A 144,179-nucleotide genomic window follows, 5' to 3' on the forward strand; every position below is an offset into this window, starting at 1 on the left:
AATAAGGTTGGATGGGACCCCCTAACTTCAGCCGGCCCCCCTACATTTTTGGACTGGCTACCGGCCTGTGTAGTCAACAAAAGTATTCCAACAGTCTCAAACACAAGGTGGAACTATAGAAGTAGGATAAATGATGTGCTGTATAGCTTTAAAGATGAACTGTTAGGACTCTTTAAATCCATGACAAAAACATCGACGAATGAAATTTTCAAACCAGTTAGTGCAGCAAAATTCTACCAAACCCTTAGAGTTTTGACTTCGATTTTTTACTTGAAGTGTTTTATGTTATAGGATCAAGATAAGAAATCTTGTTCAATATCTTAGAGAAGGAGATTCATGATGTAAGTTTTTGCATAAAAAAAGATGACTTTGAAGAATATCTAAGATCATTGAGAGACGGTTTCAATTATATTTAGTAAATAATTGAAGAACCTAAAGCACCACACTTTTCAAAAAGATTAAGGTAAATGAAGTGGGATTTGACTCCCCCCCTAAAAATCGTTGCCAATGCCTCTAGTCTGAAATGATTGATACGCTAAAAGAAAAAAAGTACTAGATTTTCTGATATTGAAAAACTAGAGATACTTGTAATATCAACAACCGGTAACAATTGTGTGTCACGCCACGCCACTGCCTCTGATTTACATTTTGTAAATCAGTCCTATGGGACCCAATAACAAGGGAAAAGATAGAAGTGGTCCTGAGGGTCTGAAATCTTGCCTTTTGTGTAAATTTAATACCATTTTAGCTTTTTAGAGCTGATTTTACAAATTCTAGTATATAATTTATCCTCATATTGAATTTAGATCTTTTTGGGCTCCTCCCAAATTCTTGGCGACCGTTGGGGTTGAAAAAATGATTTTAAAGTTATAACACATATTTGGTAGTTAAGCATAAATAGTATGTGTTCAGTTTGTTTGGTAATTGAAATGTAATCGGGGGCGAGTCTGGATGGCGTGAATGAGACATGGAGTGATTCTGCAAACTGGAAGTTTTTGAATATTTACAACTGTCTTGTAATTCTTTATACAGTGTGTTTCAAAACAACACCGACAACATTTGGAAGATAATTCCCGACACCAAGATAAGACAAAAAGTATAGACCAACCTGGGTGTACAAATGCTTCCTTTCCGAGTTATAGGCTGCCGGAAACATGAAAAATGAACTTTGAATGTCCACAGCTCCAAAACGATGGGACCTACCGTACTCGGGTCAAGACTTTAGTTAGGAACTATTATGTGCCCTATCCAAATATTCATACTTCAGAATCCTGCGGTAATTCCGCAACAATTTTTATAGAGGCAGTTGGTGAGTACTTCAAATTATATGTCCGTAACTAAACTGCCTCTACAGAAATTGTCACGTGAGTACCTTATGATTCTGAAACACGTGTTTTTGGATAGCGCACATATTATTTCCTACTTGAAGTCTTGACGCGACTACGGTAGATCTCATCATTTTAAAGCTATGGATCTTTAAACTTAATTTTTTCATGTTTTCGGCAGTCTATAATGCCAAAAGGAAGCACCCAGGTTGGTTTATACTTTTCGTCTTATTTTGGTGTCAGTGATCATCTCCCAAACGTTGTCAGTGTTGTTTTGAAACACCCTGTACATATCCTTAGGTCAACTCTACGGTTAAATCAATTTGGAAGTGTGAAACAATCAAAATAGTGAGTTTCAGGAAAAAAATCGAATTTAACATCCACAAATATGAAGTGGAAAAACAAAAGACAATTGATCTTAAATTTCAATAACAAATGTGATTTAAAAACTACTTTTAGTTTATATCTCAACCAATATATCATAATCAAGATCCAATGTGAAACATTTATCTAATTATAACAAGAAGATTATAAAACAATGTATAATCACAATAACGATAACTTGACAATTCTCTTATACCTAGGTATAATCTCAGATTGAAAATGACGAACCATCTTGAAACTCTATAAACTAACATTATCTAAACTTACATTTATTCCAAAAACTCGCAATTCAGACAAGTGTCTTTGCTACTATACATAAAGACAATTCTACTTATGTAACTTAATACACATGGCTTACAATGGCTGACAGATACCCAATAAACGCTTGTAAGATTATGAAGAAAGAATCAATATGAAATATGGATTAATTATAATTGTATACATGAATGACATAATTGAATCCATTATTTACTGAAATAGGTTATGAAAGGTATAACTATGATTGACAGAACTACTGAACAAATGGAAAAAAGAAGGTATTAATTCTTACGAGAAAGTATTAGTATTGAATATTGATAGTTTTAAATAATATTCCTTTGATTTGGGATTAGCAATATGTCGGCAGTTGAAAATATCTTGAGGTATAGATTAATTATGTGAGTTTCATCTGCAAAATATGTATAGACAATTTTTTAAAGTTAACAACATTGACAAAGAAAATTTAGACGTCGCTCCGAATACTTACGGATACGGCAATTTTGAGATAACATTGTTTTAAATTCTATTTACTGAAACAATAAGCTAATCAAATTAATTCAATTTGTAAAGGTACTGCAGAATAATATCACGGCGTGTGTTTTTGGGCAGTATCAGGACGTAGCTTCGTACCATTAATTTATCTTAGGTTTATCAAGTGAGTACTGTACGTTAATTGCCAAGAGTAGTTTAACCTTACCTGAGGCAGTACAACCTGCTTATAATGTGGAAAATACAGCTGCAAAGACGGAAAATAGAAATGCACAGACGTTCGCATAGTACTCACTCCAAGGTAGTAGTAGTTTGTTCACAAGATCAATACTTTTGTGATAAATGTACTGTGACAGGAAAGGGACAGTGTGTATGCAATACAGCCATACATAAAAAATTCCCTTGTCGTTATAATTCATATCACGAAATTCCGTAGTGCTTCGCAATTGAAAACAAACGGCGTAGCATGTTGAATAAGGGGATCGTTTTGCTTCATGACAATGCCCGTCCAAACTAAAAATCTCATAGTATCATTTGGCTGGAAACAACTTGTTCACCCGTACAGTCCTGATCTAGCACCCAGTGACTAAATGATCACCCGTACAGTCCTGATCTAGTGAAACCTATGTTTCTGCATTTGAAGAAGCATCTGGATGATCAGCGCCATGAGGACGATGATGAGGTCAAAACAGCCGTGTTTCAGTGGTTGTCAAATCAGGTGGCAGACTTCTAGGAGTATGGTATTCAATAGCTTGTTGTGTGGTACGGCAAATGCCTTAATATTGGTGGAAACTATGTATAACAATAGATTAAGGTACAGACTTTCATGTAACAATAGAACTTGCTTGAAAAGTATACTTGTTTTTTATTATTAGAAAACGGTCCTTAAAAAATAAGTCTCATATTTCACAATCGGAAGACTTTCCTCTATCCTATTGCCGCTCGATAATAAAAAAGTGTCAATAAAAAGTACTTTCTTTATATAGTTGTTCCTAATAACCAATATTTAGAATTAAATTCATGATCGATTTCTACGCTGACACAAAATTATAAACTTGGCCATACAGGTCTTATGATGTTTACATTTGAAATTCATAGTAGCCTATTTTCTACCAACTTCGTGAGAAAATAATTATTGATGCATTTACATGTGAAGTTGTCAAGTATCACAGATTGTCAGATATGTTTGTATTTAGTGTTACAGATAAATATTTTGATATACATCTCAGATATAAACATACCATAAAATATTATTTACCTAAAAAAAGACAACTTTGAAAATCGAAATTACATTTATTATACAAACAGTAATTTACAGCACACGAATTTAATCATATATAATACATTGGTTATTACAAATATACATGTACTACGTAGCATTACTAATTTTTATGAACGAAGGCAGATTTTGCCCAAAACATAAGCTGCAAGGACATATGATTTACCTAGAGACAGAGCTGTCAACCGAGTAATTCAGAATATCACTATAGCAAACCCTCAAGAATTTCAGTAAATACATTTTTTTAAAAATTAATAAAAAAAATCCGACAACCAATCTATAGACGTATTAATGAAATTTGTAAGTTACATAATTAAACAAGTTTGCATGGTAATGTTCAAGTTACTGCACAGATTTTATTTTCTTCTAAACTAAAAACCACACATCCTTTACTCAGCGATTAAGTCTAAACACCTTGTTCTGACAATATTTAAGTATTGGCTCAGTAGTTTGATTGACTGTGGAGAAGGCTCTTGCACCAAAATACATTTATTCTAAGGGTAAGAGGGTTTGAATATCCCTCCTTTCTATTCTTGAAATGTAATTGGTCAGGCTTTATGTTGAGTCAAGATTAGTTTTTAAAGATGTAGGAATATTTCCGTGTAACATGGGAATTTGAGACCATTTCACCAGTTTGAAAGACCCAGAGAAAAATATATTTGTCACGTTGTTTGTACAGTGTGACTAACCTCAAGTCCAAATATGAAAAACTTTTGAAAGTGAGTCGGACAGTGATTGCAAAATGAAAGGAAGGAATATATGTTTTTAAGAAACTGTCGTGAAGAAATTGGAGTGCTCGACAATTATAATAAATGTAGGTACCTAGACTCATAGAGCCGCAATTCCGTACCGGTTTACATCAACGCAACGGAAAATATGAGTTTAAGTTTACGATAATAAGTATAGCAGTTATAATTGATTTTTGCTTGTGTTTCGGTGCGTTGTTTTACGCTCCGCAGTTTTTGTTAAGGTTGGTACAGCCCCTGGTCTATAAGAAAAGAACTGGAAACAGTTTCTTTGACATAATTTCTCAGATGCTATTTGACTCACTTTCTAAGACTTTGATGGCTCTTCACTGTCAAATAAGATACTATTTTGTACTGTAATCTGCTTGCCAATTAATTGTAGTCTTAGAAGTGCAATTAAAGATGACAACGTACAAATAAGGAAGTTCATACATGAGAAAATACTTATTTTCCTTCAAACTGAATGTATTTTTAAATATTTATTCATTTTGTTTTTGAATTCTTGTATTACACACCCTTACATAACAATTGAATCAGTGAGTAGAAAAAGGAGAATATTCCCCAACACGTTACTTAAAAAAAAAGTAAAACTACTTACCGGAAATATCATTGCTTACGTAAAAATATCTGTATAGGAGGTTTGTAGCGTATGTTAAGACCTTTTATTTCCCGAAATTCCAAAAACGTATTGGGATTGGATATTTAGTTATGGAGAAATTGTTATCGTGGAATGTTATCCTTTATTTTTGGAACCTTCTCCTTTTTCTACTCACCGATTCAATTGTAAGTTTAATCTTGTACTTTATCAGACAAAAAAAGACAAGGATGAACCAACTTTGCTGAAAAGAGTGATGAATCCAAGGATGTTATAAAATAGAGGATCTGTCCTAATAACAAAATCTTGAAGCTATACGTCACAGTTTCGCCACCCCTACTCTGCCCACTTCACCCAATAAGATCGCAATGTTTTGAGCCAACGATCTGACGGAAACGAAAGTAGCCAATCAAACGATGGCGAAAACGAGAGTACCGGTAGCCAATCAGACGTGCCGATGGTCGGTTGTTTTTTGGCTTTATTGATTTAATAGGATGAAGACACATATGGGCAGATCGTCTATTCTATAACATCCTTGGATGAATCGTGAAACAAACTACATATTACCACGGCCGGACTAAAATGTTGTGATTTCCAGTCTAGTGCATTGGAACACTTAACTTAGAACCCAGTCAGTTTCGGTGAACATGGTGATATCATGCTTACAATCTAGTCTACAGAATAGACTATTGATACTAGACTTTTTCCTGCGCAGAATCTCAAATTCTCGGTCGTCAATATTGAAGATAAGGATAATGTAACAGTTTATCGATAAAATCACCATACAATCACATACAATACTCTGCATACTTGTGTTCTAGGTCACGAAGTAATAATACACAGGAAACTGCAACCTCAGTGAACAGCAATTCTAGCGATATAAGTGATATTAATTGTCTGAATCGTATTAGTTTTAACAACTACACGAATATGAGAAACGTTGTACTTGGTCTTGAAGGAATATCATTGTCAATTATTTCACTCTCTGTATCACTTTGGAGTGCTTCTTCAAGTGTTATCCGAGGTGATACATACAAAGGACCCAGCACATTGTTTAAGTCATTTCCTGGTAAACACCTCCAACCTACAAACCCTAAAAATAAATATACAAATAAATAATTCTAAACGTAAGAGACTGAAAATTATTTCTAAATATTACTTGAAAAAACACAGACTGTCAAAGAAAACTAACAGAGTATAACCTAATACTCCACATTTTGGTGAAATAATTTAACCTACTTGATACCTAAATTAATATGTTTCCAGATCACGAAGAATTCTAACTGGTCAGATGATGGATACACACGTTCAACGGTATTATGTGGACTAATTCCAGTGGATGACTACCAATTCCATTTTTATCTTGATCTACAGCTCCTGGCTTTTTAAGAGGAAACAAGTGGAATACAGCTAGATGGGTTAAAAACTGTATTATTTATTATAAGTAATCTTTCTTTATCTCTCTTGTTTTACTTCCATCATAATATGCAATTCAGAATACAACTTCTCAAAAGACAAGTTTTATATAAGCTGATAACATAATCCTACTAATAACAACAGATGTAAAATTTATTTATTCTTCCTATTTCTTTACATATTCCTAGGTACTTTCTCCATTCATCTATTTCCACTTTTACCCAGTTTTTGAGAGTAGAAATGCGTCTCCCTGTTTCCTTCAGAGATGCACGTGGATATGTATTACTTGTAACAAATTATAATGTACATTTATTTGTAGTATTTCTAGTTCTTGGCGAAGCCAGAATTCATAATGTGTTATATTTTTTTTTAAAAAAAATGTGAAAATATCAGTTTATTAGAAGGTCCTACAAAGAGGTTTTTTGTATTGGTTGGTGTGGATGAACTTTCCACTTTGACAATGATTGGAAGTTCGCCTTAGCACCAGGGATGAACTAAGGTCACACTTCTACCGTCACAAATTCTGTACATGTCCGTCAAACAGGCTGGGGTACCCAGATAATAGGAACAGTGAGTTATTGAACAGGTTTGTATGAAAGTTCACCACACAGAATACAGAATTGCGTTTTTTCTACGACGTGAAACTGGGATATTCTGCATAGCAAAACATTAACAGTGCACTTGGGGTCAGGAATGGCGAAAGAACGCACTATTCGCCGTTTGTTTGTTAAATTTCGTTCCGGTGGCACAGCGTTGCACTATGAGATCCGTTGGCACCCACCAATATTATTTTTGGATGGGCCTCTCAGGAACATAGATAGTGGAAGCGAACCCTTAGAAAAGTGTTCGTGCCATTGCAGATGAGTTATACACACATCATACCACAACCGTTCAGCGACTTCGTCAATCGGTCAGGGGGAAAAGTTGGATTAATGCGTGCTACATAGGTCGATAACGGCCAACAAGAATTGCAGTCTGGAAGGATGCACTTCTCTGAGTGTAAGTAATAGGCCCAGCCGTGAAAGTTTTCTACATTGGATTGTCACTTTTGATTAAAAGTGCAAGTGCTACGACAATCGTAAACGGTGAGCACAGTCACTGATTGATTCCCAAAACCCCTAGAAGATGTTAATGATATGATTTATGTTCGGATTTATTTATCACGTCTTCATTCGTGAAACCGAACACATCATTGTAGATCGTTACAGTGAAATGCACAGCAAGATTATCTGCAAGTATCTAGAAATTGCTTTAAAAAAAAACAAAAAAACATCGTGTTATGTTTGGATGACAGAGCACGAGCAAATCTCGCTCAAAGGACATTGGAGACCCTCTATAAATTGCAGTACGAAACCCTTCCTCGTCCAACGTATTCTAATGACATCTCTCTCATTGCCTACCATCTCTTTCGGCACCTCGAGCATTCTTCAGAGGGAAGACATTCCCGTATAATCGGGCGGTGACACGCATTCTTCACATCACAGACTCCAGACTTTTTTTGCAACAATCTAATCGTTGGCTGACGATGACAAAATTGTGCTGTTGCAAACGAGAATTATTATTTAGGTTAATCAGGTATTGTGGTTTTCATTTCTTTGGCCTTTGGGAAATTGCTTATATTATTGAAATGAATGGCATAAACCTATCCTACTTAAAATGTTAATGAATACGTGAAATAAATATAAAGTGATTTATACACATGTTTTAAACATATATGTTTTATATTTTTCATACCTCGAACTTTTAATTTTCATACTTTACCTCTCTCTAGTTATGGGTTATCGAAGTTTGTCTTTGGGTTTCGACAAATTTTCGCAAAAAAAGTTTACTACGAACATGTCCGATTTAGAACAAGAATTACGGGAAAATATGTAGAATAAATTCGTTAAGTGTTAATTTGAAGTTAACTTTAAGTAAGTGCAGTGTGTAAGATAACAAACATTTACTAAATCAAAGAAAAAAAGATTTTTCCCGTAATTCAGAAACTCATCGAATACGAAGCAATGGCAGGTACTAAGGCAAGTTTATCCTAATAAATAGGCCTTCCCTCGCTGAAATAATATAAGATTCTGATTACTTCTGCCTTGCCTAACAATGCTCTCACTGGAAGAATTGTAGAAAGTGAGGCAGGAACAACATCACATTATGAACATGTTGCCCTTGAGGGAATCGTGCAGAACAGACAGTACGTTATAATTTCTTTTGAATGTTTAAACGTACTCTGACAGACAAGCATGATATCGGGAAAATACGGTACCATTGTACTGTTGATAGATTTAATATTTTGGAAATTCAAAGGAATAATAATACCAGATTATATTAGTAATTGTAAGTCATATGTAGAAAATGTTTCACTTTGTATTGTTATTCCAGGAACGTACGTACTTCTGTAGGAACTTATTTCGAGATAGTTCAAATTTAGTATGAGGAAAATTACATTAAAACGTGTAAAATTATCCCTAAAATTAGATTAATTTTACAGAAAAGTCAGGATTTCGGGCGGTCCGCACCCCAGAACTCACTCCCCCTGCGTACGTGTCTGGTCATGTCTAATCATTTAATGTGTGACAGAGCTTGCACAAATTTCCCAGTTACTTGAAATGCGAAGTTTCAATTTTAACCCTTATCCGGGCAAGCGGGACCTCCTAGGCCCAGTAGCTTCATATTTTTTTCCCCCAATTTCTCAATAACCATAAATATTTCGATGACATAAAATTCTGAATTCTTCTATCTTTAGTCGAAGTTAGTCATGAACATATCGGGTTGGTAAGGTTAATAGAGTTGGTAAGGCTCCAGTTGCCGTCTACATTACAAAAATAGCATGCCCGGACAAGGGTTAAAATTACTTCTGTTGACCTCATCGATACTGGCCTCTCAAACTCAGGGGATTTTTTTTTTTTTTTTTTTTTTTTACACAAGCATAACAGGCTTTTAACCTTCCGTATGTTCTCATTTTATATTTTAATCATCGTCCTATGTGGCATTGATTTCATTTAAGGCCAATAACTAATTATTGCTAAGTGCAGTCATTTTTATTCATGCTAGACCGAAACTGCAAACGGAGATAACATCAATCAAAGAATAACGGTGAAAAAATGTATCTACAGGAATAGTTGTACTGATTTGGTAATGTCATATGGGTCAATTTTGAACCATATCTGTTGGAAAGTTTGACAGCCATATTTAAAAGGACTTTGTATATACAATACAAATAGTGCAATAGATATGTAGTTACTGCATTATTCCTTTATACCCATCAAGTCGATGACAAAATTTGGATGGCATCATGCAAGAATTTGTAAAACAGGTTTGGAGGTATGACCACATGAACAAAATCAAAAACTTCACACTAGTTGTAATGCCCCATCAACTTACTTGATGGCATTACAAATATGAAATTTCTTTGTGTTATTAATATCTAAATAGTCATTTATTTGTTATTACATTATTATAATTTATTTAATCTCATTCGTGATTATTAAATAAATCATTCAGTTTAGTGGGAAATAAATACTTAAAATTCTGCGCCTGAAAAGCTAACGTTGCATGAAGAAGAAGAACAAATTTGATTGTGAAAAAAAAGATTTGCTAATGAAACTAAGTGTGATTCTTACTAAATATGGACATTTAATATTAAATATAACAAGAAACAAAATAAATATCTGTAATTAAAGTGTAATCCAGGTAAAAGACTAGTAATAACATTTTACTATCTGTTGAAAAGTTATAATTTGGTTGAAGATCAATTGATGTTGAAAATAATGTGGTACTGAATAGTAAATTTCGTCCTCCAGAACCAAATTCGATACAACCTGCCGCGTGATATCCAAACTTTAGCAAATTCAATATGCTTAAATTATTTAAAAACTTTATACTTGAAAATATGTTTATGAGAATTGTTTGCTTCCTACATGCCTAAGCTGTTTGTTCGTATTTGTTTATGCACTTTTATGGTTCTACACTTACTCTTAAGAGCTAATTACTTTTAACGGGGGTACTCAACGTAATAACATAATATAAATAATCAGCTGATTTGAGTGACAAAATATCAATTTGTGAAAACAAAGATAATTATTCGATTTACGACATTGTGATAATCAATGAATTTATGATAAATAAAATAATATAATTGTGAAATGAATAATGTTGAATTCTACGTACGATATGGATAATGAATGGTTAATTAATTAATATTGATGTTTACAATTTGGTCACTACGAATCCTGGTATGTGTTCTGACTGACTGAATCTTGTTCCTGATTTGCTCCTGATAATAGTTGCTATTGCATATAATTACATTGTCAATGTTACGTGCTTTTGTTTTGCATGTCCTGTAGCCTATGACTGTAGAACCAGGTTACTACTTACCATGTTTATAGTGAGTGTATGGATTTAACTATTAAACTATATATAAGCAGCTTATATTAAATTTAGGCTGCCTATTGATAACAATTCAATAAACTTAAATTGAATAAAGACAATTCATATGGAATATTTGGTGTAATTTGTTATTTAAAAATAATAATATTATCTTGTTGGAAATCTTCATTACTTCTCCGAATATTGATCGAAGCTTAATCTGATGTTTAACTTCCAAGAAGGGGTCCTGTCGTTCTGACACGAGTCCTGTGATCTTCCGGCTGGGCCAACGAATTCATTAATTCGTTTACAACTAGAACATCAACGCTGTACTATCGTCACGATTCATCTTGGGCAAGTACAGTGTGTTCACAAACCTACATAACATTACCCTTAAAAAAGTGGTGAAGAGGGAAGTGTTACAATTGGCGACCTATCATCCTGGATGAAGAACTGTATGTCAGTTCGACGAGGAACTGTTTTTGGAGGTTTAAAGTACTAATAGAAGATAAGTAACGACACGCGGTACGGTACGTTTATCGAAGGTTCGAAGGGGCGAAAAGTGAAAAAATTGAAATGAAAGAAAAACAAAATAAAAGTACGAACATTAACCATGAAGTGAAAGACAGCAATAGATACGGTTGTTGTAGTGAGTATATGATGTCATTGGAGAAATTTCGAAAGATAGTGGGCACCATTGTATGTTATAATTGTAAGTTATTATACCATTGGAAGTGTGTTAATATCGATATGTATGATATTTTAAGTATGTCTACTACTGCTTGGTGTTGTGTAAATTGCTGTAGAAAACAAGATTGTAAAGTACTAAATGAATTAAGATATAATGATTAAGTGCAAAAGAACGTAAAACAAAATGACGAAGAGTACAATGACGAAAGAGAATATAAAGAGAATAAAAAAGATACTCTAGAAGATAAATTTGACAGAATACTGAGAGAACTTCGTCAAATACGGCATGACGTACAAAGTTCTACACAGGAAAGACAAAAATGTACAGAAGAAATTAATAAAAAGAGACTCAAGCGTTTAACAAAGGAATGAGAGAAGAGTTTCAGAAGCTGGTTAAGATTACAGAGGAAGAGTTAAATGATAATAAGTCTGACACTGGGAAAGGTGAGAAAGTCGAAATTGATAGAACTGACGAAGGAGCACAGCAATTCCAACTGTTAGTAAATGAGCATCAGTTAGGAAAGGTCGAGACAAAGAAAATAGGTAAAGAACACCAGCGTAAACCAAGTAACTTTCTTGCGGAAAAAAGTGCAGATAAACCAACATTCGAAATAGATGTGATTCCGGAAGTAACATCCTTTGAAAATCGTGAAACCAGGAGTGGAAAAGCGAACCAAACTGTCGACCAAATGGATGCTAATCTAGATTTAAGAATGAGGGGAACGGAGAAAGATATGATCTTGTGCGCGACCCGAACACAGAAGAGTCAGGGAGTTATTGAAGAAATTTATAAGCAAACCGACGATCATACAGAAAAACCTTTCAGGAAACCCACACAAGATGAAGTAGAATTTGAAGAAAAAGTTGACAGTAAATCAAAACAAGACACTGATGTTAAAGTAGAGAATTATGACACGAAATCGGATTTTGACGAAGACATCTTGACAAAGAAAGAGGTTGACACTCGAAAGGAAATGGAAACAAATAAAGTAAAAGAATGCAAGTCGAAGGAAACAGTTTTTGACAAAAGGAATATGAAGAAGAGAATAATGAAACGGAAAACAAGAAAGAAACTAAACGAAAAGAAAATCTTCGCATAGAACAAGAAAGAAATCCATAGCACACAAGAGAAGGAAATATGTAAAGAAAAGGAAGAAATTAAGAGAAGACAGAAGACAAGGGTATTTTAGAAAGAAAAAGAAGAAAATATCAAAGTGTGAGATTTATGAAAAAGTGGAAGTTTGTCAGTTCTACGTAGATAAACAACTACATGATCATATAATGCCTCTATCTCGACGAGAAGAAATTGAGAAAATAGCAAATGTAATTACAGCGAATGATTGCTTGAATTATATTTATAGTAACAATAAGTATCTGTTGTGGAAAAGAAGGAAAAAGAAATACAATATAGAACTGCCCAATGGAATATATCTGACCGGAATAAGACAATCGACAACTAAAATGAGACGACTCTATCAGTACTTGAAAGAAGTGAGGAAGAAAGCTAAGGTGGAAAAGAAAGATTTAAAACACCAAGAAAGGAAGACAGTTCAATATCAAACCTACGGCAAAAAGAAGATTCAAGATCATCGTAAAATCATAAGAAAAAGGCAATTGAGAAGATTGGAGACCCGAACACCAGATAAGACATGGATAAAACGAAGATGGGATTTGTTTCAGAATTGTGAATCTAAAACAAAGACAGAAAAGAAAGAAATGTTCCGTGATACAGGTTAAAAGAAAATGGGAACTTACTTGATGTTGGAATTTGATGTTTGACTTTAATTAGTGTTATCGTTTATTTTATATAGGTTATCATTGGAGTTTATATAGGTTATCAATGAAACTTCGTTGCAGCTGTAACAAATCAATTTGTTGGTGCCATAACAATTCCATTCTTTAATTGTTCATTATTTTTTATGGTACTGCAATTGAAATATAACCTGTTTAAGCTATTTGGAAAATAATTATGGAAATTAAATAAAGTGGATTTGGACTCTATATAGTTATCGAAATATAAAGATATTAAGTTGTAAACAGATGTGATTTGAATTTAAAATTTTATCCCCTGATAAAATTTTTCGCCACCACCGGGAAAATTGTAATGCCCCATCAACTTACTTGATGGCATTACAAATATGAAATTTCTTTGTGTTATTAATGTCTAAATAGTCATTTATTTGTTATTACATTATTATAATTTATTTAATCTCATTCGTAATTATTAAATAAATCATTCAGTTTAGTGGCAAATAAATACTTAAAATTCTGCGCCTGAAAAGCTAACGTTGCATGAAGAAGAAGAACAAATTTGATTGTAAAAAAAAGATTTGCTAATGAAACTAAGTGTGATTCTTACTAAATATGGACATTTAATATTAAATATAACAAGAAACAAAATAAATATCTGTAATTAAAGTGTAATCCAGGTAAAAGACTAGTAATAACATTTTACTATCTGTTGAAAAGTTATAATTTGGTTGAAGATCAATTGATGTTGAAAATAATGTGGTACTGAATAGTTAATTTCGTCCTCCAGAACCAAATTCGATACAACCTGCCGCGTGATATTCAAACTTTAGCAAATTCAATATGATTAAATTATACACTAGTTAACAAATTTAAACTTTTTGTTTGTTACATGAGAAAAATCACCTGATCTTAAAGGAACTTTTTGCGCTGAATTCGAATATGCACTCGGTTTCCCTCCATCACGTACAGTTTTCCCGTAACAGAGGGATTTTCGGGAAATTCCCTCAAAAATTTCCCTTTTTCAGATATTTTATTCCCCTAGCTCCTGTCCCCTTACATATAGTAACATAGAAATTATACCTAAGTATACCTTGATTTATATTTAATAAACCCTAAAAGTTTCGTAAAAATCGCTTTGTTCTTTCTAGAGAAATAAATATATTTGTATATATACTGTGTGCACTGTTTATTGCACCTGATAGTAATGCTTTCAGATCTCCTGAGTTGGGGTAAAAACGATTTGCTTTATTACTACAAACACAGACATAAAAATGAATATTTACAATAGTCACCAACACACTTGTATTGCTGTAGTCAACAACATATCAGTGTACAGGAAAAGGGATGTTCAATTTTCAAGCTTTTTTTCAATGCAAGATAATGTGTGCGTATGTACGGATATAAATGGGTTGATGGCGGAGCTAGGAATTCCTTACGTTCCAGAAGAATGGAGGTTATTTATCGACGCGTCAAAGGTCAGCCTTAAAGCTGTTCTTTTACATAATGGAAATAAAAAACCTTCTATACCACTTGCGCACTCAGTGAAGATTAAGGAATCCTATGACACCATGTCAACTTTGCTAAATCTTATAAATTACAAGGACCATTGTTGGCAAATATGTTGTGATCTCAAGGTAGTTGGTATTTTATTAGGACTGCAGTGCGGTTACACGAAGTACCAATGTTTTTTATGTTTATGGGATAGCCGAGCTGATGACAAACATTATGAAGTGAAGGAATGGGAACCTAGAGTGAATTACGTACCTGGAGAATGCAACGTCAAATACGCTCCTTTGGTAGATCCTAATAAGATATTACTACCGCCACTTCATATCAAGTTAGGACTTATGAAAAACTTTGTCAAAGCCATGGACACATCTGGTGAAGGTTTCAAGTATTTGCGACATAAGTTCCCTAACCTGAGTGATGCTAAGATTTCAGCGGGAGTGTTTATTGGTCCCCAAATTAGGAAATTAATGCTTGATGATAGCTTTGACAGCAAGTTAAACAGTGCTGAGCTAGCTGCCTGGACAGCATTTAAGTGTGTTGTGCGCAACTTTCTGGGCAATAACAAAGCTGAGAGTTACACAGAAATCGTACAGGACATGATACAGAAATACAAAGAGTTGGGTTGTAGGATGTCTTTAAAAATCCACTTTCCTGCTAACCTAGGTGCTCTCAGCGACGAACAGGGGGAAAGATTCCACCAAGATATAATGGCAATGGAGAAAAGGTACCAGGGACGATGGGATCCTTCAATGATGGGGGACTATTGTTGGGGTCTTGTTAGAGAATGCAACATTTCTTACAAAAGAAGGAAGTAGTGTACGTTTTTGTAACCCAATGGAAGTTTCATATATTGTGATAGTTTTGATCGTCTTTTCATGACCTTTTGGTACATTTGTATTATTGTTTATTGTAAATTGTCACACTTGTAAATTATATTGTATTATATTTTATATATGTGTTTGTGGTAATAAAGCAAAACGTTTTACCTCAACTTAAGAGATCTGAAAGCATTACTATAAGGTGCAATAAACAGTACACACAGTATACATACAAACATATTTATTTCTCTAGAAAGAATAAAGCGATTATTACGAAACTTGGAGGGTTTGTTAAATATGAATCAAAGTATACTTAGGTATAATTTCTATGTTAGTATATGCAAGGGGACAAGATCTTGGGGTGTAAAATAAACGAAAAGGGAAATTTTTGAGGGATTTTCCCGAAAATCCCTCTGTTAGGGAAAATCGTACGTGATGGAGAAAAACCGAGTGCATATTCGAATTCAGCGCAAAAAGTTCCTTTAAGAACAGGTATTTCCTTTTATGTAACAAAACTTTTGTTAACTAATGTTATTTAAAAACTTTATACTTGAAAATATGTTTATGAGAATTGTTTGCTTCCTACATGCCTAAGCTGTTTGTTCGTATTTGTTTATGCACTTTTCTGGTTCTACACTTACTCCTAAGAGCTAATTACTTTTAACGGGGGTACTCAGCGTAATAACATAATATAAATAATCAGCTGATTTGAGTGACAAAATATCAATTTGTGAAAACAAAGATAATTATTCGATTTACGACATTGTGATAATCAATGAATTTATGATAAATAAAATAATATAATTGTGAAATGAATAATGTTGAATTCTACGTACGATATGGATAATGAATGGTTAATTAATTAATATTGATGTTTACAATTTGGTCACTACGAATCCTGGTATGTGTTCTGACTGACTGAATCTTGTTCCTGATTTGCTCCTGATAATAGTTGCTATTGCATATAATTACATTGTCAATGTTACGTGCTTTTGTTTTGCATGTCCTGTAGCCTATGACTGTAGAACCAGGTTACTACTTACCATGTTTATAGTGAGTGTATGGATTTAACTATTAAACTATACATAAGCAGCTTATAGTAAATTTAGGCTGCCTATTGATAACAATTCAATAAACTTAAATTGAATAAAGACAATTCATATGGAATATTTGGTGTAATTTGTTATTTAAAAATAATAATATTATCTTGTTGGAAATCTTCATTACTTCTCCGAATATTGATCGAAGCTTAATCTGATGTTTAACGTCCAAGGAGGGGTCCTGTCGTTCTGACACGAGTCCTGTGATCTTCCGGCTGGGCCAACGAATTCATTAATTCGTTTACAACTAGAACATCAACGCTGTACTATCGTCACGATTCATCTTGGGCAAGTACAGTGTGTTCACAAACCTACATAACATTACCCTTAAAAAAGTGATGAAGAGGGAAGTGTTACATAGTGATGGCCAAAATTTTCCGGAATCGGAAATTTCACTTTCTGGATTTCGGAAAAATCCGGAATTTGGAAAATTCCGATATCGGAAAAGTCCGAAATTTAGAAAATTCTGGAATTCAGAAAATTCCGGATTTTTTTCGAAATCTTAATTTTCCGAAATAGGAATTTTTCCGAATCCCGGAACTTTTCCGATTTTACTTTCCGGACTCCGGAAAGTAAAAATTCCGGAATTGGCTATCCGTACTTCACACGTTATGATGAAGAGAATTAATATCTTGTACAGAACTTCAATTACTATTTACTTAATGTGGAATTGGTTATTATATACTTAAAGTAGGACCTTTGTACGAATTTAAAATCAGTGCTTTGCTTACCTGAACTAAGTTGAGGAACAGGTGGAGAAGGAGGAATATCTATTTCCACTTTAGATAAATTCTGTGGCTTGCGCTTACCTCTGAGAGATTCTATACGTTTCCGACGATTGTAAGACTCTTTGTAGTATTCCTATAAAGCAAACGATCCAATAATCAGCATTAAGAATACGAAAATAAATATGTGTAAACGTTATTTAACACTATATCAATTTTTTTAGTTCTATCATGAAATGGAGAGTCTTCACTACGCTCTCTCGTACAAGTTTCAACTATAAAATTAAAATCGGTGTTTGACTTTCAAGCTTATTTTACATTTAGAGATTTCCATTGAAATGAATGCATCTAACTTATCCTTGATCATTATATCAGGGATATAGGAGGAAAATATACATGTAATTTTACTTGGAACTGAAAATATCCTTCGAGGAAATCAGGGCAGTGTATGATGAAGACATTGGTAAAAGGATCACCCGGAAACGCTTGATAGGATCTGAATTTGACCTGAGCGATGCCCCATGTTTTGATTGCGCATTGCACATTCATGAAGACCATTTGAATGACAACCACTGTAGTCCAAGGCAAAACGCTTGAGAATTTTGGCCACAGAGAGGGGCAGTGGACAGGCAACTGTTGTGTGATACAGTCAACGTATTGGAAATGTTCAAAAATTCCGTTCGTAGGTATCTCATTCTAAACTCAAAGAACAACAAGATTCATCGTATTGTCAGATGTGACTAAATGCTTATCCAGCATCGTGAATATTGTCGCCAACATCAGCACATTCTCTCACGTATTATTACAGATTACAAATTTGTACCTTAACGAGAATTTTAAGTAGAGGAAGGAGTGGGTCAGCCCAAACAAAAAGCAACATCACGTCCTAAACAGGATTTTCATCCCAAAAAGACAAAATTATGTTTCTGGTAAAACACGTAACGGATTATCAACAGTAAGTTCCTACCCTGTAATTGTACTCTTACTGCTTATGCATACTGTGACCACGTCTAACGTGTTCATGTAGCAGTTCAAGATAAAAAGCAAAAGCTCGAACGAACGCCATGGCTTTATCATCCACGTATGTACAAATAACAACCATTGCCATTCATCAGCCTCAATGGCAGGTTCTTTCGCATCCGGAGTATTCTCCAGATGTGACTCCTACAGATTAGCATCTTTGCAGGTCCGTCAAAGCTCTTCGTGTCATAACTTTTGAAAACGATTAGAAACAGCAAAATTTCATTGATAACTTCCATGCATCCAAATAAGCGATTTTTTTCGTCAAGGCACCCAACTGCCTCAACGTTGGGAACATATTATGAACAATGCGAGAAAATGCATCAATGATTCATTGTCTACTTCAATGCACTTAAGCTATCTGTATACATGTTATGTTTTACGATGATACAATGCGCTCACTATATTTTCATCATAGAATTTACTTATTACATTTATTTTACATTGTGATAGAATAAAATATTTTCTGACATCCAAAATGTTTGTACAGATTAGAATCTCAAAAATTGGCTATTTTAATGATTTGATAGTTAAACTAATGAAAATGAAACTAATGTTTGACGTGAGACTGACTTGATACATTACAATCTTTACACTGTAAGCTGGCTTGTTATAGGCTGCATGTAGTATTTAACGTGGGAACTTGACAAAATTTGAAAGCATGTTTAATTGTTCAGTCTGGAAGGAGATGTCATAAAGAAAAACACGCTAATTTAGAAAGAAATCGATAATTTGCAATGTTCGTACATTTCTCTTACTTTATTTGAAGCTTCAATATACTTGCAAACGTATCATCTAAACGGACCCCCCATAATTCATTTTCTTCTAACTTTTGAAACGATTTGCTCTTTAATCTTTGTTAATACGTTAATATAATATTATAATATAACAGAAACGTCAAAATTTACTTTAACTGTTTCTTCTTAAGTGAGCTTTTAACCTAAATATGTTTTCTTTAATATTAGTTTCGATTGTTATTTTCAATTGGTAATTTGTACGGAAGATATTGATTGCTTTCAGTATTTAAAACATTATTAGTATTATTTATTTTGAAAATATACCAGTAAGATTTTGTTTGTTAAATGTATTGAATCAGTATACGTGTACACTGAGAAAAATCGTACGTGGCGTACGTGAAATAGTATGTTAGATATGTAAATTCTGTAGTTTTTGGACTTAACGTATAGCAAATATATAACTAAAACGCATGTTTTATGATACTTTCTGTATAAGTGTAGTAGGCCATAGCGTAAATTTATTCAAATGCTTTTCTTATGGACATACCAGAGCTATTGTTTAGAATAATAGGGTATCATAAATTCTATTGTTAATGGACAGGTTGGCATGGAAACAAAAGAAATAGTAGAAGAGGATGGTAGTGGTGGGGTGAGGACAGATATAAAATGTAAACAAAAGGAATAGTAGTAGAAGATGATTTGGGTGGGGGAAGAGAACGCGTATACATTGCTTTGGAGGTGGAGGGTTTAAAGAATTATTATATACAAAAGAAAAGAGGTGGTGTGAATACGGATTGTTGTTGATATGCGTTACGTGAATTGTATACAAAAGAAAGAATGTATTAAAAGAAAAAGAAACTGCTTATTGTAAACATGTACATTTCGTTTTGTTTGATGTTTATGAAAAAACCGCCCACGGATTGCACACAGGTCATTGACATGATTGGAAATCATGTTAAAACACGCATCCTGGCAGCCGGTGGCTTAAACCCAGCGTGGGTTGCGAGCGCGCGAACGGAAAACACCCGCGGGTACGAACGCGAATAAAATGGAATGGAGTAAAGACACGTAGACATGGAATTTCGGAGAATAGAAGTTATGACCTTGAGTAAACACACGTACACATAGAATTTCCAAGAACAGAAAAGTGTTGGCCTTGAACGGACACATGAGAAGAATTCTGATTTTTTTTATCGTTTTCGTTAAGAATTCGTTGTTTGTCTAGGGGATGCTTTGTTTTGAATATATTGGAAAAAAGTAGGTGACATGTATGCGTGAGAAAAAGAATGTTGTCCTTGAACGGGCATAGGAGGCTTGTATGAACATATCGTTGCTAGAACGCCGTTTTGTTTATCTTAAAGGCTTAAATATTGAGTTTAGGAGAATGTTTTATGTATTTTTCCTATGGGTCCCTACGCAAGCTAGTTTTTGACGAGAACGACGACACTACCGTGTCCGCCATCTCCGTTGAAGAAGGCCAAGACAGAGACAATGGATTCCCACAGGCCGGAAAAACTCAAACAGGCCGGATTCCCCGGACTGTTGAAATAATCTATATCTCATCATCTTCTTCAGATGAAGAAACTGATTTTGAAGAACGGGAAACACCGCCACCGACAGTTTCACCATCGCCAGCGTCATCTCCATCCTTATTATCCAGAACATCAAAGTTTTTGAGTTTGGATTGCTTGTGTAGCAATTTGAAAGTGGGTCCCAAATGTATTCTTAAGACCATTAGGAACTGGGAGACAAAATATTTTAATGTGTCCTGGTTGTGGTGAAGCTGTGGAAAATCAAATGGGAGATGACTGTCTTTTCATGTCAGCGGAAGAATTAGAAGAGAGTTAAGACTCTATTGGATGCGGAAATCGATGAATTTTCTTTACACATATGCAGTCTCATTTTGGGATTTGTACACAAGAAATATTTTACGAAATATTATGATCTTCAAAAAAGAAACGTTAAATTTTTGAATGAACTGATTGACATTTTCAATAGCAAGATAGAAAGAAATCGTATTTAAATTGAGTGATTATGTGTAAGTAGTTTTTGCATTAGTGAACTGAAAACATGAAGTGAATATGACTGTAAATAGTTTTAAAAAACATTCAAACTCTGTATGTTTAATAGTTTCAAAAATATTTTCGCATATTAGTAGAGTTGATGATGGTAAATAATTTATTATGCAGTGAAGAACATATTAGTGAAGTTTGTGTTTTAAAAACTACAAGTTCATTATTACGTTCAGACAATATTTCTTGTAATGCTGAACCTTTAACATCATTGCTTATTTCTCCATGATATTTAAACTTTTGCTGTATAACATTTATCCAACGAAATAACATTGATTTGCTTGAAGTGTTTGAAGAACACAGTGAAATCTCAAGCATTACCTTTATATGAAAAACACGTGAACGTTTACACACGGAATTTGTTAGACAAATTCCGTTTTTGCTTGTAAGGTAAACGAAATTTCATCGTGTGTTAATGAATACATTATAGACATACAAGGTTTTAAGATATCAAATTAAGAATTTATTATTCGTGAATTTTGTTTGACTGCATGTCATGATACCGTAAATTTGCATTGTTTCATAAAAGCACCAGTAAAATACAATTTACTTTCGCTAGGTTGTGAAAAACATTGAATGGTTAACATTAAACTAACACGGACTAAGTTGGAATGATACTTTAACTTTGTAAACAAGACGCAAACTTTTATTTCAAAGGAGCAGAAAAACGCTTTGTATTAAAAATATTTTTGGACTAGATAATGTTCTTGATTTTGAAAGTAAACATTGTCCACCATTAAACACATTGCATGCGAACGTATTTAATGATTATTGTACTTTTCATGAACAAAATATAAAACTTGAGAAAAATCAGGAAGTGCATTTTGTAATGCAGAATTGTTTTCGGGTAGAAGTTCCAAAGTTTAATGCATTTTGAATGATTTAACTTCCTTTAACGAATAATTTTGATTGTAAATGAACCAGAAGAATTAAAAATCCCTTTTTATGATACATGAAAATATAAACAAAAAACTTTTTTCATTATAGTAAAATGTGTTTTCTTTTTTTAAAAGATAACATTGAAATGCACAGAAAAGAAAAATTCCATTAATAAGAAAAATGTTGGAAAGGAACACGTTTCATAATTATTTTCTTTTGCATATTACATATATTAGTTGATGATTAGTATTGTTTAACATGTATGCATTATTTTAATTTCTCATCTTTTTACATTCTAAGAAATTATCTAACATGAATAAAAATCTTACGTGGAAAACATTCTTGCAGAGAAGAAACGTGAAATGTATGACTAACTACCCAAGTATTACAACAACAAATGTTTTGTCCGTTAGAGTACGACAGTTTTAGAACACGAGATAAAAGAATGTCCGCTAGAGTGCAATACTTCTAGAGAAAAGAAACACGGTTTTGATATTTTCTGTTGAAAATATTTTCGTTAGACGTGTTGCTGCATTAGTAAAAGTATGAATTAGTCGTGTGAGAAATCACGTTTTGACATTAATTGTATAAAATTAGCTTTAAGTGGATACCAAACAGTTTTACGTTGTAGTGTTTATTATTATTTATTCAAAAGTGACACTATTCACATGTGTATTTGCAAAAGCTGTGTTGGACTCTGAAGCTTTTAGTATTTTATCAGAAGACACGTGCAAGGAAATTATGAAAATATATATGGAATTATCATAGTAAGAAGGAACGTATTCTTATACAGTATAATTTTAGTAAAGTTTATGAAAACATTATATTTTATTTCTTACTGTTCGATTGTGATTTTGCAAGACAAATATTTACATAAATATTTTTACATGAAATGTGCATGAATGCAATTAAATAATTTTAACTTTGTAGGAAACATACGCATGCACATTCGTTGAAAGTTTGTGCGCATAACTTTAACGACCCACCATTAAGTCATGCTGAAACGAAACGGATAATTAATGATAGTGAAAGAACTGGCACCGTGACCGATTCCTAATATTGCAGTCGTTCAAGCGCTCCCAGATTCAGGAACTTCATTTGGTACGTTTTCTTGTCCCGTCCTGATTCTCTAAAAGTTTTACTGGTCTCGTCCCGACTCTCCAAAAGCTTTTCTTTTCGCGTCCCGATTTTCCGAAAGATTTTTTTTATCTCCTCTCGTTCTGCAAATCTGTACAAAATTTATGCTCTGATTTTTTAAATTAATTTCATCTAGAAATTATTAAAGTGCTTCCGCATCACGTGAAGTCAACGAAAGGTGTGGTATAACATTTAAACCATACTGCAAAACTGTCCCATATAGGTTGTACGTAGAGCGTTAATAAAAAGAGCGTCCAGAATCGATTCCCACTGCCGGCTTTTATTATAAAAGTTCCACTATAAAAGTATTTCACTAAATACTATACAGATAATTTCTCAGGGCTAGATATACGTAGTCTGACCAAGAGGTCGCAGACAGGATCTCTACAGAGTCCCGAAGCAGGCTAAGCGGCTGTGGTTGGGATTCCCGACAGAACACCGAAGCAGGCTAAGCAGAAGAAAGGATAGGCATAGTCCCGAAGCAGGGTAGAGGCCTTGGGTTAGGTTACTCCTAATGTTCCGCAGCAAACAGTAGGAGGAACATAAGAAATTATGTTAAAAGTGAGTAAAAGGTTTAAATTAAAAAGAACTTGTTTAAAAACTAATTGCGTACATATAGAAAAATAACTGAACTAATACTGGTCGAAGTAGAATACACAGGCAAACAGAAGAATGAAGATAGTTTGTTATTAAGAGTTTGTAAATCATCGGTAAGTATTGATGTGAAAAAATTGATTTTCATTACTATGTACGTCTGAAAAGAAATTATTGAGTAACAGTGTCAGAAAAAAGAAAATAGCTAATAACACACGGAATGTTAAAAAATGAAATTTATAAGTATGAAAGACAAACATTGTCAACAATTAAAAATATACGTAAAGAAGAAAGATTTTTAACATGAGATAATAGTAAGGATATAATTAAGAAAAAAACATTTCAGCAACTGCTAATAGTAAGAGAAACAAAAATAATATCGTAAGACAACGTTAACAACTATTAATAGCAAGGAAGAGAAACAGTCAACAAATAAGAAAATAAGAGAACGTTAATTGTTAATATCAAGTAAGAGAAAAAGCCACCAAATAAGAAATAATAGAAACTGTTAACAACTGTTAACAAGTAACAAATGAAATGAATATCTAGTTAAATAATTATATAAAGTTTCCTAGATACTTTCATTGGTCTTTTTAATTTAAACTGAAGATTTAAAAAAAATGTTGAGGAAATGTTTTTATATAGTACTTCATTTTAACACATGTAAACTTTAGGATTCCTAGGAAAATAAAAAAAAATCACACAGAATTTTCAGATAAAATACAGTTAACAAATTCTTGTATGCACAAGTCAGTAATTACACTTCATATGTTTTTAATAATGGAGACGTTTTAAAATTATTAATAATATTAAGAGACGTTAAATCATCAAATGGTATTAATAGCATATCAAGAGTAAAACTGTAAGGAACTTTCAAGTGTAAACGATTTTTTAAAATATTCACAACATTCATGAAATATTTGTTCTCGAAAATCTACTGGTTAAGTTATTTTAAACAATCAAATGAAAACGTTAAGTTTCTTTGCAAGTGAGTTTATACAAACGTAACAAAACAGAAAAATCATGAATATTTTTTATACACGTGAAATTGAAATATATCATCTTATGTTAGTAATGAACACTAAACGTTCTGAAAAGTATTTACACTTTATATTTTTTGTTGATTTTTCTCAATCAAACGTGTTTTCAGTAACAAATGAAAAAGAAATTAACACAATAATAATATTTTCCGTATAGTCCACGTTGGGCGTTCACCCTTGTTGTGTGGGACCCCCTGGTTCTATCTCCAGGCTTGTAAGTTTGTGGGTTTTCTTGCGGTCCACCTACATTTCCATTTAAACAATTCTTCTATCATAATCAATCATTTGCTTTAACTAACCATTCCTTATTGGAAAGGACCTAATCATGGGATGTTAAACAGAAAGATTTCCTTTTAAGGAGAAACCGCGGTGCTTTAGTGGTAGAGCGTTTCATTTTGGTGCTTTCAGTCCCTGATTCGATCCGAACTTGTGGCAAATGCACTTTTTGGTGGTCTATACATGCATTTACTTTAGTTTATCGCACGTTTAAATACTCTTTAAATAGAGCGGTAGGCACTGTCAATCAGTAGTATTGCGATCAGCTTTGCTTTGTTGGGGTCTGATCTAATTGCAGCTTGCGCCAAGTGAAATTTGTGATGGACAACATTGTGTCTGTGGGTTTCTTCGTGTACACGTATTTCCAAAGTTTTCTCAAGAGCTTTCGCAAGGAGCGAACTAATAAATGAAAGCGAATTGATATAAATTAATGCATCCGGTGTAACCGTAAAACTGAAAGATTTAATTTCATTTGTTTTCTGTTGTATCACAATCTTAAGTGTGTTCTTAATTTAACAAAGTATTTTTTAATTGACACTATATAGTTATCCTTCGTGGCTAAGGTGATAGCGTACGTTCCTTTAGCTTTGGAAACCTCGATCCGGCAGAAGATAATTTGGTTCGGGTTCCCATCTTCTACACACGCTTCCATACAAAATTTATTAAAATTGTGAAAAAGACGAAGAAGTAACCAGTTAGCGTACACGTATCTGTTGTAGGACCATCAGGGTAAATTATTTTCCGTATAATAAAACAAATTTATTGTAAAAAAAGTAGGTCCCGACTCATTTAGCCTGGGTAGTGAACTGAACATTCAACTTAAAAAGTGACTAATACTACAAAAACTTTTTCGTCGTTATTCGTTATGTAAAAGAAACGTTCAACTAACTCCCACTTCATCTGGGAGTATCACTTCTTGTATTACTTCTGCCTCGATTGGTGCCACCGGTTTTGGTACTTTCATACCTATTACAACAGATGGATATTTGCTCTTTTTCTTCTGTAGCCTCTTTTTAACACCTTCTCCTTTCCCTTTTTCTCTAACACCTCTTTTCTTCCTCTTTTTCTCTTTCCCGTACCCTTTTCTTTCTACTTTTGCTAACAAATTATCCATAATAATAAACCAATTTTCAGGATTGAAGGAGGAAAAAGTGGATGGCTATGGTTCCATCTTCTTAAAATAAATACGAATTTCATTATCAGAAAATAAATACTTTACTTCTAAAACACCGTATGTCAAATTACAATTTTAAAAAATACATCTATATTATAAACATACATTGGGGCTCACTCTCTCTTAGTGAAACGTAATATCACATTTTCCGAAATGAATATATCTATCTTTTATCAAAATAATAGTTATATCGTTCAAATAACGATCAAACCTACGTCCAAGAATACCTTTTCGTTTATGTTCGTACAATTATTTCATCCTCTGAGGAATTTCACGTTTTCTCTACACTTATCACTTGAGTAAAAATTTAGAAATATTTAAGAACAGATACAAATCTAATTGAAACAATGACTTTCCCCGAAGTTCTCTTCGGATACTATCGCTTTCCCTAGATATTCCTGAATGTACAAAAGAAAAATATTTTTCCCTACTAGCACTGCTTTATCCCTCATTATCCTTGCACCAATTTTAAATTGCAATCTTTTATTATATTTTAAGTCAGTGTTCTAAATTTGCTAAGCAATTGAAAAATTAAAAATCAATATTACAAGCAAGAAGTTTTCTTACGATTTCACACCTTTAATTGCTTCTAATCTATGTATTTGAGTAACCAAAACAATACCTATACAATTAATCTAACACAAAATATTGTATGACATTAAAAGTTAATAGTTGTGCTAATTATATGTCGTTTCTGTATATATATTAACCATAATAAAGAATTTTACAATGACAAGATGTGTCTAATCCAATTGGCTTTCCTATGAAGGATGCTGTATGTGTGTCTTCTTCTGACTGTTTTAAAACATCCACGTCCATTTTTCTTCATTTTCTTCCAACACATTTCGAAACTCTCTAAATATTTCTCTAACTTCCATAATAGCTGTGTTAAATAGAGGTTAAAGGGGGCCATAAAAGAGCACGAGTCCTAGAATATGTGTGCAAAATATGCTATGTTCAACAGGAGTTGGAAAATGTGTGTTTAATGTTAAATAAGGGATGAAAAGGGTCATAATAAGAACGAGTTCTGCACTGTGTGCAAACTGCTATTTCAATAGGGGTTGGAAAAGGTAATCATAAAAGAGGAGCATACCCTTGTACTTTTTTTTAGCATAGGAAAAAAGGCCATAAAAGACAACTAAAAGTTACTCAATCTGGTCGCAAAAATCACTAAATCTGGTTCCAAAAACGGGATCGAGTGTCCCCAATCTACTAATGCTCTGTTCATTTTCCAATGGAAAGTCTTGTTTCAATTAAAATGTTATTTGCATCTTTGCTGATGCAAACATGGGTTCAATTCAAAGAATACTCGATTCGTGTTACTCAGTCCACGTACCCTCTTTCTCGAATAATATTTATGCAAACTGTTTCACATAATGTGGTGGAAGGCTGATTAAACTGCAATTCAACAAGTATTTCGTGATTATATGCTTTCCATATAGAGTTTCTGCGGAAGAGCCGAGTTCATTGCCCGTCCGGAGATTATGGGTTTGGATCTCATGTTTATCATTTCGGATTCCACGAGTTTCAAGTCTCATATAGCCACGATGCTGAAAAAAATGTCTCCGAAAACACTGTATTTTAGCTTTATCGCCTTCGATGCGAGTAGTCCAGGGTTCAATTCACGTTGGGGGTCACTCGTTCGAAATATTAGAATCTTTTTCAGGCCAGCCATATGCCAGGATGGTACCTAAATACAGGTTACAGCTCGCATCTCAAATCCTTTATTCCACCACCGGATCGTTGAGGGCTGTTATACCTCACACGTGATGGACTTGAAAGGAATAGAGGCCGAAAGCCCAGATATCTACCATACTCGGCTTTGGGGTAGGTGATCGGTGTTCGACTTTCACCACTCTACACATCATAATAATGTATTACTTTCATTCTCATCAAAAGACAATATTCCATATAAGTATGGTAAATCAGATTACCTGTCATGATTTGTAAATATACGTGCAAATCTGCAATCACTTCATGCTAATATTAATATCATTTCTCAATGTTCAATACTGAATTACAAAAACAAGCATTTTAAAATTAGTTGAAAGCTTCTCTCAAATCAATCACAAGGAAATAAAACAAGGCTAAGGATATAGTATGTCTATTGATGTTCACACGAATGAAGTTTCCTCACTCCAAACAGATCTGTAAATTCCCTTCCGAATCCAGAAAAAGAACCGGCTGATTTTCTTTCTGCTGTTCCGTTACAAAAAGAGAAAATCTAACTATAAAGGTGTTATACGATTTTCTTTTTTAAAAAGTAACTAACAAGAACAAACGGTTGTCTAATTAAAAAATCCGTTTTACACTTTTTCAGAGTGAATGATAAAATAACTGAGTGGTAAGTAATGAACAAATAAGTAAGAATCAAATAGTTACTTTGGCCTTGTGCGAATATAAAGTGAAATATTTATAATAATGCAAGGATACCATAAAAAAGGAACTAAAAAGGGGCAAGATATTTTTATCGGACGAGGGAAAGTGAACAAATACTTTCAAGCATCTACTCAACAATGTTTTCAAGAAAAGGGCGCAATATCCCCTGCATCCAATAAAGTATTCTTGTAAAATTATTGACGGTCTCCAAACAATATACCTCCTAACTGTTTGATTATATATTAGACAAGGAAAAGAATGTACGGCAATATTTTGAATTTTTAACTAAAAAGTGCATGTCAAGGTTAACATTCCATTCTGCCAAGGAGAAAAATATATTACTTGTTGAAAATATTTCTTCATTGTCACAATAAATTGTCAGAACTTATAGGAAAAGTTTCTATTCTGAAGGTGAAAAAAATTCTATCGCCAAACAATGAATGCTGTGCTCTGATTGGTTACAAAGCTTTTAACGGACCTCCTCTACTGACTTCTTCATTGCAGAAGATATTAGATCTAATGACATGAATCGAAGTTGTACATTTACCCTATATTATGGAACAAAAGTATTATACATCGCAAGTTCTTGATTATCTTAAACATGATTTCGCCTATTGTATCTCCGACAAAAAAAGTCATCGTTATTTTTGCAGATATGCATAAGATATAACTGTGGATCAAATTATGTTTACACTGAGTATGTGAAAACTTGAAAAACGGAAAATGTTCACGAGGAGAATAAAGTTAATAGGAGTACGAATGCGTTTATGCTGACTGTTTTCTGAAGCTCGGACTTGAAGTGTGGTTCCCAGCCTGAGTGAGGAAAATGACACTTACTATGATTTACTGTGTGTATGTGAAATTGCATACAAATGAACACTAACGATATAATTATATCGTCTACAGCACTGCAGAAAGTGATACGAATTATCTTTGTGAGCTAGTTGAATTTTGTTCGTAAAAACAAACAAATCTGTTGTAATGTAAAAAGCTTTAGCAAGAGAAATGAATTTTGTAAGCATTTGTGCGTGTCGGTGTATAATAATTTTTTTTTAAAACTTAATCGTGCTCCGGAAGGAGCTTCTTTTCTATTATGTACTCAAGAAAACATTAATATGAATTGCGAAATAAAAAGTATGAATGTACCCTAAAGCTTAAATTCTGATATGTATGCATTACATCTTGAATAACAGTGACTTTCATGTTCACAATAATGTAACTTTTGCAGTTAAATATTTATTGAATGATAAATCTCTTGAGCTTGTGTTTGAACAAAAACAGCTAAATCTTAAAGACGTGAAAAACTTCTGAATTAACAAATAATACGAAATTTGTTGGACAATTATCCCGTTTGGCTCAAGAAGCGTTCATGTGAAATTTCACTGAGTTAATCAGTACATTATTGATAACTATCTGACGCTTTCGTTGAGAAAAATTTCCATTTTAGGTAAAATTATTATAATTTAGTATAATTAAAATGTGCATGAATTTACTGAATTAAATGGGAAATTATTAAAACAGGTATACTATATCACACACATGAAACATTCCATAACGAATAATGCAAAGATTTTATTGTAAAATTGCAGAAATCTATTTGGATTAAGAAAAATATTTTCATTATAATTTTTTTTTGATCTTAAAGAAAACACAGTCCAACATTAAATAAGTTATATGGTAATTTATTTAATGAATTTTGTTCTTTTTATAGTAATGAGAAAAACCGGGAGGCATATTCCATAATGCACAATAATTGAATTACTGGTGGCTCTCGATAGCATACCTGATGCCATGGTAGTTACGATTTTTTCGTTTCTGTAAACACAAGAGTTAAAAATTGTACATAAAATCTTTCTTAATCTAAATAATCTTTTCAAAATTCTGTCCATATGTTGATGGAGATGCATGATAATTTTTTAGTTTTTCTGATAGTAATTAAAATTTTTGAAGTAAATTATTGTATATTATATGAAAAAGAAAAATAATGAAAACATCCGTGAAGTTCTAAATTTTTCTTTACTCGGTAGTTATATATGTTAATATTTAACAAAAAGGTTTTCTTTAGGTATGTACATCACTAAACCATAACAATATCAACGACTATTTGTACCAATATACAGTGTGCACTATTTATCTTGATACGCACTTGTAACAAATTAATTTTGAAATGATATTTCTTACAATGCATATATTCATAGGGGCACTGTTTGATGATGCAATATCACCAGATTAACGGTGGTGTCAACCTAACAGTTATTTTTTTTAAATGACACTGTGTTCGATTATTACATGTTACAAATTAGGATATTAAGTGGAAACATAGTACTACATGCATTACGTGTTGCAAACTACATTACAACACCACAAACATTTGAACTTTAGGTCTCTATAACACTAACAATCTAAGTGACAACAACGGTGTTACGCATATAAAGTACCTTAGTGCCTAATTCTATGGTCATAATATGACGTTAGTAGAATTCGTTCAAAGATTTCGGACATATTAATATTCAATATCTTTCTTTTATAATACTGAACGATAGGCCTTTGTATGACGAAATATTGCCCATATATGGTTGCAATTGCATGTTTCTTTGATGTAATGAGCCTATTGTATTCAAAAATTTTGGACATGTAATCGTATGATGTTTACCTGGCGTGGACGTAGGTGTTTGTTTGGAATTTCGGAGAATAAAGTTTGTTTTGCTGTAATACAGACTATCGCATTGAAAAATATCAGACAGGTGATTATATGATGAAATGTTGGTCTTAAGTGGACACATGTGAGCGTGAAAGCGTGGGAAGAATGTTAGGAACGTCGTTCTATGTTGACAAGAAGTGGTAGAAATGATTGTGGGTTGCAGGTGCGCACATGTTGCTTCTATTGTATTTCAATGTTTACAAAGGTGAATGAACTTGAATGGATGCCCGTGTACGTAAAAGCATGGAAATAATTTTAGGAACACGTGTGCTTCTGTTTGATATCTGCGCAGGTATTACGTGTAAAATAAATTCTTAATTGACAGCACGGCTTTTTTGATTATTGTATTCAAGAAACTCGTAGGAATATGTGAAATGGGGGAGGTAGGACGCAGAAGCGTGATTGTCTTTTACTTTATTGTATTCAGGAATATTGTTTGAATGTTAAAAAGGTGAATGACCTATTGTGGATGCACGTGAAAACGTAGGAAGAATTTTAAGAACATGTATCCATGTTTTATTTTCGTGTAGGGGATTACATGTATAATAAATTGTTAATTGACAGCATGGCTTGTTTTGTTTATTGTGTTCAAGAAACTCGTAGGAATGTTTGGAATGGGAAAGGTAGGACAGGTGCATGCTTGTCTTTTGTTGTATTGCAGAAAATCGTAGGAATGTTTAGAATGCGGCGAAGTAGTATCCAGCTGTACGTTTGTTTCATTGTAGTCAAGAATATCGTACGAATTTTGACAGAAGTGAATGACTCTGAGTAGACAGAGCTGTGGGAACGTGAGATGAATTTCAGGAACTCGCGTGCATTTGTTTTATTCCTGTGCAGAAGTTTACATCTATAATGAATTGTGTTAATTGACAAGACAGCTTTCTTTATTTCTCATGATCAACAATCTCTTTGGAATATTGACAAACTGGGCATTAAATTTCTTACAATTTTAATTGCGAGAATTATAACTAATTCCAAGAATTTTAACTAATTCCGATAATTATAATTCAATCTAATAATTTCACTCGAAGATTATCGAAGATACACGATTGATGTTTGCAACAGCAATTAAGCATTCTTGAAAATTATGAAGGTAGTTTAGTGATTGTATAGTAATTTTGGTGTTTCGAAGGAGTGTTTAAGCAGTGTTCGGATTAAGAGCTTACAGAAAGAAAAAAGCGCTTTAAATTATTCGGTAAATTAAAATAAGAATAAGTATGAAAATTTGGTTGTTACGTGAAATTGCGTGTGTGTTTGAAAATTAATTTTACAACTTATAAGATGATACTATCATATTTGGATAGACAAAATTATAGTGATACCCAAACATTGGCAGGGATAGACATAATATGCAAATGTAGTGTAAATAGACTGTAATTGTATATAAAAGGGCAATATACCAGTGGAAAACAGAAGATATACGGTTATGTGCTGGTTGTAGTGACGGATATTTTAATGATATGGGGCATGAATGTGTACATTTGGATGAAAGTCATGAAAGGTAGGATAAAGGATGTAATGCAAAACTAAAATGTGAAACAAAGTATATTTTACACGGACACAAAATCACACTTTATTGGACTCCTAACGCGAGAAAATTTTTAATACTTATTTGAAATTATTGAAAAGTGATACGCTTTTGAATGATGTGGACATTCTTCCTGAGAAAGAAAGACAGATTGATGAATTAAAAATACATTGTATACATATATAATATACAAGTACGTAAAAAGTTTTGTTAGTGATCTCAGTTGCATCGTGAAATGTACCACAAACTATCGTGCGTTGAACAACGTGGAGAGTATATAGTTTGTAAATACCATAGAAAACATCGTGTGAAATTTTACTACAAAGAATATCTGTATTGAAGACTTGTACTAGAGAAAAAATCATGTGAATATTAAGCTATATTACTGCGTAATTTGCTATGGTGACGTATCATATAAACACTTAGAAGTCCTGACATGATATATCTTTACATGTGATTACATACAGAAAAGTGATATGAAGATATTGTAACACTGGAAACGGAAACTTTACTTGTAGAAAATAATCTAAAATGTTGGAAAGTAATACATGCTTAATACTTATCATCAGAGCAACCCACATTATGCTTTATTTTGTAAAAAATTATGCTTTATTCTTAATTTCAATCATTGTTTTACATTAATCCTGTATAACTGTAATATTTACTATACATTAAATATTCTAAATATCTTAATCTATTTATTAATATTTTATGCAACCAGTTTCTTTCACTTTTAATGAACTTTCTACCTAATGCACTGTAAAAGAGATATGCTTTACTCAAGTCAGTTATATCTGTCACTTGTGTGCGCCTTCGAGGTGCATATATATAAAAAGTAAAAGTAAAAGATGCCACCAAAAAGTGCAGAAAGTGCTTGAGTTCAAGAGGTACACATAACAATATAGCATGGAGTTCTTCTGTACTATTGATTGTTGACAGTTTTGTTCTTTTCCTTTCTTCTTTTCTTCACACCAAAGGATTACACCGAAAAGTTTACAGAAATAAAAATAAGCTTTTCATTGTTGCATTGTTCTGAACGATTTTGCAATGTAAATATAGGTTTTAAAAATATTAATACGGTATATTAAACTTGCAGTTAAACATAATTTTCCATAAATTATGCTTTATTATGCTTTTAAAATTAGTTTCTTTTGGGCCTTTACACAACCACAACTATGTTCAAGATACCAACCATATGCGTAAATTGCTATTATGCTTTTAATGCTTTTTATTCTTTTGGGTTGCTCTACTTATTATCTTATGCATTTACGTAAATTACTTGATGTATAGTTTTGTTTCACATGTATTATTTTAATTGTGGATTATATTTTATTACATTTTAAGAAATAATTGAAAGGAGTATAAGAACGAAGAATCGAATTAGAAAAACGTATAATAAAATAACTTACCTAAGAAAACACATTTGCATAGAAGCGAAACACATAACGTAGAACACTGTATCACAACATGAAATATTGTAAAATTTTTCAGTAGAGTGTGACACGTATTAAAAAGAAAATTCTCTTTTTAGAACACATCTCGTCGGACTTTTCAGCATTGGAAGTAACATCTTTTCGCGCAAATTCATGGTATCAATAGCATCTTCACTTAGCTTTCACAGCTAGTGACAAGGACATCCCAATGTAGTGCGAAATGCACATCCTCCTTCGAACTGAACTGCAGCATGAACATCGTTTGGCCCATGATGCCTGTTTTCTACTTGAATACGACTCCAGCAGTCGCTTTGGTTTCTTCCGATGATTTCTATTAAAGTATTTGGACTAGACGCGTGGATAAAACAGCACTTATTTTCTCACTTGTTTTTTGTTTATACACCTTTTACGGTATTGTTCCATTTTAGAAAACATATTGTCTTGATATAGAACCCCTTCGACGATTTTTGTAATGAGCTACAAATATCAGCCTTCAGCACACTTAACGTTCACGAAAACAGCGCATATCATTAATTTCCTACCCATTTGCGGCGGAAATTTTAGCTCAACTACCCGTATATAAAGACAGAGGAGAAAGACGAACTCCACGTATGTTATTTCTAAATATTTCACTACTAACACTATAAACAATTTAAATAGCTCTACAAACAATTCATTCGAAATGGAAAACCAACTGCGTACAATGAACTGTCCTTTTTCTTTCTTATCGAGTGACAGATTTTCATAAGATTCTTGGATGCTTTGTTTTTTCCTCCAGCATACAATAAGTAAATATTTTGTTATAATGAGCGGAAAGTATTGTTATTTCCCAAATAAAATTGGAATGTTTTAAGTCCAAAATTTACTGTAGAAAAAGACTCGTTTTCCCTCGAGTCCTTGCATCTCTGGAAGTAAAATATACTGAATATTGTAAATTGTAAGATTTGAAACTACGAATAGGTTATTTAAACATAACAGAGGACGAATTTCTCTAAGACATTCAATATCGGTAATTACTTACCAAACCTTCAATCTCAGAAAATAAGCGTTTACGGATTTCACGTTGACACCTTTCCAAGCTTAAATGTAAATTTTTTGTTTTAAAATTTCTACCGTCTTATTTTCGATACACCATGCATACAGAAGTATACGTATCTTACTTCTATGCAATTGAAATGTGAAATTTTGGCGGATTCTTCATTTAACGTATTTTATATAAATATCACGAAAAATACTGCGTCAAATTTTCTATTATAAATCTGGTTTATTATATTATGAATGACAATTTTCTATTTTTTAAAAAATTCTTAATTTTGTTATTTTGAACTGAATTTTATATATTAAACATAAGAACAAAAATTATATTGAACAGTGCATACAATTTTATGAGATATCCTAACTTACATCTAAAACTACATTGCAATTTTACACTATATTTACTTCCATTAATATATTTACGATGTGTACATTTACTATAACTGCAAAAACAGAAATCCCTATTACATTCTCTTTTAGTTGTAGTAATAATAGCGGTCTCTTTTTATTGCTAAGGCATTTATTATAAAGTGATTCATTATTTTAGTTAACAATTAATTCCTACTTCTCATTATCTAAAAATTATCTATGGTAATATGCTTACCCCATCTTATATAACATTTTATTATCTACACAGCTTAGTGCTAGGTTACTAGCTTTAAACAGGTAAAAAAATCGGCGAAACTCATTTCAGAAAAAGATTCTTTAATCACACATTTTTACGTACTTATTATCTCCAAAATTTTAGACGTATGAAGATTCGCTGTAGAAAACAACGTAAGAGTCAGAAACATAAGTTACTAGAAGTAGAGACAGAAGATAGTAAATTGTGCTCAAGTGTCAAAATGGAAAATATTGTTTAGAAATATAACCTAGCATATAAACAAGTATGAAAATCTAAGACAAACGTATTAAAATGTAAAATAAGTGAACAACTGCAAGGTTTTCCACAGTAAGTCTTCATTTGTCTTTCCTTTGTCCATTATCTATACATATTCTCTCCTCCGTGATTTTGCAATACTGTTTTTCCTTATAACCATATTTCTGTAATTTTACAGTAATTCAAAAGTTTACATCCATATTTCTGCAATTTTACAGTAATTACTAAAGTAATTCTTATACCCATATTTCTGCAATTAATCAGTATTTTCTTTTTTGTACAAGTTTTACTACAATCGTATATATATATATATATATATATATATATATATATATATATATATATAATTTTAAAAGTATCTTTTTTTACAATTATTTCACTATAATTATAAAATTAACGCCGAGACTAGTTGTTAGAGAGAGCTTCTATTTTAAGTAATATGTGTGAGTCTTTTGAATAGAAGCGTTTTTGACAGCTTTTGTGCAGTGTAAGTGCATATAAATTATGTTATGCAACCATACTACAACCCCGAAATAACTATAATATGACGATGACAACTTCTCTAAACGCTGAACTTACAAGGGTAGGATATCTGAAGACATATCTAAAAGAAATGTTTCAAATTACCAATTAAGAAGCGTACATCCTTTGAACAATTCTAAACACACACACACACACACACACACACACACATATATATATATATATATATATATATATATATACGAGGGCTGTCTAAAAAGTATCCGACTTTTGGCCAGAAAAATAGTTGCGAATCCCTTACAGATTTGGGACCCTAATCCCTTTGTACTTCCACACAGTTAGCCCACCGATCCTTCCACTGCTGGAAACACCGCTGGAAGTCTTTTGGAATGTTGTTCAGCTTCGTCGTCGTGTTCCGCATTATGTCTTCCCTACTCTCAAAACGGGATCCCTTCAGAGGAGTCTTCAATTTTGGAAACAACCAGAAGTCACAAGGAGCCAGGTCTGGAGAGTAGGAAGGTTGGCGAACGGTTGAAATTCCATGTTTGGCTAAGAACGTGTGGATCAATTGGGATGAATGTGCTGGGGCGTTGTCATGATGGACGTGCCAGTTCTTCGCTGTCCACATGTCTGGTTTTTTGCGCCGGACTGCGTCACGGAGTCGCCTGAGAACATCTTGATAGTACTCCTTTGTCACTGGTTGTCCTTCCGGTGCGTACTCGTGATGCACAATTCCACGGGCATCGAAGAAAACAGTCAGCAACACCTTGATTTTGCTTCGCATCTGCCGCGCTTTCTTCGGCCTTGGAGAATCGGGATGCTTCCATTGAGACGATTGTTGTTTTGTTTCTGGGTCGTACCCGTACACCCATGACTCATCTCCAGTTATCACGGTATTCAGATGCCCAAGATCAGTGTTGGTGGTGTTCAGAAGGTCCTGTGCAACGTCAAAACGGGTGTCTTTTTGTTCCTGAGACAACAACTTGGGTACAAATTTAGCAGCCACTCGTTTCATGTTCAAATCGTCACGCAAAATTGCATGTGTAGAATCTTTACTCACTCCAACATCTTCTGCAATCTCCCGCACTGTCAAACGGCGATCTGCCATCACCAAATTTCGCACCCGCTCAACAACAGCTGCATTCCGAGCAGCTTGGGGCCTGCCGCTACGCTGCTCACTCTCGACTGATGTGCGGCCATCTTTGAATCGGTTGAACCATTGTTTAATTTGTGTTACACCCATCGCATCTTCTCCAAACACCTGCTGAATCTTACGAATTGTTTGGCTTTGAGAATCACCCAGCCTTTGACAGAATTTGATGCAGTATCTTTGCTCAATTCGCTCAGTCATCTTGCGAGAAACACTAAATCCGACGAACACTACCAACAGCACCTCACTTCGCGACCACCAGCTCACGACTGGCACACGCGAACGCGGTGAAAAAATTCAAGCATGCGCATTAAGGTTCCTCCTTCCACCGTGCACGGTGGCGCCGCCTGAGAATCACTACTTTGCGTGGAAAAAATTAAGGTCGGATACTTTTTAGACAGGCCTCGTATATATATATATATATATATATTGCACCAAAACTATTAACAAAAAATAGACCATAGATCACATAGCAATTCAGACATCGATACAAAATGGAACAATAGAGGGGAAATTTTAAACTCAGGCCAAAATAGTATGTGGAAATTCGTCAAAGAATACCTAGAAAGAATTATTTTATCCTCCAATGAACAGAACACAAGAAAAACATCTAAAAAGTTGCATTCTGTACAATTCAGACTCATAGAATATTTAAATAAATTCTTCGCCGAAGTAGAAAAATAACTGGAAGACAAAGCGGCAAAAGGAAATAAGCTTCCAGAAGACCACTTCGACAACGACCTGATTTGGGAGCCAATAACGCAGAAAATGGAACTTATCACCGAAAAAAACTAGCAGACAGCGTCGGTAGAAGACAAAAAAGTATCATTTAAAAACATTTTGAGTTTGGTGTCCAATGTTTTAGTGTTTTAAACTTCTCTTTGGAAAAAGGATACTTCTTCAAAATGTTGAAACATGCGACAATTACGCCAATATAAGAGGAATAGAAAATGTATGTGAGCCTGGTACTTTTCGGCCTATCTCCCTAACTTTTATTGTCTCTAAAGTCCAAGAAAATGAAGTACTTCCTGCAATGGAAACGGAGATGCCGTAAGATGGTGGTGGCGGAGCGATATCTCTTCGAGTACCCATCAAAAATGTTCGAATATAAAATGAACAATCTTTTGTATTAAAAGTTGAAGCTACTTGAGCGGGTCCAATTTTCTGTAAGGTTTATATCGTGTATATAAACAACATTATTACATAATTACTACGCATCCGCTAGAACTAATGAGTAATACTACGTGATTACAATGCATCTAGATAAAAGAAAATCCTACTTGGTCCGGATTTTCAGGTGTCAGGATCGAACGGCCTGTGTTCGATGGTCGATGACGGCAAATTTTGAACTACATCGGAATAACATTTTATGTCCAACATGACTGCGGAATATCACAGTAATTGTGATGTAAAAACCTATATATGGAATAAATTTCACAACAGTGGAAAAAAATATATAATTTGGACTAATTACCTACCTCATAACAGTCTTTCAAAAATCCCCATTTGCTCTGCCATTCTTTCATTGCTTTTTCTTCCTTTGCTATTATTTCTCTCCTGTTAGAAAAAAATAAAATCTTTTTATTTTCAAAATAATTTCCATAGATTCAACATACATTGTTGAAAATGTATTGTTAGAATTAATGTACCAAGAAAATTACGAATGATGCGAATTCACCATGAAACTAATTTCAGAACAGTACACCGAAATAGCTTTCCAACACAGTACTTATCAAAAAATGCCTCTCTACAAGTTAAATATGCAGTCTTAGGAAATAGTTCTTCACTTGATTTTTATACTTTTTTCTGTGCTAGTTTGACCGACCTTTCACTACTATTTACGCATACTAATGTTCCAAAAGAAATGAAATCCAAACTTTGATCAACTATATATTTTTTAAGAAAGAATGAAACATGATTTTTGAGACAAAAATTAGCATTGTCTATGGAGATATTTTGAGAATAAAACCAATGAGACAAATCGTAACATTAAATTTGTCATTGTTTAAATGACCAGCTCAGTGGTAGAGCGTTCACCTCTGGTGCTTGGGGTCCCGGGTTCGATCCCAGCCCCCGCCAAGTGAACTATGTGGTGGACAAACACCGTGCTCGTGGGTTTTCTCGGGGTTCTCCCGTTTCCTCCCACTTTCTTCATTCCACCATTTCACTCATCTCTCATCATCACCGTCTCCTTTAGCCTAACCGGCATAACCGTGGGACGTAAAACTCAAAAGATTTCAAAAGAGATTTTTTAAATGACCAGAAGTGTAATTTTTTAAAAAATCTGCAAATTGCTTCTAATCAATTGCAAGGAACAGAAAAAACAGAATTAACCGTGGTAATTCTTAATGTAAATGGTTAGTAAGTATCAATATTTATCGGATGGGGCAAAAACTGAATGTTGTTTTGCAGCGTTGAGAGTTGTAAAGGCTATTATATACGTATTCAGAAAAAACTTTTTTAAAAATAAAATAGCGCATTCTGGCAACAAGGTTCCAACAAAAACACAAACTCATCCTCGCACATTTTGGGCAATGTGATTTATCAATAAAACAATAGATTTTTTTTGCAAAAATACTAAAATACTTAAAAATATACTTGATCAAAGTTTGGGTTGCATTTCTTTTGGGGCACTCTGTATTTATTACGTTCCTATTATGCCCAATGAATTGACTTAAATTTTAAATATGCATAACTTTAAAACCACACTACACACAATATTGCATACGCTTCAGGTCAAGGTGATAAGTTTGATACCGATCACATGAGTTTGGTACATTTTTTAGAAATGTGACCCAAAATTTAACGGCCTTCAGCTCGGAAGTCAAGACCCTACATAACATATTATTTCGCATGTTTATATAGCTATCAGTGACTACCACCATGTCAAGTTGGATCCCAATCAGAAACGCGTTATATAAATTGGTTTTTCGAATGATTCAAAATACGACCATAACTCGGGAACTTAATGTCTACACGATACTTCGCAGGCCTATAACGTAGGTCAGATCTACTGGGATCGCGGCATTATTCCTAAACTGTATCAAACTCACATGCACTAATCCTAAGCGGCAGAAGTCTTAAAAATCAACTAGTGACACAAGTCTTAAACGGCACAAATTCTAGAGCGTACGTTTTAAAAATCTCTGGTGATGCTACCACCGCGACCCCGCCAGAATACTATAGAAGCAATACGAATAGGTATCGAATACTGTCATGTTTCATCGAATATTTAAGTTTGTAGTTTGTAGCAGAGGTGGTCACAGGAGTGGATCAGTTACAACCCAGTGTCATTAAAATCTTGGGGATCTTTTAAAACTAACGGCATTGAAATTTATAAGATAATTTTAAAAAATATATTTAAAATATGTATAATTAATACAAGAATAACACTTTTAATCAAGGCCGCATCCAGGGTTGGTTGGCATATTGAAGTACGGGTCATTGAATCAATTTAGAAGCAATAACCGAGTTGAGTTTCTGTGTTTGCGTCCTTATGTTCCGTCGTGATCAGGAAGGACGGGGCCTGCTACTATTAACGTGGGCTCTGAACCATAACCGGCTGGAATTTTAAATAGCGTGTGGGGGCCTTATACCTTCTTACAACCAGTTGATCCATTAGATCTGTGCCCTATGGGCCCACCTTTTACTTTTTACGAAGTGTGCACTAAAGTAGAAGATAACCAAGATGTCCGTATGCAAATTAGGGTTCGAGACGAGGCATTTTCCGAGTCGAGACAAAGGATAACTTGAAGATAAAAGCTTTTAGAAGCTTGTCCGCCATTTATGACTTTATGTTTATTGTTGATTGTGAAGTATATGTAATAAATTATTGTTAATGACATGTCGGTTTCCTTTATTCTTTGTACTCAAGAACGTGGCTGAAGAATGTGGGTGGGGCTGAGAGAAGTGTACATTGTTTATATTATTTTTATTGTATTCAGGAATTGCGTTAACCTTGACCATATACTTGAACAATACATGCTTTTGGAATTTCTAAGAAAAGCTTATATTAGTTTGGGGGAGAAATAGAACACAGGTGTGCGTTAAAAGTTTTTTTATTGTATTCAGGAATTGCGTTAACCTTGACCATATACTTGAGCAATAGATGTTTTTGGAATTTCTAAAATAAGCTTATGTTTGCTTGGGGGAGAGGTAGAACACAGGTGTGCGTTGTAAGTTTTTATTGTTGACAGGAATGTCGTTTGTCCTTGAATGATCACGTACGCAGAAGTTTGTTTTGAATTTCTAAGAAAAGCTTCTGTTAGTTTGGGGGAGAGGTAAAACACAGGTGTGCGTTAAGTTTTTATTGTTGACAGAGTAGTTTGACCTTGAATAGTCACGTACGCATAACGAAGAATGAAAATTTCTGGAAAAGAGATTAAAAGGTAAATGACCGTGTATTTCTTAAATTTTAGCTAATTCCCAGAATTTTAAGTAACTCCAAGAATTTTATACGAATATTACCGAAGATTGAAAAAATTTTCCGAACGATGTTGAAATTTCCAGAACTTTCTTGAACTTTTACGGAGATACACGAATGATTTAGTTTGGGTGTTACAAAAATTACTTAGTTTGGTTTAATAACGGAACGGTATTCTTGGTGTTTGAAGGACATTATTTAAACAATTGTTTACACAAAAAGTAAAATAAGTATGGAAAGTTTAGTACAGTCACGTGAAATTGTTTTTGTTTAAAAATTAATATAAAAATTTATAAAATGTCATATATGGATGACACTGAAATATTTACGGAGAAAGACAAGATTAAATGCGGTGTAAATAAAGTAGACACGAACTGTATAAAGGCAATACATGAGTGGAAAACAGAAGATATTTTGCTATGTGCCGCTTGCAGTTATGGATACTTTAATGAAATGGAACATGTTTATTTTTGGATGAAAACCTAATGAACTCGTGAGTAAAGGATATTATGGAAAACAGATGTGGAAGAAAATATATTTTATACGTATGCGAAATCGCATTTTATGGGTTTGCTTACAAGAGATTTATTTTATAAGACATATTTTAAATTATTGAAAAGTGAAGTGTTTTTAAGTGATCTTGTGGATATTCTTCTTTATCAAGATAACGGTAAAAGTGCTGAATAAAAACATTATGTACAAAAGAAAAGTTTTGGTGTTCGTGAAAAAATGTTTGAACATTTACCGTTTGTAATTATTTCATAAAAGAAGAAACTTTTAAATTAGTAGCAACTACATTTGTATTACGGAAGAAATTGATTTTTTTGTGTGTGAAGTTTATACAAAATATTGTTTACAACGCTTGATATCAGGCAATGTTATTATCAAATATTTAAATAAGAAATGTTGGAATCCAATACATGTTTAATACTTATCTTTATTTTTATTTTCTTATATTATTAGATGGATAGTTTTATTTCGCATATTTGTATTAATTTTTCATTTTAGTTTACTTCATGTTAAGAAACCATTTAAAGAATAAAATTATTTGGAACTAAATATTAATGCTTTGACAATAACATATTTGAAGAAGCGTATGAACAAAAAATTTATTTCCAACAATTAATTTTACTTTAACATTTTTAATTTTATCAAGTCATACAATTTAACATTTTCAAACATTTTAGTACGCTCCACGAATTGTTTGAGTAATTTATTACGAGAGGATAACTAAATAAGGAGTTTTCGTGGAAAACGAATCTGTTAATAATAATACGAGAGAATAAATAAATAAGGAGTTTTCGTAGTAGAACGAACTAACCGATTTTGCTCTTTTGACTTTTCATTGAGAAAGGAGACATGAAAAATTAGATTAGGATTTATATGAGTTTAACATAGTTAAAACTATTTTGTGTAGAGTTTGTATAAGCTAGTAACACTATTTTACAACTTAAGATTTTCCGCTAGGCGCAGTAGTTGTAGAAAAAGAACAAACGATTTTGATACTTTGTTTTAGTTGTTAAGAATACTTTCTTGTTAGAAGACGTACTTTTCTCGTGGTGTTAAGAAACGTGGTTTTGTGCAATAGTAAAAGTATGAATTGCTCGTGTGATAAATCAAGTATTTATATTGTGTTAAATTAGGTATAATTAAATGGACACCGAATAAAGTGTTACTTTGTGGAGCATGTTATTATCATTATTTATTCAAAAATGACATTAGACATATATATATATTGAAAAGCAAAGAAGTGTTGGACTTGGAAGCTTGTAGTATTTTATTACAAGAAGATACGTGCAAAGAAATTATGAAAATCTATATGGATTTACAAAATATCCATATTAAGAAAGATCATATTCTTACACAATGCATTTTAACAATCTTTATGAAAGCATTATATTTTATGTGCTAATGTCTGATTGTGACTTTCCAAGTCATATTTTTACATAAAGATGTTTTACATGGAGTGTATAAAAATACAAGTAAATAACTCGAACTTTGTAGGACGCATCCGCATTCGTTAAAAGTTTGTGCGCATGTGCGGACTTGTGATTGTCTACATAGGAACATTACTTAAGTCAACAGTATTCGTGAAGATGTGTAGTAGACGTGTATCTGCTTCTGAGTATATTTCTCCAAGAGAAAAACAGGTTACGTGTGAAGAGCATGAGAAAATTATTTTTCAATACCCATGGGATCCCGATATTCTTGAAGAACACGATACAGTGAAAATAGTATATCCTACGCAGGAAATAGAAGAATCGTTTAGAAGATTTTATCGATATGATGATGAAATCCATTTTGAAAATGGTTCCTAATACACATATTGGAATTGAAGAATTAGACAATGTGAATTTATGTGCAATCGTTTTAAAATAAGTGATTTGTTTGTGAAAGAACTTTTTGAGAATTATCAACTGAGTGAACCACTACTTTGCTTGTTCAATAAGAATACCAGATGAAAAACTACATAATTGTTTGTTAATATTTAATAATAGTTTGAAACAAACGGTGTGGAAATTTCTAATTCAGAAGAAAACTCGTCACATAGTGTTTGAACTTTACATACAGACACTAATTCTTTGGATAAGGATTATAGACGAAACTAAACACTTTTAAATAGATTTAACTTATCTTATGAATCACTTACATTTTCAGATTCATATAGTCGTGATTTAGTTGAACTGTTTTTAAACAAAGATAGAAATGTGTTCGAAAAACAAATCATGCACGTATGATTACTTATTTTCCGTGACTGAAGTGTCGTGCAATGTATTTCAAGATGGAACCTAGAATATATACTTTTGTGCGACGGGCGTTTTGAAAATAGCCGCATTTTAGGTGAACATCAATGCATTACTTTAGACTATAAAATGTTATAATGCATGGCGTGTTATGGTACGACCACATACGTTTGATGAACTGTACAAAATCTTTTCATCATATCATGATAGTGAAATTGACGATTGGACATTTGATTATGCTTTATATATTTTATTAAAGAAAAACTTTATCAATTTAATTTTGGAGTTACTCCTGGAAAAAGATTTCATTTATAATTTTTAATGTTTCATTGTGTTAGTGAAATAACTAAGTGAAGTGAACGTTATATATTGTAAATAATTACAATTTCAGACAAAAATTTTCTATTATGATAAAATCAATGACATTTACACGTATTCAAAATTAAAATAACTTATTTTATTTACTATTCATATTATATATGTAATCACTTTTATCTTATACGGAAAAATATAAAATATTATATGAATAAAAATATTTAACCTTTGTTGATTTCTTTAAAATCATTTAGTTTATTATTTCGTATGCAGACACACTTAGTTTGTCATCTTCTACGCAGATACACTTAATTTCTAATTTTGCAGTCAGATTCATTTAGTTTATAATATATTCAAACAGTTACTATGTATTCTAGTACACAGATGTACTTACTTTGTAATCTCGTACCCAGATACAGTCAATTTGTAATCTTGCAGACAGACGCACTTTGTAATCTCGTACTCAGACGTTGCAATCTTCCACAGGTACATTTAGTTATAATCTCGTACCCAGACGCATTAAGTTTGTAATCTCGCACCCAGTCGCATTCAGTTTGTAATCGCGTACCCAGATGCATTAAACAAAATCTCGTACCCAGACCCGTTAGAGTCTTGTATTTATCACATGACAAACTAGTAATTATTATAAGTTGCAAGTTAAACGGTAATTAAATATTAATTTTACGAAATAAGTTTTCCAATCTTATAACCAACAACAAAATGTATAACAGAAAAGATTTATTATCAAGTTCACAGCGTAGCTGTTCTAGCGAGTATGCTATGGCATACGATCCAATAAATAATTAACAACGAGTTTCTATAAGAAACGATACGGAAAAGATAGGAAATGATTCATCAAAATACAACTTTGCAACTTTTAATATTTTTGGACATTTTAGTACGCTCACACTAATTTTAATATCTTCGAAACGCAGTTTCTCTTTACGAGATTTTATTCTTCAGAGTTTTCATAGAAAACGATTCATTAAAAGATATGAGGGAATACAAAAGCAGAGTATGCTCTAGCATACGAATCAATAAATAATTAATAATGAGTTTCCGTAAGAAACGATACGTAAACGATAGGAAAGAAGACGCTAAAAGACAGTGTTCTGTTAAGAAAATGCCATATCAAGAAAATTATAAGACGTTCAACACAAAAAGAAATAAATACGAAAAAGGGTTAGTTTAGCAGGTTAGTTTTAGAACAGAAAGAATTCAACAGAAATAAAAAAGGAAAAAAGACACTAGCAAACAAACAGAACAAAAGGACGAAAATAGCATAGCATAGCATAGTAAGGAAATATAAAAAGAAAGAAAACATTTAAAGGAAGGAAGTTTGAACATTCTCCCAACTTTGTTGTTCGTAAAGCTTCTAAGGAGCGTACCAATTAAAAGTTCGTAGCAAACGAAACAAACAAAAAAGGAAATCTTAATATTCTCCCAACTGTGTTGTTCGTAAAGCTTCTACAAGAAGCGTACCAATTAAAATTGCGTAGCAAACACAAACAGAAGAATGAAAATAAAATCAGGTTAGTTTTTCTAGTTAGTTAAAATATAAAGAGCATGGAGATTTAGTAGCAAACAGAAGAAAATAAAATTAGGTTAGTTATTTAGTTAGTTAAAATATAAATAGCAAGTAATTTGTATATTAAACATTTCTTGTTATTGCATTATTTATTTATTTATTTCTAAAGTGTTTATCAGTTGTAACGTTAGTTTTTCATTAAGTAACATCTAATATTATTCTACTTAACTACTTTTGATACTCATTTATATTGTTAAAATTAACATGTATTTAATTTATAACAGTACTTTGTAATTCTTATACAAAGTTCTAAAAGCAACATAGTTGCGATTATTTTATTCGTTTGCTTGCGTTTGAACGTTATAAGAACAACTATTCTATGATCATTTTAATTAATTGGTTCGCATATTAAAGTATACTCCATATAACAGCTATGCTGTGATGATTTTATAATTAACTGGTTCGCATGCTAAAGCATACTCCATAGAACAGCTATGCTGTGATCATTTTATAATTAACTGATTCGCATGCTAAAGCATACTTCATAGAACTATAATGATCCGTTAAATAATTGATGTGCAAACTCCATGTTAAATGTGTATTATGTTAAATGTGTATTTGTAATTTGAATATATGTACATATACATGCGTTATGAGTGATAAAAATGTTGTTTAGTTAAACATTTTGTACATTTTACGATATGTATACCGTATAATTTTTCTCGGAATGAATACAGAAAATAAACATTAACTTCCGTTGAGTAAACAATAACATGAGTAAACTGAAAAGAATTTTCTATTGGTACAAATATAGTGTTCAAGACTAGATTTAACATGTTTTGCAATTTTTAATATTTTCGGACATTTTTACAACGATCTTTTAGCGCGTTCACACATTTTAGTATTCTCGAAACATTTTTATCGGTTCACAATCAAAGATTGTTCAGAGCTTTAACAAGCGAATTGACAAAAAAATTGAAATCGATCCATCAAGTTGCAAAGCAAATGATTCGATTTTAAATTAACACGAAAGAATAAATAATTGGAGTTTGCGCTGCAAACGATACCTAAAAGATAGTAACGGGGAGGAAATCAAAGCAATACCACTTACAGTGGGAGAGAAATTCAAAGTTTAGCCGCCAGCAGTGGGAGAGGAAAGGAATGCCGCCTGAGTGGGAGAGGAATTCAAGGTTAAGCCGACTGAGTGTAAAATAAATGCAAAGTTAGGCTGACTGAGTAGGAGAGGAAATAAAAAGAATACCGCCTGAGTAGGAGAGGAAATGAAACGAATGCCGAATGAGTAACAAATAAAAGCAAAGATAGGTTGACTGAGTGGGATGAATTCAGAGGAATACCGAGTAGGAGAGGAAATCAAAGGAATACCGCATCAGTGGGAGAGAAAAACAAAGTTAAGCCGCATGAGTGGGAGATGAATTTAAATTATTTATTAGTTCACACAAAGTGTTCCGACTAATTTGTTGGGAGAATATAAATGAGTTTCCAAAGGAAACGAGAGTAAATAAATAAGGAACTACCTATAGAACCGATCCATTAAAATGACTACAAGAACCGTACCAATTAAAGCTACGTAGGAGACAAAAGAATTAAAAATAAAAGCAAAGATACCTACTGAGTGGAAATTTATAAGGCTAAAAAATAATACTTACAGAAAAAATTAAAACGTATTGCATAATATAAGGAATTCTGCTTTGAAAGAAATCTTAAGATGTTACAATGATAAGAAATTTCAAAGTGATTATTACAGGTATTATACTTTTAGCGGGGAAATTTTCATTTTAGTTTATCGGCAGCTGAGAACGATAGTTGCCGTTTTCATTTATATCGACTTCCCTCTAAAACACATCAATGAGAAAAAGAAGTCATATTGTATGACTTGATATACATCATAAGGTAGATATTTAATTTGTATAATAGAAACAATACTAATATTATTTACATATTGTAAAATTTTATCATTTCCTAAGTGTTAGCCAATACATATGTTTACCAGTAGAGATATGTGGTATACTTTATGATATATAACGGATAAAAAGAAACGAAGTAAAGTTTGACGTGATGTTTGCTATTTGGTATCCAACATACGCATAGCATTACACATATTTACTATACTTAAATACAAACATATAAAACGTACAAATATATGATTGGCAGCAAAAATATAAGCTGGTAACCCTAATACAAAGTGATAATCAACCACTGTGTATATTTCCTGTACATGAATACATACATTATTACATCGTAAAATTATACGGTACATATGCCGTCCACTACGTTTATGTGATATATACAATGCCTAAAACATGTACTAATATAAAAAATGTCAGAAAATTCTCCCGATTACTAAGTGTGCATTGTGTATATGTACAATGGTTTGCTAATACTTTATTATACTCACAGAAATCCTATACTTTATTATACACTAATATAAACCTCCATGCCAATACTAACTGATATCATGTATGTAGGCTTTACATTATGTATATCAATATGTACCGCCGATAATAAACGTCTTAAAATGTATGAATACTAAGTGATAATCATATATATCTACCAACCCTATTTGCTATACATAAAATCAAAGTAAACTATATGGTAGACGTCAGGCATACCACCCACTGCACGCCAATGCATGTATTATGTAGGGTCCTCGATGTTTTATTTATATATTTCAAGTGTATATTATGGACGCTATTGTTTTTCTTATGCAATATGTTTACTGAGTATAACATTATTTCTGTTGGCATCCATCGCATTTACTAATCAGTATGTATTTATATACAATAATGTATGTCATGTATCACATAGCATTCTTTCACATTTGGCATTTACTACATTTACTACGCATTAATCATTATCATCTGTTTCCATACACAGAGCAAGCCGGTTAGACAAGACAGTAAGACATACTGTGAGCAAGACAATATTTAATATACAATATGTAATTAATAGTGATAATGTATCATTTATGTAGAAAAGTTGACAATACTAATTTTTACTGTTTTCCAAACGCATGGATAGCACTAGTATGACATGGCATGGCACAGTCGAGAAATTTGCGCCCGCTGTTATACGCGGACGACGCACGCGCGACCGGCCGAGCACGGTTTTACGTTTATACCCGCGCCGGAAGTATAAACGCTTCTGCGGGAAACGTTACATTATTATGTGGTTAAGTAATAAATCATATTTGTCATACACACATCTATATATCTAACACCTGTAACCTGTATATGGTTCACAGTGATGTTTCCCAACTTAGTTACAAACATCAGAATATGTAATGTGGAAAATATTACTGTATAATTTCCCCTTATTGCCTTATAATTCATTAATATGACATTTTATACCGACTCTACTCACTTGCACTATTTTTAAGTATGGCGATATTTTAGCATAATTCTACTCACCTGATTCATTTTTAATTTTTGATATAAATATTTTTAATTCATACTAGTGATATTTGTAAATATATGAATTAACAGGATATAAATTGTACATTCAAATGTTTATTTGTACTAGTTACATTCTTATAAAATATGTCCCTATATTCTTTAAGTATTATTTATGTATATTTACTTTTGCTTGTTTTATACTGAAAAGAAAATTTCAACTTTGGATTCTTTATTCATTTTGCTCGTATTGCATATATGTTGATTATTATTACTGTTTATCACTTTGTTCCAATATTTACTATGCCATTTTTGCTCTCAAAGCTTTATAATAAAGGTCCAGATACCTATTGATCTAATATACTATTAGTATCTTATTTCATTCATATCAATTAACTGGTTAACTAAGTAGTACAAAAATAGAGGAAGCTACGTATGGCGTAAGTCTGGACACCTCCCGAAATTTTAACTTGTGTGTAAATTTACCCTAATTTTAGAGAAGAGATTTAATATAAAATATCCTCATATTAAGTTTGCAACGTCTCCCGAAATAAATTTGTGATAATTTTTTTGCACTGCACGTACAGCACAAATGTTTCTTACCCGTTCCTCAAACTTCTCCCGAAACAAAATCCACTGCTGATGTAGCATTTTCTCTCTCTCTCTCTCTCTCTACTTCTTTTGAGTATCTCTATCTCTTATTAAAACTGAGAAAGTACTTTTAGTCTTAGTGTAGAATGGATATATCATAAATTTGCTAAGCACGATCGTAATCTTCAATATGATCATTTTAATACCCATGACGTTTGCCTTCTCTTTTGTATAACACAAGTTTGTATCCAAGGGAGATCCCCTAAAAATTTTACGGTAGACTTGCAAATGAACTATAATATGGTTGGATCCCCTAATTTTGCTTGGTTTTCCTTACACTTTTGAACTGGTCACTGCTTTCGTGTAATACCAAAGAATTTATTTCTTACTACAGTTGATAAATATATCGTAAATAAACACATTCTATAATTCAATATATCACAATGATTTTAACTACGGGCTATGGAATCGGGAGTTTCACAAATATTCTATACTAATTTATATCTTGCTCCACGAAATTATTTTAATATTGCCTTCACATCTACTGGCTAGGTCTTCCTAATGCCATTCAAAATTTATTTTTGGGGGTACAGGACATGAGTACCTATTTGTTATATATGTTATATAATTTCCCTATATTTCAGAACAATATACATGATTTTAAGCTTGAAATTCTTCACAAAGATTTTAAAGTGAATAATAAGTCAAATTTCAGGCTTTTAGTTTACATTTAATTTTGCGTGAATATATTTGACATCTGTTTCTACATTTTTCAAAGCACATCGTATTCCAACACTCTCTTTATATATTATTATTATTATTATTTGATTAATGTTTATCATTTGACACATTAGATCAGTGCTACACTGTTTCCTTATAATACTTGAGGTCTCTCCATCGTGCTGACTTCAGTGTTAAGACTTTTTTTTATGGTACAAGGTACATGCCTCATTTAATCTCCTCCATGCCGACTTAGTGGTAGGGTACTTCCTTGCGTTGAGGTCCCTGATTAAATTTTGATCGTACTGATTCGGCGATAAAGTGATTCCTTATATTACTTGAAACTCTTTCATTTAATCTTCAACATGCTGGCTTCCATGTATTACTTTTCACCATGATGGCTTAGTGGTACAGTGTTTCCTTATGGTACTTGAGGTCTCTCCATTAAATTGAGTCAGTGATAGACTGCTTTCTTGTGGTACAAAGTACCTTCCTCATTTAATTTTCATAGCAGTCACTCAATGGTAAAGTATTTTTTTTCTATATGTTGTTACTCATTATCATTTAGCGCGAATAATTTGTCTTCCATCAGCAATAATACAAACCATCCCCCCCCAAAAAATTCATTCCATCAATCACAAAAGCTCTTGAATGAATTTTATCCGTACCCAACTGGATCTACTTTGTACTGTAAGATACCCCTTAATGGTATCCTTCCATCTTCCCTAGATCTTCCTAACGCTTGTTTTCCTCTTTTACAGGTTTAAATTTTAAAATCGTTTTCATCATGGTTATATCACTTGCCCACCGGACCCTCCTAGACTTGACGGGTCTAACAATATTTGGTAAACGGAACCTATAAATGATAAGGTTTTTGCTATTTTATTCCTAAGGAATTGCTAATCTAATTGGTATATTTGTTTAACTAATACTACAGTAACCCACGTAGCATATTCGTTAACGCTCTTCCTTTTGGTGCAAGCGCCTACGGTTTCGCTCTGTCAAAAGTTGTAAAAAGCTTGAATGCAGTTTTCCAGGGTTTTCTTCATTCATTCTAAGCAAATGCAGGGATGGTACCTTACTTATAACTTGCACTCCTCTTTATTCCTTTTCCCGGATAGTGTGCTCGCAGAAGAACGTTATCCATAAAACCCATCAGTTTCAATGCTCATAAGACTCCCAGAAATCTAATTCTGATATCCTAACTGAAACTTTTTATTCAAACTCTTTTATCTGTATATATTTGCGTAATATACACTCTCACAATGTGTCAAACTTTCTCAACTTTTTATTCTACAAGCATCATTAAAACATTTTAGCTTGTTTCAGAAATCATCATTCTTCTTTACATTTCTTTAAATGAATAAATTTGTACGTTAAAAGACGCATATATTTTTTTTACAAAGAATGTGATAATGTAAGTAATTTAATCAGTGATTAGTCATTTCCTTTGGATCGTTTAATTGAAGATGTTATTTTTCAAAACCAACACATGATACTCTATAAAATTTAATGAATCACAAGCTATAGCTCTAATTCATTTTAATGGACTTAGGATTTCTCCACGATACTTTAACCAAAATTCTTAGCAATTCAAAGAATATTTATTGCTCAAACACAAGGATTAATGATCATATTTTACTTAATTATTAAAGAAAGAGAGGAAAATAATAGCCTGACATGAAATATTCATGTAGTTGGACACTATTATTCAATTTCAGTTTTCACGCCTTTGGTGCAAACGGTCCCGGTGCGGGCACTCGGTCAAAAAGTGTACAACGCTTTTTTAGGCCAGCCACCCCGGATTTTTTCCTGGGTTTTCCTCATCCACTCCAGGCAAATGCCGGGGTGTTACCTAACTTATAGGTCCCAGGCCACTTTCTTCCTCCCCAAATCCTCTCTTCCTTCCCCTTTCCCCGGATTGTGTGCTCGCAGAGGGACGTTATCCCTTAAACGTGAAGGGCCAAATAGTCTTAGATGCTGAAAGTCCCGAAATCTAAATCGTAATCCTAATCCTATTCGATTTCAGTTTTCGCAAATCAATCACAATAACGAAAGAACAAAAACTTATTTCTGAAAACGAAAGGGCTACATAATGATTTTTTTCTAATAATGGCACAAGTGTTACAGGACACCGTGTCATTTGTATATTTCAAGTTCAACTAAATATCTTTATTCATCACTAGTAATAGCAACATGAATCTAACACCCTGTTAGAATTTTCTGCTGATATTATAAGAATAAAATTACGTTGGAAACCGCAGACAATTCATAGCAAAGGTAACCTTCAAATCTTATACACATTCAGAATTCCTTCCTTCCTATTATTTCCTACCAGTATTTTATACTCTAAAGGCTATTTTGTCACACTTTCACTTTCTTCGAAAAGATCACACGCCCCAAAACAGAACTTCTTTCCCTAGAAAACACCCAAACAGTGGAAACCAGCTCAAGAGGGTGAAGGCGGAGAAGGAAATGAAAAGTTATTCAACTAAAACTTGTTTTCTAAAGAAGTTGAGTGACCTTCACCTTTAAATTATGAATGGGAAACGTTTCTGAATCTTTCCATGTTACCAAATGTAAACAATGAATATTTTTTCAGTTAGTTTAGTCACCACCAATTTCAGGATTTGTTTTTCCTTTAAATACCTAGTCATCTTAGCTGATTCATTAACTAACCATTTATCGTACAAGCCTCATATGTTTACAAATCAATATAATAATAATAATAATAATAATAATAACTGCTCAAGTCGGTAACATGTGCGCCTTTAGTACACGTGGTTTTGGGTTCGATTTCTGGCGAGAGAGCACAAAAAATTAATTTCTGTCATTCACTTTCTTTAATCAATAATTTGGTTTAGCCTAAAGGCCATAACTGTTAAATAATAATAATAATAATAATAATAATAATAATAATAATAATAATAATAGATCTTCTACATATCCACATTTGACAATGATAAATTTAACTTTAACTTGTTTATGTGGTTCGGATATCAATTTAATCTGTAGCTTCATGTGTCAAATAGCTTTGAAGTTCTTAAAAATTAAAAAAAAAACAAGAACAAGTCAGAATTTAAGTCATTGAAATCACATAAGTTGCAGGTTCATGTCTCAAAAAATCTTTATGCTGAAAACAAGAAAACAATTTTTAAAAATAACTCACTCACATATTAGAATGGGTAAACAACGATTCACATTTGCTTGAAATAAAACATCAAATTTTCAATATATATATCTATAATTAGAATCTTTTTTCCCTTTATTCTTTCAATATTTACAATATGTTGATTTTTTTTGCTTTTGTACAGTCTTTTACTTTGTCTTTTTAAATCTTAATTCATCTAATGCTTCAATTTTTTTAATGTAATGATTATGTTAATTATCGATTCTTCATCTAATGGGAACAGTTCCCATAAAGTCTCTTCTTCTTGATTTTGTTTTTTCTCCTTTCTTCCTCTTCTTTTTCATTCTTTCTTTTTCTGCTTTCTTCTTCCATCTCCGTTGTTCTCCTTTCTTCCTCTTTTTCCTCCCACTTTCTTTTTCTGCTTTCTTCTTCCATATCCGATCTTCTCTTTTTCCTTCTTCAATATCTATTAAAATAGTCAAGTTCCTTAATTGATTGAAGAATTTCAAAGGTTGATTTACCCTCTGCCATCCTGCAAAATAACAGAAACAAAATTATCAATAATTAAAAATAACAAATCTAATCATTCTAACTGAAGTATGCTTATGGCTAACCATTTATCATAAAAGAGGTAAATTCATATCCTCTAAAAATCGGAACTCAACATTTTCTCAATATTATAGCTGTAATACTGAGAGTTTTCTTTTTTGATCTTTTAAGTCAAAACAATTTCAAGACTAAACTTTAGTTCTACAAAATTAAAAGTCTATGTAATTTTAATTTCATGTATCGGTCTTGTAATATGAAGCTATCCGATTAACGTACGGACCGTTGCCTTCAATCATCTCAAGTATCATTCCTATCGATCTTTGGAATAAAATATGACTTATTCACATATATTCATACCTTACCAGAATAATCAAGTCAGCTGGACAGTACACTCAAATTATTTTGTTACGAAAAAACAAGCACAATTCTTCCTTATCGCACAGATTATTTTCAAGTGTTTTATTATAGCTTAGAATACAAACTAAAATTTTACTGAATTCAAATGATTTCTGGGGGCCGTGGTGATTCAGTGGTAGAGATTACACCTCTAGTGCTTGGGGTTCCGGTTTGATCCCAGTGCCCACCAATTATTTGAACATTTTCATGACAAACATTAAGTTCGGATTTATTTTTTATAAATTGTGGTGTACAAACACCGTGTGCGTGGTTTTTATCGGGCTTGTCCCGTTTCCTCCCACTTTCTATTTGTTTTTGAGAGCTTTCATGAAAGCAATGGTACAAAAAATCACCGTCTCCTTTAGCCTAAGCGTCAAAAGCGTGGGACGTAAAACTCAGATTTCACTTCATTTTCAAATGATTTTTATCTCCTTAGTTATCCTTCAGATTAGATAATCCAACAGTACACTAAAACATATTGGGTTGCCTAACATGTAGGAATTATACAAACATTTTCCTTCACGGATTATTGTCTCTCCGAGAGATGTCATCCCTGAAGGGGGACAATAAGTTTAGATGTCAAACTCTATATTCTAATTTCGGAATTCTTTTCTACAATATATATATATATATATATATATATATATATATATATATATACTGTGAAATCATTCATTCTAAAAAGCGTGAAAGCTTTTCTTTTTTTTCAGGCCAAGCAACATATGCGAAGATCACCTTTCATTAAATTGTGTACACATCAAGAGACGTAACGGGATAACATAATCTTAGATGGTAAAAAGTTCATTAAATTTTGTCTTCTGTAAAGGGATTTAATTACTGTTTATATTTCAAACTATATATAATTCAATAATAATAATATGAATAAGAGTGACGTGAAAAATCAGTGGTAAAGCCTTCGTTTCTGATGCAAAGGTTACTTGATTTATGTTGTCAGTTTAGATCTTCCACAAACATCATGCTTCTACATTTTTTCGGGGGAATCCTTTCTACTTTCATTATAATTTGATTTAATATAATCGTGGGAACTAAAGATTTTATTTTTCCGAATAACATTACTAAAACTGTTCATAAAAATAATTTTCCTATAATTACTTATGAATAATACGTAAATCGTTCAATCAAATTAAGGATACGATACCATATTATAAATCACCAAGCAATCCAAATCTGTTTACCAATCAGTTCTATTTTAGAGAAGTGTGAAATAATATTCTTAAAAATTTTCTTAAGTTAATAAGTACCGTTTTATTCAACAATCTAATTATTCTGTCAATATATGGAAAAAAACACCAACAGGAAGACCAAATATAAAAAGAAAATCGATTAATCTATCATGAATGATTCTTTAGTCTTTCTGATAAATTCAGTAAATTATTTTGCTCAAACACCTAGTAATCACATACATCGTCTAACATCTAGCATTTCCACAAAATAATAATAACAATAATATAAAGATTTCTTTCATTCACAACAAATAAATGCTCAAATGTTGGCCAGCATACAAACAACTACCGCTTTGTATCTTTCCACAAATAGTACGCTCACTGAAGGACAATATTACTCAAACGTATAAAAATAAATTGTAATTCCGCCCTATAATAATAATAATTCAAAACTCGATCTTAATCCTCTCTAAAACACCACATTTCATATAATTTACTCGTAACTTGTCAGTTATCGTGCACCCCTTTGCCGTGGGAGAGGGGGGTTCAATTCTCGGCATAAGTTCATGTGGTTCAAATTACCTGTTAATTACTAGGTTCCCGTCTCATATAGCCTAGTTGTTGCACAAAAAACCGTAAAAACAATTTTTTTAATAATCAAATAATGTACTTGTCTTTAGCATAAAATATCCTAACGTGGTTTACGACGAAAAGTTATATTTCACTTGAGGTACATGTCTCATATAGCCTAGTTGTGAAAAGGCTATTAACTCGATAATTAATAACTTGATATTTTTTTTATAAATGCGTTCAAAAGTTTGTATATAAAACATGATTTAATAATACACCATTTCTCTTCCGATCAGTCCAAATATAAAATATCAATTCATCTAATACGTGAAAAGCTCGGTACTGATTTCAGTTCGTAGCTAAAAAGCTGTATTTGTCTACTGTTTGTAATTTACGTTTTCCTAATGCTTGTTTTCAATTAAACTTTACAAACATTATATTGTAGACACGGTTAATAATCAACTAATAATATTGATTTCAATCTGTGGTCTTCCATCAAAAATAAACACTCGTATGTCTTCAACATTAAATATTATATAATAATAAGAAATATTTTATTTTTCTTACCTGATAATTCTTACTGTAGACAACAAAAAAGATAATTGAAGGTAGTGCAATAATCTAAAAAAGAAAGAAAGAAAAACGTATTATTATATTTGAATTTTCGTATTACAAAAATATTCAATGTTAAGAAAATAAATGAATATTTCTTACAAATTAATCCTTTCTGAAAATGAAGAAATTTTTCATTTCAATGACATAAGTCTAAGGAATTAACAAAAAATCCAATTCTTTCTCAAAATTCCATGTTTCCAGGATGCTATAACTATAACGTATAAGTCAACTTGTAAGTATTTGGCAAAATAGATGCGTTATGAAACAAAAAAAAAAAAGTTAATGATTTCCAAATGAATTCATACAATCAAGAATTACTCTAAGATAATTTTCCAATAATAATGTTAAAAATATTTCATATTTTGTAATCAATTAATGAAAATGAATTTTTATCTGAATATATTTAAGAACACAGAAGTCCACTTCCCTTTTCAAATATGAAAACAGATGAAGTAAGACCGGTGAAACGTTGAAGCAAGCACAACAAATCGCACTTTATTCAAGAAACTTGATGCTTCAACTGAAAGTGATCTTCAAAATTCAGTTTTTATATTGATCAGAAAAAAACACTCCAACTTTCTCAAATTCCATACAATAAAAAAAGGTTCCTCTAAAAAGACTGTAAAACCATTTTTCTCTGGAATTCGATGGTCAGTAACCCTCATAGCAATAACGGTATGGGTTGCAAACATTAAAAAAAATGCAATTCCCTCTTTCTTGTTACTCCATGAGAAAAAATCTTGTTCTTCACAGTGCATTAAAACGACCGAAGAGTCTGACAGTAGATTTTTATAGATTCTGTGAGTATTTTTTCTCATTATATAATTAGTATACGCGTAACTATATTTCTTTAAAGTAAGGCATTTACTTGTTCCAAGAGGACCGTCCCTAACCAAGTATGTATTTTTAATCAATTTCATAACAGACAATGTATTGCATTTACCGTACGTCCGTCTTACTTATTCCAGAATTCATTTCCTTTACATTTTATGAATAATTAAAACCTAGTCTACAAAACATAGTCGAGGGAGCTTAAACTGAAAAAATTCATTTAATGTGGCAACTGTTTCAGTCTAGCCAGTCTTAAGAAACTCTGTTTATGTATTTTATCGTATGTTACTCAATTTTAGTTCGTACTCTTGCAATACGAGCAAGAAAATTATAAAAGTATTAATTATTTGATATCATCGCGCTTGCCTTCAATACATTTGGTCTTAATTTTCATTTTCAATAGTGTATATAAGGTTTCCAATTCGGATCCCGACGGAGCCATTTGGTTCGGATTCCACGTTAATCGGTAGGTCCACGTTTCATATAACCTCGCTGCTAAAAGACATGTAAAACTCAAAATCATATCAATTTAACTCAAATCTAGTTACAAAAATTCTGTCCCAAATCGTGTTGTACGCAACCCAATTAATATAATTAATAATGGTGCAAGGTAGGTCAGTGGTAGAGCACATACCTCTGGTGGTGGAGTTTCTCATGCAAACCCTGGCCAAATTATTTTTTAGTGTTCTTACAGCAAAGAAGTGGTTTCTATAAAATTGTACTAAACATCAAGTACGTGAGTCTTCTTGAAGTTCCCCCGTTTCCTCCCGCTTCCTCATTCCACTATTTTATTTATCATAGAGGAAATATTACCACAAAATGGTTTCATATAAATTAGTTTAACACGAATAATTCTCTGACGGTAAACTTAATGATTTCATAAAGTGTCAGTGGTAAAGGGGTCTCTAGTATATGGGGTTCTTGCTTTATTTCCGCGGCAAAGCCATTTTACTGAACTCAAGATAAACAAGTGTCAATCAATATTATCTCTGTAAAGATTCCTCTCACTTTCTAAGGGGTAGTGCAACACTGGTAAAGTCTTGTTCCCTCTTAGTTGGGAAATCCTAGTTTGCACGAATTATTCTAAGTGTTTAGTGGTTTGCTGCTAAATTGTTCATCTCCACTGCTTGGGTATTTTGGTTCGATTTCCAATCAAGTAAATTTGTGGTAAAGAAACACCTTGCTCGTGAATTTCTCTCACTTTCTTCATTCCAACATTTTATTTAACATAAGGGGTTTATTAGCACAAAGTAAACTCTTATAAGTTAGCCTAACTGATATAACCGTACGACACAATATTTACAAATCAACAAATGATTTCATCATACATCAAATCTTATGTGATGGACATAACATGTATTATATACGTTTTTTAATCACGGGAATCAATATACAATGTTCAATACAAAAACAATAACAACAAGTACAAATCTCCCCAAAACAAGTTTGAGCAATTCAGTTCCCCCACGTCCTATTGCTGTAAACAGCAATATTAGGATTCCGCAAACCTCTCTTTTCGGCGGTCTTAAAGCAATAAAAGAAAGATTTTTTAAAGTTTCGTTTCAAGGATAGTTGACATTGTAAATCCCTATACAAAAAATTAAAAAAAAAACAAATTCATGTAACAAAAAGAATTTTCAAACGTTATAAAGTTTTTAAAAAAGGGGTCAATACATGGACCTTTCAAAGTTCAATGCCATCTCGTTTTTTTTTCTTTTTTTCTATAAGGGAGTAAAAAATTTCTTGAAGGACATTCGCATTCCTAGAATGCAATCTCAACAAAACCCTCTTAAAAGTAGACAATAATCCCTAACATTTCTTTTTAACGGTAAACTAAATTGCGTAAATTGTATTCCAAATATTTCAAAAATGTTTTTGAGGACCACTCTGCTATTTATGTGAAGGCCACTCTGTAATTAAATTTGATGGTAGTTGTAAACCAGAGATGTGCGTCTACGCGTAAAAATCGATAGTTTACGTTTACGTGTCAACTATGCGTAGACAATGTAAACAACGTAGACTATGTAGAATATGTCAACAACACGTAATTTATTATGGCATCGTGGAGAATAAAGGAACTTTATTTTGTCGTTACCTTGCGAAATTGCGTACAAAATAAAATGCCTAGACCAGCGAATAGTAACTTTCGAATACTTAGTTTCGTCATGATGAAGGAAAATGAAAAATATTATGAATTTTGTAAAATATGCAAGAAAAAAATGGCATATACAGCAGATTCAAGACTGAAAGCCCACAGGTGAGAATTAGTTTTGTAAATTTCATTATACACGTAAAAGCAGTGCTCGAAGTGGAAAATCTAAGGAAGTGGTATGTGCAGAGCAGAGTAAACATACAGATTAGATAATTCCCTCTACTTTTTATGTTAGTTAGTCGTTTCCCTAATCTTTCGCTGCACCGAAGCAAAACAACTGAATGAGGAAATATGAATAAACGAGCAACTAAATTCTTCCTTACATTTGATAGTGGTTGTCTACATAGTCTACACGGGAAAAGGTGTAATGTAGATTACGTATAGATTACAGTAGACAATCGCGTAGACGTAAAATTATAGTTTACGGCACATCACTGTTGTAAACTTAAACGGTCAACCCTAATTTTTCACGGACTCATTCGGGTGAAGGTCTATATCATATCTTAAATACCAACAATTTATCTATAGGGTGTATCCTATAAGAAAGATAGGTAGTTCTTTATACTTTTTTCTTCAAAGAATTCGTATATAGTCAATAATAAACCTTTATTTTCAACTTGGCCTTGCATCAACTCACAAAATCCTTGAGTAAATTGTAATTTCTAACAATTCAAGTGTCAAGCATTTTTCCAACATCATTTCATATATAGTCGATAATAAATGATCAAACAAGATACCAAAACACAACAATAAAGTTTTATTTTGAAGTTAACCTTCAATCAAATTGTATTTTCTAAGAATTTTTACTTTCACGATCATAAATTGTGATTTAACACATATTTTCTACTCAATAAATAACATATAGACACTCATAAATGGCGGACAAGCTTCTAAGAGCTTTTATCTTCAAGTTATCCTTTGTCTCGACTCGGAAAATTCCTCGTCTCGAACCCTAATTTGCATACGCACATCTTGATTATCTTTTACTCACTAAAAGTATGTACCGTTTTGTTCTAAAGCCCACGTTTTTTATCATTTCAGGAAAGCAATGTTGCGGCGTTGGAGACTCCCATCTTTTGTCTCTAAGTATTGCAGGTTTAAGCTTACAGGTAGCAGCAGTTGAGTCACAGTGCCTGAACGAGAAAGACGTGTTTCTGATACGGTCCGGAGACATGGGATTTTCAGCTGAAGAGGAACGGGTGTTTGTGGAAATTCCTCCCCGTAGCTGGACGTTGTGCAGAGGATATTCATTGCTAGTTGAAGGGGGTGTGTGGTAAAAGTACTCTTACAGAAAACACTGTTAGGGAGTGGGTACGTAAGTTTAAAGCAGAGTGAACGAGTGTGAAAGATGTGCAGAAGTCTGAACGTTTAAAAACATCAATTGACCAAACATTGCCCGTGTTGAATATTTCATAATAGAAGATAGGTGTGTCACCATGCAGGAGATTTGTGATATACTGAGGTTAACAATGTAAACAGTAAAACTATTAATTACAAACGAACTGGGCCTAAGGGAAATTGCTTATGCTGGGTTCCACGAATACTTAATGACAATCAAAAAGAGCCAAGGATTCGATCAAGTGTTGCAAATTTGACACGCTTTAGAAGAGGGATGAAATTCCTTGAAAAGTGTTGTGACAATGGATAAATCATAGATTCCATTATTCAACCTAGAAACAGAAAGGTATTCGATAAAGTGGAAACACAAATTCACCACCCGCAAAAAGAAGAAAAGCATCAAGTGGCGTTCAACGAGAAAGTGCTGTACGCTATTTTCTGAGACTCCCAGGGAGTGAAATTGTCCTATCTTGTTCCGAAAGGTCCTACAATTTCAGGCGAGTATTTTCGCACACTTTTTGTCAAAATTTTCTGAGAAAAGACTGCAAATGGCAAATTCATTCTTTACTGAACAATGCACTGCCATACCGTGTTAATGTTGGACCACATTATTGGCTGACCACGGTATTGAACTTCTGCCTCACTCACTCTACTAAGCAAATTTAGCTCCGAGTGACTTCCGATTCTTTCCAAATCTCAAGGACTTTCTTTGTGGACGCCATTTTGTTAGTAAATCATTTCTGGGAAGTGCTATTTTCCAGTGTCTGAAACATACCCCCAAAGATGATGACTATGGCACATGCTACACAAAATGGACAGAGCGATGAAAACTACATATCAATAAAGAGGAAGAGTTTGTTGAGAAATAGATACAGGTTAGTTTCTTGTATTTCCTTGTTATGGAAATTTGAACGAAAAGGCATGTACTTTTGGTGTGCACCTCGTACATGTCGAATGAAAAGTATTAAATGGTCATTCAAGGAAAATTCTGTATAACACTGATATAACTTCCAGATAATTTCTCATGAAGCGGAATAGTTGTAATAGGTGTTTGGTCCTGAACATTGCTTGCTGGGAGAATACAAACTTCAGGATGACATGGATTGATATAAATTATACAACTTGGTTGACTTATTGTTCTGGAGTTTAGCGTCCCTTTCACTACCGAGACTTGGATCTAAGGTGCAATTCGACTTCCGTAATGCGTTCAACATTTTCGAAGCTCTCCCATAGGGATTTGAACTCAGGACTCCGCGCACCAAAGGCACGCGCGGTAACCACTGGACTAGAGGGGAATAATAATAATAATAATAATAATAATAATAATAATAATAATAATAATAATAATAATAATAATAATAATAGCGCAAATATCTTGTATTATCTTAAAAAGCTTTTGCAATACAATTATGCCTGCTACATAATATTAAGATTTATCGTATACCCTTTTGTTCATACGACAAAATACAAGAAGTAATTATATACACATGTATTAATTAAAAGTTGGGTCAATCCATACGAAGCGGTCCAGAGGTGGTTGCTCGACCATCTCCAAAAATTATAAAACTTTGAGTGTAACGAAACTTGTGTATGAGAAGATCAATAACACTATTCACGTTGCCGTATGTACAAGTGTTCCTGAATGGCGGCCATCTTTGTTGTCGGTGGAGTGCGATTTTTTGCATTTGCAAGCGTTTACGAAAACTACAATTGCTTAGGACGTACATATCACACGAACTCCAAACAAAAAGGAATTTTAGAGGAGAGACTGAAGTAAACGTAGAATATACACTCTTGCTTCTAAATAAATACGTAGGGTTGCAAACCAATACATGAAATAGCTAGAAAAAGTACAGAAAATTACACTTTTAAAGGGGCTGTAATTTGGAATGGCATAAAGTAGGGGGTTCATAAGTTTTGTGCTGAATACTATTGCATGTAAAGAGTCTGCATAAGTATGAACAGCTATGATACTACTGGCACCATAGATTTATGGGGGTCCGAAAGTTGAAGTTTGTGATTTTGATGCCATGTTTGGGGCGTAATATCTCAGGAGGGCAAGGTGCAAAAAATTGCTGCTTAGGCCACAAAGAAATTATGTATGTGAATAAACTATTGCAAAAAATCATTACTGATATTACATGGAGAAAAAAGAAAGGACATGGTAAAAACGCGAAGAAAGCACGCGCGTGACGATGGTCGTAGTCCGGAAAAATTTAAATGTTTTGATATTTCCATGCTAAATTTCAAAAAACTATGAATGGTTCAGCAATTAGGCCCATTTTTTTTGTGTGTGTTTAGTTGTGTAAAAGCTTGCGAGTGGCGTTTGTTCCGCCTTTCTGGCTCCATTATCATTGGCACATCTACAGAATGAACAATTTATATTAACCATCCGCTAGAACGGACAAACCAAAAGAGAGAGAAAAGCGAAACTTTGCACGAAGCAGCTATAAGAATGGGGACATCTTTGTATGTATTAAACAGAAAGACTCAACAGTGTTGCCAGCTCAATATAAAGTTATTTTTTCAAATGGCACTACGTCAGATTATTACATATTTCAAATCAACGTGTCAAATGTAACTTTAAAATACCACGTTTAATATTCAGTGTTGCAAACTAAGGATATAATATTCCAAACATCCAAAGTTCGGAAGCCTTTAACGCAAATACAGCATAACGGAGATGCACAAGATAATGCACATCGAAAGTACTTTAGCGTTGGATACCATGGTCACGGTATGACTTGTTTCGCATGAATAGGAACGAAGTTACTAGGCCTTGAAAACAAATTTTGAAAGCATTTATTTCGAAAAAAATGCTGAGATAAGTATTATATCTAGTTGTATGGTTTGTAATGGATGTGTAAATTATTTTGGCGTTTACAGCACTTCGATATCTCAAACCGTTCCGGAGATATGATAAACATTGCTGAAGTTTGCAACACTGCTTAAATCGCATAATTGCGAGAACTTGTATTTACAGCTACTAAAAGCTATTGGTGTAATGCTATAGAAGAGAAGGGGAAAAAACAATCATTTTAAATATTTTCCACAAATACGCCATTTTCGGCAGGATAGGATAGATAAGTGTAATGTAACCTTGTGAGCACATTAACTTCCGTAACTGGGATTTAATTTCAATAATACCTTGCTGATACATTAAGTGCCTTAATACCGCGGTCCAGTTCGACGACGGGAGTCGTGGGTGCAAGAACGAGCTAACCCCCCTAGTGTCCATGACGTGGCAATGATCATGGAGCTAGAAAGATGGAGCAAACGCCACTTGCAAGCTTTTGCACAACTGAGCACAAACAAAAACGGGCCTAACTGCTTAACCATTCATAGTTTTTGAGATCTATCATGAAATATATCAAAACATCTAATTTTTTCCAGGCTACGACCATCGTCACGCGCGTGCTTTCTTCGCGTTTTTACCACGTCCTCACTTTTTTTCACCATGTAATATCAGTCATGACTTTTTTGCAATAGTTTATTCACATTCAGAATTTCTTTGTGATCTAAGCAGCAATTGTTACAACCTTGCCCTCCTGAGATATTACTCCCCAAACATGGCATCAAAATCACAAACTTCAACTTTCGGACCACCATAAATCTATGGTGACAGTAGTATCATAGGTGTGGATATTTTTGCGGACTCTTTACAAGCAATAGTATTCAGCACAAAATTTATGAACCCCCCACTTTATGCCTCTTTAAAAGTGTAATTTTCTGTACTTTTTCTAGTGATTTCATGTATTGGTTTGCAACCCTGTATAGTTATTTAGAAGCAAGGGTATATGTTCTTCGTGTACCTCAGTATCTCCTCTAAACATTCGTTTTTGTTTGGAGTTCGTGTGATATGTACGTCCTAAGCAACTGTAGTTTTCGTAAACGCTTGCAAGTATAAAAACTGGCACTCCACCCACAACAAAGATGGCCGCCATTCAGGAACACTTGTACACACGACAACGTGAATAGTGTTATTGACCTTCTCACACACAAGGTTCGTTACACTCAGTTTTATAATTTTTGGAGATGGTCGAGGAAACATTTTCCCCATCTTTGGGCCATTTCATATGGAGTGACCCAGTTAAACTAAAATATACGTAGAACAATCCTTTAAAAACTTCTTTTCCATTATTACCTTTTGTAGAAAAACATGATTATATTTAATTTAATTTTCCACTTATAAGTTTAATATAATACATTTTCAGCCGAAGAAAGTTTAATAAAAGGTACAGGCCACTGCACTACACTTTCTTGCTCTCACTTCTTAACTTGAATCATACCATACCATAGTTAAACGGAAACAGTGTCAACAAAATTATAATAGGCATTTTCACAAAACTTTGTATCTAAGAAAGCACTCTACGAGCAAAATAACCCTTGTGATTATTATCAAAAACGAAAAATGATTTACGATACCATATTGCAGGTTAATCAAAGGGAACATTTATTTGTAAAATATACGGAAAATTGCCTGAGTTATTTTTTTTTTTAGAAAATTGTCCGAGTAAAGCTCAACGCAAAAGTAAACTTTCTGCACTTTTTTTTTTTTTTTCAGAGAAAGGGCTTATACTATATTATAAGAGTTGGTAATGAAATATTGATATATGAACAAAATTGTTTACGAGAAAATCACAATTTTTCATCTTTCAGTAAACTACCCTTACTTTTAGGATAGGAAGAAAATTCGTAAAACCCTCTGGTGGATCTCAAAGAAACTTTAATAAGTTAAACAGAAAGGTTGAAAACTTGGTTCAGATACGTTGAGCGGTAATGGCTTCTAGGTGAGTGTAAATCAGGACAAACAAAATTAAATGAAATGAATAATCTTTCATAATAAGTTCCATGATTATGCCTTTTAGGATAAGAGACACGGATAAGTTGAGTTGATATTGAGTTTAACATCCCGTTCAGCAGCGAGGCCATATGAGAAGTGGACCTCCGAACCACAAAAGCTCCCGCCAGGAGTCGAACCCGGGTCTCCCACGCCAAAGGTGCGTACACTAACCGGAGAGACTGATGATTAAGGCAAGTGAATGATGATAGAAGAATCGGGGGAATGAGAATATGAGGGAAAACTTGATTACCCCGAGAAAATCCACGTACACGATGTTAACAAACTTACTTCGCCGGGGATCGAACCAGGTACCCCACGCACCAGAGGTAAGTGTTCTACCACTGAGCCACCTCGTCCCTCTCAGGACGAACAGTCGGATATACAGTACATGGAAAGCATTCTTCTTCGATATGTAAGGACCACGATACGTATAAATCCGTGAAAATCTCGAATTAAGATTTTTCATGATCACCATATTTTCATTTCTCCTATCGTCGCTCGAAAATAAAAAAAGTAATCACAAGCTTAACATAATAAAGTACAATCAGTATTAAGCAGGGTGGAAAAAAATGATTTTTAAAAAAAAATCATTTTTGTTGATTTTTTAAAATTTAAATCGATTTTTTTATATTTAAATCAAATCTTTCTTCTCGCGTAAAACAAGTCACGAACTGAAGATAAAACATTATGAATTAATATTAAATGTTAATTATGCCATTTAAGTGAAAGTATTGGGCTTGAATTTTGAATTGATTGCCAGTCGTTAACTTACTTAAATCCCAAATACAGATGCAAGGGTTCGGAGAAAAAACGTCTTTTTTGGGAGGAGAGGAACTCGGTTTTTTCTGCTTCGCTTTTTTGGTTGGGAAATTTTGAGGTTTTTTTCAAATTCTACTTTAAATTGATAAAGCAGGTTTTGTTTCGCTGCTCTACAATACAAAAACTCATTTAAGTGGTAGTGGATGCAGATAATAATACAAATCCTCGAAAATAAACATGAATTTCGAAAACATATTTCAAACAATTTTAATTCTTAACACATTTTTATTATGAATCCCAAAAATTTAATCCATGTTTATAATAAGTTGCAGTTAAGTTCTAACTTCCATATGCATTATAAGCAATATTTTTTTATTGTGAATGAAAAATACAAAATCAAGGAAAAACTGTTACATGACATACAGAATTTACTATACTATGTGTGTGAGTTCAAACATATAACACATCGAGAAGATAATAATATATTTACTGAACAAACGCACAAAACCTTCAAATTTAAGTTTCGACGCCGTAGCCTTCTCAAAAATAACATGTTCTTCTATTTGTTCATTACGTATATCAAGTGGCTCAAATGGTACAACGTTGGCTTCGCATTCGGGAGGTCATGGGTTCGATTCCCGCTGCCGACCATCCTGACGTGTTTTCCAGTGTTCCGAAAATGACGGATTTGCGAAAGGGTTTAGGGCGGGGGTGTCTTTCGGACTGAAGCCTGTTCTCCGAAATTATGGAATTTTAAAACAAACGAAATTTTAGTTATGTCTTTACTCAAACTTCAAGCTTTCCTCAAATGAAAATCAGGCATTTTTAGAAAAAAAAACTAACTATTAATAAGAAAAAACCCTCCCAAAACAATTTTCTAAATCCGTACTGATTATTTGTATAAAATGATATTAAAGATTGCATACCATTTTATACAAATTGCCGGAAGATTATTGCTACATCATTACACAGCTACATTATAACAGAAATGTGGAAGTATGCTCTGACGGATATATTGAAAAACATAAGTTTAACTATGTGCTAGAAACTAGAGTACTAAACTCTAAGAAATGAAACACGAATAACTAAAAGTGATATGATCTAAAGAAGAAAAAAATGTCGATAACTCAGAAGTTAAAATAAAGTTATACCTAGTCTAGCCATAAATATTGTCACAAACTTTTGGCTTTGACTGTAGAACCTGTTGTGCAGGTGGCAAGGTACAATTTAGCTCAAGGTCAGTCCTGGCCAGTGTGTGTGTCGAACAGGGAAAGAGAACGGGTGGATCTGCTTCGCTTAAGCATGGAATGGAGTGAGTACAAAAATAGAGTTGCAGTGTTTGCCTTGCTTAAGGGTGGAAATTCACCAAGTGAGATTTTCAAACTGCTGAAACTTCTGAAAATCAGCAAAAGATTTGTTTACCGCACAATCCAGTGGTTTACTGAGACCGGCAGTGTACGTGGCCGGCGAAGGGATGGTCGTCCTCGCAGTGTGAGAACAGTGGCAGCTGTTAAAGCAGTGGCTGCTCGTGTGCGGCGAAATCCACTCCGGAAGCAGAAGATCATGGCACGGGAGCTCAACATGGCTCTAAGATCAATATCCAGGTTACTTTCTGAAGACCTGAAGGTCAGAGCTTATCGGCGGAGCACGGAGCATTTCTTGACACCACAGCTGAAGCAGCAGAGTAAACTGAAGCAAGACAGCTCCTACACCGGTACGCCAACAATGGACATCAGCAAATCCTCTTTGCCGACGAGAAAATCTTTACCATTGAAGAGAGCTTTAACCGCCAAAATGATAGGATATATGCAGCAAGCTCTCGAGAAGCTCGTGGGAGAGTTCCTAAGATTCAGAGACGTCATCACCCCTCCTCAGTCATGGTTTGGTGGGGGGTGAGCTATGAAGGCCACAACAGACTTCACTTTTGTGAGCAAGGTGTAAAAACAAGTGCCAGGGTATATTTGGAAACTGTTCTGGAGCCTATTGTGAAGGACTTGAGTGACACCATGTTTAACAATGATCACTGGACCTTCCAGCAGGATTCTGCGTCAGCTCATAAGGCAAGGATGACACAACAGTGGTTGGAGGCCAATGTATCAGATTTCATCTCCAGTACTGAGTGGCCTTCTGGTAGCCCCGATTTAAACCCTCTGGACTACAAACTGTGGGCAGTGTTAGAAGACATGGTCTGCAAGAAAAGACCCTTCACTTAAAAGTTTGAAGCGTTCCTGGGTGGCAGCAGTGGCGGATTTTCCGATTAATACTCTCCGTACTGCAATAGATGACTGGCACAAGAGACTCAAAGCCTGTGTGCGTGCCAATGGTGGACATTTTGAAGTTTGATAGGTGCCAATTGTAAAGAATATATGTGGTTATAACATATTAAAAGCAGATTGAAAAATCTCAAACTGTATTTCATATATTCACAAAAAAGTGTGACAGAATTTATGGCTAGACTAGGTATAGCCTAGTTAAAACTGCTCTCAAATACCACGAACTTAAATGTTTAATTCATAAATCCTATGCTCCATCCGTCATGATGATGAATTCTAGAGGGAAATATGGCATTTAGATCATGAAATCTTGTTTAACTATAGAGTATACTATAAGAAAGTTATTTAGATAGAAAAATCATGAAAATGAAAAAAGTCAAAATTTCCGTTTTTTTCCCCTAAAAAGCCGGCTATTTTGCATCTCTAATCCCAAACAATGTTTTTTAAGCACTAAGGAAAAAGTACGGGCATTTATCAACATGATACTTTCTTTTCACAAAAATTACTCATATTTGGCAGGGGCATACAAAAAAAAGCTTGCGGCACGAAATACATATAAAATACGCAAATTTCGCTTAAAGTACGCGAACCCCTTTATAAACACGCCCCTATTATCTGGGAACAAACAAACACAGACGTGCACACAAGAGAATTTTCATCTTATATGTCCATGGTGATTTTCTCGTTGGAATAGTTAACGATTTAAAAACTTTATGTTACGAAGATAAGAAAGCAGAATTTCTCCGTTCCTCCGTCAAAATGGGATTTTCCCTAAATTATCTTCTGCATGAAACACTCGTTTTCATGCTGTGCTGAACATATATTTGTATCTTATTGAATTATGATTATCTTCCATAATTGAAATAACACAACAGAGACTGGATTTTACTTATTTTCACTTTAAATTAATTTATTTGGGAATTTGATTTAAATAAACGATTTTTATTTTTAAAAAATCAATTGATTTAAATCTCGATTTAAATCAGACTGATTTAAATCAATCCACCCTGGTATTAAGTACGCCTTTCTGAAACATTGGTGGAAGAACGTTTAACAGCTTAGACCAGCGTTTCCCAACCTTTTTCAACTTGCGGCACACTAAGGGTGTAACTTGAATTCTCGCGGCACACTAATAGATATTATTATTATTATTATTATTATTTGCAAATATAAAATACCATGGTATTTTTTTTTCTGTGTTAACTGATCTCCTTCTCACAGAGATGAAAGCGCGATCACTGGTTTTCCCCTATGCTAATTTATCATGCTTATTTTTTATTCTAATTTTAAAATAGAAACAATTGCAATGAAATATAGGACTCAGACTTTTAAAAATACGCTTTTTCGAAAACTGTATCCAACCTTTCACTGAGAACGAAGATCACTAAATAACAAACGAACAAATGTCTTGTTCTTTTAACTTTGCTGTTTTAACCAAAATCGGTGCATATTATTGCAATCACACAGCCTGCGATGCGTTCAAGTCAAAACACAGCTGTTGAACAAAGTGTTGTTCTCTCATTCACGTGCAAATGAGTGTTCTACGAAGGTTCACTTGACGCGTACCGTACAAACGCTTCCATCTCTCGGTGTTAGTATGACTCTCAATTGAAGCGTAACAGCAGCTAACCGTGGAAATGTGTACGAGCCGAAATACTGTCTTCTACACAGTAATAGATGTAGAATAATATATTACAATTACATTAATTTTTTCCATGGTAGAAATTCATAGTAATGTGAAATACAAAAATATACATTTTTTTCTATGTCTTGCAATTTGGTTGCTATAGACTTAATAATTTTGTTTCGATTTCCTCGCGGCACACCGGTTGGGAAACGCTGGCTTAGACAAAACCGCTCAAACATCTCAAATCTGGTTGTGTCTGATATAATCAAATTCAAGCAATTCTTGATTGCTTGTAAGCTCTCTCGCATGCTAACGGCTACAAGAATTTGATTTGGGGTGTCTGTTTTAATTAAAATTAAAAAAAAAAAAAAAACAGAAGGGGAAAAGTTGTCCCAGCCAAGAATGAAAATTTTCTTCTCCAGGGAGGGATAAATTTTTGCCATGGGAGGCAATTCCTGACATCCACCATCAATTCACGCACTGTGTGAGTTTTCTCGCGATTCTCCCGTTTCGCCCTGCTTTTTTCACTCCATTTCATTCCACCATCAAGATCACTGTCTTCATTAGACTCGGTACTGTTTATCAGGAAAGTAAATGTACAGTACATCTGTTTTATGAGTCTGGCATTCCTGCGCAATAACCGTGGAGAATATGAGAATTAAATCAATCAAATGTGTAGTGAGGGGCAAGAAGAAAAGCCTAATCTGAATAAGACATTGAAGAGGGGCACAAGCTATGAATACGAATAGTGCATAGTATAAATAAAGGACGACACCGAAAGAGAAATCCAGAAACAGTTGTTAAATGGAGAAAACAAAGAGTACAAATTGTCGAAGTAGGGACGTAAAATACAAATGCGAACAAATATACCAATAACTAAGCGCTTACCACGCAACGATCGTGGTGTAGTGGTTAAGGTGCTAGATTACAAATCCAAAGGACGTCAGTTCGAATCTATTCGAAGGAATATATTTTTTTTTATCTTTTTAAATAATGCATACAGCACATGAGAGGCGATAAAACAGAGCGTATTTACCGTTTAATGTGTTAAGTGAAACCAAGTTAAAAATTCCGGTGAAATTAATTAGAGAAGTGAAACAATGAAAACGAGGAAGCAGGTATATTTAATCAGGGGTATGTATCAGAGGGCGGTGATCGGAAATACTGGAAATTTTCCCGAATTTCGCACATGTCTCTACGATAGGCAAATTTCTTCAAAAATATACCTATTGCAGAGATCAACATGTCAGAAATGCCGTAAAATTTCTATGCACTTGTCGATCATCATGCTCTGAACTACCCTCAGTTCGAAAGTTTCTCTCTCTCCTGTTCTCTCTGTATATATATATATATATATGGGTGATTCTGAAATTAAGGGGAATTTTCAGTCCCTCTGATTTTTCAGCCTCTAGATATGCAATATTAAAGTAACAAAGTTATTGTTAAATAAAAAATAATTAGTACTTTATGTTCCCAGATTTTATTTTAACATTTGTTTTATTTTTCTGCTTTTAAAAAAGCGAAAAATATGTGAAATGTAACCTCCGTGGAGTGTCCCCACCAGCATTTTTCAACATTAACAGAAGAGAAAAATATGTTTTCACTAGAAAATTCGTGAAAAATCCGCATAAGTTACTACTGTAAGACATAAATAATGAAACTATTTAGCAAGAAATTAAATTTTAAGGTCATTTTCATGGCCTATTTAATGTGAAAATATTGTCCCTGGGTTGTGAGGTAACCTCCATGGAGTACTTTTAAAATTACCAGAAACTCTACTAGGAAGCAACACTGTCCAGTCTCTAGATCTGAAAGTGAAGCTCAGAGCAGCCATTTTGTGAGTGATATGTTGATAAGTGTGTGTGCAGTATTGTGTTCGTGAAAAATCTTCATATCTTGTGGAAAATAGGTGCGTACTCTTTGATCTTGTAACCTCCATGTACTTGCTAGTTTTATTATTAAAAATGTTGAAAATGTTTTTTCAATTGATTATTGTTAAAATAGCAGTTTTCCTACTAAAAATGAAGTCATTGCATATATAGTCTTCTAGCTTTGAGTATCAGGCTGTCTGAAGTGCACTTTTGTAACCTCCATGGAAGTAACCTCCATGGCTTCTATCTAGCATGGAGGTTACACATGATCCATGGAGGTTACCATAATGAGCATTTCATGATATTATTATAAAAAATAGTTATATATTTGAGTTACTATGAGCTTCTTATTGAAATGCTACCTATTAGAGCTACCCGGGGAAAAATCCAAAAATTCCATCATATGTTTGCTAAACATGCTACAATAATATAAATTACATGTTGTTTTCAATAATATATGATTTGGTTGATGAATATTGAATTAAAATTTAATCAAATGTTATTCATGAGTAAAATTTCGAAATAGAACATCTGTAACATTTGTTGTTGCTTATCTCTTTGAACAAAAGCACTAAATGTTTGAAGTTAGGTGTTAGGATGTGCACTTTGTAGAGTCCAAGCTAATAAAAACAGGTTTGTTGCTGATTAAACTTGGATTATTAAAATTATTGATTTACTTTTTTATTTTATAGAGAGAATGGCACCAAGAAAAAAAGAATGGTAATGAAAAAGTAACAATGGAATCAAATAAAAGCGTTAGTTGTGGAGAGAAAAAGCCAAGTAAGGTATCAGAACTAGGAAAATGAAAAGAAAATCAGAAAGACGAAGAAGAGAAAGAATAAAAGCAGATCCTGTATTATACGAAGAATTCAAAATAAAAGAGAGAGATAGATACAAAGCCAAAACTACAAGCGGAATGATTTTTAAAAATAGCAGACATGAGTAAACGAGAGAAAAGAGCCCAGAGAAAAAATACCTGAAAAAGTTAGAAGGCATAAAGAAAAGAAGAAACGAAGAAAAGAAGGAAGCAGTAAATAAAATGCTAGGCAACTCCTCCCGACAGTGATAATGGTGGTAACCACTGGCGTCTCTGGCATGTAAAATTTGGGGAGGACATCGAAGAAAGTTTATTTGTTATTCTGTCGTTAGTAAATAAATTAAATTAGAATGAAATATTGAATATTTTGTACTTCAAAATATTGGGGGGACGCGACCCCCTCGTCCCCCCCGCCAGAGACGCCTATGGTGGTAACAATCGAAATGTCGTAAGGAGTGATATTGTTGGGCCTAATTTTGAACGGATAGAAACCAGCCGAAAGAAAAGTGATAAGAAAATTGCAAAACGAAATAAAACTAACAAGGAGAAAGCAGACTTTGGTAAATGAGCTTCGGGGTCATTTTTCTCGAAGTGCTAGTGCATATTTAAAGTGTTAATATTACAAACTGGGAGAGCGCAACAGCCAAAAATAACGGAGAAAAAGCGTCTTGAAGTTTCCGACTGGCCGCATATATCGTACGACGCATGAAGTTATCAAGTGACGGCATGTCAGATTGAGGAATATCTACGACTCACGTGCAAGGGGTGCCGGGTTCGGTTTCCGCCCGAGTCAACTTTACTTTTTTTGCTTCAACCAATAAAGTAGCCATTTGTAGCTACAAGTAAACTATTAATTCTCCATTATGTTTATAATGAATAAAACAATAGATATGTTGAAATCAGTTGTAAAATCCTTCAATGTTCCATATTAACTATCAACAAAATGTAATATATTCCGTAAATATATTGGTATCACGAGTTATATTATGGTTGCCGCAGTCATTGTGTAAAAAATGTTCTTCACGCTTCGTGTTTACATCTGTTGACAGTGTGCGAATTATAACTGAAATGAGGGGGGCAATCTCCTTTGTTTATAGCTACCAAAGGGGATGGAAGTGCCGTCAAGTGACATGGGGAAGAAACACATTGGTATTAAATATGCGCAGACTAAGCTGCTTTCAATGTAATCCTGACACTAAATGCAGTCATTTTCATGAGGGACAATACAACTCTGTGCCTGCTGCACAGAGAAAAATCCGTTCTCCGGACAGCGGTAACAAATATACGGTATCCGCTTGCTTACTATAGAAGTCAGTACAGAGCATACGTTATCCTCATGCTACATAGGCACTGCCCTTAAATGTTACATCATGCCGTTGCAGGATGTCTGACATCTAACAGTTTTCCGTATATAAAATGCATATACTTCTGTTACCTTCGTCAGCTATATGTTATATACGTCCATTTGTATGTGAGATCCTGACCGCCGACATTGTTTCATATGGAAAGTACATATAGATGGAACACTTACACAGAAAGTATTATAAAACATGCGTTTTCAGTTATACGTCTGCTGTACGTTAAGTCCAGAAACTACAGGAATTACGCATGTAACCTTTTTAAGTACGCCACCTACAATTTTTTTCTCAGTGTTTCAACCATAAAGTGTATTCTTTTATGTAACAGCATTTATGAACTGCTAAAACTTGTTTTTAGATCTTCGTACTCTTACTCTAACCTAACGATGTTCAGAATTTTTATTATAGTTACGTGTTAAAAGTTCCGTATTTTTACTTAAGTACTGCATCCAGTACCAAATAAATCTCAACAAACTTGTGTTATCAAGATGTGTAATCCGCCAGTGACAACGAAAACGATGCCATTTTTTTTGGGGGGGGGGGGGGTATCGACAGAATTTACACAGCAAACTCTTTTGTTATGTAGAAATTATGTACTCCAGAAACACCATCAGACATTACGTGGCCTTAAAATGTCTACTAACATCTCCGAATAAAGTCGAGTTTTTTTTACAGAATAGAGGCAGAACTCATAATTGTGTTTCCCTCGAAAGCAAATAGAGCCACTGTGGATACTAAAGACATTGTTGCGGGATTGGAACAGCTTTTCTTGGAAAATAGAACATTCCGGTTTACGTTTACTGTAATTTTAGCTGTGTGCACAAATCTATATTAAGCATTCAATTCAAAATATTACATTTTCTTACATTTTACCAGTGAATAAAACTTAAATATATCGTCACTGAGTATGTTTTGTAACCTCCGTGGACATTAATGTAACCACCGTGTTTGTCAAAATAATAAATTACCATTTTTTTAAAAAAAATATATATTTTCTTGACCTCATCCACTGTAATGTTTGTATTTGTTTAGCCCTTAGGTGTGTAAAAAAATAAATTATACATTATTTCTCCGATTTTTAATTTTAAGATTTTTTCAATGCCAAAATTCCCCTTAATTTCAGAATCACCCATATATGCAGAGAGAGAGAGAGAGAGAGAGAGAGAGAGAGAGAGAGAGATTCTCCCGGAACTGAGAGTGGGATACTTCCCTTCAAATCAACAAGATAACAAATAGACTCTTACATAATAAGAATGCCTAATACAAACAGCTATAAAACATCAAGTGATAATTGCAAGCAAGGGATAATTGGGAAATCAACTTTGGCTATGGCATACATCCAGTATTCCCAAAGAGGATTTGCCTCTCATTCTCCTTGAAATTCGCACACTGTCCCAGATATAGACAAGAAACGTCAAGAACATTTTTTACATAACGACTGTGGTAACCGTAATATAGCTAGTCATATCAATATATTTACGAAATAGGTTACAGTTTGTTAACATGGGTAGTTATCATGAAACATTGAAATGTTTTACAACTGATGTGAAAATTTCTATTGTTTTATGCATTATAGTCATATGGTGAATTAATATTTTACTTGTAGTTACAAATGGCTACTTTATTGATAAAAGCATAAAAGGTAACTCGAGTAGAACTCGAACCTGAGATACTACGCATGTGAGTCATGGATGCTCCCCAATCGGCCACCCCGTCACTTGATAATTTAAGGCGTCGTATCATATATACGGCGAGTCGAAATTTTAAGATGTTTTTTCTAGGCTATTTCTGGCTATTGCTCTCTCCTAGTTTGTAATATTAACACTTTAAATGTGCACTACTACCTTGCAAAAGATGCCCCGAAGTTCATTTACAAAAGTCTGCTTTTTCCTTGTTAGATATACTCATCTCAGGTAAATAAATAGAAATAAATTTTAAAAAGGAAAGGAAAAAAAAAAAAAGGAAAATGGAGACCCTAAAAGTAAAATGTAGACAAATTTACCACTGTCCAGAGGATGCTATATACAATGCACTGAGCAGTGGGTCGTAGTGGGTCTGTAGATTATGCTGGGTCACGGTGGTTGGTGGGTTGCAGTGGGTCACATTCTGTTGACCCACGACCCACTGATCCACTTACAAATCTTGACCCACATGACCCGCTTGGCCCACGACCCACTTCATTTCTGGTGAGAGGCTTCCAATTCAGGATGGCCGAGACAAGATAGGCTTTGTTAAATCCAAGACGAGACGAGCCATTTCCTTGTCTCGACTCTTCGCATTTTAAATGTCTCAAAAGCATTCCATAGCCCTCTCTTGTCCGATTTTCAATTTTAACTTGTAAACTTCGTTACATTTTGAAGCTGCATGGCCTCCAATTTTACTTCTATGATTATGAAGTTTACAAAAGAAAATTAGACGAAAGGAGACGAGATAACAATCTGTCTCGTTTTGGAAACACAGAGATGACACAGGGATAGCCACGAGACTAGATGCAGGCTTTGTCTCGCCGCACTAAAATGACACAATTTCACAAGACGAGACGAAACTAGCAATCATGTGTCTAGTGCATCATAAGCCTTTTTTTTATGAAGTTCCGTTTCCATCTCATTACCAAATTATTTCTCGAAGTCCGACGTCGGATCATCTTTTCACTGACCGTCATGGTTTCGGAACCTTAGTTGATAATGCTTGCAATTATCACTTTGATATTTTATAGCTGTTTGTATTAGGCATTCTTATTATGTAAGAGTATATTTGTCATCTTGTTGATTTGAAGGGAAGCATCCCACTTTCAGTTCCGGGAGCATCTCTCTCTCTCTCTTTGCACACACACACACACACACACACACACATATATATATATATATATATATATATATATATATATATATATATATATATATATATACAGGGTGGGCCATTTTAATTAATCCACGGAAATATCTTAAAAATGATAAAACATAGAAGAAATGTTTGAAGTAAACGTTATATATTGCTAAGGGGGAAAACCATTTCCGCCAAAAGTACCCCTCCCCACCCCCCGGAAATGGGGGTAACTTTGAAATGTCAAATGGGAACATGGGTCGAGTAATACCTCGTTCGAAAGGTCTTGGAAAACTAAGTAACGCTGTACCAAAATTTGTTTCATATGGAGCACCAGTTTCAAAATGGCCGCCATGATATAGTTCGGAAACTCCAGTAGCCGTAGTATGAAAACCATGGGAGGTAAATGAATGGAACAAAATTAAAATACGTAAATATCATAGGGCATATCGAATAGTGTGGTCCCTGTGATCCCAGTGGCCTCCCTGAAGGGGTCTTGGGGGCTAACTTCAAGATTTCAAATAGTAACATGAGTCGAGTGGTACCTCGTTCGATAAATCTTGCAAAACCAAACATCTTGCAGGAGAAAACGATTGAGGTGAAATGGCAGTGTTCTCAAAAGGCCGCCGAAACATAGTATCAGTGTCAGAGAAAAGGTTTAGTACCCGTAGTATGAAAGCGATTGGAGATAAATCAACAGAAGAAAAACTGGAGTAGGTATCTGACGTAAGGCACATCGAGAGGTGTTGTCGAGGTGATTCCACTGAAAGGTATCCGGGGCCAACTTGAAAATTTCAAATAGCAACTTGAAGCGAGTAACATCATGTTACATAGACAAATGAATATCAAACAGCTTCTGTAAGAATATTTTCGACATGAGACACCGTTTTCAAAATGATCGCCAAGACATGGTGAATGTGTCTAAGAAAACGTCTAGTGCCCATAGTATGAATACGGGTAGAGATAAATGAAAATAACGAAAATTAAATAGGAAAACCACGGAGGCGTTCCAAGGCTCGAGAATGATACAACAGAGATAAAAATGTTAGAGTAAAATTGCCATAATGTATAGAGAGATATCCAAGTCCTGCAAAATAATCTTTTCCTGTGCTCTGTATGTGAGCGGGGTGGAAAGTAACAGTGAAAGTTCAAATGAGAACTCTACTTTAATTCGCAAATTAAGGCTACCTTACAAATAGGTATGGTATGGTTGAAACATTTGTTTGTAAGGATGACGCTGTAGTGACTATAAAAAGGTGAAATTTTATTTGAATGGTAACGCATATCTGTATGGCTAAGTATGATTTGATGCGAAAACAGAAGGAACGTTATACGAAAGAAGTTGTCGAATAATGCTGTTGCTGGAACTTACAAACGTGTGAATTTGCTAATCTCCGTCGCCACAGAAACTTTTATGCAATGCGTGCTGCTTATTCGGAAAGCATTTCGGTGATATACGTACACACTGTTTCGTCCCTCAAGCTCACAATATGACATGAGTGCTAATAGTTAATCAAAATGTAACTGTGATCAAGGGCGCCCATGTTGTGGTTTCCAAGGGAGGCAAGAAAAAGCGACATTTCAAATATAGTTTCAAATTTTGCTGTAGCTATTCTAAAAATTCTATTGAGTTTTCGATATTCCGAAGCACAATTTCCTCTAGGGGGCGAGAGCCCCCCTTGCTACCCTTATGGGCGCCCTTGACTGTGGCAATCCGCATTAACTGAGTGCACTAATTCTCTATCCCTGAAGTCTGCCTTCCAAACAGCATTGGGTAGGTCAAGCGTACGCCCGAACCGTTGTCCGGTCGGACATTGAAATTTTGAAGTTAGCTCACAAGATCCCTTTGGGAAAGACGCTGGGATCGCAGGGGTCACATCATTCGATATGCCCTATGATATTTACGTATTTCAATTTTGTTCCATTCATTTACCTCCCATGGTTTTCATACTACGGCTACTGGAGTTTCCGAACTATATCATGGCGGCCATTTTGAAACTGGTGCTCCATATGAAACAAATTTTGGTACAGCGTTACTTAGTTTTCCAAGACCTTTCGAACGAGGTATTACTCGACCCATGTTCCCATTTGACATTTCAAAGTTACCCCCCGTTACCCCCATTTCCGGGGGGTGGGGAGGGGTACTTTTGGCGGAAATGGTTTTCCCCCTTAGCAATATAAAACGTTTACTTCAAACATTTCTTCTATGTTTTATCATTTTTTAGATATTTCCGTGGATTAATTAAAATGGCCTACCCAGTATAAGAGAGATAGAGAGAGAACAGGAGAGAGAGAAACGTTCGAACTGAGGGTGGTTCAGAGCGTGATGATCGACAAAAGTGCATAGAAAATTTTACGGCATTTCTGACATGATGGTCTTTGCAATAGGTACATTTCTGAAGAAATTCGCCTATCGTAGAGGCATGTGCGAAATTCGGGAAAATTTCCAGTTTTTCCTATTACCGCCCACTGATACATACCCCTGATTAAATATACCTGCTTCCTTGTTTTCATTGTTTCACTTCTCTAATAAATTTCACCGGAATTTTTTACTCGTTTTCACTTAACATATTAAACGGGTAATGCGCTCTTTTTTACCACATCTCATGTGCTGTATGCATTATTAAAAAAATAAAAAAGAAGTATACTCTTTGAAGTAAATTCGAACTGACGTCCTTTGAATTTGTAATCTAGCATCTTAACCACTACACCAAGATCGTTACTTGATAAGTGCTTAGCTGTTGATATATTTGTTCGCATTTGTATTTTATGTTCCCACTTCGACAATTTCTACTCTATTTTCTCCGCTTACCATCTGTTTCTGGCTTTCTCTTTCGGTGTCGTCCTTTATTTGCACCATGCACTGTTCGTATTCACAGCCTGTGCTCCTCTTCAATGACTTATCTAGATTAGGCTTTTCTCCTTATCCTTCACTACACTTTTGATTAATTTAATTCCCATATTCTCCACGATTAGTGCATTTGCACACGGCAACGATAATATCGGTGGAAGCGCCGATAATGTCGGCGGTGAAATCGACTTCAATGTACTCAAATCGTAGCTTGCACACGCCACCGACATTATCGGCCGATCCTCTGATACGCAGATGCTGTCGACCAAGACCTCGGTATTGTCGGAGATATCGCCGACACCGATTTTGTCGGGGGGCAATGTTTTCTTATGATTGGATGCACATGCGGCCGATAATGTCGGCTGACCAGTGGTTTAGGTGAAAAGAGTGAGTGACAAGGCGCTGCGTATTCTTGTTTCGTTTCTTGTCTTTGGAATTTTGTTGTTTCCATTTTTTCTATTACAATTGTATATTATTATTATTATTATCTTGTCCTATAAACAACTTCGGAACAGCTTATTATTTTATTACAGTCTCTGTTTTGGAGTAGCTAATTCCCTTTATTAAATAAGTATAAAATGTGGGAAGTCTGAAGAGTACTGGTTTCCCTCTAAATAGCTCTTACCAAATAGAATATAGGAAATTTAGATAACCAATTACTTGATTATTTTCCACTCCTTTTTTTATTTTTGTTCTTTCTTTCTCTCTCACACACACACTCTTTGATTGTATATTTTGTAATCTATTAATGCATTTAAATTTTAATACATTCTGGAAATTAATTTAAGCGTAATTTTCAAAATTTGATACACTGTGAACATAAGCATATGGGAAAAAAATCCTGATTATTATTACTTCCTTTTATTTTCATCAGTATTGTGTGCAGATCACTTTTTCCGGTCCCACTCAATAAGCAATGATTGAATAGAATATTTGTTGACAAGTCAAAGTAGAATTATTATTATTATTTTGAAACGAAACCAGCACAATCAAACACTCTTTGCAAAGCTCCAAGGACAAGTGACTCATTTGGCATTTTCTTGATTGTGATCTCAACAACAGGGATGTGACTTCATGCTTCACTTGTTGCAGATATTTTCTCTCACTTCCAAAAATATCCCCCCCCCCCTACATTTTAAAAAGAATTTGTGGAATGGCAATTGAAAACAAAGACCAAAGCTATGTATCCAAGTTTTTCTCTTCCTTTGTACCGGGATCGACCCCCTGATATAGAGTTCTGCAGTTTAGCTGCAGTGATTGAATGAAAAGGTTGTGTATTATTGCATTCCTACTTTCTAGTTTTGCTTAGAATTTTAGAGATGGCAAGAATTTTTCCATACGATATTTTAATCCTTATTGAACTTATGGAATGTAGACCTTGCATATGGGATAAGACAACAGACTCTTTCAAGGATAGAATTGAAAAGCAAAAGGTATGACGAGAAGTTTATGCAAGCCTTGCCCAGGATTTTGAGTTCATGGACAAAAAGAAACGAGAAACGACAGGTACGTATGCAACAGCGCAAATTTGTCTTCAACATGGGGGGGAAGGGATTGGATCGTTCCCATATTACATATATATAGCGATGTTCAAAATATTTCTGTAGTCGAGAAACAATGCTGTGGAGGATCAGGGGAGCAGAGTTGTCTTAACATTGGGAGGCGGACAGATTTGAGGCTTATCCTGAGTTAACATTAATTTCATCTCACTTTCCTTTCTGGCGACCCGACACAAATAATCAATTTTCTCCCCCAAAAAACACATTTCAAATCAGATTATTGGGGGGGGGGACGGCAGTGTATGTATGGAGCAATGTAAAACAAAATTACTAATTCGAATCTCATCATTTAATCTACTATGACATTAATGTTAATTGCATGGAAAACAAAATAATATACATACATACAATATGTAACAGTTTCAACAAAAATTAAAACTAATATAGTTTGCAATGTACCGCAGCATCAATTCTCATCGAAACGAAAATAATATGTTTACGACATCTATTTAAAACGGCACTGTTTACTCTAAACATGTTTAGGCATAAGCCTATTTTTTCTAAGTTTTCTACCGTCCTCCACACCTCTTCAGAACAATTTTTGTAGTCCTTGTTTCAAAAAATAATTTTCCCCATAATTATTACTTTTATTTGTTTTCATATATGGAGAAGATTTTTAGAAACACAGTGCAGAATATATTGTGTGTGTTGCTTACTTCACTCAACACCGGCAACGATATTGTCGGGGCTTCCACCGATATTGTCGGCGACGTGTGAAAAGTACACCGTCACCGATATTATCGGGGCTTCCTCCGATTTTGTCGGTATCGTGTGCAAACACGCTTAGAGCGCAGGGATGACAACTCAAAAAATAGATGTACATTTATTTTCCTGACAGACGGTACATAAATGGGGGATGCAAAATTAGAAACTGCATTTCATTAAACACAAGTTACCATATAAAAATATTATACTAAAATTATTTATCACCGTATGTCTCATTGAAGATAGTCCAAGAAAGTGTCTGTTTAACTTGCGAGTATGAGAAATGGGGACATTCACAGGACGAGTTGTCAAATCTGCTACTATTTTACCACTTTTAAGATCTTGGGTTTTTGGGGCATTTTTTAGACTTTCAGTCAAGTAGCTACTGCATCGTCACTATTTATCCTAGAATCATGGTTCATACCTCATTCTCTTCAGAATAGTGCAGGCTTTCAAATGGTATCACTTACATGCCCATACCATATATCAGGAGAAGGAAAAATTGAGGGGGAAGGAAAAAAAATTGTCACATTTTGGGCCCCTCCGGAACGGCCATGTGTGAACGTAGAGATCTGCAAAAAATCTGATAAATACAGGGTGCGGCATGTAAAACCGGCCCGTCGTAATATTCTGGTATATTGTGTTTTTGGCAACACTTAAATAATCTACCTTCCTACCAAGAGATGGCGTGTCGAGGTCGGGTCGACTTACGTGACCGAAGAGGAGCGTCAGTTATGTTATTTTCAGCAGGACGGTGCAACATGCCACACATCAGCTGCATCATTGTCCCTTGTGCATGAGATGTTTACACCAGAGAGGACAATCAGCAAAGGCTTGTGGCCTCCTCGGTCCACGTGTCCACGTGTGACTTTTACTTATGGGGACTGTAAAAGGGAAGAGTATACGAAACAAATCCACACACAATTGAAGAACTCAAGACCAGGATCCGGGATGTCACCAATAGCATTACAACACAAGAACTGACAAGGGTATATATGAATCTCCTCAATCGTGCTCACATGTGTGTTGAAGAGGGCGGAGGACACTTTCAGCGCCTGCTGTGAAGGTGAGTAGTCATATTCAATACATTACATTTCATTTATGTGTTGTAGTTAATCATATTCAATACATTACATTTTATGTTTTCACTTTACGGGCCGGTTTTACGTGCCGCACCCTGTACTACTCGATATACTAAATGTGTGTACCAAATTTCAAGCTTTTATTTTATCATGAATAGTAAGAGCGGGAAAAATTTTATCAATAACCCCCACAATGCCCCAGATTACAGCAAAAGACCCTGATCTCAGGTAAAAAATTTCCTGAAACATCCCTAATTACCTTAGAATCATATTTCGTCCATCATTTTCTTTAGAATAGAACTACCTTTCAAATGGTACCATTCCCATGTTTCCATCATGTATCTGAGGCGGGAAAATCGTGAAGAAAGGGATTTTTTGGGTTACAATATCCCTTTTTTAAACATTCTGCCCCTCTGAACCCCCCTGTTTTAATGCAGAGATCTGAAAAAAAATCTCATACGTACTACTGAGTGGACTGAATGTTTGTGCAAAATTTCAATCTTCTGGGTGCAAAAGTAAGCCCGTCAAAAAAAATATACCCACAATACCCCAAATTCCCGTATAAATAGGGTTTTTTTGGTAAAAATTTCTTGAGATATCCCTAATTACCCTCGAATCATATTTCGTCCATCATTCCCATTAGAATAGAACTGCCTTTCAGACGGTACTATTCACATGTCTCCATCATGTATCTGAGCCGGGAAAATCGCGAAGAAAGGGATTTTTTTTTGTTAAAATATCCCTGTTTAAAACTTTTTGCCCCTTTGGATCCTCCTGTTTTAACGCAGAGATCTGAAAAAATTCTGATAAATACTACTCGGTGGACTTAATGTTTGTGCAAAATTTCAATCTTCTAGGTGCAAAAGTAAGCCCGCCAAAAAATAATGAAAATAGGCCTAACAAACGAAAATATATTTTTTAAAGTTATGACATCATCAACTCCTACGTCTCGACGCAGGAAGGCGTGAAGCCATATGTAACGTGTTCTACAATGCCTCTAGACTTGTAAAAACAAAACAAAACGGACGAAAAAGCTCAAATAGGAGAGTTATAACGCAAAGTACCATAAAACATTCGTATGGTACAAATTGTACTATAAGATCTTAAAAGGGTTACCCACTCCACTATCAATATTCTTGTTTGTCACCACTGACTTTGCTAACTGTTGTAATTCTTACCGTTCCACCACAAATCAAACATATTGCAATTAACTTCAATAATCATATATACCTTATAATCGTGCCTGTAAGCCGAACTTTTTTTTTTTTTTTGAACAAAAATGAATATGAAAATACAGGGTACGGTTTATACACGCGAATGATTAGAAATACATACAAACAAATGATAACACACCAGCACAAATTTAACGAGTGAGTAACAAAATGCAGTTGTTGGTTTAACGTTACATACGATTGTACAGTTAGCGACAGAAGTTCTTTCTCAAGTTATATTGTGCTTGTAGGTCGTGTGAAGGAATTTAGCTATGACGCATTTCAAACACTGCAAGTGGTCCGACTCTCTGAGGAAATCGGGGGTCGAGCTGCAGCATCATTTTGATGTGAATGAATTCAATGCGCAACGGTGCAAGAAACAGAAGAAAGAACTTCAAGCAACGAGAGAAAAGCGTTTCGTGGAAAAACAGCTAAATATTCAACGTTAGAAGAAAACAGGGTGGGAAAATATCATTACTTTTTTTTTTAAATCACTTTTGTTGATTTTTTGATTTAAATCAAATCTTTCTCCTCGTATAATACAAGTCGCGAACTGAAGATTAATTATGTGTTTAAGTGAAAGTATTGGAATTGAATTTTAAATTAATCCGCAATCGTTAACCTACTTCAATCCCAAACAAAGTTTCTTAAGCATTAAGGAAAAAGTACAGCAGCGTTTATCAACATTACACTTTTTTCTTCACTTCTTTAGATTTTTGGCAGGGGCATATTTTTTAAAAAAATCGGAACTAACTTGCGGCACGAAATAACATAAAATACATAAATTTTACCTAAAGTTATAAAATATATATAAAAAAATAATTTTCGGAGAGGGGATCGGATCCCCTAAATACGCCCCTATTATCAGGGAGCAAAGAAACAGATGCGCACACAAAAGAATGTTCGTCTTAAATGTTTATGGTGTTTTTTCCGTTGGAATAGTTAACGATTTAGAAACCCTAAGTAACAAAAAGAAAGCAGGATTCTCCCGTTACGCGTTCAAAACGAGATTTTCCCTAATCATCCTTTGCACGACACTCGTTTTCATACTGTGCTATATCTACATTTGACAAAAAATGAAATATTTAGTTTTACGTCCCACAATTATGCCGGTTATGCTAAAGGAGACTGTGATGATGAGAAATGATTGAAAAATGGTGGAATGAAGAAAGTGAGAGGAAACGGGAGAACCACGAGAAAACCCACGAGTACGGTGTTTGTCCACCACAAAGTCCACACGGCGCGAGCTGAGATCAAACCAGGGACCCCGAGCACCGGAGGTGAACGCTCTACCACTGAGCCAGCGCGTCCCCTTATACTTACATTTGAGTCTCGTTGTATTATGATTATTATCTTCCATAATCGAAATAACAGAACAGAAACGAGATTTTACTTCTTTTCTCTTTAAATTAATTTATTTCGGAATTTGATTTAAATCAACGATTTTTATTTAAAAAATCAAGCGATTTAAATTAGATTTAAATCAATCCACTCTGGAAGAAAATATTTTTATTGTATGTGAATGAGCAAAGAAGTTCTGGTTCAACTTCCATAATCAAATATTTAGTAGAATTATATATTTACGCCATCACATTTTATACAGAGCATTTAATCAATAAAAACTATTTCAATTCTCACTTTAACCGATTTTCTGTTTCTTCTTAATTATTTCTTTTGGCTACTAAACTAGTTGGTTGGTATACCTTCTACTTAATACCAGTGTCAGGCTGGCTCGATCTGTACCATATACCTGTTCGTTTGGTTTATAGATAAGGGCAAAAGTCGAAAATGACTGATATAGATTATACGTTCTGCTTCTATCACCATATAGCTCCCTGGAATCTCGGCTTGTTGGATGTATCAATGTTAAAGTTGCTTTTTACCACAGGGATTGCGTAATTTTACAGCTTAATGTTAGATCCTAATTATATGACCTTTCACCGAGATTAGTTTGGTTCATCCGAGTTGAACATCCCTTTTTAGCACCAAAGTTACATGAGATGTGGACCTATAGATTACCGTATCTTAGGGACTCTAAGACGCATTTTTTCGTCGAAAAATTGCCTCCAAAATTCAGGTGCGTTTTATACTCGAAATTAATATAAAAATGTCTACTGTTTGATTTAAAATTCCCACCAGTCTTAAAAATGGCTACATATTCAATGCCGCGGGAAACTTATCTCTATCTGGCAACATTGAATTCAACTGGCTGCAGCAGTACACTGATGCGACGAAGATGAGTTGTGGAGATTCACAAGCTTGCTAACACTGTCTCCCTCCCGCCCCGCCATCATAAACCCAGAACCACAGACTAGAACATACAGACTGTAAACTCCGCGAAAAACTGGAAACAAAGTGAACCATAGCGCCCCTAACATGCGACGATGGAAGTAACCAGTCAATCTATTACAGTATTTAAAAAAAAAAAAAAAAAAAAAAAAAAACCTTAAAAATTAAGATGTGTGTTATAGTCCGTAAAATACAGTAACGTGGGACGAGAACCAAACGAACTCTCACCGAAATTCAAATGGTTTAGTTATCAGTACTATGTCTATAAAAGACAGAACCCACTGCTTAAAGTGGGATCTGAACAACTACTTAAGTTTGTATTCCAGGCAAGTATTCCACAGGAGTGGACCGCGAATCCAAGCATACAGAAACTAGGCGTATTAGCCAATTGGCCACAAAAGGACAATCACCGAGATTCCAAACCGGGTCTCCCGCTCTGAGAGCTCAAACGTTATCTTAGCTACGAGGAAGATCTGGAGTCTAAGCATAATGATATGTAGTCGGTAAATTACAAAGAGAGACTGATGAAGGCTTCGGTCCAGCACAGTTTTTGAGTCAAATAAATATATCTACATAAGAAATAAGTACCTACTGCAGAAATAAGATATTAGCTAAAGCATTTATAGAAAAATGACAGTTCTTTCGCTCATATTTTATCAGACAAGACAACTGAAATTTTACTATCAATTACGGGATCATATTGACTTCGAATCACGTGATAGTGTTACCAAATTCAAACTGGAATTTTGCTGGAGAAAGCCAAGAAGATTCCGAAACTAGATAGTCAGTTACAATGTCGGATGGAAAAGAATAATTAATGAATATATACAGGTAGTTATCGGAATAATAAAAACATCTGAAAAAAGAGCAATTTACCAGATTAATAGGGGTTGGACCATCTTTCGTCCTCAGAAGAGCTCAGATACGACGTGGAACGGAGTCATAGAGACTGTGAATGATAGCAAGTGAAATATTACACCATTCCACGTGCAATGGATTTCTCAGTTCCGTGAGAGAGATTGGAAGCGAAAATATGCGAAGGATTGTTGTCTTCATAACGGACCAGATATATTCAATTATGCTCAGGTCCGAGGATTAAGGGGGGAGCAGGAAAGGTGTTCAACTTTACTGTGATGTTTCTCAAACCACGCTACAACAGCTCCAGCTGTGTGAGTGGATGGATTAAAATCCTCGAATATGGCATCATTGCCTGGGAATAACATTCGAACCACAGGATGCACATGGTTCCCTAACGACATAATCACGAGCACTGACGGGGCCAGCAAGCGTCATTACATGGTCCGCTGAAAACCAGGATATTGCATATCACAGTATCACGGAGCCGCCATGTTTCACGGCTGGGCGGAGACGCTGAAGATGATATTTTCTTTGGATGTCCATCACACATAAACATGGCTAATCATGCAATAAAGTGAATGAGGACACATCCAACCATATCACACGTTACCAGTCATCAGTGGTCCATGTTGCATGTTCGCACAATCATTAGCTTCGCGCTAGACATTAGACAGCTAGAGCATTATGGTCTTTGATCAGCGGTTTCGTCCGTACAACCCGATTCTGTATGATTATGTAATGTAACTCACACCGGGCTGTAATGACCGACCAGGTTGTGAGAGACGCCGCTTGAGTTCCTCCCGTCATTTGCTCCGCAGTCGCACGATTCTGAGAGAGAGAGAGAGAGAGAGAGAGAGAGAGAGAGAGAGAGAGAGAGAAAAAGCTTCTAATCTTCGGAGGGACCTGTAACTGCGAGTTTTCTTCCGATTATTATTTCTCTTCGCTAATATGATTTTCCTATGAATTTTGTACGCTGTCATCCCCTTGGACACTGTCCCTTTTGACACACACAATACATTTGCCACTTTCGTCATGCTCGCACCACCTAACAAAGTGCCATCAATTTGTCCTCCTTTGCAATCAGAGAGGTCGCCCATCTTACACTATCATCGTCTGCCTAATTTATACATGTTGCCCATTCTACTACTCTTCACGTAGGAAAGAATATGCCCTAATACACCACCACCTACATCCCGGCGCTGCGGTCGTCGCCTGATTATTGCCAGCTCATACACCTGAAGTATTTCCAACTACAGTCGTTTTCACATTTTAATAACCACAATAACAATCTCTACATATAGAAAAGCTATACTGTACATATAGAAAAGCTTAAATTTCTTGTATTAAAAACTGGGAAATCTATGTTTACAGTGCAGTCTGAAACATTACAATAAAGAGAAAAAAAATATGACATTCTTAGTACTTGAAAAGAAACTTAAAATTTCGTTTTATTTCACGCCAGATTACTATCTAAACTTCTCGAAACAAATATGAATTGACTATCTTATTAATTTCTTTTATAGTTTTGTATTCATATTGTCACGTTGTAAATGATTTAGAATGAATCCTCAGGGATCGTGGCGTATAAATATTATTATTATTATTATTATTATTATTATTATTATTATTATTATTATTATTATTATTATTATTATTATTATTATTATTATTAAAATTAAATTGTTTCTAGGACTAGCGACTTATACAATTATAATACAACCGAAATACGTAATGATTTGAAGCTTACGAAACTAGGATCTAAGTCTAAAACATTGTATTTCGTTTACATTCAGTAACATTGTATCACGCGCTCCTTCCTTTCTTCTAAAATATCTTAGGATTGCCTGACCCGTAAGATAATGGGTATAATACCTGCGGTAATAAATCACACCGCTGCTCACTCAAATAACTAAGAATGGTGTATCCATTCCAAAGGAACTGACACAAGTAGCTTATTTCAATGAAATGTTCCTTTCTTCATTCTCTTTCATAGTATTTCCGTATTTACATGACTCTATTCAAGTGCTTTCTCCTGTGTCTACTTTCCAATCCTGGCTCTTTACATTAAGTAGGTCAAAATTATTCATTAATTCATTCAATTTAGGGCTGAGTATAATCTCAAATTACATCAATATAAAAATCAGATGATTCACACTCATGATCAAGGCAAACACAGGATAGCTCACCTGCTGCAGGATTACCAAAATACGTATTTATAATATTCACACGTACCTTCTTTCGTCCTCAGCAACTATATTACCATAGCGTAGATATCTTGAAAATGCCATTCTTATAAATCAACCAGTTTTCCTGTGGATATAAAAATAAAGAGGATCAACAGAATGCCTTAACACATAAATCTTTTAATATAATGACTTAATAAACCCATACTAACATATTACTTTTAAAAACTCGAAAACAGAAAGTTGAAACTATAATAATTATGTACCATTTCATAACATTAACTGATACTGTATTCGTCAATTGTGCATTTATTTATAAACAAGAATGAAATTATACCATTATATCAAATTATGAATGGGGCCGCGGTGGCTCAGTGGTAGAGCGTTCACCTCTGGTGCTTGGGGTCCCGGGTTCGATCCCAGCCCCCGGCAAGTGAACTTTGTGGTGGACAAACACCGTGTGCGTGGGTTTTCTCGGGGTTTTCCCGTTACCTCCCACTTTCTTCATTCCACCACTTCATTCATTACTCATCATCACCGTCTTCTTTAGCCTAACCGGCATAACCGTGGGACGTAAAACAAGGATTTCATTTCATTTCATTTTTAAATTATGAACTCTTATCAAAACTGAAAACACTACATTCTAAGTTGAGTATTAATGATTACTCAATTATTATTTTCCGAATTATATTACTTCCTCTAAAGCAATTATCACATGTTCTTTCTTTCTCTCTCTCTCTCCTACGTAGGCAACATTAGGGTAAAACTGTTATATATATAATCCCAGATTTAATTTTTGATTTAGAGGGAGGGCAGTATTTTCTCTGTGTGTGTTTGTATGTTAGTAAAGATCACGAGAAAATCGGGTACACAAGGGAAAAAAAAAAGTACCGAAATCCAGTCTAGAAAGCCGAAAAAACAGCTATTGGAGCAAGTGCTCTAACTACAACCACCACCTTAAAAAAAAAAAAAAAAAAAGTCTAGCTAGTCATAGCTCTTCATCAGAATCAGATCTTGTAACGTCGAGGAAAGTTTTGACAGGGTTAGAGATTTTTTTTTCTATTAAGTGAGACTAGCACAGTTACTACATCTGATTTACATTTGTTTATATATATTAATAAGTACCGAAACCTTCAAATTTTAAAACACTTTCTATCCTGAAAATATAGTACATTAATTTGAAACATAGGCTCAATTAGAATCTTTTTTTTTTTCTCCTAATCTAATACATAAAATTGAAAGTCACTATGTTTGTGACGTCGTACTTCTTGAACCACCCAACCGATTTCGATCAGATTTTCAACATTGATGAGGTTCGGGCCTGGGATGGTTTTTCTTTTCACTTTCATGTAGAACTTAAGGGGAGGGGGAGGAGGAGATATGAAAAAATAAATAAAACTTAATAACTCTTAAACTACTCAACCGATCTCGATCAAATTTTCAACATAAATGAAGTTCCAGCCTGGGATGGTTTCTGCCAGGCACGTACCTAAGGAAGGGGGAGTCCGGGGTTTCGGACCTTTCCCCCTTCGAGGCAAAAAAGGAAAAGAATAAGGAAGAATGAAACAAAATGAAATGAGAAAAAAAGGTATCAGCGTTAAAAGTAAAAAAAAAAAAAAAAAAAAAAAAAACTACAGGAAGCTTTTGGTTACTCTTTCTTATGAGGAGATTTGTATTACTTGCAATACATGGTGGCGAGATATCCTGTAAGAGTCAGGGAATTTGAAATTTCTAGATAAGTTACGGAATTCTCAGAATTTTTGCTACTAATCAGGGAGATACCAAGCTTCCGAAAGCATAGTGCCGTTGTGTAACAGCGTGGACATTTTTTATCATAATTTTTCGTCATCGCATCCTTGCTGTATCAAACATGTTATTTCAAAAACATTTTTCTAGTGCTCCTTTAACCTGTCATTAGAAACCGACAGTAGTTGAGAGAATAATAAAAACAAAAATTTATGTGGAAAGAAAATTCTGTTAGCATTTGATCCAACAGAGAAAGGAACGCAGATATTGTAAAATATTTTACAAGATATTATTGACCATGGTTGGCTGGTTTAAACCAAGGTGGTTTAAACCTTGGTTTAAACCAGCTGGGCTTTTCAAAAAAACCAACTGGTTTAAACCAAAAAACGAAAAATGTTCGTCAAAGTGTAAGTGTTCGTAAAATCGTAATGAATACACATTTGTGGGTTATCACGTTTCACTCTCGTTTATTATTCGTATTATATTCAGACCTGAATTCCCCATTTCTTACTCAAAAGATTATACTACAAAAGCAACTTTTTAATATAAGTTTATGAATGTTTCTTTTGTGATTTTTTTATAGTTTGTTAGTGTTGTTATGCAATTGCAATCAAAGGAAAATTCTAAATATTGTTTCGTTTTAATAATGTTAATTGTTGATAAAATGCATCGAAATGCCGTTCTTTTTTTTAAGGGGGGGGGGATCATAGAAACCCCACGAGAAGCATTTATTGAAATCAGAAGTATCTTTGGTATCTATTTATGTATAAATGGGTCAGAGTCAAAGTGGACTCAATTAATTCGTATCTTTATTCACTTTTCTTATTTCTTTAACTTAAACTAAATTAGTTCTTCTGCACATGAAATATTTTGAAATTGTCCATATGTAATTCTGTATAATGGTTTCACTTGTGCAACAGTTTATCTTTTTGTCCGTCTTAAATGATTCTTGACAATTATATGAACAAGTAGGCCTATGTAAAGATCAGTACAACGTATTTTTATCAGGAGTCCTTCCTGAATGCGTCGGCAGACGTATCGTATTTGTGGCCAGTTAGTTCCGGTTTCGAATTCAAGTGGAAGACAATTTCCCTCGGATGTACGCCGAGAAGCGGTTTGAATTCTGCTTTAAGCTTATGGGACCCCTTCCAGCATAACCTGGTTGTTGTATAGTAACACCAAGGCGAAACAAACTTATTTCTGTAGATATGTGATATAAATACATACAGCAAATTATTTAAACAAAAACAAAACAAAACAAAAAAAAACGGATTTAAACAGAAAAACGGGCTTTTTGGTTTTTTAAAAATAAAAACCATGGTTTTTGCCAACCCTGTTATTGAGTATGTACTTTTTATAATACTGAATATGTATTTTTTATAATAGTTGAGGTCATAATGAAAGGAAAATTGTTATACAGTGAACTCTTTTTAATTCGAAGTTCAAGGGGACACGAAAAAACTTCGAATTATCCAAAATTCGAATTATCCAACAACATTCATTTTCACATATATAACAACAAAGAAACCAAAGTACTGTACATCAAAAACATATTCATATGGTGTAGACTTTACCCTTAAAGCAGCTTTTTATTTGCGTGATCGAATACCGCAAACTAACAAACGACATTGACTCCACACAATTCAAACTACGTGTACAATGGAAAATATATTTACGTACAACACTACAACATACGTTGAATAGCCCAAACAATTGAAAACCAGTAACAATTTGAATATTCTGTTTTCACTTTTAAGAAGTCGTAAACCTCATTTGCTTAAATTTGATTCTTTTTGTACGGTCAACAAATCTTGAATTTCATGTATTGCGTGGACTACTATATTAATAACACTTGGCTGACTTTATCAATAATTCATCTTAAATTTTCAACCAATTGTGTGGCACACGTTCTCTATCTTTACTTCTTCCCCAACTCATCTTCATCTTTATCATTACATAGATTTTTTATTTATCTTTTGTATTACTCTTACCTATGGCTGCATCTGGATAACTGAAAACACATTAAAACTGTATTTCTCTGTTTACATCTGTCCAACATTAAAAAATTTCAACTGTATTTACTTCGAATTATCCAAAACATAGGTTCAAAAGTTCGATTTATTCACGATTTTTTACTATTGTTTTCAATACAGTTTTGAAGGGGAATGGCCTTCTGTTCGAATTATCCAATATTTCGAATTATCCAAGTTCCAATTAACGAGACTCCACTGTATTTGAATAAACAGAGGACGGACGTAAACAATGTAAAATCTTTTTCAATACGTTTTTTTTTTATTATTATTATTTTACTGGAGATTTCTTCATAGTTTGTTATCAAAATACTTACGAACATATCCTCATTGTATTGTCCTAACAAACCAATATATGTCGATAGTAAAATAGTTTAGATTGATCAAGCTCCTGAGCCTTGAGAATTTCATGTCACCCCCCACCCCCGTTACGAAATCCTGGCTAAACGAACCAATATAGGTTCCAGTAAAATAGTTTAGAGTGATCGAGCCCCTGGTGTGATGACCACAGTATTTCATGTCACGGCCCCCCCCCCCCTTCCTTCACGAAATCCTGGCTACGTGCCTGGTTTCTGGCATTTCACTTTGATGGTGCAACTTGGGGAGGGGGAGATATTTAAAAATGATCGAAAATGACCGATATTAGTGTCGAATCCAGTTTTCGGGGTCAATGAGATGAACAGTGATAATTCCGATCCCGTTTAAATCCAAATTTAGTCCCGCAACTTGGGAAGAAGAGTTATATAAAATGATCGAAACAACCGATATTTGTGTCGGTCACATAGTTTTTGGTGAACAAGAACACTTTCAATGCACGGTTTAAATCCAAACTCAGCCTCTATCGTCGTTTATGTCCAAAATGAAACGCACTCTCCCCGTGCGAAGAACGGGTATTCTGCTGGTCTTAAATTTCAGAAGTTAAAAATAAAAACGGGAGGAGGGGGGGCTATAGTAATTCAATGGTACAGCGATTAGCTCTAAATTGCAGAATAGCAAACTTCGAATCTAGATTTATGACCAGAGATGCAAAAATGCAAACTTTTTGAGATGGGAGGTTTCTCTTTATTCCTCGTAAGGGGAAAATACGGGAAATTTTCACTTTTTTACATTTCTATAACTTTCCTAATAAATTAGCACATATTTCTTGTAGTCGGTCTACAATTAAGAAAATAACTGCACAGCATACAGTACTTGAGAGTCTGATGTTCAGTCCAAGGCTGACTATCTAGACTGATTTTCAAACTGGAATTGCACTGTTTGACTGGAAGGGTAAGTTATGCAACCTAACTTATCACTGGTGTCGTTTAGGTTATCAAATGACTGATTTTCTTTGATTCTCAGAAACTTTTTTCTCTTTTCCCCCCTATACTAATTAAATGTTCATTTCTTTTTTCGTTTTTAAAGTGGAAAAGTGAAATGTATTATTATTTCTTGAGTAAAATTGAAATGCTTTTTAAGAAATCCGAATTTTTTTCAGGAAAAGAAGCAGAGTACAGACTTCTATTCTTGGCAGTTATTAAGTTAGTGTATACTCCTGGCCTAGAAACAATTTCACTGATTAGTTTAGAGATCCCTTTTCAGCACCGAAGATATATGAAACGGTTTCTACTGGTTAACGTCGTATTCTGAACACTATTCAGGTTCCTATCTAAGACTAGTACCTCCACTGAAGATAGAAGCCGGGACAACGGGAGCAGGCACCAAACTCGTTAGCCATTTGCGACGAAGGAAAACTGGTCTACTCATTTTTTTTTTTTTTTTTTTTTTTTTTTTTAATTTTATAGGCATCGTCGAAAGTATTATGTTATTGGCAAAATATTTTCTCGTGATGCGGGAAATATCTAAAAAATTTCCATCGTAGCTATCACATACGCGTAGCACAAGTTTATTCTTAGAAATCAACTACAAAAAAGTATTTTCCCTGGTTCGATCCCAGCTTGTGCCAAGTAAACATTTTGGTGGACAAATACCGCATGTGGGAGTTTTCTCGGGGTTCTCCCGTTTCCTACCACTTTATTCATTCCATCATTGCATTGCAAACCTGTCTGTAACATGTCCGGCCACGAAATTCCAGTGACTGCTTTCCCACCGAAAAAGAAGTAAACGTATTTTTGCATGAGTAATCGTACAAAATAATGCACTTCGGGAGAATAGCATATTGATGCATGTTTCGACCCCAAGCAATGTAAGTTTGAGGTGGACAACATCGTGTCCGGAAGTTTTCGCGAGATTCTATCTCATGCCATCAATTCTTAACCGATAGGAGTAATATCGTAAAAGTTTTACGTGATCATCTTTCACAAAGTCGGTTGGAGCATGCCTAATTCTTCACTGGCTCTGATGGTATGAATTTCTGTTAATTTCGTGTAAAAGTTGCACAGACATGCTCCACTTTTTAATTGTGGTCGACCAGATGACTTTTGCTTACAAATGCAACATATTTACTTAAAATCGGAATAAAACTTACGAATCGTGTACCCACTGGGTGAAATTTCAAACCACACAATGATAGCAAGACAGAGGTAAACACATAAGCTGCCGAAAAGTTAAGAAGTACAAAGAAATAGTTGTTTCTGGTCAGAAATTTGGAATCTTTAAACACAAAGTCCTTCTTTATTACATAAAGACGTCATTTATTCTCTCATTAGGCTTGTACTTATCATCAGTAAATCCATTGTATTTTACATTACCCTTGACAAACAACTTTCACATATATATATATATATATATATATATATATATATATATATATATATATATATATATATATATATATATATATATTTCTTACATTTCTTCATTTTACTTAACGATTTATTTTTTATTTCTTAAGAGTCTTCACTACAGCGAAATTAAATTACCGCTAATTTTAGAGATTTTCTGTCATATCTCCAAAACAAATAAAAAATATTCGAAAAACAGAAACGTAGTGAACTAGACAATACGATTTTGCATGCGATACCGTTATTACAACTTATCTATCTGCTTTCGATTTGCAACTGTAGATAAATTTAGCATTTTTTGCGGGTTCTGTAAATAGCGGCATACCAAAAGTAGATAGGTAAATTATGGCAAAGATATCACATGCAAAATCGTATTATCTAGTTCACTACGTTTCTGCTTTTCGAATATTTCTATTTGTTTTGAAGATATCACAGAAAAACTCTAAAATTGGCGGTAGTTTAATTTCGCTGTAGTGAAGACCCTTAAAGTTTTGCACAATATAAGAACTTCAACAAGAAAGGAGAGACTAGAAAATAATGCCATTCCTGCTACTTGTATTTTTTCCTGTTGAATGTTTTGTTGTTCTATTCTGTTTACCTACGTCTGGTTTTAAAACTAGGGTCATAGTTACATAATTCCACATAATTTTCACGGAGAGGTTTATAATTTACTTTCCCGTGTTTATTTTATTAGTCTGGCGTTTCAAACGCACTGACAAGTAACTGAATTAGTACTATTCTGAAGATAAATGCAGTCAGTGTGTTTAAAACGTCATACAAATGAAATACCGGACGAAATGTAAAGTCTTGAACAGGAATCACAGCTCTTACATATTAGTGCTTTTTGATATGAAAATACGAGTCCGTACCTCTCGCGTTCTCATCCCACTAGCATCATAAGCGTTTAACGTTAAAATGCTGATTTCATTTCCTATTTTTTAAAAAGACATTTCAATAAAAAATAAAATAATGCACACACGACGTGTTTTATGGAATAGTTTTGGAAAAAGACGAGGGTGAGTGTAAATTCTGGAATCTATTTATTATGCAGAAAAGTTGCAACTGTTGGATGTGCTTCCCAAACACTAAAATGCGAGAAAGCAGTGTATGTAATGCGCATGAAGGTCTTCTTACGTAATCCCAGAGACACAAAAATTTGAGACGTGAATCATCTTCGAGAAAGAATAACTACCGCAACGCCCATGCTGGAACCTCGTATGTGAAAAAATACTGAAAGAAACTTAATATAGAAGGCTTAATCAATTATGTTGAGAATAGTGGTAAACATGTACAGCTTGGTTTAAAATGAAGTACTGCTCTATTTGTTTTCCATTTGATTGCAGAATAAAGCTGAATTCGCCAAGCTTTAAGATTAAGTAACAAACTTAGACAATCATACAACGCCAATTTACATGAATAATTTGAAGAAAAATTGGCCAAAATTAATGTTTAAAAAATAACGTCTCAGCATTCGCTCGGTGAAGCTAGGTACAGTCCGCAGAAAAAAAACCTGCAGCATGAGCATGTAAGTTTATTGTGAAACTACGCCTAAAAGCGCAGGAAATCAACATAACGTCTAAGTGGCACGAATCACGCCAGGAGAAACCTCGGTGTCCTCCCCTGCACACTTATTTTGGAGCAAAAGACTTCGTCGTTTCTACAACAAACTTACATGCCCATGTTGCAGGTTTTTTACTGCAGACTGTACAATCTCAGAAAAAGAAAGCATTCAAGATGGTTGGCCATAGCATCTGAACCCGGTATCTCCCAATTATGACGCAAGTGAAATCTCTCAACAATGGACACCGCGCGCTGGGACACGAACATTTGTCCGTATATGGGAGGTATCTTTTACCGAGAGGTTATACAAATTATATTACTCGCAGCTTACGTGATAATTGTGTGTAGTATATTCACATGCGAGTAAATGAAATTTTTCAGCTTAACGTCCCACTATTATGCCTCTTGGACTAAGGGAGACGGATGATTAAGCCAAGTGAATGACGATAGAAAATTGGTGAAATGAGAATGTAGGACGAAACGGGAGTACCCACGGACACTATGTTGTTCACCACAAACTTATTTGGGCGAAGATCGAACCAGGGACCACCGATAAGCGATCTGCCACTGTGTCCCTTAGTATATAGTAAATACATTAGGCCTAGTCATAAACATCAAAATAGGCTAATATTGAAATACTCTACTCAGTGTTCGAAATATTGGGGGAATGAGTGGAAAATTCCCCTCTGAAAAGAACCGCTCTGGGATGTGTTGACATGGGCATATACAGCAAATAATGCTTGTGTGATAATTCTCTTCCTAAATCACACCTCTATAAAAGTCCATTAATCGAGCTCCCTTGTGGTTAAATAGTTAGCATACCAGTCTTCGGCGCCAGGGATCCAGGTTCGATTCCTGGTTGAAATTCACGCAGTTCGGATCCCACGTTAAACTGTACATCCACGTTGCTCGCTCCTGGAAGGGATAATAAGCTCTAATCAAACCAAAAGTTCCTTAATTCGTTTACTGGCTGTTCTTTGGGGGGGGGGGGGGGATCTTCAATAACTGCCTTCTCTGTGATCCTGTGGATACTAGTTTCTGATTGGAATTTGCTTCCAACTGTTAATTAGATCAATTGAAGAAATATTCCCAAACCACAGGGTTTTTTTTTTTTTTTTCGTCAAATGAGCTGAAAATTAAATTATCTCTGTCAGTTATGAAGAGCTTACAAAAAATATTGGAGATAAAAGAAGACTGTCCGCGTTTGTAAAAGCGAGGTTTGTCTTCGATAATAATACAGATATTTGGACGGGACAAAATATTGTCTGTATTAAGGGAATGTCCGTTAATGCAGCTTGGTTTAAGAATGCCCTACTAACCACGCTCTCTCTCGTAGGATTGATTGATTGGATTGATTTTCAGTTTAGCGTCCCTTTCATCGAAGTTATATGAGATCCGAACCAAATGAGCTCCCTCCGGGAATCGAAGCCAGGTTTCCCACGCCAAAGGCGCGTACACTACCCGTTTAACCACAATGGAGCTCCCTCCCTCTCTCTCTCAGGTGATCAACAACTGTTCAAGGAATTGGTATGAAGTTTAGTTTAATTAATAAAAAATACAACAACTTACTGCGTTGAAATGTACTTTAATTGTACTAAACTGTTTCAGCAATCACGGTCACTTTCGTCACTACGTCTAGGGCGAAACTCTCAGGAAAGTTTTATTAATTAATTAATTTATTTATTTATTCTACTACCTTAAATTTAATTAAAATTGCACTTTCTTTTGTGTGCCCAGTTGAAAAAATAATGAGATTTAAACTCTTGATAATCTAAACTACTTGTACTCGAACTTTCAACATTTCTTGTAAACGATCTACTACTTTACATACTTTGCATTAGATCTTTTGTAAGACATATTGTACAACTAGTTTCGTAAAATTGTGTTCAACGTTAAAAACAGTTTGTGAAGTTACTGCTATGATTACACCCACAAGTTTACATGCTTTCTCAACTTAACACTCACTTGAAATTCCTATTTAAGAGTCTTCATCCCGGCGAAATTAAAATACCGCTAATTTTACAGTGATTATGTGATATCTTCAAATAGATAAAAGATAATTGAAATGTGGAAAAAGAGCGCCCTAGACAATATTATTTTACATAAGAAATCGTTATCACGACTCACTTATCTGCTTTCGATTTCGAGCCATTTTGAAAATCGGTATTTATTTTCGCACTTCTAAACAGCTGAAAACGGAAAGCCACTAGATGACTTGTGATAACAGTACCTAACGCAAAATAATATTGTCTAGGGCGCTCTTGTTCTATATTTCAATTATCTTTTATCTAACATTATGTTATTTGAAGATATCCCATAATTACCGAAAATTAGCGGTATTTTAATTTCGCCGGGATGAAGAGTCTTAAGCAACAGGCTAAATATTGATATGTATTTTCTTAGTGCTCTTAATTTCAAATTATGTTGTATTAATCTTATACCTATGTGATCTCTACTAAAATCATCCGTGAAGAAAACTGAAAATTAATTGGCGTCTGCTCAGTTAGCTATAATTATATTTCCTTTGTTTGAAATAATTTAATGCAATTAAAGTACATTTACATGCAGTAGACCTAGTTTTTTCTTTCTTTGTTTAACTAATTGTACGATAGACAGTGACGTACACTGAATTTCATCAAGGACGGACACTTCAAGCTCTCAAGTTCATATTATTTAGGATTTTTCTACACATATTGTAATATGGTGAAGGTTAGCTATTCTTTTTTTGAGTTTAATATTCACTATTATGCCCTCAAGGCTAAGGAGACGGTGATGATGTAATGAATGATAATAGTAGTCTGACGAAAATGTTAGGAAACAAGAGAGCTTTAAAAAAAATGAAATCTTTTAGCTTAACGTTCCACGATTATACCTTTATGCTAAGCTTTAAGGAAGACGATTAAAGCAATCAATGATCATGGAGGATTTGGTGGGATGAGACAGTGGAAGGAAACGAGTACCCCCGAGAAAACCCATGGACTCGATGTTGTCCACCACAAGACACACTTGGTGGGTACTGACAATGTGGAACTAGGGGTTGCACGCGCCAGAGAAAAACCCATCTACCGGTGAGTCACCGTGGTCCCCACTTCTTATTTTTGAAGGAGGAAGGTTAAAATCTCGAAATCTGCTTTGCGTACGACAATGGTGTCAAATCATATCCTTAAATAAGTAGGGTATAAGTTTCTTATGTGGTGGTTGACTTTGCCAGTTTACAGTCGTAACCACGAACATGAAGATTTGACACGTAATGCGTTAACCACTAAGCCATGCCCTCATGACAGAAGTGATCAGTTATTGTTCACAGAGATGGAGTGCTGCTGTTACCAGGTGCTTGGATTTTAACAATTAGAATTACGAACAAATACTTAAGAGGTAATGCCTTAGTAATAAGAACATTTGAGTGGAAAAAGTGAACCAAATCTAATTAGCACAGCTAATTATACGAAACAAGGGACTAATTTTAAATAGCTGATTATGGAATGAGAAAGGATCTTGTTATGACGAGGTTAGTGAAACAGATACATGGAAACTAACATAATCTAATCTAACCAAAATGCTAAAGTCTTGCAAAATCTAAATTTTTGAACAAGTTTTTAAGACGACCCATAAAAGCCATGGATATCAAAACATATCAAACGAACTACTTTCGCAAACCAGGGTTGGCTGGTTTAAACCAAGGTGGTTTAAACCATGATTTAAACCTTGGTTTAAACCAACTGGTTTTTTTAAAAAAAAACCAACTGGTTTAAACCAAAAAACGAAATATGTTCGTAAAAGTTTAACTATTCGCACAATCTTGATGAACACACATTTGTGGGTTATCACGTTTCACTCCCATATATTTTTCGTACTATATTCAGACCTAAATTCCCCATTCTTGACTCAAAGAGATTATATTACAAAAGCAACTTTTTTTTTTATGTAACTTTATGGATGTTTCTTTTGAAAATTTTTTAATAGTTTATTATTATTGTTATGCAAGCAAAGGAAAATTCTAAACTGTTTCGTTTTAATAATGTTTACTATTGATAAAATACATCGAAATGCCATACTTTTTTTTGGGAGGGGGTCATACAAACCCCACGAAAGACAATTTTTGAGGGAAGAATCTTTGGTAACTATTTATGTATAAATGGGTCAGAGCCAAAGTGGACTTAAATAATTCGTATCTTTATTCACTTTTCTTACTGATATGCAAAGTAAGTCGTTATATTTCTTTAACTTGGACTAATAAAATTCGTAGTGAACTGACTTAAGACTAAATTAGTTCTTCTGTACTCTGTAGTACTTTGAAATTGTCCATATGTAATTCTGTATAATGGTTCCACTTGTGCAATTGTTTATCTTTTTGTCCTTTTGTCCTAATGACTCTTGACGATTATATTAACAAATATGTAAAGATCAGTCAACGTATTTTTATCAGGAGTCCTTCGTGAGTGAGTCGGCAGACGTATCGCATTTGTGGCCAATTAGTCCCGGTTTCGAGTTCAAATGGAAGACAATTTCTCTTGGATGTAAGCCGAGAAGCGGTTTCGATTCCGCTTTAAGCTTATGTGACCCCTTCCAGCATAACCCGGTTATTGCATACTAACACCAAGGCGAAACAAGCTTATTTCTGTCCATATGGGATATAAATACATAGAGCAAATTATTTAAACCAAAAAAAAAAAACGGTTTTTTTGGTTTTTTCAATAAAAACCATGGTTTTTGCCAACCCTGTCGCAAACACTGCTAAATTTTATCTCAAAATTCTGTTGTTTTATCTATACTTTTTCTTGAGATCCACGGATAACTTATTAATACAATAGATGGTGTTCAAACAAGGCATACAATATCTGGATATGCCTACTATTAGTACATTTACATTTTGGTTCTAGTTCCTTTCGCGGGGATAAAGTACGGTATGGCATTGTTTATAATATGCTTCGCATGGCACTTTTCGTTACAAAGAATCTGGTTTCCAGAAGCGTATTTTTTTAAAAAAAAGTCGAATGTAAATAAACCCCACGCCAGCATCCTAATCCGCTGTGCTACTCGCCTGACTTTGCTCTTAGGTCCCATCATCTATGAGTCACAGACCAAATTCTCTCGTATCCGTCTCTTAAAAGTGGACAGAAGTTTTACAGGTAGAGTAAAGGCTTTAATTATATCATTCTTTTTTTTTTTTCAAGACTAAGGGAAGCGGTAGTAATGAGATAAACGATAGTAGAAGAAAACAAGAGAACCACGAAAAAGCACACCCACGCGTCCACCACAAAGCTAACTTCAAGGGAGCTAGTACCGAGCAAGTTACCCCACGCATCAACAATGAGTACTCTACCACTGTGCCACCACGGTTCATTATGCTTATTGAGTCCTGAAATAAATCTGTACCGAAGAATGGAATATATCATATAAAATACTAAAGTATTAAAGTCAAATTTTATTCATAAGTACGGTATATGAATTTTATGTTTACAGCCTATTCTCAATCTGTACTAATGGAAGCTACGTTAAAGTGTAATGAAAAATTTAGACTCGCATTGCGAAAACTATTGAGAATCAATTTATTAATGCGATAGAAAGAAGCTTTGAAAAATAAATAAAGAAAAAATGAATGTCGCAGTACACGGTGTAAGCATTGTGCGAGTGAAAGAAAGAAAATTATGTAGTGGTATTTGCCATCTGCTTGTCACAAATGTTGCCCCTGTGCCTTCAGCGCCCGAATATCCAGTGTTAGTCGCATACTGTTACTCCGTCAGACTTCCCACTCTCTGAGACACGAAAGAATCGTCTTATGTAAACATAACTGATAAAAGTGGGAAGATATAAACCGCGAAATAACAATTTTCTGAAGTTGAGCGTATTTATGTTGGCTTCTATACGGCAAATATCCCAAGTGCACTGATTATCCAGATCGACAGCAAGAGATGTCAGTAAAACATAAAGACGAAGACCTAAATAGTCGAAAATTTTAAAGAACATGTGTACGTTTCTCATATGTTCTTTAACAGTACAGTTGGAAGATAAAAGAATTAATTTTTCAAAACTTAACGTCCTACATTTATTGCTTTAGGATAAACGAGAGGAACAGATATGAAAGAATTGGTGGAATGAAAATGTGAGAGAATCCCGAGGAAAACTACGAACACCATGTTGTCCACCACAAACTCGCATACCCTTGGAACAGAAATCATTTTATAGTTAAAATGAGTAACTATTCAAGAAAGAGGGATGTGTAAGATATTAATATTTAGGCGTGGTAGTCCTACCTCCGAACAATGTAGGAGATCTGTATTTTATTCTTACAAGTTTATTTATATTACAAGTACCAAACTGAATCGCATTATTGCTTTATTTCAAGTATTTCCCATATTTCGAATGCTTTTTGTCAGGGTCATAATCTTTTTCTTATGTAAGATCTTCACATTTTTCTTTCTAGTTAAAAAGCACCATAATAATTTTTTTTTTTTTTTTTTTTTTTTTTTTTACGATACTAGCAGTTGTCTACTTATCCTGATAGATACAAATATTTATGAGCTATATAAGATTTAAAAGATATATAAATTTACTGTTAGTGCACTAACTTATAACTAAAACCTGTACATTTTTATTTTTACGAGTCCTTTTTCGTAAAGTCTTCTTCAACCAGTATTTCTTATATGCAATCCTTAAACGAACCATCACAAATAACGTAGTCTATTGGTGCGGGTAAGGTTAAAAACATAAAAATAAATAAATAAAATAATACCATACTGCAATGACGGAGTTGACTTCGCCCAGAGCTTTCGGCTCTTGACATTCCTACTAGTGGTTAAAGATAATAATCCTCTTGTGTAGCATACTTTGTGCAGGTACAAAGTCCACTCATAAAATTTTACAAGCAATAGGAGTGTATGTGTAAATAATAATGATTTAGGGGCTGAAAATACTCCAGGTGCATACTTATGGTGAAAGTTCTGGTATCATTGAAAAAAAAAAAAAAAAAAAATACAGCCATTATTATTACGCACCCATAGTGTAGAAGTAAGAATTATGAATATGCCAATAGGGTAAACAATATTTTGAAAACATGATTTTTTTTTCTTCTTTCTACTACGTACATTTATTTATTTTTGTTTGTTTCGATGCTCGTAACATCATAGGACAGTAGTAATAATCTGTTTTAATTATGCCGAAAGTGAAAATAACTTTGGGTTAAGTGCCACAGAGTAGGCTACGTTTATAAAAATATTGAGCCTAATAGGAACTAAACTAAATGAACCAAACGTAACCTATCCTACCCCACACGAAGTTAACTTAAGTCTTTAAATGCTGGCCCAGAGAGTAGGTCCAGAAATATGAAAAATACGTAAAATTCACAGGAAGGAAATGGTGAATGGGTTATTTTTCGTGAAATTCATGCAAAAAAAAAAAAAAAAGTTTAATGTGGTATTATGGGATGAGAAAAGCAACGTGCTGTTGGTACTATTCTGAGCGGAGGCATACTGACGTCAGACAGTGTAAAGAGGAAATTAGTAGCCCGTAAGTTGCATGTGACGGATGTAAGATTTATATTTTGAGCTTTAGAAGAACGCATGATCGTGGAGAAGAAAAGTTATTAGGTTTTGTGGAGCAGCACAGACTACTGAAATTGAGCAGACGGTGTGGCAAATGTAGGAAGATACTGAAAGTAAAGAAATACTGAAATGTAAGCATCATGTCTATGATGTGAAATGTCGTTCTCAAAAGTTGGCACTGAAAGGTATTTTCTGTGAGGTCACAAAGTTGTTGATAAAGAAGGCATTTATTTATAGTGTATTGGTGCAAAATAAGAACAGACAGGGAAGATCTATTACTTATTCAAGGCCTCTACGAGAAATCAGTCAATCCATAGTTTCCTCAAGGCAGTGCTGGAATTGCTCAAAGTAAATAATTGGAGTGAATTTGTTACGAAAGTGTCTAACCTAATCTAATTATCATTTAAGCGCATATCCACCTTCGCTCACGCGCCTGCTCCCTTTAAATGCATTCCCTCGCCAACGCTCGGGCACGTATGCTGCGATCCTGCCCTAACTCGGTTAGAAAGCATTCGTGCTTTTTAGTGGTTGCCTACCACAGGTATATTTATGCTTTTTACATTATAGTTTTTTATGGGTATTTCCGAACGCAGTATTTAAACGCAAAACGATAATGGTGTTAACTTTACAATGCCCGCTCCAGCTGGTATACTCACTCAGAAACGAGAAATTACTCTTACCAATTTTATGAAAATGGATCAAGACATCCTCTATCCTGTTCCTACCCCTACCTTACTTATCCCAATCTTACTCTACTCTACCCTACCCTACTCTACTACACCCTCTTAAAGCGGCAATAGTTATGGGTGCGCAGCCTGGAGCGTGTATTCTAAAGTTTTTCCAAGGGGTATCTTTTTCATTAGTTATCCATACCACAGAGTAGGAACCTAATTATCTCTATATTTAATTGCAAAATAATCGACTCTTCGTCACTTCTGGGAGTGCTAATAGCGAACTAAATAGATTTTGTGAGCTAGTAACACCAATGCTATTATAAGCGTCACACCAATTATAAGTGCATGCATAATGTTAGCAAGTTATTATGTTGAATACTTAAAATTAAAATAATTACCTAATAAAATAAGTTCATCTAGCGGGGTAACACAAAGATAAAAGCTTCGATAAGCCACGCGGGAAAAACTTTGTTTGGTTTCCGTGGATACTCATCATGCTGACAATTGACTCACGAATTTGAGATAAAACAATTGAGGTGTCCACTGCACAGAAATTCAATGATCCAAACTACTTTGTTAGTTCTTTCAATATATATTTTTCTGGAAGATAAATTTTCACTTCAGGCTTCCCTACATACTCTGTAAAATATATAACCTCAGGCAACAACTAGCGTTATCATTTTCGATACTGATTTGATTTGAGTCCTTTTTTTTTTTTCAATGGGTCCTCATGCTTCAATATTTTAAAGATAAAGCACAATTGATCCTAATGGGTCATTCCGTAAAGGTTTGCATGAACGCTACTCAAAATTTGCATTTCAGTTTGCGGTAATCGGCATAGCAGTCATAACGACATTTTTTAAAACGTTCTATTGCTGTGCGCAGAATTTTGCTTGGACTAGTACAGAGAGACCCCCTCTTTTCTATACCAGTCTTCATAAACATTGCATAGAATTACGCAGCGCAAAACAAAAATCAAAATAACTGCTATGTCTATTATCGTAAAATAAAAGACAAATTTTGTTTTGCCTTAACGCAAACCATTGCAGAAGAAGGTCCATAACTTTTTTTTTTTTTTTAACAGATCAATTGATTAGTGGTTCCCAACTTCTGGGATCTCTTTTGAACAGCGTGAAAGAATATCAAGAGGCCACAGCTACACTCACGTCCAAAATTATTGTCGCCATGTATATAGATATGTTGTTGTAGGAATATAACTTGATAACGAATTCGCCCGGTATTTCTTATAATGTTAGTATGTGTATAATCGGCAAACACATGTGTGTGGCAAATTTCATGTCAAAAGAGCAGTAAATAAGAACAATAAAACGAAAATAAAACTCTCTTGTCCATTTAGCAACATTTTGTTTTACTCATTCTAATTTTCGTATTTATAATACTTTCATATGAAATTTGCCACAAATATTCATTTCCCGATTATACACATAGTATCAGTATTAAAAGTACCCTGCAAAATCATTATAAACTTATATTCTTACAAGAAGACAGTTATAGATATACGACAATCATTTTGGACATGAGTGTACTGGAATAATATTAACTGTTAAATTATTTTTAATTGGGAAAGGCATTTCTTTAATTTTACAATTATAACTTCAACTGTGTATTCAGTAAAACTCAAAGTAGACATTGGGAGTGTGTTTTTTCATTTCAAATATATTTAACAATATTGGAGAAAGGAAAGACCCAGAAATGTAATTAAATAATAATTATAAATATTAAAACTAAAATATTTTATAAAATTAGAGTGAAACCTGAAAATCTCTCAACTGCTTTGTTGTGAATAAAAAATTTATATAAATGCTTTTTCGTTCTTTTAAAGCATAAAATCATGGTATCAAACACCGATTTATTAAAAAAAAATAATTCTACAAAATTCAGAAATATTTTCTCAATTCATAGGGGAAACCGGGGTACTCACGAACACTGGGGCAATGCCGAACACCCAAGTTTACGCTCAAGGAAGCTTGTTAGATAACAGACGATTTTACTGCGTGTTAGCGGAGAGACCAGGAAAAGTGTAGCATGAATTTAGTGAAAGTCAGTTGAGTGGATTACCAGGAAGAAGACGTTTTATTTCTTTCCGATTCATTTATAATGTTGATTCAGTAATCTGGGCAAAGTAAGTTGGCTCTTGTATTATCTATATTGTTGCAGATAACGCTATACATTCTCCTATATCTGAGCATTAATTCTTTGCAATCTTACTAGCCTGTATGCAGTCAAAGTTAGCTTCAACTTTAACAATAAAATGGTGTCTCCTGAGGAAATGCTGGACAGAATGTTTGCCATTACCCCGGAGTGTTCGGGATTGACCCATGGTGTGAAATAAATTATAAAAAAAATCATATTTTATTATTGAAAAGTAAGTAATGAGTTAATGACATTGGTTTAGGAGATAGATCATGTCTTGGTTGCAACGTTATTTCTTTTGCTATGTTACGTTCCCTGATTTCAAATGCATATATTGAATATTTACACAGATCACGAGATTATCATGAATTACACAACACAGTTATGCAATTTTGAATATAGATATATTCACTTTCAACACATATGGTGCTTGTCACATTAAAAATATTATACAATTAGTCATTACAAGATGGCTTTTCGTTCTATCTACCTTTCTTAGTTACCGTAACAACGACATCAAATAGATAAACAAATTGTCACAGTAACGAAATTAAGAAATATCTCGATATGATACAAATATTTAAATTATTTCTTTATATTTTTCTTCTTCTTCTTCTTCTTCTTCTTAATTGCTTGTGAATTAAAATAGCACTTTTGCCCGTAAATATAAACAATACTTAGTAAGTACATACAAATTAAACATTTTTGTTGTATGTATGGCTCCCGAACTATGGGATTTCTTTTAAATTGATCACAATTAAAGAAAGAATCCTGGACCGTTAAACATTTCATATACATAGTTACCTTACTTTTCGAATAGCCTTCACATATATAAAAATTACAATTCATGTAATAATATATTATTTTCATTTTATCTCAATATCATTCTTATATTTTTTCGATAATCAATTTTATTTTAATTCTATAAAATTATCGATGAGAAAGACTGAAAATGTGGTACGTTCGTTGGTTATTTTAGGTCCTAAATAGATTCTTTTAATTCAATAACATTTATACTCGTTAACAATAAAGTTGGTGTGAGTTAAAATACAACGTAACATGTTTCATCTATTCGGGCATATTTACATACATTTGATAGACAATATTTTTATTGATACATAGATGTAACTGCATAGCATGTGAACTAAGTAAGAATTACAATGAAGTCATAACAATATTCAAAGTGATACAAAACAAAAACTAATTGAATATATTTTGAGTGACGCCATAAATTTAGCTCAGGTTACATTACCAAGAGATCAATTAGGTTGCATTAAATGGCGCAATCTTGAGTACAGTCCTAAATGTTATTTATTTCACCAGTTCTTTGATTTCTATTTTGAAAATTTCTGCCACCTATGTAATTACTACTAAATCTGGGAGTTCGTGAGAAATTAGCTCGATTATTTACAGTATTTCTAAAAGCAATATAATTATTATTTCTATTTGTTCTGAAATTAGGTTCGGTTGTATTGCCATTGCTAGAAAATCTAACATTACCTCTCATATTATGATTACAATCTTCTCTAACATTGATATTTCGAACAGGAATATAGTTAACTTGATTTCTATTATTACCTTGCAATCTGACTTCCATAATTTTGAACTAACATTATTAAGCGATTAAAATTAATACATTGCGAAGAGATCAATACTTGTTGTAGCCTAAACGGTAATAATATTCTTATTGATGCGATAATACGAGATTCCTGCTGATATGGATTGATTTGTTTCAAGTCATTATACGCAGAGATTACAAAATCTGTAAGGCTTTTGTCTACTTTAGGATCAAAACGTCGGTTTCTAATTTGATCATCCCGGTCTGCTAACAAGAAATCATTTTCGGAATTTGCTAACAGCGCATTTTTAAAATCATAATAATTACGCAGACTACCTCTGATTGCTTTGTACCATACCGAACAAGATGGTAACAATATATGAGGTAAGATTTTGAGAAAGCTAACCTTATCTATCCCAATTAGTTCAGACTCTTCCTCAAATTTCTCTAAAAATGTACTCGCTGGGATGTCCTCAGATCTGCCGCTCAATTTAGTTAATGATCTTATTTCATTGAATTTCACGCGACTATTATTAGTACTAAAATACCTTAGATGTCGAGGTTTTACGTGTATATGATTCCTGCAACGTGGTCTTCGTGGTCTTCTTTCTTCGTCCTCAATATGGTATCTTCCCTTTCAGAGTAGATTTCTGATGAGTTGTTGTCTTCTTCACAGGCTCTTGACTCATTTCTCTTATGTTCTTCATACACAACGTTGAGGGCAGGATCAGGATTACACTGGGCCGTACTGATTTTCTTTGATGGTATGAATCTCTTCCTGCAGTCTTCGAATTTGGTCCGTATGTTCGTTGACTTGTGTTTCGACTACATCAACAGTACTTCTCATCACTGCAAAGCTATGAATAATTTCTTCCATCCTATTGTCGGTTATTTCCATCCTATTGTCGGTAATTTGGTATTTATCTGCTGCGTTACTTGTTCCAATTTGGAATCCATCTGCTGTCCTATTTGTAGTTTCACTGGTTCCAATCTAGAATCCATCTGTTGTCCTATTTCTTGCGTCACTTGTTCCAATCTGGAATCCAAGTTTTGTGTTACTTGTTTCAATCTAGAATCCAATTTGGAATCCATCTGCTGTCCTATTTGTTGTGCCATTCGTTCCAATTTGGTATCCAATTTGGAATCCATCGGTTGTGTCATGGAATTCATCTACTGTCCAAGCTGTCGTAAAAGATTAGTTACATCCGTTGAAGTCTCAATTTCTGGAATATCAACATCTTCAACTACTGTATTGGTATTCATTTTAGGTCTTCGGTATATTTTCCTTTTATTACGTAGTAATAGATAATCCGTAATGCTCAGTGAGATAATTTACTAATACTTCTGACTAATCTCAAAGTTCCCGGGTTTCGGCACCATATAAATATGGAACGTTATTTCTTCTGCTACGTTACATTCCCTGATTCCAAATATATATATTGAATATTTATACAGATCAGGAGATTATCATGAATTACATAACACAGTTATGCATCAACATATATGGTGTTTGTCACATTAAAAAACCTTATACATTCAGTCATTACAAGATGGCCTTTCGTTCTATCTTTCTTAGTTACCGTAACAACGACATCAAACATAAACAAGTCGTCATAGCAACGAAATTAAGTACTATCTCGACATGATACAAATATTTAAATTATTCTTTATATTTTTTTCTTCTTCTTCTTAATTGCTTGTGCCTTTAAAATAGCACCTCTGCCCGTAAATATAAACAATACTTAGTAAGTACATACAAATTATACATTATCGTTGTATGGTAAAAAGCGTTATTAGCTTTATTAATTAGAATAGTTTGTTATATTTATTATTTTAGGCTATTAGTAGCCTACTTCATTATTCTATAGTCAGTAACTCTATTTTAGATATCTGATCCTTTATTTTCTGCAATTTTCTTATGTGCGTGATTCACAGTATTCTACAAATTTATTTAGCATAGTAGCATCCATTAGCAGTTAGCCAATTTTGTTCAGCCCATTAACTGCATTTGAACATTGGATTAATAAAGAATACTGTTCTTGAGAGCAAGACATTAATGCATATATCTATGATTTCTACAATTCCAAATGATGTTTTCATTTTAATGAATATTTTACTTAATACACAGTTATTTCTGAATTTGTTTCATAAGAGTACATTTTGTTTAACCTATTGCCTATTAGCTTTCATTTATAATAGTTTCAAAGATGATGAAGTCTGGTCATGTTTCTCATTAATTTGAGTTATGCTTATAATTAAAATTCTTATTAAAAATTTAAATACTAAATTACGGCATAATTTTAACGTATTTTAATACATTTCGTTTCTTTCGTAAAGGAAAGTTTAAAGTTAACAGTATGTTCGGGATTGCCCCGGATTACCCCAACCATTGGGACAATCCCGAACACACATACATTTTTGAAACATCTTACTGATTTGTTGAAAAATGTTACTTTTGACTTTGCACTTTAGTAACCAGTAAAATTATTATACCCACAAAAAAATTATATCTCTAAAAACAAAAGAGCTAGCTATTTATAATCAAATTTAAGTGTTCCTGAATACCCTGGTCTTCCCTATACTTTCCCACTCATCAAATAAACACTCTTGGGGTTATAGGTAATATTGGATAACATTCAAAAGATCTAAAAATATGGGCACAAGCCCTACATTTTGTTTTCTGCAGTTTAGAACTTGTGCCGTTTAGGCTTTGTGTTGTTAGGGCTTGTGCCTGTTCGTAGCCACCTATGGCTACGACCTGTTCCGTTTACTTGCTTTAGTTCTGAAGTTTGTCACCACCACACATAATTGTGACAGTGCACTAGTTGCCATAAGGCTGCTACTAGCGTAGCTAATTTCATTATTATTATTATTATTACAATGTGAAGTAATTATACAGAATAACTTACTTCACATTGTAAGAAAGAATTGATACAGTTTTACTACATACAAGTTATTTAAAAATATAAATTCCGTCAAGAAAATAAAAACAACTGCCTTCGTAAAGAGATAGTGGATGTCTTACCAAAAAAGAATTTACTTTCATGAGTCAGCTTTATTTGTCAGTGTACCATGCCATTCTTTTTCAGAAAAAAGTCTTGTACCTAATTTATGTCATAGAAAATAATAACAGTAAATATTACCATAATACCTTTTAGATGGAGTATCACTATCTTCATTGTGGTATAAATCTGTATTTTCAATTGGGGTGCGTTGGCTCTGTGATAGAGTGTTCATCTTTCGACCTTGGGGTTCGTGGTTCAATCCCAGCTTACACCAAGTGGGCTTTATGATGAACAAACGCCATGTGCATGGGTTTTCTTAGGGTCCTTCCATTTCCTCCAACTTTCTTCATTCCACCATTTCATTAATTTCCTTCTCCTTTAGCCTATAGACATAAGCATCGGACTTAAAACTAAAATACACCGTATGTAATTTCTTTTTACAAATATAAAGTAAAATTATTTATCAAAATATAGGTAAGCATCATTTATAAGCCGTTGTTTTCGTTTAAGATATTTTCTTATGATAATCATTGGCGGACATATGGACCCACAGATGCCGTAAGTAGACAAAAACCAGGAAGTAAGGGAGTCAACCTGAAAAACGCTCAAGAAGAAAATTGTGCTTGCATAGTCTCTGTGTTTACTTTTCCTCTCTTTACCATACTAATCTATTTGAATGTTTTAATTTAATGGTGATTTACTAGAAATCTGTTTTTCTTGTTTTTTAGGAGGGAAAAGAACGGACAACATTTTTTCATAGTATACATGTTTTCTGCGAGTTTGCAGCCTCCGAGATTACCGATACAATTCGTCTTCGTATCTGCTGGAACATCTCTTACAACGAAGTATTATCCATTTTATTAAACAAATTCAAATTTGCAGCGTTGAAACACTTGTTAATGTAGCTTCAGAATTGTAAATATACGCAAATGATAAGACAACGTTTTCACATATTTCAAAAATATGTCATTCCTTCTTGATTCATTTAATGTTTTTTAATATTCATGAATACAAAAAACTGGCACTTCAGAAATGTTTTAATGTGTTATTTTCACGAGCAGTTGCCTTTACTAATCATGAGGAACAACGAACAAATGGTTTAATAACAAACTTGAATAGTTCTAATTCATATTGATCACATTGGGCCCAGGCACGTAGCCAAGGGGTGGGTCCAGGGGTTTCGGTGCCCTCCTTCGGAACCATAAATGAAAAAAAAAACTTAAGGAAGGATGGAAGAAAAAGAAACGAGAAAAAGAAGAATCAATGTTAAAATGCTAATTATGCATCAGAACGACTCTGCAGAAGGCCCTACTCGAGATTTCTTCCTAGTTTATTATTAAAATATTTATTAACAAACTATTGTCTTAACAAACCAATATGAGTATGTTGCCAGTAAAATAGTTTAGATTGATCGAGCTCCTGGTGTGACCACCACAGTATTTCATGTACCCCCCCCATTACGAAATCCTGGCTAAACGAACCAATATATGTTACCAGTAAAATAACTTAGAATGATGAAACCTCTGGTGTGATAAGCACAGTTTTTTGTTCACGGACCCCCTCCCCTATTACGAAATCCTGCCTACGTGCTTGTTGGGCCTGTGTTTATATTGATGATCAGTGCGGATTTATTTTGACAAATTAGTAATCCAATGTCTGATTAAATTGAATAAGTTCTTAATAAAAATAGCAAGATATATTATCAAACTACTTAAGTTTACCAAGATGATGATTTAATATTATGCGAATATTTTGTTTTATTTTTCTTATATTACATTGCAGCCAAAAATTCTCTTCAAGAATGTTTTAAAACTCTTCAACAATGAACAGTTGTAAACAAAACGATCAGATTGTATATAATCATGTATCAAAAATATTTAAAACAAAAACGAGAAGATTTGAATAATTAAAAAAAATACAAGTTTTAGAGAATACTGTGTTTTTATTACTTACATGTCATTAATATTATTATTTTTAGCGTATGTGTAAAAAAATAAACCGTAAATTATTGATAAAATTAATTTCAGTTCATATCATTTTTCTGTTATATAAAAGTTTGTATTCACTCTGCAGTTTTAAAATCAGTGTAATGTTCATTTTATACAATATTCATAGTTTTCATAAGTCTGGAAGCAAAGTCAGACTTGACTGGTATGATAGAATAGTATTATACTAATGTACACTTGGTAAACTACACTATACACATTGCAGAATGTTAATCTCGTTTACCAGATCGACCAGTGTAGCAGAATACGTATTATAGCGGTCATATAACGATAATCTTTATAAATATGTAAATGTTGTTATGGACAATGGTCCGGTACCGAAGATAACATTTTCTTTCATAGCCAGACTTTTACATTTACGTTGTTAAGTTTTGTGGCCAAATAGATTTTTCTATGCAGTTAATATACGTAAGGAAGCCATTATGAATGGAATTACATTAAATTTATAAAGAAGAAATTTTGTGAAAATATAAGGTAAATGTTGAAAAGTATTCGAATATACATAAGTTTAAATCTATTTTATTCTGTGAGTCATCATTGAATATTCATGGAGTAAATTACGTCTTCAGCAGTTCAATAATTCTATCTTGACGAACTTAGGGCAAATATGTAATTAATTCTCCCGAATAGTCGAAGTTAGTAATATAAATGTTACAATATACTTGGTGAATTGGTGTCATCCTACTTGCGACAGTCTTATGTGCGACAGGAACTGTTAACTATCCTTTGAGCGACCGATTCGGTCTGATAATTGGCCTATGAGTCACCGATTCGTTCATACTAAGATAATGGAAGAAGATAAGTTTCCTTCTTCTTTAATTTGTTTCACGCTAGTGTGAACCTAGCAAAATATACTATGGAACATTTACGTTCCTGGAGGTCTTATTTCTTCCAGTCGTTTCACAGTTACAAGGAACATACACCCATTACAATTAACAATTTTTAAAAAATAAACCTTAATGAGATACTTATGGAAAAAGCCCCAGTCTCCTCCCTTACTTTACATACCTTTACAAATAAATAATTGGTTAATAAACACCCTTAACAAATTGTTTAGAGTGCATTGCATTGTAATTGGTGGGATTGGTTAGGAATAGCTAATCAGATGTAATGTATCTCAAAAGCTGTCTTTTATTATTGAAATATTTTTCTCATTTTATTCATAGAATCTTAGAAAGTCTAAAATGTAGATAGTTGGCGAATCTGTTACACGTTCAAATTTTCCAAAATAAAATATATTGCTTTGCTTAGTGAGTGATTAGATTTGAATTAAATTAAGTACAGAAAACAGACCTTTTCAAGAAAAGGAATATTACAATTGAATTTTCAATAATTAATTACATAGGAATATATGGTACTTATCATGGAAATATCCCTGTTGTCTCGTTAAGTTATTTGATACGTTTTATATCAAATTTAACTCAAAATTAACACAGGTTTTATTTGCACTCACAGTAAAGGGAAAATATATTTGACGTACGTCGTTTTTCATAGCAAGGTTGTTCGGACGCTAATAACGCCAGAGGCAAACATATTTTACGAGAAGGAATAATATTATCTTTCATCATCTCGATGTAAATGAATCGGTCGCTCATAGGACAAATAACAATTCCTGCCGCTAATAAGACTGTCGCTTCTAGGACTAATTCTAGGTGTCGTCCCACTTCCGATAGTCCTATTAGAGACAGGAACTATTAAGTGTTCTATGAGCGACCGATTCGATCTGTTAACTCTCTTATGAGTCACCGATTCGTTCATACTAAGATAATGAAAGAAGATAAGGTTCTCTCTTCTTTAATTTGTTTCATGCTAATGTGATTTAGAACCTATCAAAATGTACTATAAAAAATTTCGCTCTATCTGAATTTAATACGTGAGAATGCTCTCATTACATTAACAATCTTTTATAAGTTTTCCCTAATATTATATTTTTGAATTAATTTCTATGAATACAGTGACTATATCAAGGGGAAAACTAACTAATATTTAGAGTAATTCTTGTATAGAGCCTTTGTGTATGATTTTAATATAATTAAAAATTTCATGTTAAAATGATACGGAGCATAAGTTTAGATTGAATATATTTATGGCATAAGAAAGAAATCAGAAAGAGGTAGGGGCGCCCGAAGAAAATTTTCTAGGGAGGGGCATCTCCATGGTTGCTGTATCACGTCTGGTATATCTGGTATTTAATATACGTGGTTTTCTGTATGGCGTATACATTTCTTGAGCCAGGGGGGCGATCCCTGCCTTCCCATCGGGCGCCCATGGAAAGAAGGTGTTCACCACTTGAGGATATCAAAGAAATCTAAAAACACGGTGTATTCGAAAAAAAATATTACACAAGTTACAAATCTCTTGCAGGACTTAACAGTTCGTCTAGTTATAAGGGATTATTTCAGATTACTATACGACAAGCTTTTATGTATAAGTCAAAACAAGGGAGGAAAGCAAATTAAGCAATTAATTTACGTTTTAGTAGCTTACAATAGGGGGGAAGGTAGTTTAAAGAGTTTGTTTACCTTTTGGATTGTTTAGAGTGAACTGCATTGTAATTGGTGGGATTCGTTGAGAATAGCCAATCAGATGTAAGGGATCTCAAAAGCTGTCTTTTATCATTGTCATTTTTTCATTTTATTCAAAGTGTTTTAGGAAGTCTAAAAAGTAGATAGTTGGCGAAACTGTTACACGTTTAAGTTTTTCAAAATAAGATATATTACTGTGCTTAGTGAGTAATTAGGTTTGAATCAAATTAAATACATAAAACAGAGCTTTTGAAGAAAGGGGATATTACAACTGGATTTTTAATAATTAGATAGGAAAATACTTTTCATGGAAACATCACTGTTGTCTCGTTAAGTTATTTGATATGTTTTATGTCAGATCTAACTCAAAATTAAAATAAGTTTTATTTGCACTCACAGTAGAGGAAATATATATTTGATGAACAGTATTACTGGCACGTACATATTTCATACCAAGGTTGTTCGGGCGTTAATAACGCCAGAGGTAAACATATTTTACGAGATGGAATCATATCATCTTTCATCATCTCAATGTAAATGAATCGGTCGCTCATAGGACAGATAACAGTTCCTGTCGCTAATACTACTGTCGCTTCTGGGGCTAATTCCATCTCGATGTGTGTAATAATATTTATTACTGGAATTGTTGATATTGACCTAATACATAGTTTTTAACATTTACTCGACTTGTTTTTCTTAGTTCATGGAGTAAGTGGACAATTTCAGACAAGTATTGATGTTATAATTCCGAACGGCAAGACGTGTAGCTCGTTTGAATTTTCCTTATTACAAAATATCAGCATTGAGTTCCGCATTTCATGAATTAAATGAAAAGTTGAGAAGGGATGTGCAGTGCCTGTTAGAGACCTTTCTCAAAATACAGAAAAAATTGGTAAACATGCTAGGAGATAAAATATTAATCCAGTTCTTGTATTGTGATAATTAATTGCTGAAAACTGAACAGAACTTTCTTCATTGTTTTTAAGGAGAAGTAATTGTATCCTCCCATGGAGAATTACATTTGATGTTGTAAGTCTACAACGTGATGTTATGCTGATAGTATTGTAGTGATTTCAATCCAGATAGCTCGGGAAAAATTCCACTCATTACCGGTGCTGTTAGAAAACAAACAAAATAGTCATTTGTCGTAGACTAAATCTACAGTAAATTAAGAAGGCTGCATAATTTGTATATCATATGCTAGCTCCCCTAAACGTTAGGACTACATAATCAAATGTATTCAGACATTTAGTGGCAAACGCTATAATGTAACTATTATTTGTCATTATGTAATGTTAGGATTGGACTATATATATATATATATATATATATATATATATATATATATATATATATATCTATATATATATATATATATATATATATATATATATATATATTATATATAGTTTCTATAGGTAGCTCATTGGAGTAAATCCGAATTTTCTTATAGTTTTAAAATGTATTATATATTCTCTACTGTTCAAGTTAATGATCAACTAGTTCATCAGTACACCAATCTTTCATTTAACATATAATTATTTTGTTCTAGGTTTACGACCTTCCAGAAAGAAGTCGATATTCTTAACCATTCTACATTATCTTTTGCTCCCCTATAATTATGTGTACTTGCTTAATACACAATATAACTTGAGAAATGTTTAAGTTATTTAATTCCTTAGATGGACAGTATGGCAGACTATGTACTAAAATGATGTACACTTTCTGTATTATACACGATGTATTTTGAGGAATATTTGTTCGATGGACGATTGTATAATGTGTGCTTGCTGAATTACACACAAGACATATAGAGGAGCTTTAACCTCCTCCGTAGCAAATTTACGTTTTCGTTTTACACTCATTGAAGGAAAATGTACAGTATGCTATACATAGTTTTCAACTATTTCTTTTAACAATGGAAACTGCCCAACAGTCACTCAAATGCATTTGTGCTTATTTAGTTGCAGTTTTCATTGAAGATTGTGCATAGACAGTGTTGCTACTTATTGGTCAATCATTGAACTACTAATGTGACACTGTCTGTGCTTTGTGAAAATCGTGCTTTCCTTGTGTTTTAAAACTGTGTTTTTATTGAGTAAACAGGGATAATTAACAATTATTCGTTTGTGTATTGCAGAAGATTAATATGGAATATTATATGCCAAATAACACTCATATTATTTTTATTTGCGTTAAAACGTATTTGAGAAAATCCATATACAGTATACTGTGCATTTTACCTTAAAAAATGAAAAATGAAATCTTTAAGTTTTACGTCCGACGGTTATGCCTGTTAGGCTAAAGGAGACGGTGATAATGAGAGATGAGTGAAATGGTGGAATGAAGAAAGTGGGAGGAAATGGGAGAACCCCGAGAAAACCCACGAGCACGGTGTTTGTCCACCACAAAGACCACACGGCGCGAGGCATTTTACCTTAGTCCCGTGGAGAAGTTCTATTCCGTACAGTGTAATTTTTGATGGATTCTGGTTGCAACCCAGTAAAAATAAAATAATAATAATAAATCTTTCAGTTTTACATCCCACGATTATGCCGGCTAGGCTAAAGGAGACGGTGATGATGAGAAATGGAGGAAATGGCCGAGTGAGAAAAGTGGGAGGAAACTGGAGAACCGCAAGAAAACCCAGGCACACGGTGTTTGCCCACCACAAAGTTCACTGACGAAGAGTAAAAGTGGACAAAGTAGACTGTCTTCCTACTCATGATGATCGGGATAAGCCAACCTGTTGCAAATATCAGACATACGGAAAATTCAGGTCTTACTTTCTTTGTCAAAAGTACCAAGTACATTTGTGTCTAGAGACCAAAAAAGAAATTGTTTCTATGAATTCCACCAAAAGTGACTTCTTATGGTGCGTAATCACAAAAGAGACCTTTCTATAGTACACTTTTTCATACACGAAAATCTAGTACAGTGTTCTGAAATTTTATGTGTACTATATACAAATGCTACAGGGAAAATGTACATTATAGTGTACATTTTGAAAAATATATGTAGATGCATATATTTTTAAAATTTTCATTATAAAGTGCCTTAAGGGTCCAAAATAAATGTTGATGACTCAACTAAATCAATAAGTGTCCCTAAAGCATACCTAAATTCGATGTACAGTATACTATAGAAATCCACTGAGGGGATTAAATTTCTCTCATTTGCTAGATCGACCAGTGTAGCAGGACTCATAATTATACGTACTGGTCAATTGCACACAATATATCTTACAGCACGTTCAGTCTTTCATTTGGTATACCCGCATTAGGAAGATATTTGAAACACCGCTCTTCATAAGCATTATACTATGTCTCTAGGTCTTCTAGGTTTTTCGAACGGCTTTGGATTGTATGCAAATTACTTGGAATGGTTGAGGGAAAACAGTGCTACTACAATCTCGATGGATTTTGAAGAGAAAATTCCACTTATTTGTGTTCCTATTGTCTTCCAAGAAAAGTCCCAAAAACAGTTGCGGAAGAATAGTAAAGTGGTAATTTTCATCGCTACCTTGCGACTCTGCATCGCATTCTCCAACAGATTTTAGCTGCTGTTATATAGTGAACACAGTCCTTTACTTTGCTCCACATTTGTATTCGCCGTTTTACCGTATTCTTAGTCGCAAGCAATTACAGTTTTAGCGCGTAGCAATTTGAAATTGGTTCTCTTGCCCTATTGTTGTATACATTTGTGTTTGTTGTAGTGTGCTTAAAAACAGGATACGTTTCACACAAAAGTCCTAGTTTTATCCATTCCCATTTCTTTCTTCGTTTCTATCTCTCTTTCTGTCTGGTATTTTACATATACACTGTATATAAACTCATTCACATACACAAGTCTCCCTGAAAAAAACACGTTACCTCTTCTCAACACGTAGCCAGTTCTGCGTACGCCTCATTTAACTGTGCAGAAAACCCTTTTACCCTGTGGAAACACTTTGCCTTAACTCAGAAGAAATCTCACCTACGAAAAAGGAAACAAGTAAATAGACTGAACTTAGCTGAGGACTATAAGAAGAGATGAAAGTTTCAAGAACTGAAAGTGCTAAGAAGAAGAAGAAGAAACAAAACTCATCTGTGAGAAGTATTTCCATACCTCTTGCAATAGGTAAATGTGGTTAATATTTCATGCTTCTTTCTTTCTCGAAAGTAGAATCAATGTAGGAAAAAAAAAGTATAGTAGACAAGGTGTTGTCAGTACTTTAGTAAAAACTAGTGAATAAAACTTTAAAACGTCTAGAAATTCAACGCTTACGAGCACATTCCGTAACGGTTTGAAGGGCCGCGGTGGCTCAATGGTAGAGCGTTCACCTCTGGTTCTTGAGATCCCTGGCTCGATCCCATCTCGCGGCAAGTGAACTTCACGGTGGACAAACACCGTGTGCATGGATTTCCTTGAGGTTCTTCTGTGTCCTCCCACTTGGTTCATTCCACCATTTCATTTATTTCTCATCATCACCGTCTCCTTTAGCCTAGCCGGCATAACAGTGGGACGTAAAACTCAAAGATTTCATTTCAATTCAGCACGCGGCAGTCATACACGACACTCAGGCGGGCTTTCGCCGCTTAATGGCGGTTCCATGTGAAGACAAGATGAATTTGCTGCTTCCGCGCAGTATTTTGCCACCCGTGTGTGATCGCGCTAATTCAGAGATAGTAACAAAGATGAGACTTTTGTGTGCGGTGAAGATGTTAATGGAAGTCCTGCTGTTGTTACTACTAGTGCGGAAAAGTTTGATATTTGATCTCCACTTTAAAAATTAAGTTTTGTCAACTCATTTTTGGGCCACCCTGTATATCCTTCGTTTTGAGTAGTGAGTGAGTAGGGAGTGTTTTCAACTCCCTTAAAAAGAAAAAGACTCAACTCCGCAAAACTATGGTTATATATAGGGGCTATAGTATTTAATTTAAATATATAAAATGAGTTTTTAGGGTTTAACGTCCAACGGTTAGGGTATAAGATTAAAGGACATGATTAATGAAAATGATTGATTCTTAAATTAAATTTTTGTGCTCATCCATCGGGAATCGAACGCAGGATCACTGATACCAAAGATACACGAACTAGCCATTAAACCAGCAGAGACGGCTCCAGAATTTTTACATCTGCAAATTAACTACTGTTGCACATGAGTCAAGACGACATGAGACGAGAAATAAAGATTTCTCGTAAATTATGTAAAAAAAAAAAAATCATTTTGTCTTGATTTTCGAAGAATTCTTTCTTACCTGGATTCTCAGAGAGCTTTTCTCGACTCGTTTTGTAAATGTATATACAACATTTATGTCCTGATTTCCACCCGTTTATTTCATCCAGATGCTTTCAGAATCCTTCCGCATTACGAGAAGTCCACGAAGGGTGTGCTATAACAACATTTAAACCATATTTATGATTTGCGTATCTTTAAACTTTGACATGTGCTTTGCATTGTGTTCGCACAATCTCTTTATCAACTTGTAATCTTTATATTATGAATCATGTAATGCTAATACAGTGTTCAAGATCTAACACTTTGATAAACTAGGTTACACATGACCAGGGCCGGATTAAGGAGGAGGCTTAGGCAGGGCCGGATTTCCCAATAGGCCCGGTAGGCCCGGGCCTATGGGCGCACGGCCGAGAGAAGACACTTCATGTAAGTCACTCGATGTTTAGTATTAATAGGGGTTATACATTTTCCTTAATTTCAATTTATGTCGTAAGTACGATTTTTATTTCTATTATTCATTTTTATAGCTTTTACATACTCGTTTGTATTATTTTTAATTTTAGATAGGCAATCTCGTAATCGACCGGAAAAATATCATTTTTTATACTAGTACAATTTACTATTTGTACATACAAAATATCTAATTTTACTTTAAAACACAGTTTTTGTGTCACGTTATCAAAATACTTCATGTAAGGTGTGTTTCTGAGATTAAAACTATTTTATGATGTATTACAGAGTTTTTATTATTTATTTGCCCAAATGGCTAAATTGAACAAAACCAAAGTTATTCACCAATCTTTTGTTAATACATTAACGGTATTTTGTTAAGCCCAGAACCAAGTAAACTCCTCAAAAAACTTGCAATGATAAAATTGCATCGTGAAGTGGTGTTTAAGCAATTAACATATAGGCCTCATATAATTTTTTAATAAAAGTTTTTAGGAAAGTAACTTTAACCAGACTAGGGGGCGGAAAAAATTATTGGGCGTAGGGGCGTCAAAATGCTAAATCCGGCCCTGGGCTTAGGGGGCTATAGCCCCGGGCCTCCAGGTGGGGATGGGCTACCACTCTGATCAAAATCTCAACTGGCTATCTAAAAATAATAATGAAGATACAATCATCGTCATAAAATAAAATATGACCAAAAATATGAAACATATTCACTTAACTTTCCTGCTGTACCTTTACAGAAATGTATTAGGTGAAGTCAGCAGGGCCATATATTTTTTCTAGCCTCGGGCCACCAGATGGGTTAATCCAGCCCTGCACGTGACAGTCGACAAATTTATCGTCTCGTCTCAAAAGCGAGACAGGAATTGTCATGTTTCTCTTCTCGTCTCTTATTTAAAAATATACATCTCGTCTGTGCTTATCTCATGAGTAATACTAATATTAACATATATGCTACAATCAATAATAGAATGAAACCACTTCCGTCTAAATTAAATCAAAGCGAACAAACAATGGAAAGTAATGAATAGCAATAACACTTAAAAAAACAAGAACGAACCAATTTATTTGAACAATATAACCATTCTGAATAAAACAATTTAGTCTTTTGTTAAATAAGCCAACCAATCAAAACATTTGCTCTTGTACATTCAGAAAATTTGTTATAAAGGATGCAAATCTGTGTTTTTCATAATTTATTCTTCGCTGATTAATATTCACAAGTTTGGCAAGGAAAAGGAGGATGGGGGGACAGAACTATAGAAAATGGACAGAAAAGAGTGAGGTTGGCGTGGTTTTACATGGCGTGTACGTTTTGTTCATTTGATAGAGTGGAAGAGAAGGGATTCCAATTAATGTTAATGTATTCCATTAAAAGCAGATGTCACCTACGGTTTCTCCTAACACCTTTTACCTATTCAGCGGGAGTGAAACGCACTCGGAACGCTCGGCCTCATCAAGATTACAGATTTAAAATGCAACATTTGCCTTTGCCTCTTTTCGTTCTTACCATCTTTCACTGCACCTTTAAAGTTAATGGACTAAAATCTGATACATGAAAGATTTTTTAAAACATTTTTCACTCAATGCAGAAAGAAGAAGAAAAAGCAAAAATCAAAAAGTTTCCTTTTACAATGTGAAATTATAGCAGAGTTAGAAGCTACAGGAGTTCAAAATTGGAACCGGAAGTAGTTGATCTATATATCACATTTGGTTTCAATAGAGGGAAAATGTGGGAGACGGAACCCGTTTTTGAGGTGTTGTGTCCATATCAGAAACAATTTCCCGTTATTTCTTCAAGTTCTTGCTGTATTCAGAACCAGTATGGGATCCGGAAGTTATAAGTCATCTTTACTACTTCCGGTTTCAACAAAAATTGTGTACTAGCTGAGATGGAATCTATTCTTGGGATCCTGAATCAGTGACGACGCCAGAAGGAGTCAAACGGTGCACCCCCAGTCATGTTGTATTGTAATGTAGATCAAATCATATAAAACTATTCTGTTCGGTATACAAAAAAATACTGTACCACCAAATTTTTCTCTGCTCCTACATTTGCCTCCTCTAGAAATTAAAGCTGACATTATCACTGTCCTGAATCGATAGCGAATAGGGATGGTACTTTCGAGGCGAACCCAGGTGTAACGAGATCATTCTATCCGTTCCATTATGTTCGTTCTTCTCTTCAGTTTTCTTTTTTTTTTCTATTCTATTTTGTTTCTAAATTCCATTCCTTGTTGTATTCGGCCTGTTCAAAATGATATATTTAACTTAGAACAGTATTTTTCCCAAATAATTTTAGCATTAGTTATTAAAACGTTGAGGGGGAATTTTTGGTGAATTTTACATTAGAGGGAGTTAGCAACATTTGGCTAGAAGCAGAAACAAAGGTAGGAGGCGTTCGTATTGTGATTTAAAAATTTCGGCTAGGTGCTTCGTTTTGACGTCATATGAGTAGTAGGGTGCATCGAATTTCCACTTTTTTTGAAATCAGCTTACCCTTAGTGATATTTTTTTGCGAAATGGCCTATATATAACGTGTAAAAAGTTGCAAGTCGATTGGTCAATATCTTTAGGTGCCACCAACGGCCAAAAGTTTTAAAATTTTGTTAAAAATTAAATGTTATTTTTAAAAATGTAAAATATCTAGTTTTATGAAATATGGTTATCCTATGTGGTTTTATTTCTGTAAAAGGTCAATAGTTTACGTGAAAAAAAATTCAGCTTGATGAGCCAAGTCATTCAGGTGACACCTGTGGCTTAAAATATGGACAAATGTGTCCCTACTTTTTCATTTTTTTTTAAATTAAGTTGCATTGTTTGTGATTCATCTGGATCGTTAATTAGATAAGAAAGATTTTGTTTTACATCTGCAGCTATTTGTTTATTTCCAAACATTAATGATGGAAATAACACAGAACTCACTAAGAGGAAGTGGTTGTAGTTCGAGTTCCGCCCACCCATATATACTAATGTTGCATATGGTAGTGCAAGTCATATTGTTACTCTTTTACCTCAAACTGTTTTTCTTTTCTTTTTTGTATTACATTCTGGTATGTGTTTTCTTGATTGTAGTGTTGATAGGACAAATCTATGTCGTGCTTCTTGCCCACATACCGTTGATGCCGCTTCTGTCCCCAAATTCACCATTCTTTCTACCGCGCGAGTGTGAAAGGGTAAGGATGTAATATATTCATTAGCCATTGGAACCGTCTTTACATTTTCTCTTAGCTTCTGCACACTCAAGTGTTTTGTCAGTGGTGGCTCCGTCAGCGTCATGTTGACCAATTAATCATATCAACATAGTTTGTCGCTTCTAAGTTGATTTCAGGGATGACGAATTCTCGTACCGGTACGCGATCACCAGATTGAGTCGTTTGTCTTGCTTTTAGGACTCGCCCCCAGCCGAGGTCTCGACGTTAGCATCTTGGTCAGTCAACACTGATAGAAGTAGGTTCTCAGGATGACCGTACCACGCATTTCTACGGACACTGGATCAATTATTTTCCTGTATTTCGCTTCCATGTGGCGAGAAGTCGTGATGAGTTGCCACAAATGACGAGCTTCTTCTGCACACGATGTATTACGGATCACAGCAAACCAGAGTGACGCGTAGACCATCATTATGTACTGGACGACGGTTTTAGGTTCATTCGTGGGTTCTTTTGTTCTTACGCACAAACGTAAGACTCTATTTGCTGTAATTACCCATCTGGTTTGATGAATTTTACCAGGCTTCATGTGAGCTAACTCAATGGGCCATTCTCCTGAAGAAACCCCTTGGCAGATATTCAGCATATATTTTTGATCCGTGTTTAATGAATCCTCAGTGAAGTTGAGATCCCAGTCTACTGGAACGGGCTGAAAAATCTGGAGTGACAACTCTTCGCAGATTGGAAGTGCTGATCCCATCGGTCCTTTAAATGTATTTGGTCCAGTAGATTTGCCGTCTATAAATTCAATCAAATGTCGAAATGGGAGCTCATTCGTGTGTATGATGATTAATTGGTGATATGATTAATTGGTCAACATGACGCTGACGGAGCCACCACTGACACAACACTTGAGCGTGCAGAAGCAAAGAGAAAATGTAAAGACGGCTCCAATGGCTAATGAATATATTACATCCTTACCCTTTCACACTCGCGCGGTAGAAAGAATGGTGAATTTGGGGACAGAAGCGGCATCAACGGTATGTGGGCAAGAAGCACGACATAGATTTGTCCTATCAACACTACAATCAAGAAAATACATACCAGAATGTAATACAAAAAAGAAAAGAAAAACAGTTTGAGGTAAAAGAGTAACAATATGACTTGCACTACCATATGCAACATTAGTATATACGGGTGGGCGGAACTCGAATTACAGCCACCTCCTCATGGTGAGTTCTGTGTTATTTCCATCATTAACGTTTGGAAATAAACAAATAGCTGCAGATGTAAAACAAAATCTTTCTTATCTAATTAACGATCCAGATAAATCACAAACAATGCAACTTAATTTAGAAAATGAAAAAGTAGGGACACATCCGTCCATATTTTAAGCCACAGGTGTCACCTGAATGACTTGACTCATCAAGCTGAATTTTTTTTTCACGTAAAATATTGACCTTTTACAGAAACAAAACCACATAGGATAACCATATTTCATAAAACTAGATATTTTACATTTTTTAAAATAACATTTAATTTTTAACAAAATTTTAAAACTTTTGGCCGTTGGTGGCACCTAAAGATATTAACCAATAGACTTGCAATTTTTTACACGTTATATATAGGCCATTTCGCAAAAAAAATCACTAAGGGTAAGCTGATTTCAAAAAAAGTGGAAATTCGATGCACCCTAATGAGTAGTGGTTGGGGAAGGTCAACGCTATCCAGAAATATTTAACAAAAGAACGAACATTTTATCGCAGATAGTGTAATGTATATGTCTCACAAAATGTCTAAACTTCTTCTAAACGCTGTAGTCCGGAACTCAGAATTTTCTGTTAAATGTTTATTTTTCTTTCCATTGTCCGCGTCACACAGTTTCCGCTTAAGGAAGGGACTTTTTACATGTTTTGTTTTCCAAAATACATGGGACGGTGAAATATTTCCGTTTAAGACAGTTTTCCGTTTAATAAAGGGTCCGTTGAAGACAGTTTTTTCTGTATTAGGTTTGTTGAACTACAGAGATGGCGCAATGGCATAGATCGAAAAATAGTTAATTCTGGTAGTGTAATTATTAAATGTTAAATATCAGGATAGGTAGTTACAAATGTAAAGTAAGTTTTTTTTTTCTTAAATTCGTGTTGTATCAAGTTCGTTACCTGTAGAAATTTTGAAATTCTGATTAGTATTGTTATTTCGGTGCACGTAAAATTTTGTCTGTTTACATGTTTATTTCAGGATAGGTAAAAAAAGGGGTTACTTTAAATTATTTTTTTAAAAACATATATTCTCTATTTATTTTGTGATACGTGTTTTCTACAGTAGTTATTAAAAACAAAATCTTGGTTTGTTTATATTTGAAGGTCATACTCACTACAGCTTTCTGCTCAAAATAGTTGATCACACATCCGTGTTCTTTTAAAATTAAACTCTCTTTTTGTACCCAACAACCCTTGTCCGTTTCTTCTGACTTTTGTATGATATGTCCGTTAATGTGATTTTTTTTTCGTGTGTTAGCTGCCAATTTTATCAGTGTACTGTAATATGTTCGGGGATCGATTGCCTATCCTTGAGCATAGGGAATCCAATTTAATCAGTGGCGAAGCGTACTATGAGGCTCTGAGGCCGGGCCTACCCTGTTTTCCACCGTATATTTTCTTTATCTTTGTTTTCTTATAAAGTAAATATTTCAACATTTCGTTTCTTTCGGTAACAAAATAATAAATTGGAAACACTCGGAGTCCCTTCAACCTGAGCCTCACCAGCTCGCTAGACAGGTTTAGGCTATGCTGCTCAAGGATCGAAGCTATTATCGCTGGGGATTGCACGCATTGTTGGGAAGGTGCGAAGGCTCGCCTCTGGGAGTTTAGTTTTAGCGTTGAAGGCATCTTTCAATGCTAGTATGAAATAAAATGATTTCCTTAACGCGGAATAAGAAGTTTCTGTGTACAATTATTATGTGTTTCCATTAGTAATAATTTGTTTAATTTAGGTATGTACCCTCAGGAGTTATTCAGAGTAGCTGTTTTTTTCCTACATGGGGCATGGTCTATAATAGCATATAGAATATAAGTCTGATACATTAACCCGCGAGGACTAGCATAGCGGGAAAAAGACCGAAGGTGTGTTTAAGTTGGTACCACTATTCGGAAACGTGCCACAGGTTCATAGCTAGCCGTGACTTTGTTCTTTGCACCCTCCCCTACCACCCAATTATCAAGTAAACATTGTTCACTGCCTCGACGACAATTACAGAGCTGTATTGTTTGTTCTCGGTCGTTTCGATCCAGTGCGAGTTCTCGCGTCATAACATTGTACACTCTTTTTCTGAATGTATAAAACATTGTAACACATTTATCGGGACCCATTCATCAAGCTCGAAATGTTGAGACTCGATTGGAATCCTGGAACTTATTATTATTTTTCAGATGATGTCTTTGCGAAGCTAGTAATATTTGGATTAATGAACATAGAGAAGAATTTTCTAGAGAACGGGATGCTAAAGATCTAGATTTGCAAGAGCCATTGGTCTTCTTTATTTGGCTGGTATTTTGAAATGCAATCATCCAATCTGAGGGATCTATGGGCTGGTGATGGGACAGGAGTAAAAAGGTTCAAACTGACCATGTCCCTGAGTAGGTTTCAATTTCTGTTGCGAGCATTTCGTTTTGATTATGTCACAAACCGTGAAGAAAGGAAGAGTATGAACATAGCGGCCATCAGAGAGTTATTTGAAAGGTGAAAGGCAAACTACTCACCAAGTGAGTATCTAATATTGACGAATCCTTGGAAGCCTTTCGTGGGAAATTAAGTTTAGGCAACATGTTCCAAACGAGTCGGACAATTATTCGTGCTAGCAGACTCCCGTACGTTTTACTCATGCAACATGGAATTGTACAGTGGTAAGCAGCCAAATGGACCTTTCTAGTTGATAACAAGACCAAGAGTATAGTTGAAAGACTGATCCAGTCCATTTCTGAAAGTGGACATAATAAAGCAACCGACAACTGATACACGTCCATACTTCTCGCAGAAGCGCTTCTAAACGATCATAATTTAACTCTCGTGAGTAGAGCTCCTCTGTGGCTAAGCGGTTAGCGTACGCGCCTTTGGCGTGGGAGACCCGGGTTCGATTCCCGGCGGGAGCTCATGTGGTTCAGATTCCACGTTAATCAGTAGGTTCACGTCTCATAGCCTCGCTGCCGAACGGGACGATTAAACTCAAACACAACAACAACTCTCGTGGGTATTCTCCGCAAGGGAAAAGGTATTAAATACTTCTATATCAATATATTTAAATCACAAAAATATTATGTGTGCACTTTTAACAAAAAATAAGTATTTTCTAAGTGTTAAAATATTTTTATTGGAATCGGTCTAAAAGACCGGTGCGAGTTCTTGTGTTATAAAAATAGTTTAAACATATGTATAAATTTACAAACGCTACCGTACAGGATAAAGTAAAATAATTATATTTGTGTGTAATTTTAGTTCAGTTTTTCATTTCATAGAATCAGAGGAGTATTTACGATTTTGTTTCGGCGGGCTTTGCTTGTTTGAGGAGGGGCTTTGCTAACTCTATTCCTAGAAATTTGAAAATTCTGTAATATGTATAAAATAATAAAAAGTTGCGAAAAAATTTCGGTGAATGCTTAAGCCTAAAAGCCACACCCTTAAATATGCCACTCCATAGAATACAATATTAAATATCTTGCGCTGATTCAAATAAAGTTCCTTTTGAGTATTAACATTTCTAGTGAAGTCATTATCATGTAATGCATCAATTACATTCAGTATTGTTCTTACTTTAAAGTGGGAGATCCAAGTAACAAACGCTTACCCTAGAAATTTGAATCACTGTAAGAATATACTTTCTTTTTCTCTCCCTCCATGTTCAGATATGTAGGAAATGAAAACAGCAAGTGAGGAGGAAATTCCCCTCATCCCCGCTGCAAATCCCAAACAGAAGAAAATATGAACTGCACTTTAAAATATTTGTAGTGGAGCTAAATGGGAATATTACATTAAAACACATTGCGTGTTTTCCTCCATGTAAATATTTGTGTAATAATAATAATAATAATAATAATAATAATAATACACTACTTTCCATCTCCTTTTGCTTATATAAATATTTGTTCTTTCTTGTTAAATTAAACAAAAAAAACTACTTTGTATACATGCACAAAAAATTTAACTCTAAACAGTGTTAGAAATACAGCCAAGAAAGTTCTTTAAAATAGATTTTGTAGGTTTTGTTATAACTCAATAAGGAAAATAGAATTTGAGTGTAATTTTAAATATTTTATGATTCATTAAATGTTATTTGTCTTATTAGTTTGTCGGGCCTACCCTACTTGTGGGATTACGCTTCGTCACGGAATTTAATTAGACTTATCATCTGATGCCAAAAGTATTTAAAGGAGGACAAATGTGTTGTCAGTTATGCTGTTCCATGTCATTTATTTTAATTTTGTTTTAGTTTTCGTAATTTCGAAGAAAAAAATATGTTTACGTTTATCTTGTATTCATTACTGAATTGAATACGAGATGATTGATTACCTCTGATTGGACGTTTGCGAATATAATATCTGTGACAAAATTCATTCTCGGAAAGGAAATGTTACGAAACATCAATTTTTGGTCAAGTTTTCGATTCTTGAACCTTATGTTTCTGAATTCTTTCCAAATTTTTACCCAACAACTATGTGTTTACATTTAACTTTAATTTGTCAGTTATTTCGGTGTGATCAGTGATGAGGAATATGCAAAATTTTGAAAATGAAGGAAATCTGTTATCGCGTTTTCGGCTGTTTGAAGTGTATCTAACTTTTCGTTTATTTTTGTAATCCTTCGTTAATGATACTGATTATTGCATTTTCGGAGTAGTAGTTAGAAATTTTGAAACTCCAAAAAACCGTGAATTTCTGAGACTAGTTTTTTTTATTCTCCGTTTTGTGATTCTCGTATAGCCTTTCCTTTTGTAAGGCCTCTAGAGTTAAGTAAAAGTTTCGAGCTTGAATTGAGTTTTGGGAAATATAAGTAATGTAGAAAGACGATTTTTTTATCCGGGGATATAAGTGTAATGAAATAATGTATCATACTTAATTGTACAATGATTAGGAAATGTAGTTCCTTTCTTCGTTGATTGAATAAGTTATGTAGTTACGCGTCAATTGTAAAGAATAGCCGATGAATGGCAAATATGAAAATATTATGATTAAATGAGCTCTCGTAGTAAAAGTGTGTAACGGAGCTGAGAGAAACAACAATTCCCGCAGCTGTCTCTATCGTCTTATTCATTGCGTTCGGCTTTAAAGTATTAATTTTGTGAATACCCTAGAAGTGGAATTGTTACTGTAATCGTAACATTATTGAAGTCAATATTAGAAGGAATAAGAGATTATTAAAACAAAATATTTACGATATTAGGAACTATATGTGGTGATCATGCGTACGTGTCGATTGGACAACTAAGTGGTTCTCAATCTGGTCCTGGAGTTCCTCTATCTGTCGTCTGAAATTAAAAAAAGGAAGTTTCTTTTCCTCATTGTATTTAGAAGTATTGACTTACCTGATGATTGTACATCGACATTTACCACATTGAGTGTTATTTCTCTTCTTTCTTTTGAAATCAGCTATAATTCTGGAAAATTTTCACCAATCTAAATTTTGGAAAATTTTGAAAGTTTGAGAAGCATTAACCTTTTCGTTACATTTGGTTAGATTATTGGATGAAGTGTTAGTGACAGTTTATACAGCATATAGTCATGTTTAATTGGATTTTCGATCTTGGTACTGGAAATTGAGACTAAAAGTATTATGCTTTCAGTTATGCTTTATTTTGGACGATGCCATGGAATTTAGTTGCAGTTTGGATATTTGATAAACTTTCGGCTTACAGTATTTAGAAATTAATATAGAATTATTTGGCTTCCTGTGTATTACTGTTTGACAAGAATCATTAAGTTTAGTTGGTGACTGAGTTAATTTATCAAAGTTAACTGTGAGGACTAAATTGGTGATCAAGAATAATTACTAAATTATATATTCTTTTCCTTCCAACGTTATAAACTTAATCCCTATGAGTTTCGAAACTTTAACAGACTGCAATTACAAGTCGGCTCAAAATCATTCCCTCCCAACCCCTCACTCCTGATTTTAATAATAATTTATACCATATAAGTTATATATTATCAAAACGATTAACATACTGTTACTCTTGATGAGTATCCAAATGGATATACTCTGTGCGCTTTATTCTGTCTCCAACAGAAACTTTAGAAGACAATACATGGAATGTAGTTCGTGATTCCCCTTTAAACTTAAAAGTATCATTTTCAGAAACTTTAATTGAACCTGTTACATGGATTGTGTATGCACAATTTGATTCATTAGCACAAGTAAACAAAAATAGACATATTTATACTGATAACAGCTTCTAATTTATGCAGTTGAGTATAACGAGGGTTGTTGTGCACTTCTCTGCTTTCCACGATAATGATGATGAATTTATTGTAAAGGAGCTAGCAATTGTAAATTCTGACGTTCCCTTTCTCCAAAATTGGATATTTAAACCACCATATGCTTTAAAGAAGTTATCTGAGCCGATCATAACTACAAACAAGTATCTAAGTGAGAAAGTATATGGCATTACTTGGCACGAAGGCGATGTAGAGTATTCCCATTTTAAGGAAATACTTCAAACATATTGTTCAAATACAACAACTATTTACACTTATGGAATAACTGGAAAGTGTTTTCTTGAAGAAATTCTTCAAAGAAATGTTAGAAATTTAGAAAAAATAGACTATTCAAAGTATACGGCATTAAGTTTTCACGTTTACAAGTGTGTGCATAATAAACGTCGTTTCGAAAAATATAGGTGCAGTGTTCATGAAGCATTACTGTATAGTGAATATGTAAAAGTGTATGATTACGTTTTACATGTGAATAACAGTGATAATTACATACCTACTACAATTAAACAATCTTCATCATGTAGTGACGAATTGTTAAAAGTATTACTAGCTGATAAAGTGACTGGTGCAAGTGTTACTGATATTAATCTCATTGACAAACTGCCTGTAATGGTAGAACTACCTGCTGCAGTTGTGATTATTATTGATACATGCGATTCAAGCGGATCGCATTAGATTGCAGTGTACATGGATGAAAAAAACAAGGATATTACTTTGATAGTCTTGTTATGGACATTCCCAAGGAAATAAAAAACTTTTTATCAAAAGATACTAAAATATATTTTACAAATAGTCAACAATATCAGGACGATGATTCTGTTTTGCGGATATTTTGTTTTATTCTTTTTACATCATATTATTCGTACTCATTCATTTCAAAAATGTTTAAAAATATTTAACAAGAAAAATTTGAAAAAGAATGATGATATCGTTTAGAAACATGTAAACAAAATTTTAAAAGGAAAACAAATATTTTTGTCATATATTTCTACATTTTTATTTTTTATATACAATTTTTTAATTACAATTTTTAAAAATTACATTCCTGCATTTTATTTACAATTCCTAAGAAAAACATTATGATCTTGATGATGAATTAGTTAATGCTGTTGATCTTTCATATTTCCACAAATAATTGAACTGTTGTGCATTACGATATGCGCATCTTGATTTCTTTAGAATATTTGTATGAAAAGAGCAATATTCATTAAATGTGTTTCCACACAAATCATTTAATGAAGGACAATGTTTTGTTTCTAAATCAATAACATTATCTAATGCAAATATTCTCTTAATCAAAAGCGATTTCTCTAAACCTTTACAATAAAAGGTTGAATTGTTTGAACATAATTGATATGCAATTTTCGATATGAATGGTACAGTATATCCAGTTTTGCTATCCCACTTCAAACCGTGTAAATTTAACGTTAACCAATCAATTTGTTTTTCGCAATCTAATTTTATCAAGCAATGGAAATTTATTGTATCATCACATGCGCTTAGACAAAATGCATAATAAATTCGTTATCAGCATTTTAAAACCTTGAATATCAATAATATATTGATTTACGCAGGGTGAAATTTCAGTTATGCGCAGTATGAAGAATTGTATAATTTGTCCAAGAAATTCAGTATTTTTCAAAAGATCACAAGTTTTACGCATAAACCATATAATTGAGATTTCACTATGTTCTTGTGCAAACGCTTCAAAAAGTTCACTAAGAATTTTTGTAAGAAATAAGTACTTCGCTGCAAGTGTTGCAGTATTATGAAGATGAGTACAATCATGAAGAATATTCAATTTGCATTCCACGCATTTAATTGGATTATTATCACATAAGTATATGGATTATTATCACACAAGTGTATTTTGATACACAATTCACATTAATATTTTCTGCAGTACATAAGAAACTTGAAACACTAGCACTATTCGAATACATTTTTTCAATCGGGAATGTCCGATTTCCATCTGTATTTTCTTAATAAAACGTCCAGTTATTCCGAGTGATGGTCTATATCATTTAGTAATTCCACATGTTTCATAGAATTTTTCCTTTGTCAATATTCCAATAATGTATGTATATGAATACAGGTAAAAGACATCCTCTCCAACATTAGTGGTTGCTATAATACTACAGGCACGGGTACATTGATAAAACATAAGCATAATCTTGATAGGATTCTTCTCTACAACCGTCGCATATTAATGTATCGTTGAAATCCCTTTTTCAATATCCTTTTTTATACATTCTCGGTTCACTTTTTGACTATTACAACAACAGTCTAAATTCCGAAATGTGGAGGTTCTTGATAATAGAGGCGGAGATGACGGTGGAGTTTCTGAAACTTAGCACTGGTGATTCTATTGCGTCAATATCAAATTTTTCATCTGACGATGATTCGTATATATCTGATTCAGCATCAGATGATATTTAAATGTTACTACTGCAATGATCCTCTTTCCCACACGACTACATGATGTATCATTATTTATTTTTTCTCTTATAACCTACATTTAAATTATTTTCATACCCACAAGGTAATCACGTGTTCACCTTACGCGCCTTCAAACTTCTTTGCTAATGCATCGGTGCCATTCTGTGATTTCAAGTACCAGCACTGTCATTACCATACGCCACCCACTTTCAGTTCTGCCCATCCATCCATCCGAGTTCCAAAAGCCCGCGAAGACTTAAGTTAGACTTCATATTTCAGCCAAGAAGGACGTATAAAGACCATGTTCTGTATATGTACCAGCATCAAGCATATGAAAAAAATGAATGAATAAAGAAATGTTCCTTCCTTCCACAACCTGTATTCGATTCCGATTCTTTTTATTCATACGAAACAATTTTTCTAACCCCTTGACTAAGCACTTTTTGTGCACGCCTTTCACATAGGGATTCCTGGTTCGATTTCCATTCTTTTATTCGTACGAAACATAATTTCTAATACCATAGCTAAACACTTATTGTGTATGCCTTTCACACATATTGGTGTCGTGGGAAGCCGATTTTGAGGGTCTCTGAGGACCCAGGGCAACAGAGATAATTTCTCTTACATTTGGGGATCCAGGGCTACAGGAATCAAGTTTTATACTTTGTCTAGGATCGAACCTGGATAGTCAGGGAACAAGTTTTTTAAAACGTTCACACAGTGTTCGAATAATCATTACTACGGATTAAAAAAGCATCTGGGGCCATTTTGAGAATCAGGGGCTATAGGAAGTCCCTGTGGACCATTCTCAAGACATGGACCATGGTTCTGGTGCCACATGAAAAGTCGATACATCCCAAATGTCATTCACACATTTTAGAAATCAAAACCCACTTTCTTCTCTGTAGCAGTTAACATCAGGACACTATTTATAGCTTCTAAAACATGATGAAACCTTTAAAACTAACAGATTCTGCAATAGGCGGTAGTAGTAGAAAATGGATCGATCTGGGCCAGTTTAAAACAACTCAGGAGCCCCTGGGAAATTGAGCACCTTACACCGTGAACCCACGGTCTTTTACGACCTCCATTTTAGGGGTGAATTTGTTCCCTTTTATGAGCACTTTATAGGGGGTGTACTCGTTCTCTTTTATGAGCACTTTTTAGGGGGTGAACTCGTTCCCTTTTATGAGCACTTTTTTCAACCCTTATTTGAACATAGCAGATAACACATAAGATTACGAACACATAGAAGAGCAGATAACACATAGCAGAGACTACGTAACATAGCAAGGGTGTACTCGTTTCCTTTTATGAGCATATTTTCCAACCCCTATTCGAACATAGCAGATAACACATAAGATTACGAACATATAGAAGAGCAGATAACACATAGCAGATAATACATAAAGCAGGGGTGTACTCGTTCCCTTTTATGAGCATATTTTCCAACTCCTATTTTAACATAGCAGATAACACATAAGATTACGAACACATATAAGTGCATAAGACTACGTAACATAGCAAGGGTGTATTCAACCCCTATTTGAACATAGCACATATTACATAAGACTATGTAATATAGCAGAGCTAATACAAGAGTATGGCTTATTTTCCAACCCCTATTTTAACATAGCAGAGAATACATAATATTCATTCCCTTTTACACCCCTTATTTTATCATAGCAGAGAATACATGGAGACTACGAGCACATTGTAGAGCAGATAATCTTTTATGAGTACACCACCCCTATTTTAACATAGCAGAAATAGCAGACAATGAGCAAAGATTACAATCGAACACCCATGGTTTACAGATTTTTAAGTGATGTATTCATTCTCTTTGATGATCACTTTTTCCATCCCTAAGAAAAGACTACGAACATAGCAAATTCGTTTCCAACCCTTATTTTAACATAGCAGAGATGTATTCATTTAGGGGTGTACTTTCTCTTTTATGAGTACTTTTCCAACCCCTATTTTAACATAGCAGAAATTACATAAGATTCATTCCCTTTTTCAACCCCTATTTTGCAGATAATGAATACCTATGTAACATAGCAAAGGGGGTGTACATAAGACTATGTAACAGCAGAGCTAATACAAGAGTATGGCTTATTTTTCAACCCGTATTTTAACATAATAGAAATTACATAAGAATACGAACACAGAGAAGAGCAGATAACACACTTTTTCAACCCCTATTTGAACATTTTACCATAGCAGTGAATACATGGAGACTACGAACACATAGCAGGGATGTATTCATTCCCTTTTATGATCATTTTTAGGGGTATACTCGTTCCTTTTTATGAGCATATTTTCCACCCCTATTGAAACGTAGCAGAACTAGTAAAAGAGTATGGATTAATTTCCAACCCCTATTTTAACATAACAGAAATGGCATAAGAATATGTAACATAGCAGAGCTAATACAAGAGTATGGTTTATTTTTCAACCCTTATTTTAACATAACAGACGAACACATAGAAGAGCAGATAACACATAAGAGTACGTAACATAGCAAGGGTGTATTCGTTTCAACCCCTATTTGAACATTTTACCATAGCAGAGAATACATGGAGACTACGAACACATAGCATAGCAGATAATACATAAGATTACGAACACATAGTAGGGATGTATTCATTCCTTTTTATGATCATTTTAGGGGTGTATTCGTTCTCTTTTATGACCACTTTTTTCAACCCCTATTTGAACATAGCAGATAATACACAGACATTACGAACAAATATTTTAACAGCACTCATATGTAAAAAGGGGGTGTACTCGTTCCCTTTTATCAACCCCTGTGTAACGTAGCATTCGCCAATTACTGCATGTCCCAAAAGCACTGACCAACGAGGTCAAAGGTTAAACTCGAAAACGGAACCAAATATAGAGGTGCTGTTTCCACAGTTAGAATTGGTCATCAACTGCTACAAGTTCCAAAATACTGACCATCGAGGTCAAAGGTCAAAATAATTAAAACCTAATAACTCGAAAACGGATCCACATATTGAGGTGGTGTTTCCACATTTAGTAATTGGTCATCAACTACTACAAGTTTCAAAAGTACTGACCATCGAGGTCAAAGGTCAAAATACTTAAAACCTAATAACTCGAAAACGGAGCCACATATTGAGGTGGTGTTTCCACATTTAGTAATTGGTCATCAACTACTACAAGTTCCAAAAGTAATGACCATCGAGGTCAAAAGGTCAAATAACTCGTAACAGAGCAACGGATAAATTTGTGTGATCTATTCAATTTTGTATCAAGCAGAAAAAAGTGAAGAAGGAATAAATTTGAGGGCTTATTTACTTTTGTATTAATGAGAAAGAAATAAAAAAAACACAATTGTAACTAGCTCAGAATTTCTGTACCTTTTTGGGCTATTCAAATAAACGCAAAAATTAATTTGGATGGAGTATTTATTTTTATACTAACGAGAAAGAAAGGAAATATGCAATTTTAACTATTTAGACAAACGAAAGGATAAATTTGAATGTCCTATTCAATTTTGTACCAACGAGAAATGCCATTTTGTACTAGTGAAATAAACAAAAAACCGCAGAAGGATCATTTTAACTAACTCAGACTTTTATACCATTTTGTAATACTCCAATAAACGAAGGAATAGAGTATTTAGTTTTATACCAACCAGAAAAAAAGAATTGAAGATTAGGTGGATTATTTTTGTACCAACTGGAAAAGAGGAGAAGAGCTACTTTAACTAACTCAGAATTTATGTATCAATCAGAAAAAAACGAAGAGCCATTTTACCAAGTTCATAATTTCTGTAATGAAAAAATAATTTCGATGTTCTACTTTTTTATACCAACGAGAAAAAATGAACTAGCTGAACATTTTATATCATCTTGTACTATTTAAATGTACGAAAGAATAAATTTAAGTGACCTATTCAATTTTGTACCAATGAGAAATGCCATTTTAACTGTCTCAGAATTTGAGTGGTCTAGAAAAGGCGAAGAAGAACTATTTTATATAATGTTACTACTCAAATAAAGAATGGAATATTTAGTCTTGTACCACCGAGAAAAACAAAGAAATTGCACCATTTTGAAGTATTCAAATAAACAAAGGATTTATAATTTGTGTCAACTCTAAAAAGAGCCATTTTAACTAGCTGAGTATTTTATACCATTTTGTATTATTTCAACAGACAAAAGGAGAAAGCAAAAAGGATCATTTAGCTAGTCTAATAAACGAAGGCATAAATATGAGTGTGCTATTTAATTTTGTAACAACCAGAGAAAAAATCGTAGAAGGCCCATTTTAACTAGTTCAATATTTCTGTGCAATTTTGTACTACCCAAATAAACGAAAGAAGGGCCATTTTATACTTTTTTGTACCATTAAAAACTGAGGATAACTTGAGTAGTCTAAGTTTTTGTACTCATTCGAAGAAAAGTAAAGATGATACATTTTAACTAGCTCAGCTTTTTCATACCTAATGTTGCCATTTAAATATGGGTGTTCTACTCATTTATAACAGGCTTAGATTTTTATGCCTTTTTGTAATATTTCTACCAAACAGAAAAAGCTACACAAATAAACAAAGGAATAAATTTGTAATAACCACAAAAAGCGAAGAAAGATTTATTCTTTCAACAATTTTATTCTTTCGTTTGTTTGAGTTAGTACAAAATGTTAGTTGTTTCCTTTTTCTGCTTGTTACAAAAGTGAATAGGTCACACAAATTTATTCCTTTGTTTGTTTAAATAGTACAACATGGTCAAGAAATTGTGTAGACCAAAAGCACAAAAAGTTATAACACGTTGAGCTATTTAAAATGGTATTTCCTTGCTTTTTTTGGTTTGGTACAAATTTTACAAAAAGGTATAAAATTCTAAGCCAGTTAAAAATGGTTCTCGTTGGTACAAAAGGAAATAGGACACCTCAATAAATTTATTTATTTTTTTAAATGTCTTCAATTTTCTGGCCAGTACAAATTTATACCTCTTTCCTTTCTTCTCCTTGGTACAAAACTAAATAATCCATCCAAATTTGACTATTACAAAATGATATAAAATTCTGAGTCCATGTCAGCTTTCTCGAATTTATCCCTTCGTTTGTTTAAATAGTAAAACATGGCCTGGAAATGAGATTTCTCGTTGGTACAAAATTCAATAGGCCACTCAAATGGTCTTTCTTCGCTTTTTGTGGTTATTACAAATTTATTCCTTAGTTTATTTGTGTAGCTTTTTCTGTTTGGTACAAATATTACAAAAAGGCATAAAAATCTAAGCCTGTTATAAATGATTAGAACAACCATATTTATATGGCAACATTAGGTATAAAAAAGCTGAGCTAGTTAAAATGTATCATCTTTACTTTTCTTCGAATGAGTACAAAAACTTAGACTACTCAAGTTATCCTCAGTTTTTTAATGGTACAAAAAGTATAAAATGTCTCTTCTTTCGCTTATTTCGGTAGTACAAAATTGTACAGAAATATTGAACTAGTTAAAATGGGCCTTCTTCGCATTTTCTGGTTAGTTCAATTTTATTCTTTCGTTTATTTGAGTAGTACAAAATGGTATAAAATACTCAGCTAGTTAAAATGACCCTTCTTCGGTTTTTCTCTATTCCTTTGTTAATTTGACTACTTCAAAATGATATAAAATGGTACTTTTTGCTTTTTCCGGCTCATACAAATTTTTCATTTGTTTATTGAAATAATACAAAATGGCATAAAATACTCAGCTAGTTAAAATGATCCTTGTTCTGTTTTTCTCTGGTTGTTACAAAAATAGCTCACTCAAATGCATTACTTCGTTTAATTGATTCTGAGTTAGTCAAAATGGTCCTTTTCAGGGTTGATACAAAAAATAGGTTACTCAAATTTATTCCTTCGTTTTTTTGAATACCCCAAAATAGTACAATTTCTTTGCTTTTTTCTCCTTGGTATAAAACTAAATACTCCACCGTTTATTTGAGTAGTACAAAATGACAAAAAACTCAGCTAGTTAAAATAGCCCTTCTTCGCCTTTTTAAAGGTAAGTACAGAAGAAAATAACCCACTCAAATTTATCCCTTCGTTTGTTTAAATAGTACAAAAGGTATAAGATTCTGAGCCAGTTAAATATGGCACTTCTTGTAGGTACAAAATTGAATAGGTCACTCAAATTTATTTCTTCGTATATTTAAATACTACAAGATGATATAAAATACTCAGCTAGTTAAATTGAACTTTCATTTTTGAGGACACAAATTATTTCTTTCCTTCACTTGAATAGGACGAAAAAGTACAGAAATTATGAACTTGTTAAAATGGCCCTTAGGTTTTTTCTGGTTTGATACAAAAACAGAAAATT

At 34.0% G+C, this 144,179-nt stretch overlaps 1 protein-coding gene across 1 annotated transcript; it reads right to left on the minus strand.

Annotated features, from left to right (window-relative positions):
• Positions 1–3,729: 3,729 nt before the first annotated feature.
• Positions 3,730–108,594, minus strand: LOC145675805 (ciliary microtubule inner protein 1-like). Its single transcript, XM_081746508.1, has 5 exons — positions 108,241–108,594; positions 91,618–91,695; positions 39,442–39,520; positions 17,452–17,581; positions 3,730–6,169 (listed from the first exon to the last, which is right to left on the minus strand). Exons 2-5 carry the CDS (start codon positions 91,671–91,673, stop codon positions 5,997–5,999), a joined length of 438 nt encoding a protein of 145 aa, XP_081602634.1. The 5' UTR covers positions 91,674–91,695; positions 108,241–108,594; the 3' UTR covers positions 3,730–5,996.
• Positions 108,595–144,179: the final 35,585 nt, after the last annotated feature.

The sequence above is a fragment of the Thermobia domestica genome, chromosome 18 (assembly GCF_964235325.1).
Source record: "Thermobia domestica chromosome 18, izTheDome1.hap1.1, whole genome shotgun sequence".
In the NCBI taxonomy this organism is placed as follows: Eukaryota; Metazoa; Arthropoda; class Insecta; order Zygentoma; family Lepismatidae; genus Thermobia; species Thermobia domestica.

Excerpts from the sequence above, each read along its gene's own strand:
- LOC145675805 (XM_081746508.1), bottom strand. The coding sequence starts at position 91,673 with ATGGCATTTTCAAGATATCTACGCTATGGTAATATAGTTGCTGAGGAC. Across the intron at positions 39,521-91,617 it reads GTTGCTGAGGACGAAAGAAG|GAGAGAAATAATAGCAAAGG; the intron begins GTACGTGTGAAT and ends TTTTTCTAACAG. Across the intron at positions 17,582-39,441 it reads TTTTGAAAGACTGTTATGAG|GAATACTACAAAGAGTCTTA; the intron begins GTAGGTAATTAG and ends TTTGCTTTATAG.